The sequence below is a fragment of the Labrus bergylta genome, chromosome 3 (assembly GCF_963930695.1).
Source record: "Labrus bergylta chromosome 3, fLabBer1.1, whole genome shotgun sequence".
Taxonomy (NCBI): Eukaryota; Metazoa; Chordata; class Actinopteri; order Labriformes; family Labridae; genus Labrus; species Labrus bergylta.
The window spans coordinates 10,905,837-11,050,015 of NC_089197.1; the positions used below are offsets into that span (position 1 = coordinate 10,905,837).

At 40.2% G+C, this 144,179-nt stretch overlaps 4 protein-coding genes across 5 annotated transcripts; all 4 read right to left on the bottom strand.

The window, feature by feature from the left end:
* Positions 1-36,986: 36,986 nt before the first annotated feature.
* On the bottom strand, positions 36,987-90,221 carry mapk8ip1b (mitogen-activated protein kinase 8 interacting protein 1b). Of its 2 annotated transcripts, none has more exons than XM_020647637.3 (12): positions 90,068-90,221; positions 73,275-73,386; positions 62,037-62,294; positions 54,156-54,237; positions 49,371-50,534; positions 46,859-46,934; positions 44,862-45,034; positions 43,322-43,428; positions 42,302-42,418; positions 41,923-41,993; positions 41,105-41,203; positions 36,987-40,478 (listed from the first exon to the last, which is right to left on the bottom strand). In XM_020647637.3, exons 1-12 carry the CDS (start codon positions 90,142-90,144, stop codon positions 40,406-40,408), a joined length of 2,409 nt encoding a protein of 802 aa, XP_020503293.2. In that variant the 5' UTR covers positions 90,145-90,221; the 3' UTR covers positions 36,987-40,405. The 2 variants fall into 2 exon arrangements, with proteins under 2 accessions (XP_020503293.2, XP_020503294.2); XM_020647638.3 differs by lacking the exon at positions 90,068-90,221 and adding an exon at positions 82,466-82,713.
* A 1,127-nt stretch (positions 90,222-91,348) lies between these two features.
* On the bottom strand, positions 91,349-100,674 carry si:ch211-210p4.6 (malignant fibrous histiocytoma-amplified sequence 1 homolog). The gene is made up of 9 exons (XM_065952658.1): positions 100,499-100,674; positions 97,295-98,165; positions 96,252-96,549; positions 95,573-95,759; positions 95,282-95,475; positions 94,391-94,890; positions 94,115-94,272; positions 93,857-94,031; positions 91,349-92,669 (listed from the first exon to the last, which is right to left on the bottom strand). The coding sequence occupies exons 1-9, from the start codon at positions 100,512-100,514 to the stop codon at positions 92,582-92,584; spliced, it is 2,487 nt and encodes an 828-aa protein (XP_065808730.1). The 5' UTR covers positions 100,515-100,674; the 3' UTR covers positions 91,349-92,581.
* A 3,915-nt stretch (positions 100,675-104,589) lies between these two features.
* On the bottom strand, positions 104,590-108,396 carry LOC109994339 (guanylyl cyclase-activating protein 2-like). Its single transcript, XM_020647634.2, has 4 exons — positions 108,009-108,396; positions 107,747-107,896; positions 105,938-106,049; positions 104,590-105,843 (listed from the first exon to the last, which is right to left on the bottom strand). Exons 1-4 carry the CDS (start codon positions 108,207-108,209, stop codon positions 105,701-105,703), a joined length of 606 nt encoding a protein of 201 aa, XP_020503290.1. The 5' UTR covers positions 108,210-108,396; the 3' UTR covers positions 104,590-105,700.
* Positions 108,397-110,207: 1,811 nt separating this feature from the next.
* Positions 110,208-114,905, bottom strand: LOC109994344 (guanylyl cyclase-activating protein 2-like). Its single transcript, XM_020647640.2, has 4 exons — positions 114,541-114,905; positions 114,280-114,429; positions 112,838-112,946; positions 110,208-112,736 (listed from the first exon to the last, which is right to left on the bottom strand). The coding sequence occupies exons 1-4, from the start codon at positions 114,736-114,738 to the stop codon at positions 112,609-112,611; spliced, it is 585 nt and encodes a 194-aa protein (XP_020503296.1). The 5' UTR covers positions 114,739-114,905; the 3' UTR covers positions 110,208-112,608.
* Positions 114,906-144,179: the final 29,274 nt, after the last annotated feature.

A 144,179-nucleotide genomic window follows, 5' to 3' on the forward strand; every position in this document is an offset into this window, starting at 1 on the left:
ATGTAACTGAGAACATCAGACATTGCTGCTGACTGTTTTTCAAGTAAACGCATTAAAAGAGAAAAATTAAAATAGATCCGTCATCTAATAGCGGGCAGGGAATTTGGGAAACCAGTTTCCTATTATTTGAGAAGCCTGAAGGCACACTTTGAGATACTTTAAAAAAAGGCTCAACACTGAGGTGAATTTCAGTAGTTCTAGGTATGTCACAAGATTAACTTGGAGAAGTGCTTCATCACTTTGACCGAGTACAGAGATTTGAAGTGTAGTTTGTATCAAAGACTGAGTAACAGTCAGTTTAAGAAATATAAATTAGTTCCATTCATTTAACAAAAATCCAACATGCCTTTTGTTAAATTATATAATACAGTCACGACTTCATGGAAAGATTGTTATGGGGTGCTGTTGGTTGAGTGGTTTTGGCGTGCACCCCATGTACAGAGGTTGTGGTCCTCGAGGCGGGCGCCCTGGGTTCGGATCCGACCTGTGGCTCCTTTTCCATATGTCATTCCCCACTCTCTCTTCCCTGGTCTCTGACTCTATCCACTGTCCTGTCTCTACAATAAAGGCTTGATAAGCCCAAAATGAATCTTTAATTTAAAAAAAAAGAGAGAGAGAGAGTGTTATGAAACTCCCTCTGGATTTGTTGTTTTCAGGTCTTGGTTCACACTGACATGAGAACACTTTCTTCCGCTTGTATATTTTGCTCAGATGCCAAAACTTGCATGTTTTGTTGAGTGAATCCCTCCCTCTCTGACCATTTGCCCTCGCACTACGTGTGGGAAGACAGACGGCCTCGCCCACTTAGGGACGCTGCTTCCAGTTTGAACCAACAAGCTTTCCAAACCAAAGAAAACATTTTCTTAGGCCTAAAAACGCAAACATAGGAGCGCTGATGGCCAAGTGGTTAGGTCACCGTGTACGTACGCTATTTTCCTTTAAGCAGGTGGCCCAGATTCAAGGTTGATAGAGAGGAAGGGACAGGACTGGAGGGGCGGGACGGGAGAAGTGTGGAGACAGGAAGGGAGAGCTGAGCGATGAAGGAGGTGTGTCCGAAAGAAGCATTGTTTTGATCTGAAAATCTGCTCTAGTGAGCCTTTAAAAACTGTCCGATTAAGGCACGAGCTGTGTTGGAAGTTTTGGGTTTCTTACATCATAAAAGTTTCTTATCGGGCTGCAGACTCTTACTTATAATATTTTATTTTTCGTTTTTGATACAAAGTTTAGGTTTTTGCCAACCAATATTTCTGAAGTGTTAAAGTCTCTCTCAGAAAGTGCTTGGAGCTGGAGTTTAATGAGGATCAGAATAATACAGATTATGAATGGTCTTATTTGTCTATCCAGGATCAGCCAGTTAAACTGGATTTGATCCTGACTGTTGAAAATGACCAAATGTGGATTACCAGTGCTTTAAATGGTACTTTAAACTTCATACTTGGATGTAAAGTTACAAATTCAATTACATTACAAAAAAAAAAACATTCTGGAGAACAGCGGTCTTGTTGGTGTCAGACAAACCGAACAACATGTTCTTCCCTTATTTATAAGGGAACTTATTGAGGGCAGATTGACCCCAGCTGTGTCGAGTTGATTTCAGACGGCACAGGTGAGCTTGTTGCTTCTCCCAGAGCTCAAAGGAATCATGGTTTATATTGAAGACTATCAACACCAGATGTAATGTCCTGGTAAACTACGTGAGCCATTAAATATAGGGTAAATGGCTCATTAAGGCCATTCTGTTCCTAAGCAAGCTGATCCTTAGATTGTGCAGGATGTGTCTGCCAAATGAATACACAATACATTGATACAGTTGACTGTTTTTTAGAGAACACATCCTGTTAAGTAACAAGATGGTCAACAAAGAGATTACATACACGGCTTTTGTCCACAGTGGTCCTCAAGATCTATACAAAACAATCTCCAAACAGGCTTAAAACATCATCTTCATTAATAATTCCTCCTATGTTACACCATTTTTTTTTTTTTTTTTAATCGGGCAAATAAAAGGACCCTCCTACTCTCCTGACACTTTTATCACAAACTAGGGCACAGTGTATGACAGGAATATTAATTAGTCCTTCGGAAGCAATGTGTGTTATTGAGTGAAAAAGCTGTGGTTGGCTCTTTCTCTCTCAAACTGCGGGCGTTTCTTTCAGGAGTCAGAATGGCAACGTTAACAGAACAGCGGTGTCACGTTAAGTCATGGGGAAACAGCAGCGGGGGCTAACAAGGAGGTGTGTGTATGTGTGTGTGTGTGTGTGTGTGTGTGTGTGTGTGTGTGTGTGTGTGTGTGTGTGTGTGTGTGTGTGTGTGTGTGTGTGTGTGTGTGGTGAATGAAGAGTCAAAATAATTTGATGAGTCCCGTCTCTGGTGGAGGAATGTGAGGTGAAGAATGAAGAGCGGTGCAGCTCCAGCGTTGACAGTGCTGCCCGTCCTTCACCTCGCTGCTCGGCTTATGGCTTCAACACCTCCTGCTGCTGCTCGCCTGGACGAGCTCCAAGTGCCGCCAAGGTCAGGAGAGCGCTGTGTGCCTGTCTTTCAACACTACTGTCTGTGTGTGTGTGTGTGTGTGTGTGTTTGAGGTGGAGTCAAGAAGATGGGGGAGGGCAAGGGGTACGGACATGTGTGGAAGAGCAAACACAAGCCTCGACGTGTGTGTTTGTGCATTAGTTGCTGTGGTAACTGCAACAGACAGTAACAATGGCAACAGCGAATGAAGTTACTGTATTACTTCAAGTGGGGGGTGTGTGTGTGTGTGTGTGTGTGTGTGTGTGTGTGTGTGTGTGTGTGTGTGTGTGTGTGTGTGTGTGTGTGTGTGTGTGTGTGTGTGTGTGTGTGTGTGTCTGTGTGTGTGGTGAATATCAGATCTGGATCATCTACTTTTCATAACAGCAAACATATCGGGTAAAAACAAGAAACCTGAAACATGGAACAGATTGAACCAATTTGTTCCCACATGATCAAACATTCCTTGCAGTTATTTCTGAGTTTTCTAAATTGCCAGAATTGGTTGACAACAAGACAAAGACAACAACTACTGTGATCCCAAGCTGATAAACGTTTATCAGGTTTTTTTTGTTTGTTATTTCATGAAAGGAAAGGAGTCACAGGGGAGATCCGAACCTGGGTCGTCTTGCAAAACCATTGCCTCTGTACATGTGGAGCGAGCTCCGGGTCCTAGGCTACTGGTGACCACAAATACTGTGCTTTTAAGTTCTTCTTTTGCTTAACGCTGCTACCTTTTTGGACTTTGACTAACTTCTCCTTTGATGGATGGTTATAGGAAGGCCTTAATCACTAAGCTCCCGTTTACCTTTATGTTAAGTTTACCCACTAAACCCAAACTAATCAGACACATCAGAGAATTTTGGTAAGCCTGGGAAAACAAAAACTCAGGTCAGAATATTCTAAATGAAACATGACTGGGCTTACATGAGCCACAGAAAATGTTTTGAAACTGGAAATGAAACCCATGAATTTTTCCATGTTTTGGGAGTAGAGTTGGGGACGTTTTTATCTTCTGACAAAGTGCTGACAGCAGATAATGAGTATTTTGACAAGTTGTTTCCTGTTTGTCTTCAGACCAAGTAACCTTTAAACCCACCCTAACCAAGACAATAAATATTTAGTCTTCATCTTCACAAGCATAACAGAATCATCCTTTTGACTGGGCAAAAAGCATCTGAATAAGTATTCAAGTATTCACTTTGTTGGTTAGACAGCATCTAACCAACTTCTCCTTCCACCACAAGTCTTCCTGTTTTAAAATCCATCTGTCCCAGATAAGAAGCTTCCTTCTGACGAGGATCCTGGCGGTTAAACACTGCGTCTCTTTTTTCTTTCCTCTGTTTCCGTCTCCTCCATAAACCGCCTGCCGTCTACAGCGAGAGTGTGAGGAGCCAGTGGTTTGGCAGAGAGAGAAAATCCTTCTGAAGTCGCCCATCCTGCTCTCATCCTCTTCTGTCATCACACTAAAGTGGTCTACCGGGTCAAGTTTTGAGGACTTCTCACCTCTTCTCTTTCCCCCCTCTCTGTTGATAGATCTCTCCTTTCTTCAGACTTTCATCTTCATCTCTTTAATTGCGACTCATTCTTTTCCACTTCACTTCACTGAGTGCCGCGAGTGGATCGCTCTCTGATTAGAAGTTACGCTGAGTAAATCAGTTATCATCTGCATACAATGTTTATTTCTTGCGTAATAAGTGTTTTCGGTGCATCTCTTTTTATTCAGAGTAATAATTTGTATCATGTCGCCTTTCATTCTCATATACTCATCTCTCAAATGTCCCTATCTGAGCCCTCTCTCTCTCTGTCTCTCTCTTTCATTGTCTTTCTATATTTTGTCGCCGGCCCTACAGGAAGCGTCTGCCCCTGCGGCAGTTTTTACAATCTGATTGGGTAATGAGAGGAAATTAGAGTCTATCTGCCTCAGAGACAGACGGGGGAGAGAGGAGTCAAACATGTCTGAACCCCGAGCAGGAAAATAAAGTGTATTTTAGCAGTTTCTTGAGGCTGCACAGACTGGTTACACCACTAATGAACACATGGATACTTCAATTGTGTGGTCTCTGTTGCTTTCATGCAGAGAAATGTAAATCTCTTCTTAAGTATTTCTAGCTGAGACGATTGGGAAGGTGGGGAGAGAAAATCAGTTATTGTATTTTTTTTTTTTTTTTCATACTCATTGTAGACTTTTGAACAGCACTTTACCTCAGCATCCAGGCAGCCAGGTCAGGCTAATTTGGCTGACTGTCTGCATAATAACTTGTGTTTTGGTCCACAGTGGACCATGTGTGAGGCAGCCCTGACCCAAATATGGCTGCCAAATTTGGCAAACCTTTAAAGGTGTGGACCAAGTTAAGCAGCTCTTAGGGCAGACTCCAAAATTGGGCCAGTATACCTGCGTTTATTCTGACACATAATTGGTCATTACGGTTGGCATGGAGGGCCAGGGATGCCGTATTTAGGTCAGTTTCTTGCCAAATAATTTTCTCTTCTTGGCCTGCAGCAGTGTAATGGTTACTTGAATACCGTTATTCTTTTATCAAACCTGTGCACCAGTTGGCTGATATCAGACAGAATTGTTAACTTATTACTCTCCAGGGGATTCCTCTTTCCCTAATGAATCACTAGAGACCAACGTGTCCTCCTGAATCTAACGTCATTTTAAGTACAAACCAGTGTGTTGCCATGCCAACAGCACGTTTCTTTCTGGGATTTTAAGAGTGGAGCAGACCAAGGTAAAAATCCAACTTTGTTGTCAGGCAATATTGAGAAGGCATGCTGTCTACACAACAGAAATCTATCTTGACCACAGCATATCACAAAGCTTCTTTTTTCTCCTGCTCTGTTCGAAAACAAAGTTTAACACCATGCTTGGTGCTGATTGGCTTATCATTACCTAATCACCCTTTGGATTGGTTGTTTTATCAGCAGAGTCATCCTGATGGAGGTAATGGATACAGAGGTCTGGTCAGGCAAGTGCACCAGCCTTCAACCACACCATGTAAAGTCGAAAGAGATTACTCTTGCTGCTCATGATCCTGTTAGATGGATTGTGATTAATGTTAGACAGGGACCCAAACCAGGTTGTGACCTTAAAAGTTAAAACTGATCCAATGAAAAATTTGTAGAATGCTTTCAGGATCGATTTGTTGGACTTTTTGCTGAGTTTTCTGAGGAAGAAGAGCCGTTGATTGGCACTTGGAGAAGATGGATTCACTGCTGGGTTGGAAGGTGAGGCCTGTGATCAATTCTTGTCCCGAGGTATCTGTATGAGTTTAATAATGTAAGTTAGTAAAACATGAAAAGTATGAATAGACATGTTTATGTAAAAAGAAACTTAGTGATTACAATAGTAGAATATAAGCAGTATAAATGGTCAAAATAAATTGAGAACCTTGTTTAGACTGTCATGGTTGTGTCATTTGTGGAGAGTATCCCCTAGTCTGTAAATCAATTTCATGCTCTAAGAGTCACATATGTCGTCAGTAATAAAGAAATGAAATAGGGCTTTCATATCTGATTGAGCAGAGGTTATGTTTGCATAAATATTTACAACCACACAGCAGTAAAACAACCTCAGACTGTCACCTTAATCACTCCCCAGAAAGCTCGACTTGTTTCTCCTTTCATGATCGCTTTTATTTAATGTTTTCACATTTCTCCTTGGAGTCTATTGCTTTTGTCACACCATCTTTCTTGTGACAATTTTGAACTTTCGCCCATATAACAAGCAAAACCAAACCAGTGACCATGAACTAATCTGAAGCAATGAATGTGTAACACAGGAACACTTGTACAGAAATTCAGCTTTTGTCACTTTACAAAAGAGCCCAATAAGAGACAAATGGAGACCCATCAGCGTTGAGTGGATGTTTCAAATAATCTGCCTTGGCCCCATGTGTCAGACTAATAGAATAAGTGACTCTGCTGTCATGCATAACATGGACCTAATTTAATTCCTGCTTTTACTTTGATTACAAGAATAATTCAATTTATGTATTTACTAGCAGTTCTAAAGAATGCTCTCTCTAATTCCCCTATTTCATGCTCTCTTGCGTAATGTAATAACTGATTGAATGCATATGCGTGCCTCCCCCTAAGTGGGTGCACTCAAAGCTCCGGCTGTCATAAATTTGAGTTTTATTAGTTCCATGATATTTCCTTCCCTTGCGTTCGACTCCCACTTTATTAACCCAGAGAGGGACAGCATGAAGGCTGGCTGTAAACAAAGGTTAGAGCTTTAAATAAAATGAACGTTATTTAGCAAGTGTATTAGCTTGTGTAGTCTCTGAGGAAGCTTAATGCTTGTGAGATGTCAAACTGTCGGAACAGTCAGTAAATGCAGCCCAGAATGAAGTGTATCACATCCTGATGGGGTCTCCAACACGTCACTTTTAGACTATTGGTAGGTCACAGTCAGGTTATCAGAACCAAGAGGTTCTCAGACTGTGTACAAAACAATCAGATGACAATAAATGAACCTTGACAGCATCTTCACAATTCAGGTCAATGAAATACAATGCCGTCCCATCCCGTCCAATACAAAATATCAGGATTGGCTTAACAGCTGTCAATAAAAAGGTGATGTTCCTGTAATGTTTGTCGACGCCTGAACGTAACCAATCACAGCAAGGATGCAGCAACCTCCATCCATCTGGTCAGCTATGCTCTACTCTGTTTAGACAGATTCATGATAGACGACTAAGGTGGTCATGCCAAGAAAAGCAGTAAACATACTTTTCCTGAGGGAGAGGGAAAACAAGCTTTTCAGTTATGTGAAGGTCAAGTGACTCAGCGGTACCAATGTTTCAGTCGGGAAAAGAAGCAACGTGGAGCGCCACTACACTTAAATCCACAGCAACCTTGCATGGGACTTTCCTACTGGCAGCACGCTAAGAACTGAAATGATGAACGTGCTGAAAGCAACTTGTGAAAAACAGCAATCTCTATATATCCAACCGACAAAGATGGCAAGCGTGGCATCATTTAAAGTGGCATCCATCCAAAAATCGTGCAAAAAGCAATTCACCGGGAGCAGGAGAGTGAAGGTAGGGATGATCGCAGTTGCAGAGAAATTATTGCGAACATAGTGGCATGGATTGGTTCTGAGCTTTGGTATCGAAGTCAGATAGATGTTGACAAGAAGCAATGTAATTCAATTGGTTTTGAAATGGTTTGTGACTAATAGTAGCTATGTGATGCTTGTAGCACTCAGCCATTTTTTTTCAAATTAACTGTCAGATGAAAAAAAGGTTGGAGGACCCTGTATTCAAGATGACTACAGAGCAGAACAGTAAGACATGATTTCTTACAGAGACCGTCTGGCCCAAAATCTAATCAAAGTGAACGTGTCAATTTTTATGGATTGACCTTTTAACAACAGCCGGTGTCTCAGCTGCACTGATTCAAGAGCATTTCCTTGGATATAACCTGAGGAAGAGGGTTAGAAAATCAATAAATGGAATATGACTTGAGAACCAACAGGAACATGAAGCTTCAATATTGGGTTTTTATTTCAAAGGTGACATTTCCAAGACTTAATAGGAGTGACTTTTCTAAACCCATCTCAATATCTCATACGTTATCACAGAGTACTATGGAATTTAGACTGCTCCTGCTTTTAAATGGTTGAGAAATGAAAACATCTATAATTGAACTTCATTTACTGTTATTGGGGGGCTGCTGTGGCTCAACCGCAAAGCCGAGGGTTTGATCCCCAGCTGCAGCTACAGTTTGAGTGTTCAGAAGACTAGAAAGCGCTATACAAGCTCAAGTCCATTTACCATTTACCATTATTCTTTGAATGCTTGTATTGTTCTGCCAAATGTTTCCACATTCAAATTCAGTCATTCTGATCTCTGGACTGCCTCCAAAGTTGTTGTGCAGGAACATTTACAGACTATAATAAAATAAAGACGTTACCATGAATTCTCAAATATCGGACAGAGCTTTTATCACCAACTTAGTAACACAATGTTAATTATCTCCCATTAAATGTCTCACTCCTTAAGATGTAAGCATATATTTCCAAATTTTTTGGTTATGAGCCCCTCTCTGTTATGTGCTGCCACTTTTAAGTGTGATAATTTGCTGTTGCTGCTGATTGCTGTTAATGCTAACTCAACACTTCCTGCATCCGTTTCAAATTAATCCCCCTTCCATCGGGTCAAGGGTTAGATTTCCCAACTGAATCCTGCTGGTGCTGCTGTATAGTGCAAAGTGCCATATGTGGTTTCTTAATGAGTTAAAATGGAAGGTCTAAGTCTCTGTCCACACCGTGCATACATAAGGCCAGATTTCCCTTGTCCCCTGATGTTTATGAATGTGTGAGCAGGTCTTTGTTTTCATCTACCTACATGGAAGGTTTTGCATATCAACATGCTGATGAACAAACATGATAATAAGTGCTTTGGAGTAGTCACCATAACAGGCCAGATTTAATCATTCAACAGAATGCTATTGATGTTGTACTTTAGCTTGTTGTTGGCCACAAATTAAATGATGTTTCACTTCATGAATGGATGGATGGATGGTTGGATACTTTATTAATCTTTTGCAGGAAATTACACCGTCATAGCATCAACTCCAATCACAGTGAAGACACTACATAAAAAAATTGAACAAATACTATACACCTGTATTTGAGAATTGTCCATGTCATGCAGCCAGCCTCAACACTGAGACGCGATGCTGTAATGCATGCCTTGGATGCAAAAAAATCAGGCTTTAATTCCTTCTGGCCAAAGACTGGCCATTAACATATGAAGCATTGTGTTCTGTGAAGTACAAACAAAGCAGCTCTCACTGCTCTGAAACATGTAAATCTTGAGCACAGAAGTGAAAATAGCAAATAAATAAAGGGGTTCATCAATAATCTGTGTTATAGCTGAAGTGTAATTGTTGTTCTTGCCATCAACATATAAGAGGACTGCTGTTTCTGCTAGGTTATTGTGTTCTGCATGTTTTAGAGTAACCTTTTAGTAGCTATTATTCTATTAAATGCCTTGTTGTTGTTGCTCTGTTTGCCTTTATCCATCTCTTTCGTTCTCTCTGCATCTCCCTCTAGCCCACTGTACAAGCCCAACACAGTCGCGGCAGACGTCTGTTCATCATGAGTCTGGTTCTGCTCAAGGTTTCTGCCTCTTAAAGGAAGTTTTTCCTTGCCACTGTTACGTAGCTAAATGTTGCTTAGTGCTGTGCTCACGGTTAGAGAAATGTTGGGTCTTTGTAATTAGTATAACAAAGAGTGCAGACTATGAAGACCAGTCCAAGGAACATCACACTGTGCTCTATAGCTAGATCCAAACAATTTTGTCAAGTAAAGAAATCCCTTTTCTTTCCCCTTTCTTCCACTTTTGGGTGGAGGATTTTCCTTTTTTATAGGATGGAAACCCTTAGAAGCAAGTATAACATTTAGATTACAAGGCTATATGCAAGTGAGATAGACTTGACTTATATAAATATGGGAAATATCCAACTGAGTATATATTTGTGTTCCAATTGATGTCCCATATCGCAAATCTATCCACTATTTGATTACCCTATATAGTCTTGCATATTTGTTGGCGCCTGACCTAAATATCCTTTTGAAGAACATATACATAAATGCAAAGCAGAAAAATTGGATATTAATGTGTTACTGAATGTATAATGGATCACAGAGGAGGGAGCATCCACAGCCTCAGGACAGATTCCAGTTTGACGTCCTGTGATGACATGACACCTGTCCAATTTGACAGTGAGTCCTTCCACGGTTCAGAGCTCAGTTTCCATCTATGACAGTCTGTGCCTCTTCTTTCTCATACCTTCTCTTTTCACCTTAATGTCATTCATTGCCCAATTTTCAGCATGAGAGGAAAGCCCGGTGGACTGTAGAGCAGTTCTTTACTGAACCCGCTCTGACCAACAATATCCTGTTCATCAGAGCTCGGTGCGGCCTCTGACTGCCAACAAATCATCCAGCGGGTATGAATAAATAAGTAATGGGGGGCGTGTTTGCACCTCAGGCTGAGATGTTTGCTGCCTTGACAAAGCCTTGGGGCATTGGAGCAAACCCAACCTGTTCTGGACTTCCCCTAATCAGCCGCTGTCCATCATGGCTGCCTCCGCTCTGCTGCTGCTGAGTCGGCCAATCTGGGGAACAGGTACGCCATCCGCACACCCACCCCCACCAGCTCCTCCGCTTCCAAACTGCTATCTCTAAATATACACAAATTAGCTGCGTTGGCGAGGCATGCTCCAGGGCATCATTTAATTGGCAGATACTGAATGACATCCTCTGCTCTGCTTCTTCTTCATATGGCAGCGAGAGAGAGGCAAATCTACAAACCCAGGCAGAGGCGGAGATTTAGGATGTCACCTTGACTCCAACCAGCAGGATTTAACCTCCATGTTTCCCATCCAACACCACATATTGGTGTACATTATTCTCATATTTAGCGTAAATGCACTGGATTTAATACACTTTCTGTTAAACACTTCTATCTAATATTTTTAGCTAGCTTTTACATTTAAGGGTTCAGCTTCCTGCTGGCTGTCCCTCACTGACTTATTGATTGCACTTGCTCTAACATATTATTCAGCATGGTAATGTCAAGCAGACATACTGAAGCCAGAGCATTCAACATATATTTTTCAGCCCTTCCAATGGCCACAACATGCTGACTCCATTTAAATCCTTTTTATATAGTCTAATTCAAATGTAATTTTTCATAGAAAAGGTCAGTGAACAATCTTAACTTTGCCTACCAATAATCTCCAGCATCAAGTGATTCATTGTCATCTTTGACTGTTTCCTCTGCTGTGTTCTGGAGTTGCCTCATCACAGAACCGCTTCATGCTGTTTCTTGCCCCGTCTGCAAATTATGTTATTTGCCTTTGTAATCAATGCATTTTGGTAAAGTTTGGTGCAAACCTGAGCTAACCTCAGCTAACCTGGCTAACTGGAGCTACTTAGTCAGGAAAGCGAAGGACGGAGCTTTATCTTTCAAAAAAGCTCATAGTTGAAGGCAAATAAAAGCAGTTGATAAAACTGTCTGTCAAGTAGTAGGCAATTCTATCTGCAGCTTTCACAGTACATATAAAAACCGCAAAGGTTTATGAATGGTTAACTTTATTCCAGGGTTCTTTACTTTCAGGGTCCTTTGTTCCCCAGGCCAATATCCTTTTAATGTGATAAATCAAAGCTTATTTGAGCAATCTTTCACTGGTTCTAAAATACTTTGAATGACCACTATGATCACAGGGGTCAACAAGATTGACACAAAATGAGAGTTCCTTAATGGAGCTTTAATCCGATCTATTAATTTGTTCCATATCCTCAATGTTTAAAATCAAATGTTTAATTTGTTTCACTGACATGATATGTGGAAAACAACCGCCTACAGCTTATGAACTACTGAGGTTTACTTCTGGAAACCCATGACCTTTAATTTCACAGACAAGACGGCAGATAATTGGGTGGCTGTCGCTCAAAAGATGACATGCTCAGAAGACCATACAGTTCTTCATATCAAGGTCTATTTATCACAACATGACTTTAGCCTGATATTCCAATAGAGACAGAACGTATTTTTACCAATCCAGGTCCACTGGTAACCTCCTTTCCCTTTTTTGTTTCTTACCAACATTTTTTAATAGTAACAAAATATTTGAATCCTTAATCTTCCAATGTTATACGACAATGCTTCTTAAATCTGTCCTGATTGCAAACTGGCTAGAGAAGGTTAAATTGTAAGCCAATCTGCCACTTTTTTTCAGATAACCCATGTCAGAAAACAATGTTTCACACTTTCGGCCTTAAAGCTGCTAATTTGATAGTTAAGCTATCTCCGGTACTCACTTCTGGAAAACTCATGTGATTTGTCCAACACCACACATGTACATACTTATTACTTACGCATACTGCCAACTAACACGACCATAGTCCGTAAGTATGCTGTTAGTGACATACTAAACCACAGCTCACGTGATGTATTTCCATTCTGAGTTACGCCGGATAAGCTATCATCAAGCTAGCGCAACTGTTGGTCTGTAAGTAAAATTCAACAATTATACATCCGTTCATTACTAAAACAGCTACGTAGTTATTTTGATATAACTTGACAACATGTCAAATGTATTGCTGTGCGGTTACTTTTACTTGTATGCTGGTAGTAGACTGGCTGGCGAGCTACACCATCGGATAGCCACTGGATAGTCTGAGAGCCTCAATGCAGTTTAGTGTGCTTCCTTATTGTACTTGATAATCTAGTCAATCTAGTTTAACCCCATTTGCATTACAAATTTGCATACTAAGACTTTTGAATGCACTAATGGGACATCTTTTTTAGTTTTAATAGTATGAAAGTAAGCAGATTCAGACCCAGGCATGCTTTCACTACTTTATTTACATTTGCATGTGTTTTGCTTGGTACAAGTTTCAGCCTTTGAAAAATGATTTTTCCACAACTGTCATCTTATCTAGATTATTTGTCCTCAGCGCAGCTTTGTGTATTTATATCTTTTCAGGAAACATCTGTGTATGTAGACTAGTCTATTTAAATTTGTTTTTGGGATTCCAGATGAACACAAACTGTCTTCATGAGTTTCTGCCAATGGGAAGGAACAAAAAAATGGAAGAGAAAGAGAAGCACAATGACTAAGGGTTAACTGTTAACAACTTGAGAAACACACCTGGCCCACAGCTACCATGATTCAGACGAGTTCATTCATAGACATGCCTGGACATAACCTGTAATTTTGTGCGGCTGAAGTGTAACCACCTGTCAAGTCTTGATGAGCTAATTAAGGGGCAGTTAACTGAATGGGTGAGCTGTAGAGTTGATGAGCAGCTCGATCGGGGATTGTGTGTGCTCTGCTATTAGCCATTAAAGGGTTCATGCTGGGCTGACTTCACACAATGTGGATGGGGGGCCGAGCTGTTCTTTATACACAGAGAGGAAAGGCCACATTAATGGAGGTGGAGGATTCTCATTCTCTCTGTCCGTCCATCCTTCTATCTCTCACTCATTACCCGTCTGTGGAGTCCCTCGTTTGTTTCACATCCTCTTCATAAGAAACAATAAACTGACCCCCTTCCCTTCACCCTGAGGTGCTTCCTTTTGGGGACACGGAGGGGCCTCTGAAAGACAGAGTGAAAGTGTGTGTGTCGTATTGTGTGAGAGTGTATTAGTGTGAGGGTATGAGTAATTAAGTGTGTGATATTGTGTGTGTGCGTCTGTATGTGTGTGCGGGATGGCCTGCGTGTGGGTTCACCCGGCTGTGTGCGTGATTGCACGTGAAAATGTGTGTGTGTGATCTGTTTCCAATTAGCCCTCTTGTGTCGCGGCTAGCCCGGAGGCATGACTAATGTCTTGGTGGACTGAAGGCCCAGCTGATGGTGCTGAAAGGGCCTCCATCTGCTGCGAGAACATCACAATGAGGAGCGGGGCAGTGGCAGACAGAGGAGCGCGACGGGGACTAAAGGAGACGAGCATTATGGGAATGACGACGAGGGGGGAATAAGCTATTAGGGACAAATTGTGCTTGGGGGGCCACCTTCAGATCCAAGGTGAAGAATGGTGTTAATGCTGTCCAGCACGCAACAGCTAGGGGACAATCAGAGGGACACACACACACACACACACACACACACACACACACACACTAGCACACGTACAAGCAAACGCTTCTACTAAAAAGTTTCCATCAATTAAAAAAAACATTTGCAGTAAAAACTCAACTTAATTTATCATGTGTTGGTTTATGGTTGATTTATAGTGTGCTGCTCATCATCTTAAAATCACTGAACTAAATCTCATCTTCAGAAAATATGTTGCCTTGTCTTATTTTTACTTTTTCCAAACATGTGATTTCCTCCTCTGTTTTAAAATATAATCCTGTCCACAGTCGCGCAGTTCTCACAGATATCTTTGTCCAAATTAAAATGCAAAAAGCCAGCAGTAACAAGGAGCATGCGAAGACAACAACAATTTCCTTTGACATGCAACATTTTTCTCCCCATTGCTGTGCTATCACCATTTAATTTTCCGAGTTGTTCCACTCCCCGAAGTCCGACCGGCTCGGTTGTATGAAACAGCTAGGAAGCAGCAGTGACCTCCGTAGTCCATTCAGGTGTCTCTGCTCGTCAATTGTGTATGTAAGTATGTAAAAAGTCCAGTTATAGTTATCTTTAGTGGAGAAGATCAGGAACAATTTCACAAATTACAAATTAGAAATTGAAAATCAAGAAAGAAAGGAAACATTTCTCCTCCTCTCTCTTAATGGTTCAAGATAACCTTTATCTCGGCCCAGTTGTGGCTGTTTTATTGCTTAATGTTTGGGTTTGAAATTTGGCAATAAAATTATCAATTGAAGAATCTTTCTTTGATTTAGTTCTTAGTGTTAAATATGTTTGACATGTCCCATTCCCAGAATGTCTTCACAGCATGGTGACACTGTGAGAGCGAGGGTGGAGTAGGGGCTGATGGGAGTATGCATTAAGTGTCCAAATGACATCCTTGGTCTTTTTAAAGAAAGGGAAAGTTCATTCACAATAATGGACTTCTCCTCATGTTTCCAGCTCTGTAAACACAAAATTGAACCACATTTCTGGAGCATCTTACACACATTTGGTTTAAAAGAAAACTTGGCCTCCAAAACTGTGTACCACTACAACTTTTATTTTTGCTGGGTTTTTTTTATCTCCATAATTTAAATCATCAATAACAACATTTACTCACTAAAGTCAATGATGTACAAACTACGCATGAGCAGCATTTCCAGAAGGGAATTTTGGGTAAACAGAGTGCAATCAACCACACAGTTTGTTAAACAATCCACAGTTCAGTCACTTGGCCCTAAACATGTTTTTTTGGAGGGGGGAAAAACTGTGTAGGCCTACAGTATATATTGTCAAATGACCAAAAGTTTGATAGTTCAAACCAAAGGTCAAAGTTTTCTACATGTGGTGAGTGTGGGTATAACCCTCAATTCCCCACATAGAGTACTTCGTGCCCACCACAATCAGTGAGTGCCACAGTTTAGCTCTGTATGACGACCGGGTGCCCTGCCCCACTGGATCAGTTTCTGGAACGTGAATGGAGCGCAGCCATGACCGGCTGTACATGCATCACAGGAGAACTACAACATCACATGATATGAAGTTAAAAAACATGCAAACAACATGTTGCTTTGTGTTTCTGAAGTTGTTCCTTTGGTGCTTGTTTTGATGTAATGTTGATAAAAGTGATGGAAAATAAGACCGGGAGTCCAAATATTGTGTTTTATTTTAAAAATTGAACGGATCTCTGCTCTATTCTGTCCAGCTTGACGCGTGCCTGTAGAGCGTAGTGGCGCTGCTGGCACGCTCCGGAAACGGACCACGGCGCTCGCTGTGGAAACACAATCATTGACTAGAGTGGCAGCAAATGCCTGCGTATGTGCGGAGCTGGCGGACCGCAGCGTGCACAAAGTATGTGGAAATTGGGGGTTACTCTGAAGTTTATCGTCACATGTAGATACGTTTCTTGGTTTTCTTAAGATGTACATTTCTTAACACTGTGCAATGTTGTTGACTTCTCAGATCTCAGCAAATCACCATAATATTTGGCAAGAGTGACGGCCAATGTTCTTCAGGATGTCTGAATAGAAATTGTCTTTGGAGGCAGGTCTCTGAGGTGAGGGTCAGAAAAGTCAATGAAGAAATTCTAAAGCTGTGAATCATCAAAACTGAGATGTGCACGATCAACTGTGTGCAGTGTAATGTATACATATCTTCTCGTAGGCCAAAACAAAATACTTTTTACAGTTTCCAATGGTCAGTATAATCACTTGGCAATTCTGTAAGTGTAACTTTCACATCTTGGTTCATTTTATTGTAAGGGGTTATTGACAGACATAGGCCATTTTGTAATTTAAATTATTTTGGCATGACATTTTCAGAGATTTAACAATTATAATTTTTTTAAAACTACTGTCCAGTTACTGACATTATAGGTGATTCAGAGCATTCCCCATCAGCTCTAGTAATCTCTGTTGTTTACAAAATTGCCCTATAATTAGATAAATGCTGTGACTGGCCCGACCTGTGTTAGGCCAGATGTAATTCTTAGGGGTGTCAATGGGTTCAACGACAACTTCAGTGAGTGTATCTTTAAAGAAATCTGAGGGTGAAGGAAAGATGAGCAGAGGAATGTTAATAGAAATTCTCGGACCACAGAGACACCTCTGGCCTTGAAACTCAGAGAGAGAGAGAGGAGCGAGAGAGAAAAAGGTAGACTTTGTCTTTGCAGAGTCTTTGTGTTTGTCCTGGTGACTCGGGGGGGGGGGGGCATTGTGTCTGTCTGTCTGATTGTTTGAACTTCCAGCAGCTTGATTCTGCCTCCCAGGTGTCGAACTGCAGGACAAAACTATACCCATCTTCATGCTGCAGTCGGCTGCCACTGCAGCACAGCTCCCGCTGAGCTGACACACACACACACACATACACACACATACATACACACACACACACATACACAGAGAAAAAGAGTCAGAAAACAAAAGTAAGCCAGAAACAGGAAGAGAAGTAATGAAAGAGAGTGCCAAACACTTGGAGTGATTTTTAGTTTCTTTGTTGGTTTGTCCTTGTGTGTTCACATGGGGGAGCTCCTTTCAGTTCATGGTGCCATTGTGCTTGTATGTGTGTCAGTGTGTGTGCTTATTTTAAAGAAAACATGCTGTGCTTTGGTTCAGAGTCCTTCCTGGGACTAAAGCTTTCGGTATTAACACTGTGGCTTTATTTAAAGTCCTCTTCAAGGTGTCAAACATTATGCAGTGCTTCCATTTTTTTTTTCTGATGTCAGTCATCACTTATGCACATTCCTCATCAGTTTTCACTGTGCAACAGCATGAACAGAGCAATTAAAACATCTTTTAAAGACCTACAGCTGTACCATAAACCCCTGAGTTCTGTGCACAATTACCATGTAGATGCTGCTGATAGATTCTTCTCACTTATGCAACAAACTGTAAATGGTGGAAAGCGTGCAGGGGTATGAATTGATGTCACAGCTGTATAAGCAGATTTATGGTGTGGAAAAAGGCCTGTGGACACATCTTGGACTGTTCTAAACACGATTATGGATGGATGGATAGATGGATGGCTGAAGTGAGGGTTTTTTGTTCTCTGGAGGACAGAAATAAGGCTCTAGTGGACAGATTTCCCAGTCATGTTACGGTGTGCACATCCTGCTGCTGCTGGATGCCTTAAAAAAAAAAACAGCCAGGAAATCTGCAGTTCGGACTGTTGGTGGAGTCTTACGTTGTCTGTATGAGCTGTGAAACCCATTTACCACGGTGTAGCGTTACAGTTTATGCAGAACTGCCTCAAGTGAGTGTTTATGTTAAATGACTCAGCATAATGTCTTCCATACTTAGAGTGGGTCTTGTTGAGTTTTTTTATGTTTTATTGCGCTTATCTTTATAACAAGCCTGCAGTACCTCAGTGTTCCAGCAGGTGATAATAAGCAGCTCCTGGCCTCACCTGCATTTCTTCAGTCATGTTCTCTGAAGGATAAAGACATTCAGGATTCCAAAAGTGCTGCTAAATGATCATCCTGTAAACTTGTGTTTCTGACACAGTTGTCCGGGACCATAGTGCAGTTCTGTTGCTAGTTTGCAATACAAGGGAAAGACCAGTGCCAGAAATCAGAGCTGTTAACAGCCAGAAGTTGTGCACCAAATAATTTACATCAAATCATAATCTCAAACTGTGCAGAAGAGAAACTGGAAAAAAACAAAATCATAAAGACAGAGGTTTTTTTTCCCCATTATATAAATTTAACATATTGAAAATCAAAGGTAGTAAATAAGTGAACTTGTATAATTAGATCTTTGGACCAATGCACAGATTTTTATTTTGATAAAATAGTAGTAGAATAGTAATAGTAATACAATCTTGTAAAAAATACAAATTCCTGCCAATCCTGCCAAAATAAAATAAAATGTAAATTATAAAGAAACAGATGGGACAAGCCAAAATGCACTGGCTGAAGACGCAGGGGTTTGAGTAACAATCTCTTCAGCTGTGTAATATATAAAAATGTAGTTTAATTCTTCCCTTTGTTTTGTGCATGTTTTGTTGATGGATGCACGAAGAATACGGCACACAAAACTGAGTTGACTGTATTTAATACGATGATATAATAATGGCATTGCTTGCATTTTAAAATTGCTGTTGATGTAAGAGTCATGTTTTGCTGAAATTCAGGACATCACGACTTTTCCATTCCTAAAACTTTTTGTCCAAGGCAATATTATGAAATGCTATTATTAGAAGGACTGTTGTGAGTTTGAAAAAGTAGAGAGAAAGATGAAAAAGATTTAAACATGTGTTACACAACAGCTTGTGATAAGAAGCATCTGTTTCATCATCAAGCTGCTCTGTGAGTTTATGATACCCGAGTGTTCAACAAGGGACAAACCCACACTCACTCATCAGAAACACTAAAGTACACACACTGAAACACACACAGACAACATACAAACACACATTAAAAAAGACAAACAGAAGGTTGTTCACTGACTGTGATACAAAGATACAAGGTTTGTGTGTGCAGCGTTGTGTGTGCAGGTTTTTACTGTTTTTCTGGTAAATTCTGTGGGCCAGCAAGCACGCCGTCTGACAGATACACACACACACACCGTAAAAACACACACATATCATACACACTCAAACACACACACCCCATATAATCCTATTCCATCGGGTTGGGCCAATTACAGAGACCCCCCGCTGTTGCAGCATCCTTTATCCCTCTGAAGAGGTGTCAGGACTGACAAAATTTAAGCTGCCCGAATCAGGACTTTGGAGATGTGGGAATGTTTGTAAACTTTCCACTTTGGAAACTTTTAATTCTGTCTTAACTTCAACTAAAACTGGGGCACTGACTGAATGATGTCACAATAACAGTTGTTTCGATGCAGAAAAATCCTGAAAAAAACTAAAACAGCTCCAAAAAGAGTGGGTAGTTCCTGTACAACCAGTTTTGACATACAACTGACCTTTTCCATGTGTTTTAGTTAAAGGTCACATATTATGCCAAATTCAATTCACCTGGTTTTCCAACTCTAACATGTGTCCCTTGTTTGTCTACAAACCCCCCAGTTAGGAGAAAAGTATATCCTCTAAGTCTTTTGCCTGCTCCACTTTTCAGAAAATGTGTACTCAAACCTTTTGGAGGTTTCCCGTAATGACATCACAAAGGGCAGTAACCCCTCCCCCAGGTGGGTGACACTCCCACAGCTAGGTGTTTGAGTCTGCCTTTTCACCGTCAACATTTGGTCATGGAGCGAGAATGCATAAGCCACCTAAGCTCTTCCAGAGGGGCGTGGTCAGACAAATCTAATTTGCATTTAAAGCTACAGGCACAGAAACAGCCTGTTCTGAGCAGGGCTGAAATAGAGGCAATACTTCCTTTATACGCTCCAGTTAGAGTGACAACAATATATTTTTTTAAATTGATGGAGAAGAAGATATAAAAATAGACCATATAAAAATAATCGATCTTGTCGCTCATGATCTTGTTTGCTTTTGTGGGTCATACTGATGCATCTGTATTAATGATAACCAGCTAAAATCTCCTCACAGGAACTTTAAATGGGAAGCAGTTTTCCAACAACTAGGGTAAGTAAAACAAAAACAATGCATCAATCCATTGCTCTGTTGGAAACCTGAGAGTGAATTGACATGGCTTTCAAAGAACCAGCAACTCTTTCGATAATAATTGGCCATATGAGGATGCAATGATGAAAGGTCAAGACTTTAAACTCAAATGTCAGCTGTCAAACTCCAACCGCACAACCCTGAATGATGACACATTATAGCACTCAGCCCCTGACAGCACTGCTTCCCAGTGTCCCCTGCATCATTTATTTTGTACAGTGCATAAAAGTCTCAAGGTAAGAGTTCTATTTATTTATTAACAGCATATCAAAACGCCACGGGAAATGTGAGCAAGCATCAGCGATAAAAATCAGCTTGATTCCATTGTCGTGTCTTAACTGCCTGTAAGCGATGCATCGTGAAGCAACGCAATGCAACGTGCCATTTTGACCTCGACTCACTGTTTTTATTCCCTTTATGTTGCTTGCATTAACATGGAGGAGGGATGAAGCACCACGCTTCTGTTGTTCCTTCTTCAAATGTCATGTCATACTGATTATAAGGGGGGACTGAAATACACAGAACAGAAGTAAATAGCTAACAGATACATTGCGGACATGAGGCTAAGACGTGATACCTAAGGCTCCCATGCTGTTAGGACATGCTGTGAGTGTTTGTTATTCTGCTTTTGGAAGATGATTTGACACTAAATCAGGTTTAAGACCTGCACTGATATCCTATAGAAACAAAGACCATGCAGAACACATGATGAGGAACCTAAAGGGCATAAAGGCAATTCTGAAATCACCACCCCTCTCTTTCTGTCTGGAGTGTTACACACATTCATATCCATGTTCTTTGAATGTATACAGATACAGATGTGTCAGTGCTAATGCTGTATATTGTGTGAATAGTTGCCCTGGCAGCGTCGTAAACACAGATGGGTCTCTGGGAAATATGGTAGAGAACCTTTGTCCTCACAACAGTTCTACAGAAAGACTTCAAAGACACAACCGCAGGGCTGACTCTGCACACACATGCAGAATCTTACATTTGATATAGAAACTGATCAGCCCCCATGTATTGACCTGGAATAGATTAGTGAGTAAAATTACAAGCAGTCTCATTTTTTCTCTGTATTGTTCTAACAGGAAAAGTATGGAAGAATGAAACTTTGAAGAGCTGAAGTACTTTTTTTCTTTCTGGGATGTACAGTGCAAAAGAGAATAACTTCACTTATAGGAAAATAACATGTGACATTTAATGAACAAGATCAAAAATTTGTTTAAAAAAAAATCTACATTTGAAAAATTTTGTTTGAAATTGTCTTTAGGTCCTGGCAGAAATGAGTAACTCGTGTGCTCTGAAAAACGAACCAAGAAAATCTGTCATCTGTAGCAGTTTTTAGCCTGTAAAAACTTCCACCAATGTCTGCCAAGAGGTACCAATCTGATGAACCAATCACGCCTCCCTGTCTAGCTGCTTGTTCTGTACTCCTTGCATGCACGAGCCCACACTCAAAGCGCGTCAAGTTTATCCTTTGAGTTTGTCGTTGGTCGTTGTGAGTAGTAAAATAGTCACGTTTCTTTTTAAATGTATTATGATCAAGTTTAGAGTTTACTTAGCGGTGAGCTGAGGTGTGCTTCTTGAGCAACAGCGATCATGTACGTAAGGGAGGGGGCGTGGCTTTTGAAGGAGCACAGAGGGGAGGGGGTGGGTGTAGACGGAGCACTGAGGGAATGCTACTTTCAGAATCATGCTAGTTTTCAAAAAATGACTAACCTTGCCTTTAAAAAAATGCACTTTTACTACATTGTCTTCCAAAATATCTCCAGTAAGAGTTATTCATTTTATAGTACAGGAAGTCAACTATAATGCACCTTGAGCACAGAATATTTTGCAAAGAGAGCTAGAATAAATATCACTGATCTTGCCTAAAAAATTGAGTGTATTTGAATACGTAAATAAATTGTGCGACGTTCCCATGTTTTGTGTTGTTTACATTGAGATATTAGATGGCTGCTACCTCGGCCATGGCTCTCTTCCAAAAGTTATTTTTTAACCTGAATGGGACTCCCTGTTAAAATAAAGGTAAAATGAAATCAAATAATGAAAACACCTTGAGAGCAGTAGACTGAGTCGTTACTTTTAGTGAGGACTGTGGAACAACATGACAAACAATCCCAAGTGCCAATCAGAATCTTTATTTGTGTAGTACACAGGATGAATTAACACGTGTAGTATGTGAGTGGACCTGTGTGTGTGTGTGTGTGTGTGTGTGTGTGTATTTTTGTGTGCCACGACGCTTGTGGTTCGTGGACTTTACGGCCGTGGCCTTCTGAAGCCCAGCTGACTCTATAAATACTGTGAGCAGCTTTACATAAGTGTGGTCGTCATTAATGTGGCAGCTTTTCCTTCCTTCATCCTCTGCACCACTCACAAGCACTGTACACACACACACATACACACACACACACACACACACACACACACTGCTGCTGCTGCTCACAAATAGCTCGAGTTACGGCCCATAGACTGTCACTGATGCTTCACCAGTTAGATTTTATTTAAAGAAGCACAATCATAGGAAATAAAATGTCCCAGCAGCAGATGACAAATGCAGACACACTCAGATTTAAATTACAACATAAGCCCTGGAAAATGTTTGGATTTGACCTCTGGGGAATAACTTTCTGAAATCTGTCCTGTTGAGTCGGTTTGTGGTAATTTAACAAACAACATTTCACTGATAATGTTAACCTCATTTTCATGATATTTTTTTTCTGTATTAGTCTGCATTATTCAATCTTTACTTGTATAATTTAATCTTTATTTGTATTGCACCAACAAATGTTATCAGGACACTTCTAGACTGTTACTCTTTGTTATATTATTCACAAAGATCCAACATTAATCCAGCATGAGCACTGAGGAACATTTAGCAAAGTTACAGAGGTAGAAGAGAAACATCCTTTAAAAAAGGCAGAAACCACACAATATCAAAAACACCAACAATTTTGACCACTAAAAAAAAAAAGCAGGTGGAGATATTTTTGTCAAGACAAGATCAGCAAAAAGATAAGAGGTACTGCTTTGTCCACAGGGGGGCGCCAACATCGTCACAAAGCAATATGTTTCCCACAGGAGCTTTAAAGTCGATTAGTATCAACTAATCAAGAACCACCTGTCCATTGTGTTGTTTCTTTACTGACTGCACCTTGCTGCCAGCTCTGACTCGACGTGCTCACACTCGCTTTATGATGCGTTTTTATAAAAGGCCAGAAAGAAAAGTAGAATAAAAGAACAGTGAGCACAGCAGGCAGCAGAGGAGGAAAGCGGAGAAGAAAGAAACAGGGAAACATCAAAAGAAGAAAAGGACATGATGGTGCAGGCCCGGGGGAGAGGCAATCAAACACCTCACACACACACACACACACATACACACACACACACGGGCATACACAGTTTGCATGTCACTCATATGTCAGAGAAGGGCAAACCCCTGCTGGAGATTAATTACTCAGCTCCATTCACAGAGGGAATTTGGGGATTTTTCTCTCCTGTTCCATTTAGCGGACACACACCTCTGCCCCGAGGACATTCAACTCTCAAAGAAAACCTGCCCGCTCTTTTCACAAGACTCAGGGGCAAACGCTTCCGTATTGAATTTAAGTGTAAATGTGACGAGGAATACATAACATGCAAAACCATTGCTAACGTGACCTCCGTGATGGAAGCTTGTGGTTGACTTGATGCGCAGTTATTCATTTCTGTCAGGACCTAAAGAAAATTTCAACCAAAAATCTTTAAAAAAGTCTATCTGGAGAAAATGATCAACCCTGCCTTTAAAGTCCAGCATCATTTACAGAAGAATCTGAGCCACAACTAAAAATGTTCATAAAATATCTGACTGCTGCTGGAAGAAAGGACCTCTTGACCTCTTGGATGACAATAAAAGAATGACCTTATATGTAAGATGAGTGAGCATCCAAACTCCTGAACTGTACTGTAAGTCATTGGCAACCTATGACATATGCAATGAAAATGCAATGTGAAAGTATTTATTTTTTATTTTGTTTTACTTTTAACAGTTAAAAAAAGAGAGATCAGTTATGAAACCATCTCTGTCCTGATACTTCCTGTCCCCGTGTGGTATGAACATCAGAAGCCTCCAGCCTCATTAAGGGACGTTGTATGAGAAAATATTGACTACCCACGGAGCCGGCTCTGTTCAAGGCAGATAAATAGGATCATACGTCACCCTCCTCATGCGGCTCCATGGTAACCTAAAAATATCTGCTGTCTGTGAAAATCTTCAAGGAGACAAGTCTGCTATACCTGAAGGAGGGTAAAGACTCAGAGCCTGTACGTCTGTATGTGTATAATAAATAAAAGAAAGAGTAACAGGAAGAAGTCATTCACCATGACAACTGCAGAATAACAAACACGCTGTGTCAAGAGTTACTGCTCTCCTCTGCCGTTTGTCCGATCTACTAATCTTCAGGTATTTGTTACTTATTGCCTACGTTCAGAGTCAAAGATTCAAATGCAATACATGGAAGGGATCATCACCATCTTTCAGCAATCCTTTGTAAGACGTGTTCCTCATCAGGGATCTATCAAGTCATACGTAAAACTGTAAAAAATGGTCAGAATCACTTTTTTCTATTTTGACCTTCAGCTTTATAAAAGTCACCCTTCTAGATTTACCAGCAGTCGGATTTATTTTATGGTTTGATGGATTCAGGATTTGTTTCACTTTTTTAAAACTTGATTTAACAACTAGTGGTTTCTGGCCATTTAAACACTGAGAAGTTCAACAATCCTGACTTCCTTTAAAGTCTCTTTCAAAATAAAAGTTTTTTCAGCTACAGACGAGTCTCGTTTTGCCTTTGCCATGTTTCTATCCATTCCAGAAATAATGAAAGTAAAAACTTGTCATCGTATGCAAGCAGGCATGCACAGTAAGAATAACGGTCCATGTTTGTGCAACAATGTGGGGGAGCGGGACGCAATTGTGGACCCCGGGTATCTTAAAGTAGAAGGATAACCACTAAATTTGAAGTAATTGAAAAGGAGGGGGGGAAATAACCAAAATATTTACAATCCAAATTAAAGGCTACCTTTTTCTTACTAGCCCTGAGATAAGGTGAAACTAAACCACTGCTGCCGAGCAGCTGATGAAAGAACTAGCCTGAAGGGAAGAACAAAGAAACTCACTAGAGCTGAGACACAAAGGCCACCAGACCTGTGATTACTGAATAAAGAAACCAAAAAGGATGGGTTATAACAGTCCCAGCCACAACAAACTACACTTGTAGAGCTGCTGGAAAATGTAAGAAGGTCCAGTGGTGCTTATTAAGAATTACAGACGTCTAAAAGACACAAGAAACACGAGACCCTCTCACTATCTCTGATGGTGAGGCAATGAGTGAGCAGAGAGTGCTGCAACTCAAGGGAATATATAAGCTTAACACACCTGGTTCAAATCAGGGCCAATCAGCCACACACACACACACACACACAGACACACAGACACACACACACACACACACACACACACACAGAAACACACACACACACACACACACACACACACACACACACACACACACACACACACACCTGACACTGCATTGAGATGATGACCTCCCCACACTCAGTGAGTGACCAGATTGATCTCCCTCACAACTAGCTTCTGAATTCTTTGAGCTGACAGCATGGAGTTGGTTCATCAAGAGGACAGAGGTCGCGATGAGATGAATGACAAATGTTGGTATTTAAACACTGAAGTTGAGGAGCATGTTGTGTATGTATCTCATGTTTTGATCTTCTGCTTCATTTCACTACCCTTAAGTTGGCATTTTATGGTCATTTTCTATTTTGTTTAATTTCTGTTTCGACTCTTCATCATTTTAAAAACATGCTCTGGTTATTTTTTAATCAAACAGATACGAAGGCCACACAGCAAACACCAACACACACACACACCAAAACACAAACACACACACACACACACACACCGTGTCCCCTTTGACCTCGGTTCACGTGAGCAACACTATATCACGGCCCATCAATCCTCCTCCTCTCGTTATCTTTTGAAGTTCACACCTCTCTGTACAGTAGAGAATCATTTACAGGTGGTACTATAACTGTCAGCCCATAACTCTGCACAATAGGGGTGGCTCAAGGCCAAACGTGTGTGTATGCATGCGTGTGTTTTTGTGTATGTGTGTGTGTGTGTGCACCTTAAAGGCTAGGTAGCAGCGAGGATATGAGTCAGATCCAGTTCATTACAATGGTGCTTTGTGAGCGTGTCATACAGGAATGTGTGTGATGGTAAAGATGAGCCATGCCAGATGCTGCTGTGTGTCTAACGGCCTTCACTTTCATAACTCTGATATTCCTCTTATATCTCTTTTTTTCAACAGTTTTTCTTTTCATCTTCCTCTTCCACCTCCTTTTTTTTTTTTTTTTTTAACTCATTCCTCCCCTACCTCACAAAAGGTTAAATCCATTCACACGTCCTCCACCGTCATGAAAGAATGTAACCCATGGAGCGTTGAGGAGATACTTAGGAGTATGATGTTACAGCTTTGACATATATCCTCTGACAAGGGCATGCAGGGGTTGGTCTATTGTGTTTAGAGCTCTGTGAGAGCAGTTTTCATCAAAGTCTGAGATCAATGTGAGAGTCAGGGGGTAAAGCCCTTCATTTGGCAAACAATATCGTAGTGTTGTCGCTTATTAGAGTTTAAAAAGGAATAAATAAGGGGGGTTATCCACAGGAATGTCTTTTCAGATCAGTTTTTGTTTTTGTGTAGTCCCACACAAAGCCTCAGACATTTTTCTAATGAGAACAAAATCACAGAAAGAATTCAAAAGCTTCCCCCCCCCCCTTCCTTCATGCTTTCTGTCCAGATGAGATTGCCTGATGTGACTCTTTTACATTTTTTTGTAAGATTCTTTTCTGATCCACCATTGTTGCTTGTTTGTGAGTCAGATGTGGATCTTGTCCAGAATTTAACGGATTCCTCCACGGCCAATGCAACATATTCTTTTTCCCACCAGTTTTTCTGTAATCATTTGGACAAGCTGGGCTCAGACAAATACATCAGTGGAAAAAAAACAACTTCCTTTGCAGACGTAAATGGACATTTTGTGGTTAATTGTGGAGTATTTGTTGAGATCATACAAAGTAAATGACCACTAAATTGAAGTCCATTGAATAGTTTTAACAGATATTCATTCTGGCATTAGGTGGTGTATAAACAACAGACACTGCCAGCACAAAAGCCATGCTACTATCACATATCACTGTATAACCTTGATTCATCTTCTTTTTTTTCACAATGTTGGACCTGACTCCAAACAGAAAGGGGGTGTTAGAAGCCAACCCCACCTTATTCTGCTGACTTTTGCAGTTATCTGAGGCCAAAAGAGCAGAGCCTGCAGTACCTTAAGAGACTGTAATTCACACCTTTAACCATGTTTGCTTCTTTGTTTGAGTGCGCCGTTCAGAAGTACTTTTTAAGAATGCAGCTTTTCAGGAGGAAAGGGCACCGTGAGGCCAGCCAGGTCTGCAAACACTAAGTGTCAAACGACCAGAGACGCATGCAGGTGTATATACACTTACCTCTGACTGCATGCTAACTGTGATGTTTATGTGCCATGGGTTGTGTGTTTCCAGCTCACCTCCATTATTTTCATAGCTGGGTTTCAACATAGATGTCACCTCTCGTAAAACACGACAGCAACATGATGTCAGCCTGTTCCCTCCTGAGAGTGCTGCTTCAAACAGCACAGTCTGAAAATGAAAATGAACAGCCTCTCGAAGTGAGAACACTTCACACTATTGATTGATTGGAGGAGTGTGATTAATGAACAGCATGAAGAAAAAAGGGGATTTTTTTTAACCTCAGTGATAACTTCCTGCAGTTTATTAAACCTTCTGTTTTCCACTTTTGAATATTAATTAATATGCTTGGATGTCCATATGTAGGAGTTTCTGTAGCATGCTGTTCTTTCTTTGTATTTACTTATGTGTAAACATATTTTCTAAATATCCTGTACATAATTTGTCGTACGACTGGCTTTATTCAGACTGTCTAACCCGAAGGCAGCTGTCTACCTTGTGCAATCTGTCTGTGCACTCTTTTAATAAAGTGGAGCCCTCCACAAACTAAAAGTATTTGCTCCACAAGCTAATCACATTTAGAATGGCAGAGAAAAGCAGTTGGACAAGATAAGCAATGATGGACAGTTGCTGAAGTTTTCATGCATTGAGTGTGTTCGTGCAGTCCATCTACAACTGTTTGGTATCGAATATGAATAAATCTCATCCCATTTTTTTACTAGAATTATATCAATGCTCAGAATTATGGTTTCAATAATAAGGGCCCCTTCCTCCATTGTTTCCCTGGGTAGTCAGTCACACTCCCCCCCCCCCCCCCCACCACCACCACCACCACCACCACTACGCCCATTCTCCTTAACTGTGTTCAGGAGTGAATCCAGAGGGCTTGGACTCACCCTGCACCAGTAGTGAACAGGCAGTGCATGTTAATCTGTTTGGGGGTGATTATCTTCAATAGATTTTGTTGGACTTTTCTCAATCGAGCTACTTCTGGCAGGTATGCCTGAGGGGGTTTATTGCTAAGTTCGCTGTACATTTCTGCACTGGAAATGGAAGCTTCTGTTTTATGGGGCATAAATGACTAAATTACTCTTTCATCAAATGTGTTTAAATCATTTATCATTCAGCCTCGCTGCCATGAATCGTATCATACAGACATTAAACAAACCTTCATGATTTAGTTAGCAGTTAGCATAATTACAGATCTGTTGATTAATAACAGAGGACACCAGAGGAACACTTAATGACTGCACCAGACTCACCACACAGTTTAAACACAGCTGTGTGTGTTCAGTTCTTACCATGCATGACCAGGCTGCTGCCTCATTCTGTGACAGATTGTGTAAAAGGTGGTGGGCTGGGAGATAAATGTACCTGCTTCACACCCAGGTGAACCCCTGAGACTAGAACTAGTACCTCCAGATCCTGAACAAGGTGGAAAATAGGTTGACAACACACATTTCCATTTTCCTGAAAAGGTTCTAAAAAATACTGTCACCACGACAGTTCAGTTTAACAGAAACAAAAGTACTGGGTTGATGGGATTTGAGATAAATTAACACATATAATTATCATACAAGCATTTTTGCCATTGGAAAAAATGACAACCAAGGTATTGTTAATTCTGACTTCACTTGAACTTAATAAATATTGACAAGGAAAACCTTCAAAAATCATCCTATTACACTCTGTATGTAAGGCAGGCCTTTTGATCCAGCTACATTTCATGACTCCATTTCAGACTGAACGTGGCATTATTTTTGTTTTGTTCTTATGAAACATAATAAACATAGCAGGAAAACAATGTTGCTTTTAAGTACATTGCATGTGAAAAGACCAAGCGGCAACCTCCAAGGTAGAAGCCCATAGCGAAGTGCAAAAAACCCTGCAGTTCCTCGAGGGTCCACTAGAGGCTGGCTCCACAAGACCCAGAGATCCCATACACACCCCATATTAAAATGTGACAGCAGAAATAAACATGTTTACAGCTTGGTCCAAAAAAAAATATTTTGATCGGATTAATGAATGTCTTTATCAGAACACAATGTACGGTGGAGGGGGATTTACAAGTTATGCATAATTGGGGGACTGACCAATCTGACTGCAAGCAGCTCCATTGTAGTGGTTTGTCTGGAGACATAAGTCTCAGCTCCAGCTCTTTGCCTGTTGTTAGGTCGATCAAATGTTTGATAGAGTCAGCCTTTCCAACATGGCCACTGCCTTGTATGGGCTTTAAGACAGCCCTTTAGATAACCATTGGGTGAATGTCCCTGACACTTTGTCCATGACAGGGTATGGACAAGAGTAGTTACAATAAAGTTAAGCTTGGGTTTACATCTTAATCATGTATTTTTAGATTAAATATAAGTTGTGCTTTTAAGAGAGGGGGATTTTTAATACTGACTGTGTCATCTGAATCTGCATATTTACTGATAGCGCCGGCCATTAGTTGGGTAAACTGGATTTTTTTGGTTGATTCATTTGCTAAGAGTTATTACAAGTGCCTTAAATGATACTTTATCTGAGCCATTACTTCCCGTCACCTCTGTGCACAATATGTCAGTTCAATAAGGCTGTGTTTTCAAAAATAGCAACCAACTCTACATGGCTTAATATTTTGATGTGACAACTATCTTCGACTTTTGTTGAGTCCCTTTAGAAGCTGTCTGTTTGCCCTCACCCAGACCTCTACTGAGTCTATTTACAGCACCATTGAAGGCACAGTCTATTTGTTCTACAAGCTGCTTCTTCTTCTTCTTCTTCTTGAGCTCTGTTTTGGCACAGTCATGTCTGACGTTGGGTTTTGTAAGACAGCAGACACTCAGAGCCACCAAGCCCAAACCCTCTCTTTGTATAGCTTGGACACAAACAGGTTTTAAGTGAGATTAAGTAGATATGTTTTTCACAACCGGTGAAGTGTGTTGTGAGCTTTATAATGAACACTTGAAAAGGGCAGAATTGCTTTTAATAGCACTGGATTAAAAACTCAGTGAAGAGGAGTTAAAGAGAAGGTATTGCTTGTGATATAGTTAAGCGCATGTGCTATTGTAGAGTTACAGCGGTTGTTATTATTCATGTTGGTTCTTTTGTCCACAGAATTACAAGATCAACTAGTCATCAAAGCTGCCAAACCCATTTAGGAGCTGCAGCAGCCTTTTGTACTGATGTGGTAAGACAGCTGTGACTGTGTTCCATGAGCATGTTGGAGCGATGTCCTAATTGTCACAGGATTAAAGCTTAAAAAACAAACTCTCTGAATGCATCACAACACCTGACCAAACCTGTTCTGACGTCAACAGACAAACTGGTTGATTCTTTTATTTGAAAATCTCTTTCTGATGAATTATTGCTTTGTTTTAATCCTTTTCTTCTGTTTGTTATCGCAGTATTCCCGTAACTTCTTTTAATGTTTTTGTTTAGCAAAGTGCTTTGAGCTTGTTGACCTTTTTGTTTCAGCCTTTGCGTGCTTGTGGCGCCACCATGTGGAATCTTTTCCAAAGTGGCAAGTGTGTGAACACTGTCACCAACACAGGACTGAGAACAGACTACAGTCAAGTCATTTATGTGTTATATTTTATCATTGAGCCCTATGTCATCATAGTAACGAAATACATGATTGATTGATTTTATTGTGTAATTGTGTCATGCATGAACAATATACCCAGCCCAAAACAGGCTTACATTGTAAATATATAAATACAAAGAGACCAAAGACCAAAAATACTACTACTTCATCCAGGTTTTTGACACAAACATGGCCGACTTTTAAACATTGAAATTAAACCACCCCTCCATCCTGTCATCATCAGAGCTCCAACACATTTCAGGATTCTGAGTGTACATTTCATTAATAAGAGGTGATCTGAATCTGATCTCCATCATACAAAGGACAATACAAAGTCCAGCAGATACAGGCCTGCAGTCCATCGATCCATTACCTTTTCCTGTTCGGGGGCGCAGGGGGGCTGGAGCCGATACCAGCTGTGTCTCTATTATTTAAAAAAAGCGACACGAATAGAATGTCAAAATCAGTCCCACAGCAAATGGAAATTACACAAATATAAATCAAATCATCAACAGGGAGAATACAATTAGAACACCTGAGCTACTCCCCAAATATCACATGTGGTTATAAACTTCAAGAAATGTGATCTGGAGCAGCTTCATGGTGTGTGGATTCAGTCTTCCGTTTGCTTTTGTATTTCTGTCCAGCACCCAATACTTAAAGATTAGGATGTGCTTTCTATTTTTCAAATATATTATTGTATGAACTTTAATTCAAGTTGACCTTGACTCTTCCTGTTTATATTCTCTTTGCAATCATCTTGCACATTAAGCTGTTTTTGGTTTTATCCCTGCAGATGATAGTTTTTATTACACATCCTATTCAAAACAAATCTTCCCTTGGGGACATTAAAGATGGAGTTGAAGTTGAAGTGAGTGTTTGAGTATGAGTGTTTATGTGGACGCTCTTAGTATTTTATTGGGATTTTATTGCAATTTTGATTGTCTCCCTGAAGGTAGTACATCAACCTGCTGTAATTAAATATGCTTTATAAATAAATGTGGCTGGTGACTTCAATTGTCTTGTCAAAAAAAGTCACCATGTCTGCCTCCATGCGTTACATTCTAAATCTCTCCATGCAGTTCAATCAGTTTTGTACACTTCCTTTGCAACACCTTGCACATTTCTGAAAAAAACCTTACCCCCCTTTTTTAAACCACACACCTTTATTAAACATACATCTAAAAGGTATCTTTTATATTTGTATTTTTTTCTATTTATTGTAGTTCTCGACAGTAGGAGTACTGTTGATATTCTTGTCCAATTATTGATGATCAAAAAGCTCCAACTATAACACACAAAAAGACAAATTCCATGTGTGTGAAAACCTACCTCACAATAAATCTGATTCTGACGCACATAAAATCAATTTGAAGCTGCTTTAACCTATTTTGGTCGACACACTTTACTAAGACACTACATGTTGATTTTTCTATCAGTTGTAGTGACGTCTTCTGTGTGGATAGTTATGTAAAGAATGTAGACTTGACCCTCGCCCCCTCTAGTGGTAAAAGCCTAAACTGCACTGCATATTCTTTTTCTTTTTTCTGTCATATAATGTTAGCTCACCAAGCAGGAAATCTGCTCCATACTGTGTATTAAATCTTTCCTGTGAGTCAGTCTGTGATGTAAGTTACAGTTCCCAAGACTGGAACGGCATCTTAACAAAAAATGTTGGAATTACATTTTTTTTAAACCTTTCTATCTCTTATGTTGGCACTAAAGACAGGACTGCTCTGATGATGAACTGCCCTCTTCTTGCCTGCGTGTCTCTGACAGGGTGAGGGCTGAGGTTGCAGGGTGCGCTGATGTGCCAGATGGTGGCAGTCTATGAATAATGCATCATCGCCTTCAGTCAGACAGGTCCAAGCTGATCTGAGGTCAGCTGAATGACACAGGTGGCTGCTTTGTGATTCATGCCAGGCCCAAGGGAGGGACCACCCACGGGTGAGCTGGGCAGACTTGCAACACTTGTGTTTGTCGATAAGGTTCTTCAGACACAGCAGAAAAATAATTGTAAGACTTTTAACATCTCAAATTTAGAGATTTTTTTCCTGGTTTAATCAGTTCAGACAGAGAAATAAGAGATCCTCCAAACTAGGCCCAAAATAGACCAAACAACACCAAACAAAACACCAAAATAGAATAGAATAGAATAGATGTTTATTGCCATTTGCACAGGTACAGGACAGTACAGGTACATTGGATTTTGTGTGTGTGTTTCTCCCTGAGTCAGCTTCTACAAAAAAGTTAAAATTATATATAAAATAGAATAGTATTATAGGAAAAAAAGAGTAGAAAAGTATAAATAAAATAAAAAAATAAACAAGTTGTAGTAACAAAGTAAATTGAAATAAACTGTACAGAAGTTATACACTGTATTAAAGCAAAGATAGAATACAAAAAAAATAACCAAGGGGAACACTGTACAATGAAATGAAAATATAAATATGTTTTCTTGTCTCTAACTTTCTACATCTCTTATTGCACCTGAGGTTATTGCACACATATTTTTCACATTATATAATTGCACTGTTTTTTGTATTTAAGGTTAATGTTGCACACTTGTATTGTATTGCACTGTGAGGTGGTCAGCTGTCCATTTAGTCTGTGAGGTGTGGGGTGAAAAGGAAAGCAGCAGGGAAAAAGCTGTTGCGGTAGCCAAGATCCTCGTACGTGCCGCGACCAGCTCACTCGGACAGCCCGATCCACGGAGTCACCTGGGTACGATCTCCTCCGCCAGCCCTCTCTTTCATATCAGTTTAGTTCATGTGTAAAAAAAAAAAAAAAAGTGAAGTGTTGAAACAAAAACAAATGTTACTTCAGATTCAGTCTCTCAGGTGTCTTGTGTCCTCGTGTCTTCCTCGTGTCTTCCTCTCTTCGACTCAAAACCAATTTCCGCCGGCTCCTCCGCAGGTGCTGCTAATGAAGGTTACAGAGACAGAGCCACCACACCCCCCCCCCTCAGGTGTGTCATCAGTACTGACCCTGCTTCTCCTCCTACCAACCACGCCTACCGCTAAAGACACTGAAGTGAATCCTCCTAGCGCATTATCATGACACCCGAGTTCTTCCATCTGAACAGAGCATGAGCACACTTGGCGTGAAGTATAACCGGGTTAGCCTACCCTTGCTAATCAGGTGTCGGAGTCTTCGCTCAGCGCCTCGTCTCCGTGTCGGTCTTGGGGTGCCAGGCAAACCCCCGTCGCCCGATCATACTTGACACTAGCCCTAACGTACCGCGAAAACTACCTAAAACTTGACTCGGAGCGCTACGCTATGTCGCCCACAGGGGAGCGCCATATTGGAACATATCTTCTATAAAATACGTGGCACAAGAATTTATTTTTTTCACCCACTTGAAGACCACAAGTGACCTCCCATGATGATAATGATGACATCGTGTAATACAGCTATATTTCTTGCAGCTCGTTTTTAGAAATAGTTGTTTTTTTGTGTTTTGTAAACTAACAAATGTCAAAAGTAATTCCAAAAGAACATGACTTTGTTGTGATTTGAATCTGTTCCTCACACAAAGGTTTTTCTGTTCACAATGCAGCCAGACATGATAACTAAACAGATGCTTGTCCTTATCATCGCTATCTCTCTTGTGATTGGTCGAGGCGTTTCTGCATCTGTGCTGAGCAGGTATGTTACCTTTACACTCATGCTGTCCTTTTTTATGACTTGAGACAGGGTGACGTGAGTTTTGCAAATCTGCATTTCCACAAAAACAATTTAAAGTCTATTTACATTTGAATTATTTCATGATCTTATCTAAATAGACAAGGATGGATGTCTACTTGTCAGCTCGTGTTACCCAGGATTTTGCTGAAAAATGGCCATTCATGTTTTTCCTGTTCTCAACGCTAAAAATTTCACTCAATATAAGGATATTCTATTGAAGTATTACGATTGTATTACCGATCTGAAAAAGCATCTTCATACAGTGTTCTTCAAGTTCCCAAAGGGGTAATTTTTCTTTGACGCCAAGCAAACCCTGTCACGTCAATTGAAAAAAAGACGTTGGCACATTAACTTGATATAGGCCATTTTCACTCTACCTTAAACTTTTGAGTTGTTGTTCAGTGAAGAGGCAATGCAATCATAAATATGACGACAAAGATTCCCAACATTTACGGAGGAAACCTGGAACACATGGGGTTGGCTTTGTTTCAGATCCTGAGACAGATAAAAATGGCCGCCACGTGACGGTCAATTATCCATATCAGTGTGTTGGTGGTTTAGTAAGGTTTGGTGTGTTCGGACTTAAAGCTTTATATTCATCAACAAAAACTTAAGAAATATTTGACGATGTAATAAGACTGCTCTGACAGGTCTATTTTATCTTCTGTATTTGCTGATCAGTATACAAAGATTCTTCAGAATATCTCATCTAGACTAGAGCTAGTACGTTCATCTCTTTTACAATGAAATCATTTAAAAATCCTCCTGCAAAATGATCACACAGGCTTTGTTGTGTGTCCCTCTAGGAGAGCTGATGATGGTACAGCAGAGTTAAAACTGATTTTTGACCCTGACCTCCTCAAACAGCATGAAACCTACACTGACGGTAAGGTACCAATATATCAATTTATTGAGATTATTAAGCAAACCATAATAAAACTGAGCTTTTAATAACGGAATATCAAGTGTCTTAAAATCTAGGACACTGTACAGAACCCAACTTGGTAAGAAAATGGAGTGAATAATGTCTTAATTGGTTCAGCACAAACCTTTCTTGGATACTTTCCATCCTCAATATGTTTAATGTGTTTCTGCAGATTATGGTGAGATTCCTCTGCCTCCTCCGCCACCGGGCACTGAAAATCCTTATGAACCAAACCTGGAGGATGAATATTACTAACAAAAACACAACAGATTCTGATACAATATTAAGAAACTGACATGACAAAATGAACATGTGAGAATAAAATTAGGACAAAACATCTTGCAAAATCTTCCTGTCTGACAGTAATACAAGTAAGAAAAAGTAGGAAAAAATAAAAATCATCAAGTTTCTTTTTACTCCAACAACTCAACTAGTTCTATATTTTAACTGAAACTAGCCTGTTGCCAAGCAACCCAAACATTATATTCTATAATGCACTCTGCTACTCTGTTGGTGTCCATGGTTACCACAGAGCAGCTACTTTGTAGTATGAACCTTCACTTGTATGTTAAAATAGATTAATTTGAAAACTAAATCAGTGAAATTAGAGTCTGTTGTGTAAATCTGAGGTATGTTATTGATGAATAAAGAAAAACACTGTAAGCTGTAAATGTATTCAGAGCTGCTGGCTTACATACACATACAGTAGGAGTCCCATGGATATCGTAATTCTTGGAATGCCTCTTGTCCAATCAGATTTCTTGTTTGAGACTAACAGTTTTATAATATCTTTAACAACTTACTTTATAAAGTTTTACTTCAGCAGAAGGGAATGACTGTGCATTTTACACATTAACTCCGTTGATTTAGGGATGCAGTAGGACACTAGCATGGGCGGGCTCATTTGACTCTAACAGAATCAGTGCCAAGACCTGAGCTACGTAAACATGTGTGTGTCTGTGTGTGTGTGTGTGTGTGTGTGTGTGTGTGTGTGTGAGTGTGCAAGAGATGTCAGATGCAATAATGACAGGAAACTCTGAGATCTGCATTAAAGTTTTTAAATAAAGAAAAATTCACACCTAAAAAAATTCCAAAATAAAAGAGAAATGTCACATACTACATGTCGAATCAATACAATGTCATATTTATAATTACAGATATTAAATTATTTATTTATATATGGCATTTCTATACACCCTTTGTATAGTTCCCACTTCTTTACATTGTGTCCTGTGTGGCGGATTGGCCTTCTGAGGGGGGAACTCATAGAAAAAAGTTGGGTCTTTCTCTTGATGAAAACACGATGGCTTCGATCAGCAACAGCAGACAACTGGTTCGTATGTTCATGATTCTTATACTGAAAGGAGCAAACTATGGGGAGTGGTGACATGGCTGAATGACAATTTACAAACTCTTCATTGATCATTTTCTCTTTTTCAGACATTTTTCTTCTGTTAAATATAGAGCACATAAAAAATGTGTTAGAAATTAGTGTGTGTGTGTGTGTGTGTGTGTGTGTGTGTGTGTGGGTTGGGGGCAAAAGATGAGGGAAGCTCACTTCTTGCTTGTTTTCCACTGTGGAAAGCATAAGCATGTTCTGTACCTGTGCTGCACCCAGGATGATTCAAAACATGTGGCAGAACTTTGGTTTCCTGTTTCTGTTGATTGCATCCTTGCTCTAAAAAAAACATCTGACTAAGATGATGGTTGTAGTTGAGGTGGTGCAACACTTGTGTTTGCATTCGCCAAAGAGTTACCAGATTAGGATCTTGTAATTACGTGTGTACCAATGTGCACCAATACTAATTCCGATATTCCTTTTATATCATTGTTAATATAGTTATTCATATTGTTGGTATTATGTTTGAGGCTACACATTGCATTTCTTATTAATGCGTAAAGATTAGAATTTTTCCAAATAAATGTATTTGAACATCTTGCTGGCTTCACATTCAAACAGGAGGCAGCAACAACTGTAAGGCTTTCAAATTAAACATTTTAAACTGAAGTGTAAGAATTTGACTTTTTATTGTTCTTTAAAGCAAGATCTTTCTTAATATGTGCCGTGGATTGGCTCCGTCAGTCCGATATATGACATGTAAATTACGTCACTATCTGACCAGATATTAAATCAGATCGGTCCCATCTCTAATTACGTGATAAAGGATCCAGCATTGATGCATTTTGAAAAGCACACAGTCGGTAGAAGAGAAGCGGATGCTGCAACAGCCTCTAAAATCCGACACATTAGAAAAATATTTCAACTTTAGTTGATCCTTTTTTATAGGACATGTACGTGTAGACCAATGTGCAGTATATTTTTTGGCTGTTCACTAAAGTAATCTGGAAATTATTTCTAATACTTCCTGCAGGGTGAATGCGTACACTCTCAAAGTCTATTTACAGAAAATGTGCATTATCTCCATGGGGGGGCAGCGATGAGCCATGTAATCATCTCGGAGGAAGTGGAACATTATTTCCTTTTATCTTTCCGTCTTTGTTTGATTAAGCTTCCTACTGAGAGTCCACATTTGCACAGCTTCACATGCACATCAATACGAATATGAATGTGCACCACAGGTACGGAACAGCATTTTCTTCTTGTGGTGGAAAGAGCACAGGTCACACCAAACATACTCCTACATCCCTATTAGCATTCAAACTCGTAAAACTCAACACACACTCAATGGCAGCTCCTCTCAATGTTGTGATGATGGCGACTGAGGAAGGTCACGATGATGTGATGAAGAAGAGGCACTACTAGTGAAGATATGAAGACACCAGAGTTTTGCTTTTTGCTCCCTGTGCTGTACCTACTGCAACAAAAACATCTGCCTTATCGTCTTCTTTCTGCCCCGCTGAGAGCATCTGATGTTTCGCAATGTGGAAAGCAAGAGGAGCACGTTTCTAGAACACCACCATGGCGTAGACTTTGCATTTCAGGCATCTTCTTTTACCTTTTAAGAGCCAAAGAGATGGTTTTTTTTCTCTCTCTAAATATTCAACATCTTCTTCACTTAGACACGGTGAATAAGCGTAGTGTGTCTCAGAATTAGGGAACTAAGGCTTTACTGTGATGGGGCGGTATAGCGTAGCACTACTGTACCAAAAGAAGCTGCAGAAAGTTCTAAAAGGAGAAATCCACACTCAGTTCTCTCAATTCAGCCGTCACAACGTTTTGTTTTTGTTGAGCACAAAGTGATGCTGAATGCATTTCAGGAACAAGATGTTACTCTGTCTCTATCTTTAAAGTCTTTCCTGTCTGACTGTGGAAAGGTTGGTGGGTCTATTATTCTGAAGACGTCGACATATGATCAGTTTCAGAGCTGCTTTCTATCTGTTCGCTTTTGCTGATTTCGAAATTTTGCACAACCTACCAAGTCACACTTTGCCACACGTCTGCCTGTCTCAAGGTTTCATACACCAGTTATGTAGTTTATCATAGACAGAGCTGATTAATTCAGCAATTTTCCAAAAAGTATTGACATTTTTTTTTTAACAATTCAACAAAAAGTTTATACTTTAAAGCTCCTGTTTGGAACTTTTTGTTTGCATTAATATTGCCACAAACCTATGCTGCACCTGTTTCTTTGTATAATACTTTGAGCAGCAGCTTGCAGTGAGCACAACTCGTACCACAGATCATGTGTTTGGAGCCTTAAGGACACCGACACCTGATGTTTCCTGTAAAATTGTCCTCAAATATTCAATATTTTTTGCTGTATCTGATGAAATTGTTAAGATTTTACAACAACAGACCCCAAAATGCAAAAAGCATCACTTGCAGCTGGAGTGTTTTAGGGTGTTATTGTTTCCACTGAGAATGAGAATCTCACCTTCATATCAGGTGTGCTATTAGGATACAATCCACTGTTCCTACATGGATCTGTTTTACTAAGTGTACATTTTCAGTGTGAGGATGTTGTTTAGTAAATATACACCTCCCTTGTGCTTTGACCTTTGATATTAAAAGGTCAACGCACACTAATCATGTTGTTATTTTTTCACATCTCAGCTGCTGTTTTGTCTTTTAATAAAGTGTAGGTACAGGCTGGTTCGGTCCGGTACGGCTCCTGGACTTTCAGTGTTTCATTCTCTGAGGCGATGCTACAGGCTAACTCGCTCGCTTGCGCTGTCGAGGCTGTGGTGATACAATGTTTGTGCTTTCCATAGGCAGCCTTGGACCACTTCATCACTGACTCCATTTTTGCATAATTTCTTTCCTCACAACGCTCCTCCTTTGGCTCATTTTTTCTCTCTCTCTCTCTCTCTCTCTTCTTTCTGAGCAGACCACAGTTCCAGTACTTTATCGTCCTTTGCTTTCTTGTTTGTCAGAAGTGTTAATTTTTTCAGTTTGTCTTTTTTTTTTTTAATTGAATCTGTAGATATATCTGTCCTTCATGCAGAATTATGTTATGATACAGTGTACTGTACAGGGCTGTGGTTGAAGGCAGGGCGGGGTTATTCCAGGTAGATGTCCTCTGTGGGGCACGAGAACTCCACAAACTCTTTGTAGTAAATCTGGAACGCTTTCCTGAAAGACAGGAACACATGTACATCCGTCATTTAAAGATCATACTGAAAGCATAAAAGAAAAGAAAACTCATGATCCTTGTGTTTTGTTCATCCTCAACAAGTTCAAGTTAAACTGAATAACCAACAGTAGAACCTGATCAGGTCACTACGACAACAAAGAAACAAATTAATTACTAATTGTTTTAGTAAGCATTCAGAATCTGTAGTTATCAGGGTTTTTCAGATTACACGACCTGAATGATTCTGGTTTGCAGTGTGGTGAAAGTAACCAAGACTCTCAAGTTGAGGAACTATTAAAATTGAATAAATAGAAATGATAACTAGAGTGGATGTTTGAGAGTCAAAATAAGGATGCTCCTTGGGGGTTGGTGGAGCAGTGGTTAGTGCGCGCGCCCCATGTGTGGAGGCTTTGGTCCTCAAAGTAAGTTAAGAAAGCCAGGAAGAAAGCAGTGATCTTCGACCAGATCAGCTCACATAATGCATTAAAATCAACCCACTAAAAAGCCTAATGGGAGCATGTACTGTATGCCTCTATATTTTTCAGCAGAGATTAAATTAATGCACAAACCTGCTCCATATGAAGCATGAAGTCTATGATCTCTAACAAAAGGAAGTTCAACTCACCCTACTGACTCTGCTAAAGGTTTGGTGGAGTCTTCAGACACAAACACATGGCAGGCAAATCTCTGGTCTGCTGGATGCTTTGTAATGAAACCAAAATATCTGCAGAGACGACACAGAAAGAAAGATGAGATACTCTGAAGACAGAAATATGTTTTTTTCACTGAATACTTCTTTTCTATTGTATAATAATACAGTCAGTTAATCCGTATTAAAGATGAGTCCATACATGTGTGGTGTGATTTTGTTTTGTTTTGGTTGGCTCGGGACGTTTCTGGCCAGGGAGCTGATATGCTTCCCACCGGCCAATGACAGCGAGCAGATGAATTTAGAGGTGGATACAATTCAGCGATTGAACGCGATTCAAACCAGCGACTATAACAGACGTGGACGTAGCAGCAAAGAAGAGAAAATAAATGCATAGAGGCAAAACGCACGTTCCAAAGCGGGGATGAACCTTGTGTTGGCTTTTTAGTATGGACGCGGAGTTGGTCTGCTTTCTGTTTAAAAGGCAGGTGAGAAACAATGGTGGTTGGCTTAGTAGTAGCATGCAGTAGTGAGTGCTTCTGTGGGGGGGGGGTGAGCTCAGGAGGAGGGGCCCAATTTGAATGTTTTATTCATAAGCCGCAACAAACTATGCCTTTAAACAGTTAGCAGTCAAAAGGTCAGAATTGGGAATGTTTAAGTCATTTCTAGCAACACCTTGTGGTCAGTTACTGTTTGTTCCCTCATCCTAGATAAAAAGAAAAATACATTTTGAAATAGTTTCTTATTCTAGTCAGACAGTACAATGTTTTTTGTGGGTGTCTGTTTTCACTTACTTGCTGTTTTTGGGGTGATATCCGCAGAAAGAGACGTTCTTTAGCTGGAAGAAGTGATTGCACTCGTTGCTCTGAGAGGAAAAACAAAAAGCAAAAGTTACAGGCAGCCGGTTGTAACAGCCAAAAAAGGTCCTCCTCTTCATGGGAAAATGAAGCATACAGTACATGTCTGAGTGGTCTGCTTGAAGAAAACACTCTCTTGCATGCAGTACCCAATATGCCACCACATGAGGGCGACATGCCTCACATCTTTTGTAGGATTCTGACATGCAGAGAGGCTCTTATTTGACAAAACCTCATGAAGATACACTTAATTTTATTTTACACAAGACTTCCTTTCTGTCACATAACAGAGACAGTGAGATGGTAAGAGTCTCACTCTGTCACAGGCGTAATAATCCTCCTGAACTGCGAGCTTGATGCCTTTCACGCTGATCTCAAGGATGCAGGAGGAAGGCGGGTTGTACTTCACCGTCATTCTTCTGTTGGTGGCAATCTGGGAAAACAAACATGAAGTTGTAAAAAGATACTCTCAACAAATGATGTTTTACATTTAACTTCTATGAATGATAATACGACAGTCAAAGGAAAAGTTCTTAATCTTGACGATGTTAAAAAAGTGATTCTTGAACTCTCCTGTCAATTCAATGTTTGGAAACTTAACAGGAAGCGATTCTAATAATCAACAGAGAGAGAGATAGAGGGATACTATATTTACTTAAAATGCGCTTTAATGATACTTAAAGATTGTTTATTAAAATTGGCTGAGGTGGACCTAGGTGTCTAAAATGAAGAAATATTGTAAAGTCAATTTCACACAAAGTCTTCTTGCATCTGTGGCAGTAACTTTAGCATTGTTCTCATAGTCTGTAAATATGAATGGATGAAGCCTAAGTAATGTCAGCCAGCTGTTACTGCAGGGGGTTTTGGAGTCCCATGGGCAGCAGTCACCATGCTGGAAATGCTGTCTCAGCCTAACTTTCAGTCAATGTAACGACAGGATGAGAGCTGGAGCTGACCCACCTGTAAATCAGGTCAGCTACACGCCTTACTGTGAATAATTCATCAAATCAAAACTGATGAGTTATCATAAAATTCACCCACCATACAGAGTGAGCCGATCGAGACATGAGCTAATCAGACCCATTTTTTAAAATTGTACCAGGCTGTAAACATTTTAACTTCTGCTGTAGAAACTGGCTTTTTTTTTTTTAAAAGGGTGTGTATGTGACTTCTGGTGCTTCTGCAGTCAGCCTCTAGTGGACACTCGAGGACCTGCAGGATTTTGCACTTCCACATTGGCTTCACTTTTCAACACCGGAGGTTGTGGCTTGAGTGCAATGCTTGAGACACTCAAACACACATGCAAACATGCAGAAATGTGCACTTTGTACTGTACCTTCTGCATAGCTGCACACAGAACATCGTTTCCTTTGTGGAAGGGCACTTGAACTGAGCCCAGGAACTTCAGCCTGTATCTGTCCATCCACTCGCTGCTTTTCACTTCTTAAAAAGAGAGAGGCAAACATGGAATTAGAGGAAACACCCAGGACATAATAATCAGAGGCAACAAGAAAGATAACAGGGATACAAGGCATTAATTAAGATACTATAATCCAGGTGGGATTTTATTAGCATCTTAATGGAGACATTAAACAAAAAAAATATTTTTGATTTGTTTTCCACACCAACATACAAATAATAAGTGCAAAATTGTTTGGGTTAAGGGGACGACTGATCAGTAATTGGCCCACCCCCCCTATACTGTCATACTTACAGCATGTGACACACTGTTATGGCTTTGCCTTCATTCTCATATTCATCATTACATATTTGCACCCTTGTCAACAGCAGCAGCATAAGAGAAGATTTATCAGATGGGTATATAGCTTCCAATGTAGCATGGAGCTACACAATCCCAAACAGATCTCCCATCCAAAAACATCCCAGAGGTGGTCTGTTTTACTTATCTGAGTCTCTGTGTGAGTGGGTTCCTCCACACTGTAATCTTTGTGACATTAAGATTTAAATCAAGTCGTAATCCTCAACCAGGACAAACAAAAAATGTTCTTACGTAATCTGAAATATATTTAAAGATTACTTAATTAAATTAAAGGTATATATCATGTCAGAAAGTTGAGAAAAGTCAATGTATTCTTAATTTCTTAATCAGGAGGTGAAAACCAAAACTAATGAATCCTTTTAACCAAAACTAAGAAGGAAATACTCACATATCAAGATTTTTCAATTTAATATCTGCTGCACAATAGCTGACGATACATTTTTTGTTGATTTACTTGTCAATAAATTAGCTATTGCATCATATGAATCTGGACAAACAGTTTATAGCAGTTGAATACGGACTCTCATCTCTCGCTGTTTATCCTGCTTGCTGCTGTTTTACTCCATGACCTCTCTCTCTTTTGTCTATTTGTTAAAAAAAACAAACTCTCCTGAATATGAATCACTTCTAAATTTAGACTGCTTTCAGCTTCACTTGCGTGCAGCGACTCAAAGAAGCACAGGAGTGTACTAGTGTATCACGGCTGCAGAAACCTAAAAATTTAAAGTAAGCTGGCTGGAATAATATCTTAAACCCTGAGTCGGAGCCTGCAGGTGGAGGCTGGGGTGATGGGAGGGGGGGGGGGATTGAGAGTGTAAGTGCAGCACTGTTACGAGACAGGAAAGCAATGACAGAGCAGAGGGAGACACCTTGAATCGTGCAGCTTAACAAGACAACCAAATCTAGATGATGTGGTGTGATAGGAGTGAGCATCAGTACACTGTCAAATTCAAGTTTTACATTTTCAAAGAAAAATGACTTAGAAATGAAGCCTTGGGTATCCCGACTTGTATAGTTTGTTCACACTTCCAGTCAGTGTTTCAGCATCATATTTACATATTTACATACATATTGATCACTGTGAAAGTGTCGATACCTTTTTCGCTGTCGGAGTCTTTGGCCACCTCTATCGCGTAGTAAGCCGGGAAGATGCCGCGGGCGCCGGTCCGCATGTTGTAGCCCTCGTACCAGTAATCCTCTGACTGCACCTCCACCAGCAGCGGATCATCCACCTCCAGCTCCAGCTCATCGTCATGTCGAGGGACGAACCTGAAGACACACGTGTGGTTATGTAGAGGATCGGAGGCACCTTTATTTTCCTTTATTTTATTTTAATGTTGTCTGATGTCTGTATGTTGGATTTATTTTCAGGACTACTTTCCTGAGTGTGTGTTCCTGACCCTTTTGGTCCCTGTATGCTTGAAGTAATTGGTGGCATGTGTCTTCACAGAGAAAATAACTGCAGTCAGCTTTGATGCACATTTATTCCAGTGTAAAAACCTACTGACTGACCGTCTATTGCTTCAGGTCCCAACGGTTTAACTCTGAACTTGGAAAATCCACATTCAGCTTTTTCGCTCCAAAAATGTGGAATAACTGACAACCCACTCTCAAGATGGACACTCTTGTGTCTCTGGGACAAATTCAGACAGACTTCAACAAAGTGTGAGACTTCTTTTTTTTTTTTTTTACCAAGAATCTTCCTTTTCTTTGTTGATTTATTTGGGCTTTTTTTTTTTTTTGTATCTCGATGTCTTCGATGTAAATGAGAAGAACCTCAATGATTTGAGGCTTTAATAGGAGGTCTGAAATGAAATCTCATGGCAAAGCAAAGACTCATCTAAACATGGCTCAAAATTCTCATCACATGTTTTATTTATTTTACTGCTTATTCACCACGGTATGGCAAAAAATACTGCTAGCCTGAAGCATGTGGGGTTGCTTACATTGGTCACAAAAAATGTAAACCTTTTCAGAAATATTACTGATAACTGATAATGGCACAATGATACAACCCAGCTAATAAACCTAACAGTGGCATGTCAGTTGTACTAACGGCCAAAGAGGCACCATAAAATTATATTCTATTGAAGTATTAGTTTATGAATGCAGTTTTCAAATGCCGTTTGAGTTAAAGAAACCCTTTATCCATGCAAAGCTGACGGCGCAGAGCTTGTTAATGTCCTGCTCCGTCACATGATTCCAGCTCAATGTGCAGAGATGCTGCTTTTCACATGACTGCGTTGCTGTTATTTTTGTCCCCCCCCCCCCCCCCCCCCCCCCACTCTCCCTCCTCTGTGCATTTAACAGCCGGAGGTCTTCATCAGCAGCTGGAACTGCACGCTGCCAGCTGGAGTGTGAATGTTACCATGGAAATAGGAAGAAATGGAGCATTTTTCTGCTTCAAAGACAACTTAGAAAAAAAAAAAAGGCTAGTGTAGATGAGCTATGATAAAGGTGACCACACCTTGAAATGAGGCGTATGTTTGACGAGAGGAATCAGGGGACAGGAGTGTACTGACACAGACTGATTGATGCTCAGTGTAGCACTTAAAAATGAACAAGAGATGGAAGTCAAAGATAACCAGCCATGATCGTTGACCTGACAGCATACCAACAAGAACTCAGATTTTCATAACTGTCAGAGAAAACTGAACTTAGATGAACAAAATAGCAATCATGTATTTTCCCTTTGTTTTTTTTATAAAGATTTTTTTTTTTAGCTTCTCCATTGCCACTCCCACCCTCTGGAACTCAAACCCAAAAAAAAACATCAGAGACTCCCCCTCACTCTCCACCTTCAAGAAATCCCTAAAACCTCAACATCGCCTACAACCACTAGCGAACTCTGTTCTTATCCTCCTTCTCTTAAGACTATTTCTTCATTGTTTTGTTTTCTTGTTCTTTGTTAAGCTTCTTTAAGTAGTCAGAAAAGTCCAATGCATTATTATTATTATTATTATCATTATTTCCAGACAGCATGTGTTGAGAATTTTTTTTGCATATTCAGTAAGAACTGATGAACCCAAGACGTTGGACTGATGATGATGATGTTGATGTTGATGATGATAGAGGTGGTGGAGCTCTTCTTACCTGTACACAGCTCTGTGGCTCTGATCCCTCTCCTCTCCGTTTATGACACACGAGTACAAGCCGAAGGACTCTGCACCTTGAAAAAGAAAAGGGGCAGTTCCATGTTACACAGTGTAAAAGAAGATGAATGAATTTGCTTTATACAGCAACAAACCTCTTAAACAAACAGTGAACACACTTAGTGTCCGTTTAGTTTACTCTACAGCAGATGCATTCATCGGGAGCTATGAATCACACCTTAATTAGGCGTATCACACATGAGCATTGTGTATTTTTACCTGCATTCCCCTGAGTTATCTGTTATCCCCTCCTGCACGGCTCAGATAAACTAATGAGTCTGTTAAACACATGGACGACTTCCAACTGGACTTCAAGGTCTATTAAGAGGAAATGACCACACACACATTACAGAGGGATCTCTTACTCTCTGTCTGTGTCTTGTTTATGATTCTTTTTTCTGCCACATTACTGCTGACTGCTTTATTTACACATACAAACGCATCATAATGAGGGTCGACGTCTTACCAAAGATGTGTACTATTTTTCCCTCCCAAGGTTTAAATCAGTCTAATGAAGGGAAATACTTCACTCCTCCGTTGACTTATTCTTTCTTGTTCAATGGGAGACCAAAAAAGAAATAAAGTTTGGAAACCAGGAGCAGGCTATCAAAGCACTGGAGATGATCTGAAACCTATCATGACTCAGCAGTAATTTCTGCAGCACAAATATTGATCAAAATGCTTAAAATCTCTCAGATCTCAATCCACTACCAATCACAAATAAACCGTTCAAAATGTCAGAGCTCCAAGGGCTCAATTTCTGAAGATACTGAAGGACAAAAAACATCAAATTCACATCAAAGGGTCAAAATGTTGATACAATTCCAAACATTTTAGCCCTCATCTTTTACAGAACTTAAATGTGTTTGTTAATTAGTACATGAATTTGGTTTGATCGGGGCGCAGATGGTCTAGTGGTTAGGTCACATCCCATGTATATCCCTCCAAATGGGCAGCCCAGGTGAGTGAGTCCGGCCTGTGGCTCCTTTTCCATATGTCATTCCCCACTCTCTCTCTCCATGGTTTCCTTCTCTATCCACTGTCTCATATGGGTAAAAAGCCAATCCCCCCCCCCCACCAAAAAAAAGAAAAAACATCTAAAAAAATACATAGTTTGATCAAATCTCAAACTTAAACATGAACTAACGTTGTTTTTGAAGCATGCAATTAGGTCGGCAAAACTGAGGGGAAAGAGAGTCTGGAGACAAATCCAGGAAGCTGCAGAGTGTTTTTGGCTGAGTGCCCCCCCCCCACCCCACACCCTGCAGGGCATCAGAATATCCAGCTGTGTTTCTGCATTCAGCGTGCTGCTGTCAGAGCGCTGATAACGATATCAACAAAGCAGCAAACACTGCAGCTTTTACTTCGAAGATTTAAAAGCTGAGCTGGGTAACACTGGCTAAATTAGTTTGACTTCTTTGTAGTTCACATTCTTTAAAAGGGTACAACAACAAAAAAAAAAGTGCAAAGCGTTTGTCCTCTGTCATCATTTTCTTTCATTTTCAGCTTTCTAAGTGAAATGCACGTGTCACACTATGGAGAGTTACATGTTACGAGAGTGATGATCTGAACTGAAAGAGAATATTCCAGCTCTGGACTCTCTGTAGCTTTGCTTAATCAGCCACATTACTTTAAGCCTTTTGCACCACGCTGCCAATTGAACTGGACAGCAATGGCTGCTGTGTCACTCCATGTTTCTGGAGTATCACACAGAGATAGAGCGGCCTGCCCTGCAGCTCTGAGGTTTGTCCTGCTGTTTCAAACACCGAACACGTCTTGCATTAGGAGATATACTTTTTATACGTGAGCTATCTGTTAAATTGATCATGGACTTAGAAATCTTAACTTGGAAAATGTGCCTCCATTGTTTCTGTGCATTATAAATGACAAATGAATTACGACAAATCCACAAGATAGAATCTCCTACAGTATCTCAAACCATTTGACCTCCATGTGCAGTTAAACTTTAAAGGTCACACATTCTCCTCCTATTCAACCAGTTTAAATAAGTCTCAGAGCTCCCCAAAACATGTCTTTGAAGGTTCTTCCTATAAATCCACTCTGATCCTGTATGTTATCATGTCTATAAGCCCCTCTATTTCAGCCCTGCTCAGAACAGGCTGTTTCTGTGTCTGTAGCTTTAAATGCAAATGAGCTGTGTCTGACCACGCCCCCTCTCTGGAAGGGCTTTGGTGGCATGGGCATTTTTGCAACATTGTCCACGGTGAGAAGGCAGACTCAGAGGGCAGAACAAACACCTAGCTTCAATGCAAAGACGCTTCTTCTCCTTTTCCTTCGATGTCTCAGCGCTAAATTCATACTTTTCAAATACTTTTCAAACATCAAAAAAAAAACTTTAAAATAGAACTTCAGTGCTTCTGTGAATAAATGAAATGCATGTTCGGTAAATGTCAAAGTACTGCATATGTGTTGTAATAGTGGCAGAGACTTACTGGAAGAGCGAGAACGCCCATTCATGAACACGTTGAGGAACTTCTTGGAGAAGTGCAGGTCCACCTCTGGAGTCGAGTCCTCTGACAGACACGCTGTGGCCTCTCTCCTCACTCCTCCTATCCGAGAGCTGTCCTCCTCCTCATCCTCCTCGTCCTCTTCCTCCTCCTCCTCCTCCTCCCCCTCCTCCTCGTACTCCTCCCCGATGGCCGACTCGTAGGGAGACGAGACGCAGTTGTCATAAACGGTAGCCGAGTCACTGTCGTCACTGTAGCCTTGGTAACACTGCCGGAGGCTGACCAGTTCCAACTGAGCGTGCTCGTCCACCACCAGTGTGTATTTGACTGAGTCATAGGAGAGCCCGCTGGCCTCCGAGCTCATAGAAGTCCTCGGAGGGGCGCCTCTGCCTCCGACGCCATCCCCCTTTCCTCCACCCTTCCTCATCTTTACATCCATTATTATCCTGTCCACATCCTCGTCCTCCTCCCCGCAGTAGCTGTCATCTGTAGCATCCACATACTCCACTGATGACCCGCCTCTTAGCATGACCCCGGCCCCTGTTCCCGCACCCTTCAGGCTGAGGTCCAGTGCGAGGGAGGAGCGAGCCATGCTGGGCGGCGTGATGAGGGACTCTACACAGGAAGCATAGGAAGGCGGGGGGACGTAGACCTCGTCCTCCTCAAAGATGGAGGGGTTTGTCCGGTCTGGGAGGGGCTGGTAAGGAGGCGGGCCCTCTGTGTCGGAGCTGATGGACATGCGTCCCTGCTCGGTCTGCTGTGAGAGGAAAGGTCGGTCCTGTGAGTTGGAGGGTTCAAGGGGGTCGGCAGAGCGCTGCACAGGAGTCAGATAGATCTCCTCTGTGGGCTCTAAATGAACGTCCGTGTGGTAGCGGATCCTCTCGCGGTGGTTTCCACCTCCATCCGCCTTCCCCGCTGGGTAAAGAGGAGCTGGCGTATAGTTCTGCGGTGGAGGTGGAGCGGGGGGCTTCTCGGAGACCTTTGAGCGCGTAGCAGCCGCTGTGGAGGATCCGTGCGAGTGTCCAGATGTGTGGCTGTGCCTGCAGGGGGCGTCGGTGGAGGTCCCCCTGTCTTTGGTCTGCGCTCCCCCACCCTGCACCTTGTCCTCGTCGCTCAGACAGCTGTGCTCACGAGGAGGCGTGAGCTCACCTGGAGGGAGAGCAGACGCAAACAGCAACATGCAGACGGCCACAGAGACACACACACAGACAAACAAGCACGCACAAAAGCCAGAAAGGAGCAGAGAGTAAATATACACGATGCAGAATTGAAGACACGACCGGCACACAAATGCACACGCAGATGTGAAGGAAGACATGTCAGCGAATGAGTAGACGGATAAATGAAAGCGCAAAACAGGAAGAGAGGAGAGAAGCAGCGGTTAGGTAACGGATGTCAGGATTACACAGCTAAATCCCCATGACTCATCAAAATCCCAGTGCAGCCAGGAGAAGGTAGATGCTGTGTTACGTCATAATCCATGGCCAGGATATCCTAGGATAATATTCTCGCTGTCAATAAAGCAGCATGAGATCAGGAGTCACAAGACATGTGATGTGAGGTCTAAGATGATCTTAAACATACTTAAGGAACCACGGAAAGTCTCTATGGTTACATTGCCCATTGATGCTACTCTTTGGACTCCATCCAAAAAACTTCAACTGGTGAAGAACTCTGCTGCTCCAGAGAACCCCCACCATTAAGCCCTGTTTCCACCAAGCGGTCAGACTCAGGTCGGCTCGGTACCATTTATTGGCGTTTCCACCGTCAAAAGTTGGGAATGGTAACAAAATTAGGGATCCATACCGTCCTTCTTTTTTGGTACCCTTCTGTTGGGGTGCCAAGGGTACCGATCAATGATCCCTTGTTTATTGTGTCCCGTTCTTCTTCTTCATTGAACTTAATAGCAAGTTACACTGTGTTGGGCTGCTAACCCTAACCCTTTTTCCTAGCTGATGCGGCTATCTGAACCAAGCGGGACCGCTTGGTGGAAACGGGGTTACTCACATCACTCCTGTCTCCTTCAGCAGCTTCCCTGGCTCCCTGGTTAAATATCGCTTTGATTTCAAGATTATGCTCCTCACCTTTAAGGCCACACCCAGCTTTCTAAACTCCTGCGCATCAACACATTCACCCACACTCTCAGGTCTTCTTCCATTCAACTCACTGCACCACCCAACCGCCTGACCACCACCATGGGGCCCAGAGACCTTCAGCAGATCCTCATGAAGGTCTTAAGACCGAGATAGCAGGCTAGGAAACTATTTTCATGCTTCTTAGTGTTTCTTCATTTATTATTTATTCTGTCGTTCTCGGCTCTGTAACTTTGACAGATCAACTTGTTTTTATCATTTGTACGATTGGAACCTGAGCACTTTGACCCATGTACCGTGCATTTGCACTTTGTATGTTTTACGTATTGTCTGTGTTGTATTAAGTGACTCTCCCTACAAGCAAATTTACCTCCAGGTACAAATAAAGTAACCTGAGCCTGGCCCTGAACATTGACTCTCTCTCCATTCCAACTCGCACACATCTTTCTAAATTGCCATATTCAGTCTGATCATCATCCATCTTGTCTCACAATGATTTTATAAACTGCAAATGTGTCTTTTTAATGATAGTTTTATTGATTTATTGTTGATAACCTTACTGCTTTGTAAGGTTACCTTGAGTGTTTTAAAATATTATTTATATCTATATCATTATTATTATCAGATAAGCAGCTACTGAAAAATGCCCTCTGATAAAAAAAAATAATCCCCTCTCAGCTTTTCTCTGTTACATAAAAATATTTGTCCGATTTGTCCAAAGTGCCGATGTTCTAATCTCTGACCGGGACAGACACATTGTTATCTGGACATGATGTAATCTGTTATGTGTGACATAATGCCGTGTCAGAAGGTCAATCATCTTTTTTTTTCTCCTTCTTTTCAGACTTCAATTTCATTTGATTGTCTTTCCAAGAAATCTTAAAGCTGAACTGAGGATTGTTAAGACAATCTCTTTATGCAAGAGGAGAGTGTACTCATAGTGAATATTACAAGTCTTTTATCAAGTAAAATATGTCTGATAAGCTCATGTACAGAAACGGTGTAAGGGGGGAATACGGTATCCTAATGAAACATACATCATTGGTATCCCTCTATTGATTTTGTAAAAAAACAAACGCCTCTTTCTGTTTCTCCACTCTTTGCTGGATGCTATAAAACAGTGGGAATGCTTTTTTTTATAAGATCCCTTTAGAGCTTTTCTTGCTCTAAAAAGGGAGAATATGCGACTTTTCACTCTTAAATGTAATAGAAATCAAGTATATCCTCTGAAAATAACTCTGTGAATCATGACTGTCTACAATGAGTGTGACACCCGAGTCCCGCTGTCTGTGATGCTTTCCGAGCTGTATCTACACCATGTTTACAAGTGTTTATCCCCTTGCTTATAAAAGTTTTTTAATTGAGGGAGACAGGAAGAATAACTATTGTACTCATTGATTTGAATGTCACATAACATGCAGTGTGAAGATACTAGCAAAAAGATTAACATTAGCATGCAGGGCGAGTTGTTTTGGTTTCATGCTGGTGCTCAAGGGCGACATCTACTGGATCAAAAAGTCGTATATTCTTCCTTTAAAGAAAATGTTGCTAGTTTGTATTTATTGAACATCACTGCACATCACCATTTGGTTTTCTAGATATTTCTAGAAGGGCCTCAGTGCCTTTCTGTACTGCTTGTATAGGTGTGAACAGTTTAGATAGTAGTTTATCTGAATCTGAAATGTTCAGGCTCAAATCTAAAGGCGACAGTGACTTTGCTGCCTGTACTCCTCGGCTTTTGAACGACCTCGCTGGATTCTGGGCGTGCAGAATCAGAAACTTCTTTTGAATCACTTCTGAAAACACTTTTTTTACAGACTCGCTGATGTTCCGGTTTGCTTTCATAGTACAGAAAGAGATATCAATATTCATTTGAGTCTTTTTCATAACCAGCTAAAATCTCCTGACAGGACCTGTGGCCCCTTTCCCGCTCTGACTCTATCCACTCTCCTATCTCTAAATAAAGGTATGAAAAGCCCAAAAATAAACCTCTAAAAAATATTCTAATTTTAGTTTAGCACTGTCCTTAATTTAATCGTATTTGATGTGAACACAATACTAGAAATGAGGTAACCACCTGATAATAACGCATGAAATAGTTCTGCCAACAAGGCATGAATGAAGCAGAACAAGGAAGCTGATTAATCTTGATTTTAAAGGTTTTACTCTCAGTGGGGTTTTTTAATATGACTGAGACAACATTTAATGTTCTGCAACAGTTTCCCCCTCACGTCGGAGAGGTGTTGGCAGTGAGTTTGGTTATTCTCGCCTCACATGGTGGTCTGAAAAGAGCTGTAGCAACGAGCTATGACAGCTCCCAGCTAGCTAAAGCCTTGAGCTGGCTAACACACACACACGCACACACACACACACACGCTCACACACACATGCAAACACACAGACAGTTTATAACACTGCCTTAGTTAGCTACAATTAGCAGAGTAGAGCTAATCTGAGCCTTAACTATGTCCCCTGAGGATCAGACCGACCCACAGCCTGCCAGACTTGATGCAAATCACCAGTGAATTCAGCTGCTGTGTGAGTAACAGGAGCGTGAATAATACCTTAGAGCTTTTCTAGTTAACATGAACAACATAAGAACATTCAGACAATTTCTGGCAAAAATCTACGCATTCAAAATTTAAGAAGATCTGATGGGAAAGACAGAAAGTCTCACCTGTTTTAAGAGGAGAGGACGACCCCGAAACCTTCTCCTGCCAACTGTATTTCTTCCCAAAGGAGTTATTGTTCAATGTGTCCTGTGGAGAAGAGGGAAGAAAAAGAGGAAGAGAAAAAGAAGGAAGTGATGAGAAAGAAAAAATAGATGGAGAGCAGAAAAAAAAAAGAGGAAAGGCAGGAGGAAAGAGGAAAGAGAGAGGTTTGGTCACAGAGTTCTGAATCGAGACACTCGATAAACACAACTTTTGTCTCTCTCTCTCTCTCTCTCTCTCTCCCTCTCTCTTTTGCTCACTTCTCACACACTCACACACACACACACACACACACACACACACAAAGCTTTTATTCTGTTGAATGAGCAGGGAATCTTTTGTCTGTGCTCCGTGATGTGCATTTAAAGGGAACCAGACCTTTTACCAAAGCTACCAGGAACACAACACACACACACACACACACACACACACACACACACAACCAGTGTGAGTCTCTTTGGGCTGTTTCGAGGGACTCTAGAAACCATGATACTTCTCAAAGACCTTTTTCTTTCTCCTTCTTTCACATTCTTGTTAATAGGTCAAGTCACCCCACAATCACAAAAAGCATTCCCCTCTTTTCACAACTTTTCTCATCAGTAGTTTGTCTATCCTTTTCTGAATTTTATAAAAACGAATCAGAAAGTAAAAAGGTTGAAGTATAGTCACAAACAATTAATCAAGAATAGAAAAAAAATTGCAGTCAAGTAGATTGATGATAAAAAAAGGAACAGGGGATGTGGTTTATATTCAGTGATTTCACTGTTGAGTCTGGTACAATCACAAGCCCCTTTCAGGCTGCCCTGATATTTCCAGCCCTGTGACGTTTAGCCTTCAATCTGAATGTTGCTGAGGCGTAATAGGGGGACGACGTGATCCCCCCCCCCCCCCCCCCTGTACCTTCTTCGGAGGTAATAACAGAGGCATTACAGAGGCGAGACGGTTGCAGCAGAGCCAGCGGGGGAGTGCAGTGCTGTATGTGCCTGCATGTCTGACTGTGAGACTATGTGGCGCTCCCACAGTGCCGTGCTTCCACAATGCCGTGATATTGGGTTTCAGCGTTGCAGAATTGGTATCAATGTACAAAGACATGATGATCGCTAAGCTTAGTTAGGTACAGCGCTTTCGCCAAAAATGCAGTCTGAAAAGGGATAAAGACTGTATAAGAAAAAGGATGACATGACAGCTCCCCAAAAGTGAAGCCAAAACATTTAGAGCTCGTCATGGCTGCAATATTCTGGAGCTCTTGACCGCCTGCCTCAAACAATAAAATGCACACCAGCTATTTTTTTCAAACATGTTTTATGTCATTTAATGCTGATTCATGCTCGATTGTTCATAATTCTGAGTTTAGTATTCATGAGTGACTTGATGATATAAAAAGGACTAAAAAGGCGATGATTGTTAGGTTGACAAATGGATCTCTTTCATAGTACAGTGTGCATTCAAAAAGGAGGGTATGCAAGGATCAGTGTGAACGTAACAATAGTGACACAAGAGTCAAGGATTCAAAGATGGATCCAAAGGCAACCAGACTTAGTTGAAGCTCCTGAAAGATTGTTCAAGTTCCTCATCTAAGTCCAGTCGGCGGTTTGGATCATCCTCCTTTGGTTTACCATGACCTGGATGACTGAGAACTGTGAGTGCCTATAGCTTCAAATGGACACAACAATCTGTTCTGCTGTGGACTTTGCTGACCTCAGGGACCTTTGCTCTTTTTGTTGTGATGAATGTGTGTTTTGGTTAGCAGAAGGTGCTTGACATAAATCCTGTGGCTTAACCAGGTGATCCCAACTGCACAGGCTCTGGCTCCAGAATACGTCACCCGCACAAGATGTCAGAGCCTGTCCCAGGGGGTATTTGGATTTTAGTAGAACGGGTTAGTCTGAGACCCTTTATATACAGTCAGTAGTCATTCTGAACACACCCAATAAGACGTCAGACATTACACATAGCTGTGTGCATATGTTAGTTTTAATACACAAACTAATTCTATCTAAAGCAGCTATCATCGATATTTTGATAATATTGTATTCAATGAAAATTGAATTCAGATGTCTGGCCCACAGCCTTTTGTTGTGTGGAATCACTGGCACTGCTTTTATTTATTTATTTTTGGCCACACACGGCAGGTGTTGATTTAGCAACACAAACACTAAAAACCTGCTGAACAATACACTTGGTCAGCCACACACAGTTAGCCTCATGAGGGAACATTCAGAAGCTAAAGAGGTAGATGCTTCTAGATTGATCCAATATATAGGTAGATGCAATATCACACCACTATTACAGGTCGGCATCTCGCTGTGGATTAGGAGCAGAAAGACAAAGAGAAAGAGAGAGAGAGAGAAGAGTGAGATTCTAACTGATAGAAAGAGAGCTGGAAACTCCTGTGACGGCAACTTGTCATCCCAAATAAGATCACATCGTCCTCCTCTGTCCACCCACCAACCATGACTCACTTCCCATCTACGTGTACCAGGCAGACACACACACACACACACACACACACACACACACACTGTTGTCATGGTAACGGGTGAATCAGCAAGTGAGAGATAGCAGCATTGATCTGAGGAGCTCTGAGTTTTGTTTATCTAAATCAATAAAAGTTAACGCTCAGATTTAGTGTGACTGTGTGTCATTAAGACTACTTGATGTTTTTTTAAGCTCCTGCGAGAATGGTTACATTCTTGTTCTTCTTTTAAAAACATTTCACCACACCTTGTACCTCTATGAATAACTGTGTATGTGACCTAAACATGTGAATTTGAATTTGTAACCCATCATGTACCCAAACTTTTTTATTTTGATAAAAATGATGGTTAAACAAAAAAAATATATATATATAATATACTGGAGTAATCTGGAGGGTTTCTTTTCTCGTTAGATGATTCTGAGTAATAAAAACCAAATTTGTTCAATGCCACTTTTAACAAATGTCTTGGTATGGTCTTTACTGCTGTGAGTCGTTATATTTGGGTGTATCATACAGTATAGTGCTTTCACACTTGCAGAAAACTCCTGTAGAACTCCTGATATTTGCTGGAGGAGCTGTATGAGTGAACGCAAACAGACACTTTTTTTTCCGCTCAGACTTCACCCGGAGTTTCTCCTGCCAGACCCCTAGCATTTTTTCCACAGCAAGTCGGAGTGAGCTGATATGAGAATGCCGCAGGATATTATCCGGAGAATTCACCTCGAGCCAATAGGAGAGGGTGGTGACATTTATATCTTGTGACTGCTGCACAGTGCATAGTGTGTATCGACCATTACAATCTCTGTGCACATGATTAAATGACTACATTACGTTTCCTCCTCTCCCATTTAAATGTAGTTATAACACACATCTTAAAGATGCACTACTGCCCCCATCTGGTGGTTCTGGTGTTCTGCATTATGAACAGGCACTGGGTAAAAGATAAAAGTCACATGAACACATCCATTTTTTTAAATAAATAAATGTCTTTTCAAATACTGTAACATCATGAATCGTCCATGTTACCTTCTTCATTCTTGAACACACACGATGGGAACATGCACTTGAACATAAGGAGTGTCTGTGTCGCCAGGTGAGAGATTAGAACTTGACACAGATTAAGAAGGAGGAATCCCTCCTGAGGTGGACGTCTGTCTGTCCGTCTGTCTGTTGATGTGTTTTAATCAAAGAGCGTCAGAGGAGACCATCTGTGAAATAAAACCTGTCGTTGTTCTTGCAAAGTTCATTATATCATAGTTGTTGGCTTTATTTACAAGACGAAAAGTAATTTTCTCTTCAAGTACTTGCAGTCAGTTCATCTTATTTACTCCTATTCTAAAGAAACAAAAAGTATTCTTACACAAGATCCTACCTTGTATCCCTCACGAATAAAACACTACATATTGGATCTAAAAAAAAATTCTGATCAACGCCCACAACCAATTTTGTTGGACTACAAAACTCTCGTCACTCACAGCCACATGATGCAAAGCTAAAGGTACACTTTGCATTTTTACAGATTCACTGTCCTGGAAAATTCCCCCTGTGTTTTGTGTCTCTCAGGAAATGAATAATGCTGAAATTTAAATTCGTGTGATGCGCCTGACTAAACCTCAGACATCACTGTCAGGTGGAGCTGCTCTATAGTATCAATTATGAGTGTCCTGAAGAATAAAATCAACATTAAAACATGTTTTTAATGTAAATTGATTGTGAATATTTTGCATATCTTCACATGGAATAGTGGCTCTTTGCAAGTGTGGTTAGAGCGATTCAATCCTTTGTTTCTGCTTGTGTTAGAAATCCATGGAGAAGGGTTACCAAGGCAGGCTCATTTCTACACCTGAAGAAGCACAAGACCAAGAAGTACATGAAGATATAATGCTACATTTGACATCAGTGTCTTTGTCAAAAAGTTCTTTGTTATGTTGTTTCAACTTCATTTTTCTAGACTTACAAATTCTCTTTGTTCATGTCATCCGCAGCAGAGACACCTTTTAAAGAAGCAAAAGAGGTGTCCAAAGTGCAATCTGGGATAATGTAGGAAAGCATTAGATGAGAAGAGAAGGCAGATCCAACAAAAAGCAATCCAAATGAAATGTTTAAATGTTTCACTGAGTCATGACTGTCTACAATGAGTGAGAAGCTCGAGTCCTGTGTGGTTATTGTAGAAAGTGAAGCTACCAGCTAACTAAAGTGTGCTAACATTAGCATGCTAACACAACAATGCAGGCCACAGGCAATTGCAGCTCGAGCCCAGGTCAATTTTGTCCATCGCTTGCACTAAACTCCTTCGTGTCAACCTGAGTGGAGTAGGATTGGAGGTGTGTTGCTGGAGGAGAGCGGAGGCTTCAGAATAGTGGAGGTGTCAAACATCAGTTTGTTTTGTTTTTATGCTTGTGCTCAAGGGCGAAATCTACTGGATTAAAAAGTTGCACATTCTTGCTATAAAGCAACACTCAGTGTATTGCCATGATGTGAGGCATTTACATTAGACCTAATTATATATATATATATCTTTTTTTTTACTTGACCTTTCAAGGGGGGCAAGGGGGGGGGGGGGGGGGGGGGGGGGGGGGCTAATATAATGGCAGGGGAAACACTGATGTAAATGCACTAAACGCTGCAATTTGGTCTGAAGAGCAATCCGATGTATTTGTTCCCATCTATCTGCTTTCAAGAAGACTGTTTACAATCCCCACAGGTTCTCATTGTATACATTATCAACCTGTAAATAAAGTGTTTTTTTTCTTTAAAATTCCTGAATGAAATTTAGAAATAAAAATCTCAGTCAGTATGATATTTATGGCACTTCATTAATACGAACATTGAGACATAATCGGCAAATATGTAGAGATCCATCAGAGGAATTCGAAATTTGCAGCTGATGGATGTCATGTTAATGAGATGTGCTTCACAGTTCATGAAAAGGCCACTTACAGGAAACACTCAACCATTCAGCAAATCATATTTTACTCTGTTTTTTTCCAGATACTGAGTGAACAAAGTTAACAATGACCCAGGAGACAGGAAGACTTTCCAAGAATGGATACGTTTCAGAGCAATTATTTCCTTTACACTTTCCAGTTCTGACAGCTCAAACACACACACACACACACACACACACATCCACACACACACACACACACATCCACACACATACACAATGAAAAAAGCACAGCAGCAAGAACGGTAGGCTAGTTTCCGCCTGATGGAAACTGGGAAAAGAACAAAGCCCAGACAAACACAGAGCTGCTTGGTTGGTCATGTCGACAGGCTGCACTGTGGGGGAGTGTGTGCATGTTAGAGTGACTCACTAGCGTATACATTTCTTTATACATTGCATAACAACAGTATCACAATACGTACATGTCTACAGATAACAACATAACGACAGCTATTATAGAGCAGATTTTCTGTAAAGGTATTACACATGTGAGTATGAATAACACATGCAAATAAAAAACAATCAATGACTGAATCCTGCACTGCTTGCTGTGGGTAGCCCCCTTACTCTGTCATCACTCCATTAGTGGATATGCATGGGATCCTGTCTGTGCATGTGTGTATTTCAGCCTATGTATGTAGCATGTTCAACAACAGAGTGTAAATTTGTATTTCCCCTCACAACATTAATAAAGTATATGGTCTTCTTCTACAAATAATCATTCTGTGATTTAAGAGTAAGGAGGAACTTTAGTCACAGGCTCGACGGGTAGATCGGAGAGGTTGGCAGCTGGCAGGCAGCTTTGTATTAGTATTGATTAGTCGGTCATATTAGTGTCAACCAGTGTCGACAAAGTTCCCGATCTTGAATCAGTAATCTGATGTGTCTGTGAAATGACATTTATTCTCCTGGACTAATTAACAATGGTTTGTATAAACTGAAAGTCTAGGTAATGAGGAAGGACTCACCCAAGTGTTGAACTGATTCAATTTCCACCAACTCTGAAGCTCTTAAGAACATTTTAGCTTCTTTCAGACTCATATTTTGAAAAAAGCCTGTTTCTGTCCAAGCTTGAGAAGGGGCAGGGTAGTTATTTGTATGTGTTTCACATAAATATGCAAAGCTAAAATAAACAAAGCCCTACCTCAGCTCCCAACTTAAAAGGAATTTATAGCCAAATATGTCCCTCAAAGTTCACTCTGTTTTATCTTATTTACTGATTAGCAGTAAACATCTGTTCGAAAAAAATAATGCGGAAAAATCGACTTTACAACAACAGCACCAAACACCAGAGAGACAATGTTAGCAACTAGCTTGAGCTGAGAGGGGAATAGCTAATAGATTATTTTTGATATTTCCTTGAATTAAAGCCAATTTTAAACAATATAAACACAGATAACAGACATTACCTAGGGTAGAAAAAGTGACTGTAACTTTCGTAACCTAGCAACAATAAGCGCTGACAACAAGCCCTCTGAAATGGAGGTCGTTGACCCTGCCGGAGCAAAAAGCGCTGTGTAACCATTTTATGTAACTAATATGACAAAACGCCGTCCCTTACCAAAGCATTAATTTGACCCTCACTGGTTAGCTTTTCCCTTAGCTAACCAAGTAGCTAATGTGCCTATTGTGACAAAATCTTAGCGTCAGCTTTTTTTTTTTTTCCAACTGTGATGTCTAATGGGGTTCAAAGGCTACACTCCTGCCAATTGGGAGATTAGAAAATTATTTTATGTGTCGTTCAAAAATGCAGTTACAAATGATGTATCTTGGTTTTTAATTTGGCGGACTTAAACAGGGTGGACACTCATGAGATCAAAAGACGGTCATCTTTAGTCATGACTACACTGTCACAGCCTCACCCAAACACACACGGTCATGTTTGGATGTCTGTATGTGAGAGGACATTCATCGACACGGTAATTTCTCTATCTTTGTACTTTAACCTATTTCTAATCTTTAGCCTAAAACTAATCCATAACACGGCACATGAAACACCATGTCTCGCTCTTGCGGTTTATCTGAAAATCAGTCCTCACAAAGACTGAAATACAAGAACACACACACACAGTCACGAGCCCAAGCAGCATTCAAACACAAACAGAGATGGGCACCGAGGAAGAAAAAATCACTGTCTCTCTGTGAGTCGGGACAATTACAGGCATTGTTCAGGTCCGTAAACACATCCTGTCTGAGAACCAATTGTTGTGAATCCAATGTTGATGTCACGTACAATCTCTTTGATTTCCGTTTTTAAATGTCACACATGTGAGAGGATGATCAGAAAGACACTCACACACTCACAGTGAGAAGAGAAAAATCTTTACCTCAACTGCTGCTGCTGATCAATATGATCAATACTCTGTCATCTAATACAAACAGTCTGAGTAAGTGTGTGGTTAAGGTTAATTTATTCTCTACCTGTGTACGCGGCACGATCGAGATGAGGTTAAGGGTTGTGGGTCTCTTGGGCCGGTAGGTATCCATGGTAACAGGTGCTGCCTGGTCCTTGGTGAGTGGCTGGGGTGTGATGGCAGACGCCTTCAAGGACTCCTTCTCACCGCGGTATCCGTCAGCACCGTCGATGAGTTCCAAGTGCAACATCTCCGCCTGGAGCTGGCCAACAGCACCCAGTTCCGCCCTCCCCGACATGCTATTGGTTCCTCGCCTCACATGGCCCTGCGGGGATTGGTGGAAACACGCTGTCAGTCGTGTGAAAGAAAGAGGGAGAGATGCAGACACAGAGAGAGGTGGAGAGAGAGAGAGTGTAGATGGGATGAGGAGACTGAGCCGGCCAATTACAAGCTGCTCTGTCTCCAGCCTGTAACACTATCACTGCCGACGCTGAGCTGCTTAAAGAGAATATTCCCACTTCAGCCTCTCCACATGGCAACATTTATCTGCAACAGTGTGAGAATGTATTCTCCCTCTGCTCTGCTGAGCACAGTCTCACATACTCAGTCTTGTGATGACAACAGCTGGTGAACTATCACTAAGGTTTTCATTCTGATTTCGTGTGTATGTTGTTTTCAATCAATGATTGATACATCTAGCCCAACGACATCACATGCATTTGACGTGGAAACTGCAGTAGCAGGTTTGTAGATATGATCAGCAGACGAAAATGTCATGTTGATCGAGAAAGATTACAGGATTGCTTTTTGTTTGATTCCTGCACGTGGATTCACAACAAGTCAGAGCTGTGGCATAGCAGCACTTCTTGTGTTTTCTTCATTCCAGCAAAGAGAGTCCCATTCCAAAACCCTGAATACAAAACTTCAACCGGCTGACACGACATAGAAATTGTAGAAGTTGTTTTACTGTGTGATCAGATTCCCTTTGACCGTCTTTCAGATTGCTTCTGAGTTTCAAAGCAAGTGGCAAACAAACACATCATCTGAGAGACAGAGGAAGTCAGAGGGCACTGGGACAGTTCTGTCTGCTTCACTTAGCATCACTATGCCTTCAGCGACACACACAAACACACACACACACACTCTCTCACACACACACACACACACACCCACGCAATCACGCGTGGGCACCCCTTCCTGTCAGCTGATGCTTTGACATGGACGCAGGAGTCGCTGTTAAGCCTATTACAGTCTATAGGACCGTCTGCGCTCAGCATGTAATCACAACATTAACACATGCAGAGACAGTATGCTGCTGTTTTTAGGTCTCTGCCCCGATGCTGGGGGTTTATTTGATCAAATCTGCTTAATTACGGTAACTAAGGACAGATGGGAGGGGTTCACTAAATTAATTGGACAATATTATGTGTCGATATCATAATCTTATAATCCAAATTTATAAAACCCTTAAAACTTACAGAATGAAAGGGCAAAGAAAATCCTTTTTTAGAGCGGTAAATCAGAAATCATTCAATACCCAGCTGCCTTAAAACATTTACTACATTTGAACCACATCAGGAGAGGAGATCTTGATAGCAGTGCTTTGATCTAAACTGAACTCACGTCAATGGAAGAAGCCTTAAACTTGGCTTATAGGTCATTACAGAGCATTTGAGTTTGTTCAAACATGCAATACTTAAATATTGGACTGTACGATTATGAATGGTTGTATTATGAAGATTATTCTAGGTGGTTTCCTTTTTAAATGGAGTAGAGATTGGGTATTAACATGCATCTGGGCAACTGCAGACAGTGAAGCACCTCCCCGTTGGTGAATAGAAAGGAGGTTAATCCAATTCCACCACATAATTGTTGCCTTCAAGCACATTTGTATGCAGTGTAACAAAGATCACAGATATCCAGAGGTCTCTCACTTGAAAAGAAAGAGGCTTGTGTGCATCTGAGAGGGGGTTGCTGGTATAATTTGCTTAAAAGCCAGAATCCCTTTGAATTGGGACTACAATAGGACATTTTTGTGTTGCTGCCTTCATAGTCCAACATCCTTGAAAGTCCAGTTTTTAGCTCAATTCTGGGAGAGAAAAAAAAATCTGATCCCTTTTATAATATAGCCAGGATTTGCTGTTTCAAACATCTGGGTGCTGTCAAGTAAACTTCCAAAAATATCACATTACCCTTTCGTTACTGTCTATTGGTTTTCATGGAAATGCACCATTACAGGTTAGAAGTTCATTCAATTTAAATGATGAAATGGCAGCGTATTCATGTGAATGAGATGAGTTTATATAGACGAAAACATAACATAGCATCCTCTGCCGCAGTGTGTGAATGGGTAGGTGTGACCTGCCATGTTAAAGTGACTAAAAAAAATGCTATAAACGCTCCAGCCCATTCACTGAATGTCTCTGTTGGACGAGAAATGATTTACACAAAATGCCAACGTTCACTATCAATGAGTTATGTGCTTCACATCAAAACCTTGACATTGACTCCTTCTGCAGTGACAATAATTCTGTCAGTTTTAGCTGCCCAAACTGAATCAAACACTGTTTGCCATGCCCAAATATTGTGGGGAAAATGTATTTAAAGATGTCATTGATGATAATTGGGCTTTAAAAAGAATTCCATGTCAAACAAACAAAACCTTTTTTTATCAATCCATCAGTCCAGTTATACATCCATCTTTCTATAAATCATGTATATTTCTGCCCATTATTTTTTTTTTTCTGTCCACCCAACTGGCCATCTTTTCAATCATCCATCCATTTGCTGTTCCTGTCCATCAATCGTATACATTTACTACCTGTATTTCACTCTCCAATCTGATGAGCTGTCAGAAGATGCTCTAGACCCCTCCTCCTCCTGTAGATTCAGATGCCTCACATCAAACCCATTGGACTCTGTGTCGGTAATCAAACCACAGACACTCTCCCGACCTTTACATTAATCTCCCCTCTCTGCTTTCCTTCACCTTTTCACCTGCTGAAGATCAATAATTGCTAATGCAGCGGCTCCTACTCTTTCCCTCATTTTATGGCCTCAAATAACGAGTGTCCCCTTTAAGAGAGCCCTGGCCCCTGTTGCTAGGAGACAAGGGGCTCAGTGACGATGAGGAGGCTGAAGAGCTGCAGCTGCCCGGTAGTTGCTGCGATGTTCGACTGTTGTCCAATCAGAGCGACGCAAGCAGGGCAATCACCTAGCCAACAGGTCAGATACACCAACACATGACTCAGTAAAAGGGGAAAAGGCTAAAGGCTCAAAACCAGCTGGTGAGTTTTATCGGACTATTGAAAATCATAACCAATAAAATTAAATGAATACAGAAAAAGACAAGCACAGTGAGACAATATAAAACACCAAGGGCTGCAATTTTATTTGAATAAATTGGACATATGATTCAATTGACAGAGAATCCAGGATCTCAATTATACATATTTTAAAGCTTTGAAATTATCTAAAGGTATACAGCAAAATGTATGTGCTGTATAACTTAAAGTTATGATTTTACTCTGTTCTTAAACTAATCTCTGGAGAAACCCCAAACTAGCATAATAATGAAGCACTTAAGAGGCTTTGATAAACCCTCTGAATGCCCATTTGAAATGAAGTCCACAAAAAATGTAGAAACTAGCTGGTGAGGAACATATTGGTTTATCTAACTTCTACAGTGCTGGATACTAAAGTGAGTAATGATGACCCTGATGAAGGCCACAAGGCAAAGTGAGAAAGTACTACAAGTGTAGCTGGAGCTTTCTGACCTCGTCAAACCTTCCTCTTTCTTGAAGAACGTTTTGTAGTTGGAGAAGTTGTGCCAGAAAACTCTTCTCTACAAAGCTGGGTAATAAATAAAATACCATTAAAAAAGTATCTCAGTGAGGTGTTGGGACACCACAAGCTACCAGAAAAGCTTCAATGATAGACATAGATCTACAACTCTTCAGAACTCTAGTAATAAGACTCCAATAAAGACTCCTTTATTTGGTATTCAGAGGATAGTGGTAACGAACAATATCTCACACATCAATCCAAAGGTGCTGAATTGGTCGAGATCAAGCAAGCGATACGATATGATTCACAGCTTTTCATCAAACCATTCAGTAGCCATCAATGGATGGTCATCCCGTAAAAGACTGAGGATGTGCATGTTGGTCAAACATCATCATCCACGCTAGTCAGCACCAGAATTACTAGTCGTTTAAGCAAATTTGCTAATATCTTGCCGGTCGAATGTAATGCTCAAGCCATGGACTGACTGTAGCTCCCTTTAATGGGCCTGCTCCTCCCGCTCTTTAGACCGGAAGTAAACAAGCACAGTGAGCGGATAGCATCTTCAGAGCAGCTTGGTTTGGCAATATTTTGATAGAGAAAATGAAGATAACGTTGTACAGTATGTAGGCAGTGTCAGGTAAATCTGACATATTGACCGAAGCAATGCATAACCACATTCAGCACAGGTGTGTGGCTGTTAAGCTGCAGGAAGGACCAAAGGCTTGATGTGCTAGCACTGCTACCATTAGCCACAAGCTGCAGACAACTTTAAATAAAATGGGCTCAATTTGACTGTTTACTGAGTGTTTCCCTACCTTTAGAGTTGTAGTTTAGTCTGAGTTTAAATTTCCATTTATCCGTCTAGGAAATAAGTTGGTTGAGGAGCATCACTTAAAGATATCGTTCTTATCAAGACAACTCTAATAATTTTGAATCATCTGTTGTGACCCTTCTCTCTATGTGGACAATCAGACCCAAACGATCACAAACAAAAAATGCAACCATGCCAAAATTCAAAAGCCAATCAAATCAGTACAAAAGAAACATAACAAAAAACATAACATTTAAGACAATTGCTGACACTGCTTCTTCTCTAACTGATCGGTTAGATCAACAGGGTTGTGGGGTCCATGAAAATACACCAATCAGCAAACAGCTGAGTGTATGTAGACAAAACATCCAATAGGGGATGATTCTGTAAACAGGTCCAGAAATAAAAAAAAGGGCTTCTCTGGTGTCTGTTTGTGTTGATGAGGCAGCTTCCTCTCTGCTGTTTCCATGTGTAGACCAGATGACGCGAGCAGTAACCATGGGGGCACGCCAACACTGTGTTGCATGTATTTTCAGCTCTGACACATGCAGTAGGTAAGAGAGACACTGTTGCCATGGCAATAGCCTCCTTCTTCTTCTTCTTCTTCTCTTGTAAGTGTTTTGCTGGACCCCTGCACCCCCTCGTTCAGACTTTGTCCTCCTTTCTATGTGTCTCAGCACTCTCTCTTTCTTTTTGCCTCACTCTGTTTTACTGCTGTTTCTCCTAGGTGTATATACCCCCCCCCCTCTTTAGTAACTCTGGGTTAATGAGGTCTATTTCTACAGATGCAGTTAAGCACTAATACAGACTCTCAAATATTTGCATGAACTGATTATCTCTGTTGGCACAAAACAATCTAAAATACTTTTTATTTTTTTAATTTTAGTCTAAGTTCCGACTGCATGTGACTGTTAAAATGTTGTTTTTAATAACTTACGTTTTTTATGGAGATTAGCAAGTCTAAGAATCTAAATATGAAATCCAACTTCAAGAAGAAAACAACTACACATAAGCCCCTTATGAAGACAACTGATTCATTCAGAGATTGAAGAACGACATGTTTGAATAAAAATAAATCCTAATAGCAAAAAAATAAATAAACATGTTTTGCTAAGGGGTATGACAAAATTCAGTCAAACTATATATTTCAACATGAGGAGATAATGGACAGCTGCCTGATTGAACGAGCCTTAAATGTTCTCCTCGCAGTGTTTGTGTGTCTGTCTGTGTAGGGCATCATTGTGTGCAGACGTTTAATGACGCTAGTCATTCTATCTGACCTCACCTCGACATAACCTTTTTCAACCATCCACACCACAAAATGACGGCTGATCATATCCATTAACCCTGAACGCAAACATCTCAGGCACTCATCTCTCTCACACAGTAAGTGGTCATTTTGCCATTTCATGTCTCTGGGGAACAAAACATCTTTATGTTTCAATGTGTGCCTGAGCTGATCCGTATTGACCCTTTGTAACAATGTCTTTGTGCACACTTATTGAAGTACATTTGGACATCCTCTGTGTCAGCTTCTCCCCACAACAAATAAACCTCATCAGCCAAATACTGAACTCTGGATCACACACTCCCTTTGGTGGATTTGTTTGCGTGTTTCCATCACATTTGAGGATCTAAGGAGCTGAAGAGATGAGAGGAATAGACTTTCACTGGATCAAAAAGCCTCAGCTTTGCAAGAGACTCAGCTTTTGCTTCCTTTTTCAACAATCTACAGTTAATTAACAAAACATTTTAAAAATATGTTGGATGTGGTTTTAGAGATAGAAAAGCCAAATACCTGAAAGGCGATACATGTGTCTGCATAGGTTGAAATGATCAGCTGAGTGTTTTCAGGCTTTATTCTCTCTGTAAGACACATTCAACACTTATTAATACATTTACATTTTTCCTTTGCCTTAAAGAAAATTGGATGTCAACAGAATTTCTTTCTTTTCCTCTATTTAAGGTTCAGGTGAGGTTCCTTATGTCTTCAGAGAGTCCAGGAGTTAAGAAAGAGATGTCACAGAATTGTCAATCATTGTTAGATCTACAAACTCCTGGCTCAATAGTTCTTGGATCTTTGGGAAGGATTCCTTTTGGAGCAACAGGGACTATAACAAATCTTCCTGCACCCCTGAGATGCAAAAAACCTTCCTAATTTTTCATTAAACGAATCTGATTGGTTGAAAATACTTGAACATAGGTTGCTATTGTAAGGCTTGACCAGTTGAGAACCACTGCTCAATAACAACACGTTTTTTTGGGTTAAATTAAGTTGGATTCATTAAAATGTATTGCACAGTAAGAATGAAGGAATGCCAACATTATTTGTACTGTTTGATTTTAAAATGTGATTGGAACACAGATTGACCTGTTACAGCTCTGTCAAATTTCTGCATCATATGGGACGTCCCCTCTGACCCCTCCCTATAACCCCCTGCTGGGACAGGCACCACGCCTGTCTGTGGTGAGTGATGCTCCCTCTATGTGGCTGTCCATTATTGATGAGATAAGATGCACATTGAAGCCCCCCTGGGATGATGAGGTCACCACTCTGTGGGTGTATACAGTCACAGCATATACAGTCAGGCCTCTGCATAAAGTGCTCACAGTTCACAACCCCACCCACTGCCGGCCCAAAACGTTCTGCTGCTGCACCCCCTCCTCATGCATTTTTAAATTGGACTCCATCAAAGACAGTGCACTTGAAATAAGAAAAAAATAGAAAGCAGAGATGCAGCTGTGACATTAAGGTCTGTGATGACAACTCAAATATGACATGAGTTTGTCCGACAGTCTGTGGTCCTGATCTGAGCTTTCTGTATCCACATCATCTCAGAGATATTCTAGCTTCAAGATATCCAAGGAAACCCAGAAAAAGTAAGACGGTACATAATAAAAAATGACTGAAACTACTAGCTTATTCATTTGTAATGGCTCAAGAGAAAGCTCCCCTCGATCAGAGGCAGAGTAGCATCACCAGTGAGTTGTGTTGGTGTCCACCAGATGGATTTATGTGAAGAACACTCTCTCTGCATTTTGCTCTTCTTTGAGCAGCTAGAAAACCAAAACTATTAGCTAAAATAGCATAAAAGCTAAGATGAGAGCCCTAATGCGACTGTGATAGGGTTGTTTAAGTGATTAGCCCAATAAACAATTAAACACCAACAACAACCAAGGTGTAATTATACCCTAATCCTGCCAAAATGCTCTACTACCTGGATGTAAACCAGCATCCAGTGGATGGATGGTATCGTGTTACGCTGAGCAGCTGGCTGTATTTTGCTCTTGAAAATGGAGGTAACGTTGTCTATAGGCTGTGACAGGCTAAACTGGATTAACCACTTGATCGGGGAAATGTATAACCAGCACAGGCATGTGGATGTTAACTTGTGAAGTTAACATCCTGGTGGCTGGTGGTGCAGGCACTGCCAAAGTGAGCCCAATTGAGCAATGCAAATACTGTGTGCATTCAGAGGTTCTCAATAAATTGTGCTCAATTTAACAAGTCTGAATGTTAGATTTTCATTTCTGTGCAGGTCAGGTATCAACATACAGGTAGGTGTTATTTCACTGGGAAAGCTTCCAAACACACTCTCTGCCTAAGATGTGTGGGCTGTTTGTAAAGTTCCTGTTCAAAGCAAACCTCTGCCTTTGTCTTTTTTTAAAAGTGCGTCTGCTCAATGAATATTTGTGCACCTTCACACGTGGAAAAGAAGAACAGAGGAAATACCGTCTGTGTGTGATGAGCAACAGAGCTAACAGAGCTAACAGAGGGAGACAACCCACAATCATCAAACGGGCAGGATGACATGAGACGGGAGGGATGGAGGGGAAAAACACATTCTTGAGAGCAGCCAGCAGAGCCTGCTCTTTCTCTATAATACGATGATGTAAAAAATAAATCCCTCAGCTGAAATATTCCTCATGTGCTCCACACAGACAGAATCCAAACAGTTGGTTTCATGTCCTGACAGGGACAACACTCGGTGACACGTGTGGTTTGTTGTTGTTGTCGTTGTCGCCGTCACAACTCTCTCATGTTTGCTGTCAGGGAGCCATTTTGGATTCTGATGACTGCGAGCCCCCTGCAGGAGTATGAGTCATCAATGTCCACACACACATTTACACACCTCCAGCAGAGAGTTCTCACGCTCAGTAATCCGAGCTATAATTAGCTCCCTGGACACGAAGACGAGAAACAGCAGAGGGAGCGAGATCTGGCTTTTTAACCTAAAAATAATCCCGAGGAATTTCTCCTCCGTCAGGTCACTGAAATAATCAAATACAAGTCACACGAGAAAAAAAAAAAAAAAATCTCTTATCTGTTCTACACTGAAGCCCCTCGACCCTCCTGTTGCCTTGGTTACGGTCGGGGAGCTGGATGGAGGAGGAGGTGATGATGGTTTCACTGGGAACAGAGCAGGAGAGATCTGACAGCATAATAAATTCACCTCTGCTTATTTCCTCCCACTCTACCACTCCACATCCCCCTCTCTCTCTCTTCTCACTCGCTCCAGTTTTCATTAATGACCCTTTAGTTTATACACCAATACAAGTTGGGAATACCAGGATGCTAGAGGGCTCATGGCGGTGGCTTAAGGAGGCTCAATCAAACAGCAAACAGCTCATACTGAATTATTCAATGTATTGGCAGAACGCAGGTGGAACGTGTGTATGATCAGATTCGAGTTTTATTTTACAAAACAAACGTCTCTGTCCCCGTCTGTCAGGCCGCGCTGCCTCTGGCCTCTCTCCTCTGTTGGCAGGAAGCTGAGTGCAGCAGCTGTTCAGGACAAAATGGGACAGAGAGGAGAGTCTCACCTCTCACAGAGCTCACGCCTCATATCTCAGAAGAGTCCTGGCTAAAACAGGCAGCCGCTCAATTTCACAAAGTTACAGACATACAGCACAAAAACAATTAGAAAAACAGATCAGCCAATCCTGAGTCACAGAGCAGAAAGTCATAAGTCAAAGCATCTACAACCTGATGCATCTTCCTCCAACACCTTCAACATACTTTTAAAATGTTTTAAAAAAATAGAGAGACCAGCTCCCTCAGACACAAGTGCTCCTGCAGCAGATTCTAAGCTGCAGGAGTAGCGTACCTAAAACCACTTTTCCCCGTTTTAAGATGCACTTTAGGGACAGATAGCAAAAGTATATCTTGTGAAAGGATCACAGAGCAAAGACTGTGGCTCAGAACATTTTTCACATGAATATAATCAGACAAGTGTGAGGGACGCAGATGAAGTCTTGCCTCATAAATAAGGACACACTTGGCAGCGAGAGCTTATTGAGATATTCAGATTCATGGTACATGTCATGGTTGTGTTCAAGCTGCACCAAACAAATAGCCACGGGTAAGTGGACATTAAATGAGCCCTCTGTATGTACACATCTGTTATTATTCTGAAATGTGTTGCACTTTTAGAGGAACTTTGGAGCATTTACAGCAGCTCCCCTGTTTACATCCTCTTTTCTTCTTCTTTTATAACTGAAAGCATGCTCTAAGACCTTAATGTCTGTTTGAATTATGTGCTGCTGATAACAATTCCTTTGACTTTGAACAACTGCACGACGAGACAGTGCTGTGGCAGTTTCTTGTGCAACCACTTTTTATTGTTTATTCTTTGATGATTCAACAGGTTTTAATCTGACAAAGGCCCTGTCAAACAAAACCAAACACACAAAGGATGAATGACTTAAGTCGGCGTATATATGACCTTAAAGTGCAACAAGATCAAAGTAAAGATACCCATACTCATGCTTTTGCATTTTACTAAAATAAGAGGTATTGATGACACAAAAATTGGACAATGCAATTTAAACCCCCTAAGAGAGCCATATCCATAAATAGTTTCATCTGTGTAGACATGATAAACAATTACAGACATATTTGTCTACAAAAACAAGCAGGGGACAAAAGTCAAGAAGGGCACAGCCTGGGTTGTCCTGCAGCTTTACTTTGACTTCCTGCTGCTGAACTCAACATCTGTATAAACCTTGTTTGCCAGCTGTCTTTCTGAGTGCAACCAATGTGATTACATCAGCCTGTGATGCAACCTGAATCTCTCAAATAAGACTATAGATAAGACTAGAAACAATATGTGTGAATAGGTATATTGTAAACAAAGCATAGACTGGAAATATTAATGGATGAAGCCTGAGTGACGTCACCCATCTGTGACTGCAGTTGGAGTCGCAATGCTGTCTCAACCTAACTTTCAGTCAACTGTTTAAGAGACATGTTCATTTCTGCAGTAAAAACTGTCTTTTTCAAGTATGATGTCCGGTGCTTCTACAGCCAGTCTCAAGTGGACACTCAACAAACCTGCAGGATTTCACATTTCCGCACTGGCTTCATTTTTCATTACCGAGGTTGCCACTTTGAACAAAGACACTTTTCTGCTACATGGTGGACTTTAATGTGCACCTGACCTACGTCTCTGTGTAATAGCACAGGGGAAAGATCAGAGGAATAAGAAGTAAGAGGAGGAATCACAAAGCTAACGCTGCAGACACAATGTGACACTCGGCTATGCAAATGTTACACTAACTTGTGAGAAATCGACCAATCAGCTCTAACTACACTCTGTATGCCTCCTAAACCGAGCAGGGAGTCATTTTAAAAAGTGGTTAAAGACTTCCTTGTGGGAAGGAAAAGCTCCTTTAAAGATCTGCAGACTCTCAGTGAGGACGGCTTACCTTTAGATCGGGGCCGTTGCAGTTGAGACTCATCCCGCACTCGTCTGTGATCTCCGTAATCTCGGACAGGTCGTCATCTTCAAACTCATCCAGGCTGATGTCATGGGTCAACCTGGTTAGAGAGGGAGGGGATTAAGGTGACGAGGGAGAGAGAGAGAGATGAGGGAGAAAGAAATAATCAATGTTAATCCTCCAGCCCTCAATCCAAAACGAGGTACGTCTCAAAATCTGCCATTAAACGAATTATCTGTCAAACAGGGTGGCACAGCACAGGCAAATCCAAAATCCAAACCCAGTGACACATCAGACATGTGGATGTGGGTCACAAACTCAAAAAGTGTATGTCACAACAACAGTATATTTTAACAAATTAAAAACATATTCCTATATTTCCATTTCTAATAAGAAAAATCACTTAAAGATACAATATGTAGATTCCGCAGCCAGGGGGCTCTCAATCAATACTACAATAAGAAATGATGACGTTTAGGCTATCGGGGTACCCTGAGAGTGAGTCTCTCTGCTACCCTGCTGGTTGCCATGTCACAGAAACAAAAGCTTCAGTGTTTAGCCAGCCTTGAAAACCTTTCTGCGTTTTTCAAAAGCATCTCCAATATTCATCCTAGATTGACCACGTTTCTGGCCATGGAGGTACATCAGAGAGTAAGTACAACACAGGCAAGGATCTAGAAGAGGAAGCGATGTCAGTAAGTGCAAACGATCAGCTTTGAGTCTGATTGGACACACAGGTGCTGAGTTCTAGATAGTTCTAATCAGTATAGAAACCATCTTAAAGAATCGTCGTGATCAAACAAGACCATCGGCATTACCATCATCATCATCAATAACATGGAAACCATCGTCATCATCATCATCATTAAAGGGTCTGAAACACGTTTGCCTGGCAAACCAAGAGTTGGGGATGCTTTAAAACCGCCTACGTTCTCTGGTCAAGAAAACACAGAACATTGCGGGCCAGAATCTAAACTTAGAATGAGGACATACTGGCTGCTACATTATTGTCAGAGAAGACAGCACTTCAACACAGCATGGTGCTTCATGTCTGATGATATAGTAGAATTGATATTTTGCAAGAAAGAACATAAAGTCTTGTTTGCTCTACAAGCAACCCTTAACATCACTCATGTGTCAGGCAGGGAGAGTAAGTGTCCTGCTGTCTGTGGCAGGATTCAATTATCTTCCAGTAAACAATGCTTCAGTTTCCCCATCTGTAATTATGTCCGCTTCTTTTTATCTATTTACCCTGCAGCCTCCAGGGCATAACAGACACAGTCAAGGAGGCAGGGAAATGTTATTAGAGGGTTGAACGAGAAGATGACAGTGGTCATTATGTGCACAAGAGAAACCTGTGAATCTGGAGGGACGGGATCCTTCTGTTGTTGCTTTCGGCTATAGTGTCAATTTTTAAGCTCCATCCATGATGCAGCTGCTTCATCTTGCCAAAGCACGCGCAGCTGTGACTGTATAGCTGTCACGTGTCGAACGATGGGTATGGGAGTTAAATAGCCCGAATACAAGCAGCTGTTTACTTCTATAATGAGGCCCTGAAGGAGGCAGGAGAGGGCTGAAGGATGAAAGGAGAGAAAAGGAAAGTCAGAGAAAGAAGACGAGAAAAATGGGAATCCAGCGATCTTTTGGGAGTGATTGAGCTCAGAAGGGAATAAATGTACACCTGATAGAAACTATAGGGGGAGAAGAAGCAGACCTGAGATCCCCCAGTGGAATACAATGATCCACCTTCACTGAAAAATAAAATAAACCGCCGCAGCATCACTGAATTTTAATGTTCGTTTAATTTGTCATCCAGGGTTGATTTCCTCCTATTGCAAGTGAGAGCAAAGTTCTGCAGCACCTGTTATGCAAATTCAGACTGCATTTCATCCTGCTAATGGATTTAAATTGTGATGATACAACTCTGTAGACTTTTTGTGGAAGGGTGAGACCAGAAATGTTTAAGATTTTCTCATTTTGAACTAATGCCGACCAAAAACCAACAATGGAAGGAGCCAACTCACAAGAATAGTGTTGCCACAGCACCGAAACTAAAACAGCTTCATTCTTTCCAGCAGACCTCTCTGATGATTACAATAACATTAAATTAATGAGGCACACTTTTGCTTGAGGTGACATGTTCCTCCGTCAACATGACCCCAGCTATAAACAACAGCTTGCGTCAACAACACCTAACCCTTATTGTCACTGATGGATGACATGTCAAGTTATTTGCAGCTGAAAAAAAAAACCCAACAAATTCATTACCATTCCTGATTGTTAGAGTTGACCTCATGCTGATCCCCGTTTTAAAACTCACCATAGAGTTTAAATGCTGGATGCCCAAACTAAGCGTGGGCAAAGTTTTAGATCATGAGGTAAACATGTGTTGGAGTAATCCCAGGAAAAGTCTGCAGAGGGCGCGATAGATCCCCGATTTGAAATTGAGAATTTAACAAGACTGCTTCAAGCCGCTACCTTAGCCGTTGAAACCGTTCATTGGCTCTTTTCCCAGCACTGGAGAGCAGCATTCCCCTGGCAGCCCTGCAGCGGGCTTCCAGAGAGCTGACCAATCAGAAGAAAATGGGCATGTGGGGAGGATGTCCTTAAAGAGGCAGTAACTTTAAAAAAAAAAAAAAAAACATTTCAGGGAGAGGCTGAAATAAGGATTTTTACTGACGCAGAATTTTTTGAACTGTAAAGCATAAAAAGCTATTCCATAGGTTTCACAAACTCACCAAGAGAGGTGAAAATATAATATGGGATCCTTTTTACGCCTGCATGACTTTAACCATTGAGTCATTGTGCAGCCTGAGAATCAGAGCAGCTAGCTTAAAAAGAAGAGATGCTACCTGGAGCTACAGAGTCATGCCGGAGATCGTGTGAAGCACAATGCTAGAGACGTCACAATCATCCAACCGTGGTGTAGTTCGCTTGTAGCATAACGTTAGCGTTTTACTTCTGTCGGCTGCATTAACGCTTCAAACATCATAGAAATGGTGTTCACCTGTGAAGATTATCCTGCTGAACAAAACGCCTTCGCTTCAGAAACGTGCGTTTACCACAGAGCTTATTTTCTGCAATGATCCAAAATCCAATGCAAAAATCCCATAGGCGAATTCTCGTTAGACCCCATGGCGACGCCACTCCCGGGTTGGCCTACAAAAATAAGTCATATGGTTTGTTCTCTACATGAGGTTTCAATAGTTAGTAGGACACAACGAAGAGGAGGCTTTAAAGAGAGGACAAGAAGAGGTGAGAGGAAATGATGTCGTGATTGTAGATCAAACCATGTGGAAAGTCTAAATGGAGGCAGCGGACAGTGACAGGACGGAGGGAGTCGTGGGGAAAAAAAAAAAAAAATGAATGGATGAAGGGAGGTGCAGGAGAAAATTAAGTGCAGAGAGATAAACCACCTAACCGGACAGGGTGACCCCTTTAGCTGCAGGGAATTATGGGTAAGCAGGGACGCAGACACCAGAGAAAACCAACAGAGTGTATAATACAGCAAATTAGGTTGTCACACATCACGGCTCAGACTTTACAGGGTAACACACAGGGCGGACAATGTCAAGCACGCTCGCATCAAACAGGCTGCACTGTCATGTCACAGCCTGCTTGATGCATGTTACACACTCTGAGGTGGAATAGCATAACAAATCCATCCATCAGAAAGCTAAATTCAGAATGGTGAAGAAGTAAACAAATAAATGAATGCATATTAATAATCAAAAACTTGAGGCATATTGGAAATAAGACTCTCTTTTATTTATCCCATGCTGCAGATCTCTGTCTCCTCTGCAAAGTCACCAGCTGCTTAGTGCAGCCACATTATCCCTTACCTGCCTCCCACCACCTACACTGCCAGTTAAATATCTAAAGAGCATTCAACCAGCTGAAGCTCTGCAGGTGGAAAAAGATCAGCTTTGAACATTGTTGGGATTTCTCGTTCGATACGGAATACTTCTCGTAATCTCAGGTAAACACGCTCGGTTTATCATGTACGCCTTGGTTAAACTAGTGCCACCTAGTTTGTTTGTTTGTTTATGTACACTGTGCCGAATCCAAGAATTTAAAAAAAGAAAAGTCATATAAACATTTCGGACAACAATCTTGCAAAAACTTTGTACATGTTTTTGGTGCTCTGTTGTCTCTGAGAGATGCTGGAGCAATCTAGGACGTGCTTTAGTACTAGGGCCCGACCGACATGGGGCCGATACCGATGCTGACATTAGGGAGAGAAAAAATTCAGATACTGATGTATCGACAGGTATCTTTTGTAGATCTATCTTCCATCTGAAGATATATACATCTATAGATATACAAACACATTTATTGGGTCGATCTCTTAAATACAGTTATCAAAAACTTGGGAAAAATAAATATAATGAAGACAAGATTTTTTACTTCATTTTTTAAGTTGAACAACATTTACTGATGAGTATGTGTATTGGCTGAATTGATGTGGGTATGAGGTGAATTTTATTTTTCTGTTTTAGAGATTTATAGAAAATCTCTTGTACTATGTGTAATGCAATAGAGGATTACAGTTGCCCATATATATATATATATATCATATATTTACTTTCTCTTTATAAGGTGATCCACCACATGCTTTTTGCAGATTGAACACTTCTAACTCATCCAGCTAAAGGACACCAAGGGTTTCCTGTTAAAACCTACTGCTGTAAAATCTCTCGTCTGAGGAACTATGTAAATTTAGTATTTAAATTTAAATCAGTCCTTCAGACTTATTGGAGCCTCTTTTTACAGTATTCAGTCAAATGTGTGGATGTATGTGGATCTTTAAACGCTATTAGTCAAAGTTTACATTGGTAAGCTTAAGTGACCAGTTTAGTGTAGCAAGGTTGGGACTGATTTGGTCTTAATAGTCATAATTTTCTACAAAACTGGCTCCTGAGTTTTGACTGAGCTGGATATGAGAGATGGCCTTTTGGCTGAGCTCATGAATACAGGGAATTATAATAATCCAGCTGTGAAGAGATGAAAGCAAGGATGACTTTCCAGAGGTCTGCTGCTTGTGATGAAAAAAATAAATCTGACTGAGGAGCACCAGAGCTCTGGAAGAGAATCTCAGTCCAACAATAGAATGGATGTTTAACAGAAACGTCCAGACTTTGAGCCATTACTGAAAAACTACCAGTCTGATTTTGCTGAAGTTAGGAAAGTGTGTAGTATGGCCAAGGACTAATCGACAGATTTTGGATCTGTAACCGACTCCAATGCAAGTGATTATAGCTGATCAAACTCAGTACAAAGTAAGGAATGATTCAAACAGTTTTGGAAATAGATGCAGACATCCGTATATCCTATAGTTGTGCTTAAAGATAGACACAGCTTTTTCTTAACAAATTAAATATAGACCTATACAAAAAAATATCAATCTCAATCATCACTTATGAGCCTCCATACATTTGCTGTGGTGACTGTATCTGCAGAGACTCTGTCCTATGCTTGGATTTTGATGCTTTGCTTTGTTTTGGTTGACCTTTCCGGCCAGGGAGCTTTCCTAAACTCATAATTTAGGAGTGGATACGATTCGACGTTTAGACACGATTCAAACTGGCAAATTGACTGACGTGGATATGTAGTGGTAAAGAAAAGTCAGAGCGGGTAAAGCTTGTTAAAAAACGAGGGTGAACCTTCAGTTGGCTTTACCCACGGATGTAGAGTTTGCCTGCTTTTTGTTGGACAGGCCTGTGCCAAACACTGGCGGTTAGCTTGGTGTGCAGTAGCTTGCAGTGTAGTTACAACATACATGTACAACAGTGAGTAGGTGCTTCTGAGGGCGATCACTCAAGAAGTAGGGGCCCAGTCTGAATGATGTGTCTGGAAGCAACAATGCTACTGACTGTACCTTTAAAGAAATGCTTAAAGCAGTAGACTGGACTATTGGCCTTGGTGGAGGTCTATGTTTTCCAAGTGTCCTTCTGGTGTCTAATGGTAATCCACGAAACGTTCGGTCTATAGAATACAGTAAAGTAGAGAAGGTGATGACATCCAACAATGGCGCATATCAGTTGAATGAAAATACCTGCCCCCAATGCCACTAAGACAGCCCAAATCGCTCAGTCATTCATGCAAACTATCCTTATTTACCCCCTGAATGGTCACCACATGGATCCATTCAGAACCTGGAATAAACCTCAAATAACCTCATCGGTAACCTCTGGGATTTTTTTTTTCCTGTGTGAGATGTATACACATCATCTCACGCACTCACTCACAACGTCCTCAGCGATCGATGCACGCTGACTCAGCAGACTAGCATGAATGTGCAGGTCAGAGATCTCTGTGGCACATCCACTGTGTCATCATGACTGAAAGTGAGACTCTACAAATCAGTCAGCGTAGTAACAACACGCTGACACAAACAACATCCTCACTGTCACACTGCTGCCTCCTCACAGCACCCTCAACAACAATTCTAATTTGGCTTTTGACCCGGCCAGAGGGATTTTTGTTTTAAAATCATCGATAAACAGATATCATAAAGTGTATAATGTATTGGATCAGACACTAATGACACATCTGATTATCAATCATCTTAAAACATATATTTTATTCCATATTTGATGTGTTACGTGTTCTTCGTATTTGTCACAAGATGTGTTCTTCTTTCCACGCTTTAAATGTTTTACCTCTTGTGGGATACATAAAGAAGTCTGAACTGAATTCAATCAAATTCTTCCACCAAAAGGTTCAAGAAAATACTCAGAAGCCGTCTGGATTTCATCACGCAAGTCTTTGGAAAATGATTTGTGAGGTTGTTTTGGTAGCACATATTCTGACACTAATAGAAAATGTGCATTCTAAATGATCCTCAACACTTGATGAAGTTGAAGAAAAATAGATTTGGTTATACATCAAAAACATTGACCACATGTTTGGAGTAACCTGTGGATGACGATGAAGAATTTCATCGTAGATCAGTCGCTATAGAAGAGGTCATAATCCGTCAGCTGGTTGGAAGCTACAAAAACTCAAGAGGGCAGGAATTCAGACGCTATATTCTACTATGCTAAGCTATTTATAAATTAAACTGTACATAGCTTCAAATTGCTTAAGGGAATGGTAAAATAGTGAAATGTTTGGTGTCACATGGTGGAAATTACTTTTGACTCGTTTTTTAAAAAAAAGTGAAATGAGACATTCAAAGAGCCAGAATTGTCGTTCTTTTCCATCACTGTGACTACAGGGAGCGGTACTGGTGGCTTACCAATGGTGAGCCCAACGGTGCAAAATAGAACACGATTAGAAAAAGTGAATGCATTAATTTCTGACCTGAATTGCATCAGGATTCACTGTTTAACGCTGCTAGCCCTAGTAAAAAGCTAAGTGCTGAAACCACTGCAGACACAGCTTACAGTACAATGGAGTTTTTAAAGCCACTTGGTTCTGGCTCCTACCACCCGAGCAGCTCTTGAAATATAGATTATTTTTTACGAGATTCTTGTCAGATCATTTGAATTGTAATGAGCTTTAAGTCTCGAGTCAGCCTCTCAGGGGTGATCTGAATACTTCATGAGCTTTCCAGTGATTCTGAAGCCATTCTTACCATGCGTGATCTGTTTCCCACGAACCTCAGTGTTATTAACAGTAAGTCTGATTTGAAATTGCACTTTGTCAAAGTATCAAGACACACTGCTTCGGGGGTGTAATGGACATATGAGTCACTTCACATGGATAAAAATTAGATTTCTGGATCCACATATACTGGCTAAATAACAGGTGGAGGATTAATTAAAAGGTTTAAAAACATGCCCTCTGAAAGGTGACTTCCCAGACGTCGTGTCCACAGTTTCTGTTGTAACACGACATGAGAGCGCACCAGCACTGCAGGACGGATGTTTCCGTTTTTCTCGTTGAGGATTTGGGCTAAACTCCTGCATTTCTCGTGCAGTGGGGGGTGACAGGGCATCCCGCAGGCCTGTTTGTGCCTCCTTAGCCTGCCTCTCTGCTTGTGTTAATGAAGGACAGCATGACCTCGCGCTCAGGACAGGATGGCCACGGCCAGCTCATTAGTCTTTATCTGAGTCCCCAACTATGATCCTGATACAAAAAAACAGCACTAGATTTAACTCTTTTGGTAGCATGCAAGGTCAAATATACATAAGGGGTCATTTTAGACACATTTTAGAAAGAAATAGATTATTGTGACTTGCACTAGGACCCTCAAAGCTGTTGTATTCCCTGCTTCAGAGTGTCTCTTTTTTTGCATGTCCCAGTGTAAAAAGGTTGCATTGTGATGAAGCCTGATTTTTTTAAGAAAGTAGCTTCTGGTGTCGTATGTGGAGAAAAAAATGTAAAGAAAATGCAAACAAGCAGCAAATGTTGGAGCAAATTCCCCTTAGATGAAAAAACAACAAAAAAAAACCCCCATGAAAACGGTATCTTGATTCCACCCAGACATTTAGACTTTTTCTCTTCTTTTTTTAAACAACTTCTAAAGCATTCAACCAGGACAGTCGTAGGTTTCCCTCATAACTGACGATATCTTACACTTGCCGCTTCATGCTATGCTAAAGGCTTATAGGACTAGCATGTATGATGTGCTGTTATCATTCGATCATCTGCACTTTTAGCCCGGTACTTCAACGTCACAGCAGTTGCATGCATTCCACGCTCGATGTATATTTTTTTTCCCCCCCAACATGTAACCCCAATAATACATATGTTTATGCTCCCAATGAGAGGTTACACGACTACATGCTGTCTGTCATTCATCAGCCTCATCCTCCTGCAAGGACAGGACCAGGTCGAGGATCAGGACTGTCCCATAAGACACCCCCCCCCCCCCCCACCTTCCTTCTACATCATCATCATCATGTGCTGTATGAAAACAAACTCTGAAAAGCACATTTATTCACAGGTTGCTTCTCCAACATCAGCATTTGCCAGGTGCTAATTTTTGTCAACATAAACCAGCAAGCTGCACCAGCACTCTTCCTTAAACACAAACAAACACAGCCATATGCCTCCTCCACTCATCTTCAAGGGCATCTCAGCCCTGAGCTTAAAGATGCAAGGAGACGACTTGAAAGCCAGAAACAGGCATGTTAGCAGTTACACACTCACAAGGTCACACACAGCCATGTTGCTGCAAAAAAAAAAAAAAACACAGAGAGAACGAGATAAGAAAAAGAGAGATTCCCTACCATTTCTCCCACTGGTCCTCCATCCAGCCCTCTTCTCCTTCCCCTCCCGAGTCCATAATGTAAGTGAGGAGGGCATCCACAGCCGAGAGGACAGGAGAGAAGAGAAGGAAGAGGAGGAGGAGGATTGAGGAAGAGAAGGAGCAGAAGGGGTTAGAAAGTGAAAGATGGGTGGGCGGGAGAGAGGGAGGAGCGGGCAGTAAGAGAGCTGGAGGAGAGGAGAGGAGGAGGAGGAGGAGGAGGAGGGGTGCAGCTCGTTCGGGTCGATGGGAAAAGCGAGAGCAAGAAGGGGGGGGAAATTATTTCAAGCAGATGAGCTGAATCTACCACAGAGGAGTAGTGTTATATAATATGCTCCTCTCTCTACCTTCCCCCTCTCTCTTTCTCTTTGATGTCTACTCCGGCTGGTAAGCATCAGATTTACTACACAACCGCAGAAAAGTGCTGGTGTTTGCAGAACATCTAACACCACGGTGCGCCCAAGCAGGAGGAACGTCGGCTCAACAGGACACTCCTCCCTCCATCCCTCCCTCTCTCTCTCTCTCTCTCTCTCTCTCTTCAAAACACCCTCATCCTCAATTATTCATGAAGCCCATTGATCATGAGAAACCAAATGATCCCTCTGTCTTTCTTCTCTGCTCATCCCTTTAAAAAAAACTCCTCTTTGTTACAGATTTGCGCTTATTCTCGTATATTGTTTCTATAAGTGATTTTTTTTTTTTTTTTTTTTTTTACCATGCAGTAGAGTCTGCAGTCTAAAACTGTTGCACCTGAAGCATTTCCGCATCTTTCATGGAGCTGATGTTCCTTGCATTTCAAAGGATACACCCTCATGGTTGAATGCACTTATTGTAAATCCTTTTGGATAAAAGCATCAGTTAAAACCTGTGATACATGTACTGTAATGAAAAGCCCCCAGCAGTCAAAGGACGGGAGAGTCATAAGACGACAGCTCGAAAAGATGATCTAAACCACTGATTTTAAGGTTAGAATTTAAAATATCTCTACCCAAGAAATATCATCATTATAATTTAATAATCCGATATATTTGCAGGAATACTCACAAAAAAACAATTCTGTTCTTAATTTTTTTTTTTAACAAATAAATTGGCTAGGGATGTTCCAAGGTGACTTATTTCCTAGAAACAGACATTTGAATTCAGACTCACTAGTCTAAAAGGTAAGAAAACAGTAAAAAAATAATTTCAAATTGTCAGCAGCTCATCAGTGTAATTTGGTTTTCTGAGTGTCGCTAATGTTAGCAGTGTTAGCACTGCCAGCCTTCGGTCCTCCTTGCAGGTTAACGTCCACAGTCATTTGCTAAATGTTGTTACCCATTGCTCTGGTCGATATATCAGTTTAACCTCAACAGCCTACATACATTTTTATCTCCATTTTCTGGATCAATGATCCTGCCGATATTGGCCGATATCTGTCTTAGATCTATGTTCATTCTGTAGAGATAGATATAGATAAAAACATTTATTGCATTGGTCCTGCATATGCAGTTATCAAACACCTGACGGAAAAGATAACGAAGATAAGATGGTCACTCAACTGGAAAGTAGCTGTGTCTGTACGTGCGTCACCGCTTGACACTTTGCAGAGTGATAATCAGAATCAGAAATACTTCATTAATAGCAGGGGGGAACATCTGGGTGTAATGCATAAAGCACACTCTGCTGCTGACGGCCAGAAAGAGAACTGCTAGTGTAATACAATGTTACACAAATGAAATGCTGTTTGACTGGTGAATAAATCTCGTAACAGCCGCACATGATTCCAATAAAAGGAGCTGAAAACGGTAGAAAGCCAATATCGGCCAATGCTATCGGTCGGCCGATTAGTCTGTCGTGCACGTGACAGATGTGACAGCAGTTGGACCATAACCATCATCATCTAATATCGTGCAAAAAAAGGCACATTTTTGGCTTCTCCAAATCCAAACTCCAGGCATAAAACATTCCTTCAGGAAGGTCACTATTTTTTTTTCTTTTTCACACTTTGAGCTACAAACATAAAGCCATATGGCCATACAGCACCACCTGGGCACCTGGCCAGAACCTATGGAGCTCACACACATCAGGGGGCTTCAAACATGTCCTTCTACATGTGATGAAATGAATATAAAATAATTAGAAACATTCTTTCATTCTTTCGTTCTTTATCTGGGAAAGAAAGGGTTTGACATATTCATTTTAGTCCTGAGAGGCAGAAACAAGAACGAGAGAGGTATCCCTGGATTGTGTGTGTGTGTGTGTGTGTGTGTGTGTGTGTGTGTGTGTGTGTACTTTGTTTGATCCCTGTTCAGCTCATCAGAAGAAGCAAATTTAACCCTGTAACAGCCATGAGGATCCAGAAAACTAGTTGAATTCATCGCTCAAAAACGTCATTCAGCAGTTGGTCCAAAAATAATACTGATTACAAAATATTGATATCACATATATATTTATGAAAAGTCAGGCTGGAACAACCATATAGACACTTTGTCCTCACATTAAAAGTCAATGCCTTCTTATTCCTTCATTCCTTCATTCAGGGTCCCCATCAGCTATTACAGCAGTAAAAACTTTCCCAGAGGTCCTTACAAAAGGAAACAAGGACAAAAGATGAATTCACAACAGAACACAAGACACAGCACCAGAAAAACAAAAATAAAAACACAAGTAAAGCAAAGTGCAAAGACGAAAGGCTGCACATTAAAAGCCTTTTCTCAGGTGGCCTACTTTCCTGCAAGTCTTTCCCCGAGCTCTCTCTCTCTCTCTCTCTCTCTCTCTCTCTCTCGCTCTCTGATTTTCGACTCTATCCACGGTCCTGTCTCACAAATAAAAGCACAAAAAAGCCCAACAATTAATCTTAAAAGAAGCATTTTCTTGAACTGTTTGAATTGTATTCAAGTCCAAATGTAAAAAGGGAAGGGAAGAGGCTTGTGTGCACAGAGGAAAGAGGACAGAAAACACCAGAGGGGGAGAAAGAGTGAGCGAGATAAAGAGAGGGTCACTGTATAAGCAGAGGGGAGGGGCCATTAGATGGAACGTGCCGAGTCAGCAGAACTGATCGACAGCAGTAAATAATCAGCGGGGGGGGGGGGGGGGGGGGGACTGCAACCAGAGCACTAACTGTCCACTGTGTCAGCTTCAGACAGGGCCGAAATTCAAATCAGCTTGATTTCAAATTCTCTTCCTTTTTCTCTTTGACGAAAAAAAAAACAGGCTTATAAGAAAACATCAAAGTCCTTAAAGGGACAGAAGCAGTGATTCAGGGAGACTGACACTTCCAAATCTGCTTAACCTCCCAAGTTTTCCTCTCACATCCTACATCCTGTGAATCCATCTGCCTGAGCACATCTTGTCTGCAGAGTCACGTCAGAGCGCGAGCTGCAGAGAAAAGATGAAAGGGGAAAGAAAGAGGGTATGCTGATGAATTAATGAGAGAGAGAGAGAGAGAGAGATCATGGACACTTCTGAGCTTTGATTTAGATTATTCAGTGATCTATAAAATACACTGTAAAAGTCTATTTTTTTATGTAGTGCTGAATGCAGACTGTAAGTATGCACACAACAAAGTGTGACCTAACAACTGCTTTTCATGTCACAGACTCAGTTTACAACCCTCTTTGTCCAACCATGTCTCCTATATAAATTACATTTTTAAAGCACTTTAGTTGTTTCTCATTCTGCCTTTAAAGTTGTATACTTACTAATAAAACAATATTTTTTTTTGGTAGATAGTGACCCTTCTGAAATCCTACAAAAAAGACCAACTGAATTTTTTTTGGTTTCAAATGAAAGGATTTTAAAGCAAAGTATTTGCCGCACATATTGTCGTCACACTGACTGAAAACGTGACCCCCCCTTAGCGAGGTTAATATTATTTACTCATTATGGTGTTTCAAAGCGTGATTGCATTTCCTTCTAACCTCTTTCAGTTCCTTTATTCACAAATCACTTATTTTTGCTGCAGCAAATCAAATGCATACAAACATATTTCTCATTGATAAGGGGGGTATTATGAGAAAGAGGACATTATGTCATTATTGTCTATTATGAAAAATACATCCAAGGGTCCAGGTCAAAGTATAAAGGCATCATAATACCACCGACAAACTAACAGCATCTATCATTGTATTTTCCCCTGAGTTTGGGATGAGTGTTGTACTATATTTAAGCTTAGACAAACAGCTAAGTATCGAAAGCAATCGTTTGAAATGAATTTAATGGCATTGACACCTGACAAATCACAATCAAATACAGGCTCGAGCCATAGCAGTCACTTCAAATGAGATAAATATTGAACTGCATAAAACAAAGGAGGGAAATGTTTTGCAAGAGGATGGATCAATCCCTGGTTTTATGTTACAGTCATCTCTTTTTTTCCCCCCATAATGCACCACAGAGCAGACTACAAACACTATGTTGTTGCTCCACACTGTGCATGCTGCACTGCACACACACACACACACACACACACAGACACACACAGAGACACACACACAAACAGAGGGATATACAATGCTAATGTGAAGGGATCTCCTGTGACGCCCTCTCGTGCATCGTATGAGCAATGCAGTGTTGGAGAATTTAAAGGTACAGTGCATCTTAATCTATTGAATTGGTAAACATGATGACGACAGCCTGCATCCTCCTTCCTCTTCATGATTGTGTACACTCTTGTTTGGCTATATGTCCTGACATCTTGTGTTGTTCGGTGTTTGTGATCAGTTTGAATGCTCTCTCTTCACCTCCCGCTTGTTAAATTGATTTCTGATGGAACACATTCATCAGCCATGAGCAGCACATCTCGTCGGAGGTGTGAACGCAAGAAACATCATTTATAGTTTTTTACTGTTTAGCTGTCAGTGTGAATTTCAAGCCAGCTGCTGTTCATTGTCCTTGTGTGTTTATGTTCAATCAATGCTGTGTTACAGGTAACAGGATGCAGTGCTGGAACATGACTGCTTGACTCTCACTGTGCAGAATAACATATATGACATTATACATGAGCACTGTGATTCACATTACAGCCATAAATCTGAGTTGGAACAATGTGCCAGTCAGTAACATTTAGTGGCATTAATAAAATGCATGTTTTAAAGATTTTAAATGAGATTAAATCATTTGATTTTGTTTAAGAAATGTATCACGACAATGTAACATCTTGGATGCAAATAGTCTCTATTCTGTATGTCAACTCTCTGACAGGTTATTAAAAAAAAAAAATGGAATGGGCAGACAGACTAAAGAAAACCGTTCACTGAATCCAAATTGGAGGCTGAGTTCCTGTATCTCGGACACTGACTATCTCCACACGCAGAGCTTCCACAGACAGCAGCATAGCGACAGTCTGTTCACTGAGAGGAGGAGATGGAGGATTGGACCACAGTGTGTGGATCAGGGAAGGGCGCCGGAGGAAACCATGCCAACATATGGCTGCTCTGGGACTGGGCCAAAAACCAAGATTGTGGATTATCCTGCTTCCTTTCTCCGCTCTACGACCACTCTGAGAGATTAATCAAGGCTGCTATGAGTTTTAATTAGAAGCGAAGATGAGGAGTGTTTAATGATGAATCATATTAAGAGGACCTAGAAGTTAATTATTCTTGTACAAGAACTTTTTTATAACTTCTTTACAACATTAAGTGGGCTGCATGGTGGTGCAGGGGTTAGCCCTGTCCCCCTCACAGCGAGGAGCTTCCTGGTTTGACTCCCCGTCTGACAGGAGCCTCTCTGTGTGGAGTCTGCATGTTCTCCCCGTGCATGCGTGCGATCTCTCCGGGTACTCCAGCTTCCTCCCACAGTCCAAAGACACGCTCCTTAGGTTAACTGGTGACTCTAAAACTGCCCGTAGGTGTGAACTGTGTGGCTGGTTGTCTGTCCCTATATGTCAGCCCTGTGACTGACTGGAGAACAGTCCAGGGTGTACTCCACCTCTCGCACAATCTCGCTGGGATCGGCTCCAGCCCCCCCGTGACACCCATACGGGTAAAAGCGATAGAAAATGGATGGATTGATGGACAACATCAAGTCTGATTCAGTTGCCCTAGCCTGTTTGTAAGGATTCCTTTTTTTTATTTTATTTCTGCAATTAAAATGTCCATTTCTTTTGAATCACATACACCTCCGCTCGTTTCCCCCTCTGCGGCTTGATTTTAGTGCCAGGTAACTCCGAGGCCAGTGATTTATTTTGTGTCTGTATTTTATGTGACGGATAAATCAAACTCTGCGGGAGCAACTTTGAAGCCACTGTGATGAAAAGGAAAAAAAAAAATCTGAAGAAAGATGGTTGTGGATGCGGCTGGTTTGCAGCTCAGTTAATGAGACGGTGACACAGTGAGCCTGTGTGTGTGCGTGTGTGTGCGTGTGTGTGCGTGTGCGTGTGCGTGTGTGTGTGTGTGTTGCTGTCTCACTGGGGAATATTGAGCACAGTCCTTCATCCGCCCAGTAATGCAAGTGAAAAATCACAGCTTCTCTTCATGCAGGATTGTAAGGCTCTCTGGGTCTTAACGTGTGTGTGTGTGTGTGTTTGTGTGTGAAAGTGAGTATGGCAGCATATGTGCAGCATGCAGCTAATCCCCTCACACTGCTCACTGCTTTATTATGTTGAGCTGTTCTGCAGGTTGATTAGCTCGGACTTAAAACCTTCACCTGACAGAGTCCGGACTTAACTGTTGCTCTGAAGCACTTTCATTATTTACCACCCTTTCAATTAAGCCTATATATGCAGCTCATTATTAATTGATTCCATGTAATAAAATTCCTATTCACTTGTCCGAGCACAAAGTGACTCGTAATGAACTATTTCAGTCCAAAGTGCACTCTGGTCAGAAAGAAGAGAAAGTGAATCTAAACTGATGTGAAACTGAGAAAACGATTCATCAGTTATAGCCTAATGATTCAGAGCTTTGGGATTAACAAAGCAAAGGAAAAATAAATAAATAAATAAAAGGCACATCTAAACAAAACCTATAGGCCTAAGTATGAGTCCTGCACACACATCTCTGTGTTTAAAAACAATTACATTCAAATTATGGAGGTCAAAAGGCTGTGAGATTAGAGATGATATAATTAACGTGTGCCACAACTGAATGAGTCACTTACTGCTCGTAGAGTTAGTACTAGAAATATATCACGACAGTTAAAGTGTATTTTCTTGACAAGTCTAGAGGATATTGGAGGAAAAAAACAATCCTTAAAGACCAAGCTGGACACAAGGCCAACACAAACTCATTCATCGTCGCAGAAGCTCGTAAAGCAGCCGCACAGTTGTTTATGGGAGATGTTTTGGTTGGAGCAGGTTACCAAAAAAAAAAGAAAAAGTGTGTCACATTAAAAATGTATGATTCTAGTGGATGAAGGGAGAGACACAGCACGGCTCAGTCCCCAACTCCTCCGGGAAGCAGACACGCCCAAAACACAAAACATGCCACTCAACAACACATCGCGACTTTAAACCGCAAAGCTGAGCGGAGCCACACGCAGCTGCAGGCGGCTCCGGGCAGCCAGCATCACCCGCTCTCAGCCCCGCAGAGCTCCCGCTGCCTCTCCGCTCACTCACAGCCTGCGGGGGGTCGGCATGCTCAGGCTCCCTATCTGCTCGGGTTGTTACCTGAAGCTTGCCGGGGACTTCACCCGGATGTTTCGGCCAGGCGGCGGGCTGGTTTTCCTCTTCTCTCGGTCCGCCATGCCGCCCCGTTAGCAGTCCTCCATTGGCTCCGCCGCGCGGCCGCCCAGCAGAGACACCTGAAGAGGTCCGCCGATGCTGCGATAGGGTGCTGCCTTTGAGGACAGTGGGAAACATGGGAACTCAGCTGAGCTGCGCAACAGTGGTTAAACATAGGTCTATTTAATTATTAGGACATTAACCTACAGCAGAGATTTTTAGAAAAATAAAACAACTTCTATTAGGACTAAAGGGACTTAAAATTGAGCAGCAGGTTAATGAATTCTTAAAGGGCCAGACGCTATTTGTTGACTGTAGTCTACATAGGTATTGAATAGGCCTGCTAAAGAATCAGCCAAAATACAGTCAAAATTATTTGATATGGCTTTCTCATCTAAATAATTTCATGGCAACCACAATCTGGAATAGCTCATAATGTCACCTGAGGGCCTCCTTTTTTGAAAGATAAGGCATATAACATGTTAAGTGTTAGTAAAAATGATTATTCATTGACTCAATTCAAAAATAATAATTGCCCCTTTTCTTTTTTGACAACCATCAGTCTTCCTTATCACCACTGGACTTTAATGTGTCTCCTTCTTTAAAGGGGTTACTTTATTTGAAATTACACAAACACTTGTTCCAACACAAGAACTGAGTTCGACTCTGAGATGTGTTCACAACTCTAATGGACTTGTTTGTGGCACCTGCACGTGAATTCAACGATTACTAAGGTGATAATAAAAAATGCTATCACAAGACAGTTGTGTAAAAAATGACTTAAGTTGTTAGACGTTTCTTGCTTGGGCCTTCTTCTTACATCATCAGCCCTTTTGTTTAAAGTGAGAAGGCAGACTCAGAGGGCAGAACAAACACTCAGCTGTGGGAGTGTCACCCATCTGGGGGAGGGGTTACTTCCCTTTGTGATGTAATGAAGGGAAGATCTCCAAACAGCCTTCTTAAACACATTTTCTGAAAAGTTGAGCAGGAAAAAGATGGAAAGGACTGACTTTTTCATAATTGGGGGGTTTGTAGACAGACTACGGACACATGGTGAGACACACATATTAGTGTTTGATATATATGGTAAAGTGTATTTCGCACAATATGTCACCTTTAACATTAGCAAGAGCAACGACAATATTGATGATGTTAATTATCGCAGTTGAAGTCCAGCAGCTTTAAGATTCACATGACTATTTATGATTATGATAATAGACATAAGACTGATATTTACTTTTTATTTATTTTTAATTGATGGTATGATCAAATTTTGAACATATAATTTTCAACAAGACATCAACAACATAAAAAGTAAACCATCCTCCAACATGGGGAAACATTCAGTGTGAGTAATTAGAAGCTGGACTTTACAAGGAGACCATGAAGGCAGCAGGCAATCCCACAGAGAGCAGAGCGCGATAATGAAAATAAAGAGATGAGAAATACAGAGAAGGATACAAGTGGCAGAACACTGGTTATCAGAAATCAGTATCATGAGTTTAGTATCTGATCTTATTTATTTAATAAAACTGAATAACTGGTCTGCAGGTGACAGGTGCGGTTTAAAATGCAGGTTAAGTACAAACAGTCATTTTATAATCCCCAGAGAAAACCAGCTATAGTGATACAATAGCTGTCAAATTAAAACAAATATTACAAAAAATAATAGCATTCCCTTTAGAGACAGAATACTTGTGTTTCTGAATGAGAATTTAGAGCAGTTGTAATGACAGTAAGAATCCAGCAGAGGGCGACACTGTACACAGAAAAACAACCTCATGTTTTACTGCCATAGAGGAAGTTTGAGAAGCGATGACATGACAGTGTAGCAGGAAAAGACAAAAACACACAAATCATTCTTCCTTCTGTCTTTATGTTAAGCTCCTAAACTTTACATTAACTATTCTTTCTTATTCTTATCTTCCCTTTTCTGCTTTGTTTTTGTATTGCATCCCAGATGCCTTTGTGCCTTTATCTGTTTTATCCTCATCTTTCCCTTCATAACCCCAGAAATTAATCCAAGAAATGCTTCATTGACATATTTTGTATTTGTTAATCTCACATCGTCTGTTAATTCACACTGCAAGTGAATTTAATACACTGGGTAAACTTAAAAATCAGATTATCAGCTTCAAATTCAGCTTCACTTCTTACGTTTCTATCGCCCCCTTCAGGCCATGCCGGAAAAATGTTTTTGCAGTAAAATCTCTACATTTTCAGAAACCCTCTCTTCTTTAATCTTATCTCAAAATGTACTGTGACTGATCCTAAATGGTAGCCTGTCATAATAATCAATCAATTGTGATATTTTGTACAGGACTTGAAGACAATGGAACATAATAGGTTGAATTTGTTGTGCGATGCTGATGATAAAGTGAGAGAGAGAGAGATGTTGTGTTTTCTTGACATTTCTTATCGCAACACATTTTGTATGATCCTTAAAGATGAACTGTTCCTTTAAAGAGACATGTGTTTATCTTTTGGGAAAAGCAGTTCTGTTCTTCTTGTATGTCCTCCTTTACACACCAATTTCTCCCCCTTCACCCTAAAAAAAGACACAAAGAAAACAACAACAACTAAGTATAACTACTGTACAGGTGTTGAACAAAATGATCATTGCTGCAAAGTTTTTTGCACATGCTGTTTAACTCAACACAACACAACACAACACAACACAACACAACACAACACAGTTGAAGTTAAAGTGCTGAACAGATCAGATAGAAAGAAACAACAACAACAATAAGAAAGAACAAGTATCTATTTTGTACCGTGAAACACAAAAACTTACAGAGCAATGGATCCCTTAGCTTGAAGGGTTATATGTTTTAAGGTGAGTCTTAAAAATTCCAATAGTGGATGAGAGGCAGATGTTGGGAGGAAGAGAGTTTCACAATTTTGGTCAAGCAATTAAAAAAAAAAGCCTGATCCCCATCCCTTGTCCTGGATCTAGACATGGACAGAAGGATTTAGTCAGATGACCTTAGTTTATTTATGTTCTAGGTCTCTTTAGGGATTTTTCTTTCCTAAGCCGTTTTCACATTTGCACTCCTGAAAGTTTCTGGAGAATTTCAGGAGGTCTGCCCCTGAAATCCTCCTGGATCTTGTTGTTCACACTCACACCATGTACAGCAGGAGACTATCCCGGTCGGACGGGAGGAGGGGCTGGGGTAGTCTCCTGAGGAAGGACTTGACGTAAAAAGAATGATGCTGAAGAGTTGGGCAAAGCAACAGAGCCCGCAATACGACTCTGTAATGACAATATGTGCCTTTATATCAATGCTATGTGTATTTCTACAGGAATTAGAATATCAACAAAGGATCAGAGATTTTCTGGACATTCTGGCGATCAGAAAATGTAATGCAGCGGTTTCCTTCTGTGCACAAAGATCGTTCCGGTCGCATGCATACAGTCAACGGTCTTGCACTGATCGCAGGGAATAAACGTCACCACCCCATCCCACTTTATCCTGCTTCATTCTCACGGCTCACTCAGACTTTCTGCTGAAAAAAATACTCGGGGTCTGGCAGGAGAAACTCTACATGAATTCAGAATGAAAAATCGGGCTGTTTGCGTTCACACATGCAGCTCCTCCTAAAAAAAAAAAAATCAGGAGTTTTTCGGGAGTTCTGTGCAAGTTTGAAAGCACTGCTACAGGAAAGAACACACAGACAGATATGACACTGTGGCGCAGACAGGGGTTATCCTAATGAAACCGATAAAACACTCACAGGTTGTAGAAGTCAGCGTTGTTGAGCTCCTGCCAGTCCCTCCAGGTGAAGTAATGCGGACAGCCTGTCTCTGGACAGGGTGTGTGTATCTGCTGAGTCAGGCCTGGCCACTGCCTGGACAGCACAAACAGCTTGGAAATCACGGCCAAGATCAGATCCCACAACTGCCGAAACTCTGAGGAGGGGAAAACAGCCGTTTGTCCTGCAGCTGAGTGGAGTATTCGCTCTTATTCTGAAAGAGTGATTACAAATCATTACCCTCGTCTTTCTCAGGTCTCCTGCAGCGTATCTCTATGAAGGGATCTTCATCTCTCTTCTTCTGTCTCACCAGACACAGTCTGTTTCCACAGCAGAGGAGACACTGCTCCCTTCCCACCCAATGAGTCTGGTACAAGGAGCACGTCTTGACGATCACTCTGATGGTTACACACAGTAGATAGACAATGTAGGGACGCTTATGAGTGCTAAAAGTTAAGAAATGCACATTGTTTTAACAACTTTTCATTAGAATATGTATACACAGAAATATGCTACCTGTGAAAGAAGCCGTGTGGAATCTCAGGTAGGAAGTACACATGAACACTGAGGTCATCCTGTCTGTTCTCACCCCACTTTTGGCACACTATGAGCTCATCCTGCAGGTAGATGGGGAACAGACAGGCTCCATTTGGATCTCTCTTGGCCTCACTAGCTGACTTCCACTGTTTCTCACTAGGGGTGAACACTGGTGCATGTGGGTTCAGGCCTCCTCCAACAAGTGTGGGGAGGCAGACCTCAAAATGCTGCAGCAGGGTGAGAATAATGCCTTCCTCTCTTTTGGTTCCCACCACCTCTTCAACCAAGTCGTCGTCATCCTTGATCAGTTTCTCTATCGCTCGGCGGACCAAGATGCGCATGGCTGCGTTGTGCAGGGTGCCTCTGCACCTCAGGTCGTCCACCCAGGTGAACTTCTCTTTAACCAGAGCACCTTCCTGCATGAGAAGGTCTCTGGAGACTCCCTCCAGCTGCTGCACCAGGTCGTGTCTCACAATGGTCTGCAAGAAGGAGGAGAAAGAGTAGAAAAGAGTGGAAATTAATTATTTACATATAGGATGAATCTTAAAGAGTTCATCTGCTTTTATGTTAGCTGACAGTGCAGTCCCTTTTCTTGCCAACCTCTTTGACATTAATATCAAAAAGGCTCCCCGTCTTTCCGAAAAAGGAAAACAGTGTTAATTGAAATACACAGCCAAACAGGAAGCTCCAGTATTCTCAACAGTAGTAAATGTGAACTCAGCCATTTGGGCTAAAATATATATAGCCTATATCACTGAGAGGTGCATTTGAAAAATTAAGGAAGGAGCAGCCTGCGGGGGAAAACGGCTTATGTGGGATCTGTTACAGGAGTTGTATTTTTTCTCTTAGGTAAATTTTAACACTGCTCACCTTGAACATGGAGATGAGGAATGAGGGCTGAATAAACACTCTGTCGCTGAGCACACTGATGTCTTCGTACCAGATGATCACTCCAATCCGATGCAGATATCGCAGGAGGGATTGCAGGATGGTCTTGAGGCTCTCACTGCTCAATTTAACATGGTTTAGAATCAAATCACGCAGTTCTTCAAGTTGTATAATACCTAGTGTGGAAAAATAGAAATCAACGTAAGGTTTTTTTTTCTTCTTCTTTAAACTACTGTATATTGTATTTTTCCTCTGAGTCAGTAACTAGCTTACCATGCTGGGGGATTTCCTGCAGAGCAACAAGAGTATGAATGGCCTGCGACACTGTTTCATAACTTTTTGGTAAAATACACCCAGAACAAAGAAACACACTCTCTGACTGAATGCACGTCAAAACATGACTCCTGAGCTTTCCAATATCCTCCATCTTTGTGCAGTCGATGGTTATAAGATCCAGAACCTACAGTGGAGATAAAGCCATGAAAGTCTGTATATGTAAGGAAAGAAAATGTTAGCATTTTAAGAGTAGCACCTTTCTTTAGGGCTTTTCCAGAGTTGTTTTAAAATGTAACTTCTATGATGAAGGGCATACTTTTGAAAAGGGATATTGATCAAATAGGAATAAAGGTAAGTAGTAAGTTTTCTCTGGGTACTCTGGCTTCCTCCAACAGTCCAAAGACATGCTCGTTATGTGAAATGGTGGCTCTAAAATTGCCAGTGTGACTGGTTGTCTGTCTCTTTATGTCAGCCCTGTGATTGACTGGATGATCTCGCCCAATGACAGGTGGGATAAGTTCCAGCCCTCCCTGACCCTTAACGGGAAAAGCGGTATAGATAATGGATGGATGGATAGATCTGGCTTCTCATTTGGCGACCTGTTCAAGCAAGCATATTAACTAAACTTAAAATATTTTGAATGGTGTGAAAGTTACAAATAAAAAACATTAAGTACCTTCAAATTGTATTCCAAAAGGCAATCCAGCTCATCAAGCTGGTCTGTGAAGAGAGAGGGGTTTGCGTTTTCTTCCAGATTTCTCTTCTGTTGTTTTAAAACTGTCCTCCTGTTTGCCAACCTGCTGTTCACCTTCTCCTCAATGTCTTTCTTCTTCTCCATCACCTCCTCCTGGTCTGTGCACTGGTCACAGTGTGTCCCCACCAGCAGGACCACCGAGTCTGGCACACGCAACTGTATGTTGTTTATCCAAAACCAAAGTTGGTCGTTGAAGGACTGTGGGTCTACAATGCTGTAGCTGATGAAAAACAACAAAAATCAAATAAAAGGCTCATTTCAGAATCTGTGCAGAAGTGAATAAGTAGGCTAAACTATTCACAATAGTGTTTGTTGTTTAGTACTTCCACATAAAAGTACTTACAATCCAAAAAAATAAAAGTAATACAGGACTTAGAGGCTATCTGCTTGTGACATTGTAAGAGGCTACAGCCATGCTGGTGACTATGCAAGACTACTTAGTCAGGGTTTTTCCTCCATCAAATTTTTTTAACGCCCCTAAGCCTCGTCAAAGTCTGATGGGTGTTTTCATGGAGAACACAGTTATCTAAGTACAGCACCATGCTAGTGTGTTATTTCAAACTGCCTGTACAGCTGTACATTCATATGGTGGCAGCACTAATCAATCTGCAAGATTTATTTTTGTGTGCTATGCTGCAGTACAGACAGACAGTCTTTGATGATTTTGTCCTAAATTCATAAACGTTTAGAGAAACAGAAAGTTCATAATTACACTGTCAGGATCAACAAGTCATGGAATCACCTTGACACATTAAAAATGGTTTTCGAGTCGATGGGATTGGTTTTAATAGTCAATAGCAAAGTCACAATTAGCCACAGCTCAGCTTTAGTCCTAACTTGCATATTAAAAATGTATTTATTAAAAGTACCCTTTCCTAACCTAACCCTAACAAGTTCATGTCATGGCTCGATTTCAGGTCAAATGTATATATCTAAAGATTGAGTGACCTAATATTGTAGCTTACCTGGCTAAATCAACAGTGAGGATGACAAGGGCTCGTGGCGTGATGAAGACATGGTGAGTCAGGTAGTACTCTTCCTGCCCAGCAAAGTCCCAGAAAAGGAAGCGGATTCCCTCAGCGTAGAGTTGACTGATTTCTATTCCTTCAGTCCGGTTCTCCACTGCTATGGCCACAGGCTTGCCCTCCCTCAGGCTGCGGCAAAGTGTGGACTTCCCTGCCATAGAGCAGCCCAGGAACATGGTCTTGACTGTCCAGGCACTGCGTGTGTTAGGGTTTTCATCCATATGTTGGAAGTAGCTCTGGATGTCCATGACCCCTCCAGCGCAGACTTCCTCTGGTGGGCACCTCAGTGGGTTTCCCATGGCTTTGCACACGGTCAGCTCACAGGTACCATTGTGAAAGAGCTGGGACGGGAGCTCGGTCAGTTCGTTCTTCTTAACAAAAAGCTCCTTCAATTTTGTTAGACCAACGAGCGGTTGGATGTCTTTCAGGCAATTCTTGGAAAGATCCAAGTAAGTGATACAGGTGCCTTGGTTTATGTCTGAAGGAAGCTTCGTAAGGCGATTGGTGCTGAGTTTGAGGAACTTCAACCTCCTGAGATTTGGAAAGATTCCCTCTGGGATGTGTCTGATGTTGTTCTGGTTCAAGTAGAGTTCCTCAAGTTTCTGCAGGTTGATCAGTTCATGAGGAAACTCCATTATCTTGTTCCTTGAAAGATTCAGCTGAACGAGGAAGGGGAATCTGGAGATGCCGGTGACCCGTTTCAGTTTGTTCCTCTGCAAATCCATACTTCTAGTATGTACTGGAACATCCTGAGGAAGGAACTTGCGCTTCTGTCCTGACAGGTCACAAAACTCCCAACTGGTTGTTTGGTCTTAGTAAAAAGAATTACAGTATATTTGAGATATGGGCACTGTTTCAATTAGCAGGTTTACAATAGTTCATTCTTAATGAGTCATTTGACCTGAAGGTTTTAAACAGCCCATATTCTGCCCTTTTTGGGGTTCATATATTTAATCTATGTACCTACTTTTGTACGTTCACAATAGCTAAAGTCCGAAAAAAGTGTCTGTTTTCATGTACTGCTCCTCCTTGCTCCCTCTACGCTCTGAGTCCGTCAGCTACGCTCTGAGTCCGTCAGCTACGCTCTGTTGAGTCCACACTGTTAGAGCCCACGTGTGCCAAGTCTGCTCTGATTGGTCTGCCGATCCGCTTTGTCGTTATTGGTCAGTTGCTCAGCACACTTCTCGGAAATTTCAACATGAGCTGCTGGGCTTGCCACAACGAGCCAATGGGCTTGGATCAGTGATCTCACACTGACAATGACGCAGCGCTGACAAATTTTTATCGAGGGGGGCTAGAACCGAGCGTTACATGCAGCTAATGCTACAGCTAACAGGAGGACATAGGAGAAGCCGCGTTTCCGCGGACTTTTAATCTTTGCACATAGATGTGCCTAAACATGCACAGGACACTTGGAAACACACTAAAGGGCATATAAAACCAGAAAAAGCATAATATGGGACCTTTAAAAGCCAAGCTGTCCCAAAACTCAGTTAACCCTTTTTCTTAGAACAAACCACTAAGTAAACTACAGAGATAATCGTCCATCTGGTCCAGGTTTCTGATCACTGTCTGTTATCTGCAGCAGGGCAGACTTAGGGAATAATGGTTTAAACAGCAGTACTGTATAAGGGACATTGAGAATCTGCTAGCATTCAGTATGAAAATAAATGTTAAGTATTTAAAGTTAAGGTAACAGCTAATATTTTGATTCTCTTTTTCATCTAAGAATCATTTTCATTTTTGAATCAAGAATTGGCCAACACCTGGCTGTTGACCTGGATTACATGTAAACTGGTTAGACTGTAGCTCTAGGCTTTGTACATTCCAAGACTACGCCTCCACTGAGTTTGTAACTGACACGCACTTTCTAAAGATGTCTCTAAATCAAGGCCAGCTACAGAGATATGATATTGGGATTGGGAGACTTGCGATTGGGAAGCATAGTCTCATATCTTGACGTGGCAGTATCACTTAAATACATTGGTCTACTTCTGTGGTGGTGAAAATGACAAATCAAATGTTTCTGTAACTCAAAGTCATTGTTGTGGATACCTACAGTACGACTAATTAACAAGCAAAGTGTGGCTTAAATGCAGACAATGCTGTTAGCCATGGGTTATATAACACTGAATGGTGTCACACATCTGTTTTTATGGCTTTGTTATTTATGGTTTATGTTTCCTCAAAGGTCAGCGCTCTAATGAGCTTAGTTCCACTAATGTTCAACTCTTGACTTCTATGATGCGTATGTGCCTCCGCCAGTTCACGCATAAAAAATATTAATTTGAAGTTTACATATTTGGGATGTTTTTTTTGTTGCTGGACAAGCCAACTCTATTATTTTCTCTCTTTTTTTTTTAAACATGCAATTTGTTCAAAATGATATGCAAGCTCAAGTCAGTCCTTCAAAAGTGAAATTGAAAAATGTGACAAAATGCAGCAGGGTCATGGCTGCCGGAATCCCAAAGAAGTTCATCGTCAAATTCTGAAACTACTCTTTAAGCTTGTGTAGAAATACCTTTAAAGTTGGGAGTTCATTAAGAAATCTTCAGACAATGATCAGAAACCTGGAGGTTGTTATAAGTCATTACTACTTAGGATACTCTTGTTCTTGTAAAACCCTAATAATCCACAATTGGATAAAAGACAGAGCAAGATATACATGACACTTAAAACTGAACTGGAGCAGTCTGGTTGTGTCTGGTGATGCAATCACTTAGGTAAAAATAAGAAAAAAACTGAACTGAGAGGAAAAAGGGATTCAGCATTTAAACATGATTAATCTTTGACGCTGTTGTAGTCAACCTCAACCCTTAAAAGTGAGGAGCACAGATTGCGATTATACAGAATCAAATGTTCTCTCACTAACTTTAACCATCTACATAGTAGTTGTATTTTTGAGTTTAGTCCACCTTCTTCTTGTAAAGCTCCCGGGCTTTGTTTAAATGAAATTGAAATCATGTTTTACAAAACATGAGGCATCACTGGAAGTTCCTTAGTGAGTATAGATATTTTAAAAGCATTATGCCCTCATGTAGAAATCACAGTGTCTTTTACTGTCCCTAAAAACAGAGAAGCCAGCACCACCAACTGTAATCGCAAACTTCTATCAATAATCCAAATAAATAGTAGGTTTCTTACCGTTTACTGGGAACATTTTCCAACCTTCAGGTATTTAGTGTGCTGAACAAAAGGGTGTCTGCCTGATTATTGGCTCATAGTGTAAAACACCAGTGGATAGCAGAAGTAAAATGCAGAACTTCCCATAACTTCTCAAAAGTAAAAACCCAAGGGGCAACCTCAGGCAACCTCCGGTGTCGAAAAATGAAGCCAATGCAGAAGTACAAAAAACTGCAGTTCCTCGAGGTTCCGCTTCAGCCCACAGCCAAAAAAACCTGTTTTTACCACAGGAATCAACATGTTTACAGCCTGGTTCAAAAAACGAGATATATCTGATAAATTGACGGCCCCTTCTCCTCACACTTTGGGGGGGGGGGGATTTCTTTTATAACTCATCGGATTTTATTCTATTAAGGAAAATGGCTATGCCCATATTAGGGTTGTGGTAGATTTGATTGACAGCTCTGCGCGCTGCATCTGTCTGTCAGTTCAGCAGCAGGTCAGGTCAGTTTTTCGGTCAATTTTCATTAAGTGATATAGTAGTGTTATATTTACTGTATACTCATGTGTCGGTATTTATATTTATGGACCTAGCTTGTTTAGCATTAGCTTGTAAACCAGTCGGCTAACTGTACTCAGTGTAGTCCATTATTTACATTATTTACATTATTTACAATGGTTTAGAAATGTTTGTTGTTAAGATGTTGAACATAATGAGTTTGTGTGATGTTAGAAGCTAAAGGTTCACCTCGGTGGTTAACCACAGACTGTAAATATGGTTATCTGACGTTATGATGAATGTTATACTCCACGGAAAAACAAACTTTGTGTAGTAATTATCCGTCAGTAACATAAACTGAGCTCAACTGAACCTAATGTGCTGTGTAGGTTATAGAGGATGACATTAAAGTTACATGGTTGATGTAGTGTCTTAAGATTTGTACAAACTGTTACCAAATTTTAAAAAATATCACTTTGTATGAGTTCAGGGAAATTTAATATGGTTATTAATATAGTTCTTAATCGTTACAGATGCTCTTACACAGAATATAGCAGTAGAAATATAAAATATAAATAACATATGGAATGAAAATAAGATATAAAGCAATTAGTACAAGAAATAGTTTGAAGAATACAGCCATGTACCGAGCTCATTTTAATAATAAATGAGCTACTGTATGTTCTGTACTAAAGCACAGAGAGTTGGGACCTGTTAATGATTTAAATAATTCAGGTTATATTTGTTTCATGTTAAGATGAAGTACTATCCACAATAAACTGCTTAATTTTTCCTCATACAAAATCTGAGACAATTTGATGTGGAATATCATTGTGTGAGTGAGAGAGCTGAAAATAGAATGATTACAATAAGGTTTATCTTCTTAACTTTGAATAGATGTTGATTACCTGAATACTGTACCTTTGTTGTCTGGGTAGTACACTGTTGAATTTATAAATGTACTCTTACACACAGATGAATACAGAAAATGCACAAACAAATTGATTTAATGAATAACTGCTATTTTCTCTCTTTCTTTGCCATCCTGAAGACCCCTCACTAAAAGTCCATGTTCTCCTGGATCCATGTCACATGCTCGAGCTTCTTCAGAATGACTTTTCAACAGTTGAAGTTCTGCTGAGAGAAGATGGCCAGCAGATAAGACGGCAGTACATGAAGGAGCTCCACAGGCTTCAGCAAGAGGAGGAGGGTTTGCACCTTGGAAGACTGTATTCATGCTGTTCAAATAAAAATAGATCTCCTCCAAACAACTTTCTTCCCATTTTAAAACCCTTTGTCCAGTTTAGATGGGAGAAGTTGATATTATGTGATATTGATCTGGGAAGACTACATTTCTAAATCATTTTTAACTGTGTTTTTATTCACAAGTTATTGATCTTATTTACTCTCCATGTATCTTGATTTAAAAATGGGGCTGTGTTTAAGGTCATCATTTTGCAATGACTCTGTTCCATCCCATTATAAGAAATGAACTACATTAGTATTCGGTAAAAAAAGGAGTGCATTTAAATAGAAATATTAATTTAATCTGAAAAACTACATTCAAAAAGCCTGTTTTTACAGCAGAGATTAACATGTTTACAGCTTGGTACAAAACAAACAAATAGGTGTGATTAGTTCATGTCTCGATCGACACACTGTAGTCGTTTGATTTGATGAAGGATAAGAGTTATTCACAATAAGGCGTGTAGCTGACCAGCTTGACAGGCGGGTGCGGTGTAACGGTTTGTCAGGACGCTTAAAACACGCCTCAGCCTCAGCTTTCAGCCTGTGGGTGTCATCACTCAGGCCATCCGGGGGAGACCTCCCTCACAGCGAGCTGTTGAAGAGAAGCAACCGAAGTCCACCCCAGAAGAACCAACAAATGCAGATGTTGTTGAGGCTCAGGTTTCTTCCTCTGTCTCTGCAGCTCTCTGGGCACCTCGATGGACCAGTCACCAATAATCCACACTGTGTCTATAGGAGAAATACAAACGTGTTCAATTAATGCCTCAGACAAGACAAAATAGACAGTTAACTACATGTGACAGCTCAGGCTGTTTTTTTGTTATTAGCCACATCTGCAGGAATAATATTGAACAAGGTAGCTACAACTCATAATAATAGATGCCAGTCTTAAACACTATTTATTCTAATACTTAAAGTTTTTGGTGTGAAGCTGACACTGTCCACAGACTCCATGACTTCACATTGTTCTACAGAAAACAAATGTCTTATAATAAATACTAAATATTTATTATTATTTATTATTATTATATAATATGTTTACCCACATCGCTGTTGACATCAGTAAATATAAGACACAGACATTCCTCTTTTTCTCAGAACAGTAACATGAACTGTATGCTTTGTAATATTGATTTCTTCTGGATGTCTCAAATATTTATTTACAGTCTATGGATAAAACTTTTCTAATGTATTGCTCTGCTAACACTGACAAAGTCTAGTAACTGCTCTGACAAACCATAGTTGTATATTTTAAAAAGTGTAGTTTTAAGACTTTAATTAAATATTTGCATTGAATATAATTCGTTTTAACTGTGTTGTAGAAAAGTTAAATGTTAACTTATTGTTTATAGCGATAACTCCGGACGAGCAGGAATAGGGGATGATAGCAGCCTAGCTGTTAGCTATGCTGTGAAGTGGACTGCTAACGTCGAGCTGAATGGGCGGAGTTAAGTCCCGCCGGTCCCGCCTTACTTTGGATCAACTTTGGATCAACTGTTGATCCAAAGTTAGGTTGAGACTGCAAATCCAATATGGATGCGGCCCTCGATTGGACTCATTTGCTGCCTATGTAACAGACGGGTCAGGGTTCGTCCAGTAATATTTACAGTCTATGGTAAAAACCCACAGCTTTCTGTCGATACATTTACAGAAAAGATGGTAGTTTCAATTTGTAAGATTTTTATAGAGTAGCGATTTTTAAAGCAAAAAAACACTCCAACAAAACCCCTTAATGTGGCCCTAATACTCCTTAGTATCCTCCCACTTGCTCAAGGTGAATTATTAGTATTTTCTGCTGCTTTCAGACTTCAGCTCACCTCAGGGAACTTGCAGAAACATGTCTGGGTAAAGTCAGAGGTAAAAATATGGCTGTTTACATTCCGGGTTGCGATTTGCCAGGGGGAGGGGGATTTCCCCCCCTCTGGTCTATATAGCCCTGCCTCTGCTGAATTAATTTTATATCCGCTGGGGACAAAATGTACATAATGCACATTTTTAATCATTCAACGTTTCCTGCTGTTACACGATGAACGAGTATGCTGTTTCTATTGTCTGAATCTATGTACCTGTGTTTCTATGGGTTTCTTGTTTTCACCTGGCTGCAAAACAAATTTTCCCTTGGGGGAAATAAAGTTGAATGTTTTATAGATACCAGTAAGTGCCTGTTGTCAACACAAGATGTTGCTACTTACGTATTCCTCCAATTCTGCTCTTGGGAAATGCTTACTTCAATGTCATCTTTAGGGATCATAACAGGTGTACAGACATTGGTGTGAAATGTGTAAAAGCACCGCCACTGGGAAACTGTATTGTTGCATCACACACCATTGCATTAGTACGACAACAAGGGAAAATGACTCAATAGATCTATTTTAATGCTGCACAGCAGTAATCACTGGCATTACACACATACATAAAAAGGAAGTTGTAGTTATTATTCAATGCAAGCACCATCTGAGAACTGAAACTCAATATATGCTTTATGCAAAACGACTTAGCAGACATCATGGCTGCCAACAAATATCTACAGCAACAAAAAATACACAACAAATCACAATTCGTTATTCGATGGGTCACACTATTGTGGAAAAAGGCAAAGTTTAGCAAACAGCTTGTTTAGAACATTGTGTGTGTTTCGTGTTTTAACCAAACATTAATATAACACAAAAGACTGGATAACATCGATTCAGGGAGTTTAGGACTTAATCATGATGGTTTTTTTTTTTTACATTATTGAATCATCCTTTGAGAATTGAAAGCAACACTGCATCCAAACACGTCAAGCTGAGTAGTCAAAGGTGGTAACAATGTGTAATTTCTCCTGTGCTGCAGGAGGAGCTATGCCAGGTTTGTCAAGAAAGGATGGTCATCAAATTGAACTAGGCTTGAACACTTGAAGTTCTGTATAACAATCACTGGAGTAGAGTTTGGAGACATGTCTATCTAAAAGTGTATTTATCAAATACAATTTTAGACTTTTGAATGATTCCTCTTGAAAGCTGAAATGTTAGTGGCAGGAGTGTCCCTTTAAACAGGCAGCTTCTGTTTGTTGGCTGTTTTCAAGTTTCCACAAGAGACATAAAGCAAGCATGACTGCTCTCTTTTCCCATTTGTAGAAATACAAAAAACAGCTATGGCTGGTTCCATTCAGTTGTTATGAAAAAATATGGGGATATATTTTAAAATGACTGACATAATCACATTTAAAAGCAACTTGAGGCCACACAATCAGTTGAAATAAAATTAAATCTGATTTCCACTGAAATCTCATGTAATGGACCAGAATTAATTCCTTGACACACTCATAGTGTAGAGGGGCACATGTGAGTTCAAAGACTTTTCCAGAGTGCTTATAGAGTCCGCACAATGCTGTAATTCAACAAAGGTGACACAAGTCTTCAAACACACTGATGATTCCCAGTTCATAACTAGTTTCCTTTCCATTTGGCATGCTGGGCAGAACAAAATGGTCTTCTTCAGGAGTCTTTGTTTTCCACGAGTTTCCTGTCACACATGAACTTGTGGACATATCCATTAGGATTGACATCAAGTGTTAGGAAGCTCTGTAGCCACGGACTCTTCTGAGCTCCCACCACAAACTCCTCAAGTGTAATCTCACCTACAGCACAAACAGAACAGCTTTGAGGTCATCATTAACATGAAGGGAACCAAACATCTTTAAAGGACTTTGATTGAGTATGCAGTCAACTTACCATCGCTGTTCACATCGACCTCTCGAAAGATGCACTCACACACCTGATCAGAAGTGAGGGTCACTGTTCCTGTTGCATCGAGCACAGAGCCTTTCTTTATTCTGTAAATAATCTGAAAGACAAATCAGCAATTTGATTGTTTCTGATTTTATTCTAGTGTTGACAAATTGTGTGGTTTGTAGTCAAGCTAGTGACATAGCTAGGTCAAGAGATACTAAAGTCAGTCAAATGGCCTGTATGTCCCTATACATTACTGAAGAGTTATCATCTACCCTATGGCTATTAGTTACCACTGCAAACCAAAACGTCACTGCGACCTTGAACTGACCCAGGTTGTGTTGATGCGAGCTCTAGGTATGACAATGTCGATACCACCTACCTACCCTACCACATGGCCACTTCTAGCCCCTACAACTCAATCATGTAGGCTGATGGACAGCAAATAAGAATTTATTTTTTCAAAACATTAAGTTCACAAAGTGACTGACCTTAAGTTATTGAGATGTCAGCATGTTAGCCTTGAGCTTAAACCATCTCTGTACCTATTTAACCAAGCTACAGGCTATTTGTTTGCATTTAAGTTGGGTTGTGACTGAGATTGCTTAAGCTGTTCCATGTTGTCCTGAAAGTCCTATACGTATAAAACCCTACATTAAAAAGTTTTGATTTGAACATTTCTGAAAGATCAAATCTTAAATTAAATCCAATTGCAACTGGACTTGGATGAAGTTCATTAAGACCCACCTTTTTCAGGAACTTCAACCACTTTCAGTTTCCTTAGGACTGACATGGATGATTCATCTTTATATTTAAACTATCAGATCATCTCTTCACCAAATACAAGATATTAGATTTGGCATTTATTAAAAGCATAACTAGGGTGCATTCACACCTAAACCGTTTAGTCGGTTTCAAACAAACTCTTCCAAGTGCACCAGAGTTTAGTTCGCCGTCGGTGAGAAAGCATTCCGAACCAAACGAGTGAAGTGAACCAAAATGCAGTCGTGGGTTGAATTTGGCCGTCTGTAAACGACATCAGTAGGTTTTTCGTGCTTATGTTAGCATTGGTAACAACCTTCAGTCCTCCTTACAGGTTAACGTGCTCCTGCCTGTGCTTACTGTGGTTAATCTACACATCGCTCCTGACGATATGCCAGTTTACCCTGACACAGCCTACATGTAACTTTATCCCCATTTTATAGATGAAAATACTGCAAAACTGTGTCGCGCCACAGGATGCCATTCTTCCACTGTCTTGCTGTCTACTTTCAGGACATAGTGCAGCATTAGACAACAACAACAAAGAACTTGGATTCTATGAAGACAATGTGTGTACTGTCTCTGTTACACGTTATATTTGCGCAAAAAGTTGATGTGCAATATGTGAATTAGTATATTAAAAAGTATCTTAACATTAAAACATCTTTTGTCCCCCATGTTTATAACAAATATGTCGGAAAGTCGGGCACCAGGTCGGGTTGTTCCGACTTGAGCAGGCGTTCATGTACATTTTCCAACTCCGAAACTCGTTTTCAGGTGTGTCCGACACCACATGAAAGCAACTACAGCCCCAACTTGTGATGAATGGCTACGATACACACTTGACAGGCTTTGCTGTGCTTGACAAACTTCAGTCTGAAAGCAAACCGAACCAAATTAAAAATGCAACACTGTCGCAACTTCACCCCTAAAGTCCACCAAACTTTATATGTGAAAGCGACCGAAGGCTGTAACTCAGCCACGAATGCAATGAAGCAAGCGTTAAGTGTAAGCAAAGTTCCTCAGAAAAGCATCATCACTTCTTTTTACCTTAACAATTTTCCGTAGTTCGCTTCTGTCAAGATAACCGTTGTCGTCGCTGTCAAACACCTTGAAGGACCATCGCAGCTTATCTTCAAGTTTTCCTCGGAGGACAAGATTAAGTGCAGCCACATACTCTATAAAGTCCATTGTGTTATCCTGTAAACAGGAAAACATTATTATCCTAACCTAAACATGCTATTATACAGAGGATTATGGTGGTTGTTCATATTGCCCAGACATTTATTTGAGGACTCAAAATTTTACTCACGTTATTCATATCAAATGCTCTGAAGATGTTGTCCATGTAATCAGATTCGGGTGTGCCAGTCTGTACTCCAAACATCTTCTTGAACTCATGCAGGTACAAAGATCCACTGGGGCACTCCTTGATGAATGACTTATAGAGGTCCTGGATGCTTATTAACTCCAGTTCGACATCCTGGTACTGTGCTTGTTGGTTTTGTCCCATGTTTAGTCCAAATCCTACCACTCCAGCAAAACCGAAAAATAATCTTTTGTATGCGAAATTAATAAATACATATGCATTACTAATGTAGTATTCCAGATAAATCCTGCAGTGAATCGTCTGGTAGTGTCCTCATGGCTGCTGTCAAAGGTCTCTGCATCAGCTCAGGGGTCGAGAGTTGAAAGGTGTGTAATAATGTGATGCTGGACCACGACCTACCAATAAGCTTATTTTTAGCCAGTGTTGTTGTCAAGCTGTCTTTAAAGCGCTAATCCACACGCCTTATCCTATCTTGAACCTTTAGCAGCCAAGGGTCACTGGTTCCCTTTATGCTCTGGCTTACTGAAAGGGCAACTGCGAAAATGTGACTTCAAGCCCTTGTATATAACCAGATGTACTGTAGTACTTTGTAGTGCATTTCATAATGTCCGAATTATGTCATGCTCTCTTCACTGCTAAAAGGTAGCTGAATTCAAATTGAAAGCTCTTACCAGAAAAAAGGAAATGAGTTAAGTTTGATTATTTAACCATCCACTACAATATGCAGATGATGTTACCATCTTCACATCACTCATTTACTATATGATCCCATCTTTACCGATCAACATCCAGTGTACCATGGTATATCTGATAATTTTCCCAATCAAAATTGTCAAAAAAACAACTCACATGCTCTTCAGTCCGCCCAAAAGTTTGGTGAATCCACCGTTTCACCATCATAGGAGAGACACTAAGGATGATGGAGTCTCTCAAATAGAGTGGCATTATACTGGATAGTAACCTTATTCATTAATTAAAATGGATATTTACAAGCATAATCAGTGAAGCTTTCTGTTAAATATCTCAATAGTTTGTTGACCGATCTTCTCGTCTAGAAGCATTTTTGAGACAGTTCTTCTTTATGGCGCCATTAATTCAATAGAAAGAAACCCTAAAATATAAATGATCTAGCCAGCAAACTCATTGGTATTCCCACCCTCAACTTATTGGATTGTGTCGCTTCATCCTTGATCCACAAAGTAACCATAATTATACATGATCCAGGGCGTGAACTCCACCAGCAGTTTACTCCCCTTCCCTCTGGACACAGGTACAGACTGCACATGTGCAGAGAGGCTCTTTTTAGAAAGAGCTTTCCCTAGCCATATGAGCTTTAAATAATTCAGCTCCTACAATACGATCCATCTAAACATCAATCTCTTAAACTACTTTTTCAGGGCGAGAATAGGCTTATTTAATCTATTGATGCATCCCTGTGTCCTAGAAATTAAACTATAAGTTCCTGCTATTCACTCTTACTGTGTTATTTAACCATCCTGTTATACTCAAATGTACTTATCTGTGATGAATTGGACCCAAACATTTTAAAACTCCTAAAAAATGATAATCAAAATGTTTACCCACATTTCTTTTTCACATACTTTTCATCTTTGTTGACAACCTAAATGTATCTTTGAATAAAGCACAACCCATCACATTCACCACCTTAAACATCCATAATATCTATTATGTCACTATGCAAAACTGTTCAAATCACCACAAAAAGTCACAGATTTACTTACAATTGTCTTTTTGTTTCATTTTAATGGATTTATATTTTAATAGTAGGGTAAAAAAAGGGCATATTGTACCCCTTTTCCACCTTTTCAAACAGTCCCCTGCGGTCTAAATGAAACATCTGTGCTGTGCTTTGGTCAAAATATAACATGAATCAAGCACCAGAGGAGGTTTGTGACCCTGTATAAACCAGCTCTCAGAGCGCTCAGTTTTGGTGTGTGTCTCTTTAAATACAATGAACCCCACACTGAGTTTTCCCGGTAGACATCACTCCTTCGCTAGTGAGAATAAAAATGGCAGACCTGCGCAAAAATGTTGCTCTAGTCTGGGGGTGGAGTCCATGGGTGGCAATATCAGGGGAGGGGAGGGGATTTTTTTTTACCAGAATCCCACTATGATGTCACTATGATGTTTTGTAGAGAAATATGCCCCATTTCTTCTCAGGAGTTTAGACCAAAGTTTTAACTTTATTGAGTGACAGAATGTTTCATTTACATAAGGAAAAATATGACAGTAAGTGGTAATGGTAAAGCACTAGAGCTAGTAAAAGGGTAAATTCATGGGGTTCATGAGTGTGTATGACTGAATGTCAGCTAGATTGTGTAAAATATAGAATAAGCACTTTAATGTTAAATAGTTTGCCTTTATTGGATAGGAAAGCTGAAAAGAGACAGGAAGGAGGAGTAGGGAATGATATGCAGCAAAGAGCCAAAGTTGGATTTGAACCCACGGCCTCTGCGACGGGGTCTGTATAAGAGACAGGTGACATTGAGTTGTTGAGTTAAATATTGCAGGGTTTGATTAATCAAAACTGACACATTTAAGAGTATAGAGCTGCACATGATGACGTCTTTTCATGTTTTTGTTAAATTAAATTAATAAATGATAAAATGTTCTTTTAACAACAACAATATTAGCTAAAACAATATGAGTTGTATATGGAATACTTCAGTATACACAGCAAGAAAAACATTTGTGTGCTATTAAGGTTAATATTTGGTGATTAACAATAAAAAAAAAAACAACAACAATAGAAAGGCAGGCATTACAGTTATTCACTTGTTACATATTGACACTGCATAATAAGAAGGCTGTGGCTTGAAAGCAATACATTCATATATTTAATATATAAGCACAAAATATTGAGTAGTAAGATGTGGTTAAACACATTTTGAGGAGCTTGGATATAAGCCGTAAATGTTTTTTTTTAGGATTGTTCCCGCATGGGAAATATCTTTATACTTCCACAACCAGTTCTCTATTCCAACCTTTATAATGAGGCAGCATGGTCCGATAACTGCCAATTCAAAATATGAAAATGGGTATCCTTAAATGAGCTGAGGCTCTATTTCTAGCTATTGCATCTAGCTTGTTGCTTTGATGCTGTTGATGTCTGGTAATGAAGGATGATAAAAGTCACTTTGGGTGGCGGTTTAGTGCAACAGATTGGAAGGTGCATGGATGCAACGAAGTGGTCAAACAAACCCTGCCCTTTCATCCAGGAGACCAGGGTTTGATTTTTGTGTGAAATTGGTTGAAAATTGTGGTTTTATTCAAAAAGCCCTTATTATGCCCTTTTTGGGGTTCATATATTTAATCTATGTACCTACTAAAGTATGTTCACAATAGCTAAAGTTCGAAAAAAGTGTCTGTTTTCATGTACTGCCACTCCATGCACCGGCTCACTTCTGACTCTCTCTCTAAGGCTCTGAAGTGCCCAAATTCAGAGTCCCCACGTGTGCCAAGTCTGATCTGATTGGTTGGCCTGTCGGCTCTGCCATAATTGGTCAGTCGCTCAGCCACTCTGGCTCCGAGGGCCGGGGAGCAAAAACATTAGCACCTTAGCACTACTGTGCTACCGCAGGCTACGGCATATCGTGGGTGTGCCACAGAAGTTAACGGGCATACAACATGAGCTGCTGGGCTTGCCACAACGAGCCAATGGGCTTAGATCAGTGATATCATACTGACAAGACCTCACACTGACAAATTGTTTTCGAGGGGGGCTAGAACCGAACGTTACATGCAGCTAATGCTGCAGCTAACAGGAGTACGTAGGAGAAGCCGCGTTACCGCAGACTTTGAATTTTTGCAAATAGATGTGCCTAAACATGCACAGGACACTTGGAAAACACACTAAAGAGCATATAAAACCAGAAAAAGCATAATATGGGCCCTTTAAGAGAGTGTACTTCTTTTAAGTCATTCCAAGTTTGTAAGTTAGTACCATACCTTGGGTAAGTAGAGTTTAACTTAGTTAAATCCAAACCAAACTTAAAGACCTTATAGCTAACCGATTCATTTTTGTGCATAGGCTAGGCCTAATAAAGGAAAACCCATTTTGCAACATTATCGATGTTATCGAAGTCTTACTTGACTTATTTTATAATAATTTACTTGACCTTTGTATTTTTAAATGCAAACCAAAAAATTACATTTTAGTTATTGCTAACTTGAATGCATAATGCTGCACTGGAAGAATTCTACAATTCTACAATTCACTTAGCAGACGCTTCTATCCAAAGCGAGGTACATCAGAAAGTACAACACAAGCAAGGATCAAGAAAAAAGGGAACAATATCAGTAAGAGCAAACGATCAGCTTTGAGTCCGATTGGACACACAGGTGCTGACAGGAAGTGACCAGAGGCAAAGCACAACATTGACGGCAGTTCTAAAGAGCTCTAATCAGTATAGAAACCATCTTACAAGTCATCGTTATCAAACAAAAACCATCGTCACAACCATCATCATCTTCATCAATAATATCGAGACCATCAAGAAGAAGAAGAACATATATGCCAAATCCCACGAGTTCAGAGTAAAAATGTATTGGCTATTAAATGTCAAAAGTGTGCACTCTTTCTCCTCTGTTCTATAATCCATCTGGCAGGGTTCATATCCAACTTCAACATGTTTAAGAGCCAGGGGTCCTGCTTCGCGCCCATTATGAACTCGTCCATGCTGATATGACCTGTGAAGCAATAGAAACATAAAGGTAAATTCCTCTTCGCTGAAACGACATAAAACTAATCAGTGTGTCTGTTCAGACTATAAAAGCACATATATGCTTACCATCTCCATCTCGATCAACTGCCTGGAAGATTCGATCCACAACCTCATCAACTGTAAGTCGCTCATCATCTGCCCCTGTCTTTTGACCTTTCTTTAATCGATAGATACTCTAGATGGAGAAAAGAAGAGAACAGTTGTATTTTGTACATGATAATTTTTTGTCCATATAAACCCACTTAAGCATAAAGTAATGCTATCAGTGATGGTGCACTCTAACTAATGCTGATTGACTTTAATAAATTACATTGTCAAGATACATATAGGTGTAAGCTTTTACTGACATATTTTCAAATCGATTGAAAATGTAACAAGTGTTGTGCTTTTTTAAATGAAGAAAAAATGAAAATAATAACATTGGAAACAAAAACACAACTTAAAAATAGAATAATTGGTGTTTATGGCTAAAACAAACACACGACCTCGTAGAAAACAGTTCAAGTCTTAGTGAAACCAAAACTCAGCAATGACTCATCTTAAGTTTAGTGCACAACTCCATATGGCGGTACAAGACATCATGTACCAAAACTCACCTTAGCAATCAAGCTAACGTAACTAATGATCCTATTTTAACCCGAACTGCAACTGCCCATGGCCCTTAAGCTCTAACATTAGCAAACAAGCTAACATAACTCATAATCCTATTTTAGTACAAACTACAACTGACAATGGCTCCTTTCTGGCATGAACTATTTCACATTAGGAATCAAGCTATCATCTAATAATACTATTTTACAAAGTAGTTTCAGTAAAAATAGTTGTCATGGTGCTCGAAACTAACCAAACTGCGATCAAGTCACAAGTGGTCATCATCGGTACAAACACTCAACAGATGAAATGCTTGTATGGTCGCAGAGTAGTTTAGGAAAAAGCAACGTGATTGTTTGTTGGAAAAAAAACGTCACTCCACACTCCACTATCCTGTCCAGAGGAAAACGGACTTTTCCACATCTAATATGAATATTTCATTTTTGAATGTTTTTTTCTTGACCCCTCCTGCTAAATACTGGGAACACTGGTTTAAATGGTGAGAGTAAACATTGTTAGATTATAAGTCAAGTCTCAAGGCTGAAAGTTAACCATATTAAGATGGATTTATATTTGGATTCAGTTAGATTCAAAAGAGACATTTCATTGAGGGAAGATGTTTTCGGTGAAGTCACTATGGATGAGTTTTATTTGGCCACTGGCATAGCTTACTGGGACACTTGACAGAGCCGTTGTTAATGCTATTAGCAACACCCATTCTTTCGCTATAATATCAACATGTTTACAAAATGTTTACTCAGTAAATAAAAGTTTCTAAAATTACAAAATTAAGTAGATTTGAAGAATGATTGTGAACAGTAAGAGGGTGAAGGAATATACATTTTTTGAAGATTAGAAAAGTAGTTGCATCCATAAAGCCAAAAGACATTTTGTTATTTAAATCGAATAAGACTTACATCGATTATTGAACGTAGTTCTTTCCTGTCTATGGAGCCGTTGTTGTCTTTGTCATACACCTTGAATGACCAGCGCAGTTTATGGTCCAGACTTCCCCGGAAAACCAGATTAAGCGCTGCCACAAACTCAAGGAAATCAATGGTATTGTCCTGAAAGGTTGGTCAAATGTGAAGGGGGGGAGGGGAGTAAGAACTGGGTTATTTTTGTCACATTTTGGTACAGTACAGAACACAAAGCTGCAACAGCTTTTACTCTCTCACCCCATTGTTGTCAAAAGCTCGAAACATGTTCTCCGCATAGTCAGACGCTTCCCCTGTAGGATCCACACCGAAAAAGCGCCTAAACTCGTGCAGAAAAAGTCGTCCACTCGGGCACTCATTCACAAATTTTTTATACATGTCCTGAATTGCTATGATATCAATCTCCTCACTGTTCTCTGTTGGCTGTGCTTGTCCCATTGTTGGATTTTCATTTATCAGTCCATATTCCTGCAGCCTTTGGATAAACTCCGCTATGGAGTGGCCTGACTTGAAACGTACATCTCACACTCTGGTCTTTTTTTAATACCCTGTGAAATCCAAAAGCTACAGTTTACGTTTGAGACAGGTGATTAGTGTGGCCTCAGGATTACTCAGGAATTAGGTTGCTGGGGTTTCCTCTCTCTGAGTGCATTGGGACTGAAGCTAAATGTAGGACTAGAGCAAACTCACAGTACAGGTTTTGTTCCGACATGCAAGTTAAAGGTACAGTATCTCAAATCCAAAAGTGTGACATGGGGCCTAATAAATGAAAAAATATAAAATAATGTAAAAATAGCAAGGAAAGCTCAAAACTGCAGTTTTGAATATATGATGTAACTTAACAGTGTCTCTAAAGGTTAGGGCATTAGCTCCCAACCTGGGGTACCGGCAACCTAGAAGGAGGCTCCGAAGATCTCGGGGGGGTGTACAAGGTTATGTGTGCTTTCAGGCTAGCGAAATTAGATTTGCACATTTTATCTAAAACTATTATAAAGCACTACTCTAATTCAAATTGTAATGAAAACACGTAATGTTCATTGCAATGCACTTTTTTAAATCATCTTTTTTTCATACAAGAAAGGGGGCTCCAATGAGCAATGTTTTGAACCACTGTGTTAGGGGACAAAAATCACAACATAGTGAAATAAAAAATGGATTGGGAAGGAAAAAAAAGGGCTGAAAGAAGCTAAAGCTTTGTTGTTGTTTTGTCTGGAGGTTGTTTCTAACAATTCTAAATGGGTATATCACCACTAAATAGCAATGCTGTGCAATGTTTTAAGAAATGCTAGAGATTTTCAAACATTGCGTGTACATGGACTTGAGTACCGCAGTTATACTGTTACCCGGTTTTGATCATATGGTGTTCACATGGACACAGAGAAACCTGGTTATTAATACCCCTGTATACTGTACAACTATTATAATTGATGACATCCCTGCGAGTGAGTTATGTTTGGTTTGACAGCTCTCAGTTGTGGCTTCAAGTCAGTGAAATGTATCTTCCAAATGGCTGGTATCCAAACCAATTGCCGTCCCTAATTAGTCATAGTGTTGTTTTTGTGTCCTGAAAAAGAAGCTAAGGGACTAAGACGCTTTCGGTCAGGCTAATTTGGGACTGGCATATCAATCTCTTTTAATTAGATTGCAATAGCTCTGAGTACAAATAGGCCACGTAGACAAGTCCTATAGAAGCCATGGACTCAGTCGCTCCCTCATTGTATTCAAATCAACTATGAGTGTGGAATACATTTTTGGGGATCATTGATGGTAACTTGTTGGCTGCTGTTTAACTCAACTCAATTATCTTGCATCCAATCCAATTGAGAAATGAATGACATTAAGTGTCTTACCACACTCTTAGATGAGTACTTACATTTTAAAAGAGGGTTACAGTCTGCACTTTAGATGATTTCAATACAGTTGAGTTGAACTCTAAATAAAAGCTGCTCCGTCTACAACCATACAATTATGTTGGGTAAAAAGGTTCTCTTATGAATGTTTAATTTATTTCTGTCTTTCTCTGTGTAGTTGCACAAATGATACAAAACAAGCCCTAAAATACCTGAGTTATTGTAATGTGACCCTGCTGAAGTATTTATGCCAACAGTATGTGTTTAATTGCTTATTTCTCACCTTGCCATGAATAATGTGCTTGTACAAAAAAAGCAGTAGTCAGTTAATTATGGTAAGTGTAAAGTTTGAGATCAGGCTGGCGACTCATTGCTTAGTGAGCAGTGCTTTCAGAAAGTGATCCACATTGAAATCCCTCGAGAGTAAATTAGAGCTTACACAACACGAGGCCCATTAGAAGATGATCTCTGGCCTCATGTATCAGACACAAATCTGATAAATTAGTGATGGATATCTTCGTAATGATTAATATTAGACAGCAGACAAAGGTTCATTGCGAGAGGTTGCGAACTACCTACTGTATGTGGTCACTTCACTGGAGCATTAGTTTCTTAGGTGATGTAAACTATTGCTTTTGTTGATCTGATTACATGGCTGCATATGGCTTGATCCTTAAATCTTTCTGCACAGAGAATGATACACTTACGACTGCTTCTCAGAGAAGCCTACAGTAGAAATGGGTTTCCACCTATATGTCGGATGCACTCCTCTGTGCATACAAGGGTGAATAATGATGAATACAAAAAATGGAGACTATTCCATCCTTAAAAGATGCATGCACATACAGACACACATTTAAAGTATATTCTGCATAACCAAAGTTGTATTTAGAAATACAGTTAACATATTTGTAGGCCTAATTCAGAGAGTCTGTCTTCTGCAACATATCCCAAATCTGAAAGGGCCTAATCCCAAAGTTGCTGCCACAATAAACCAAATGTAAGACTTTCTGTGTTTGAATCATATGATCTCTAGAAAAACAAACTTTGACCTCGATGAGACAAGCAGTTTAAATGAAAAGGATTACATACAGATTGAATTGAGAAATTGGCTCCTGATAATTCCCACAGTAAAGCCTTTACTTATACTACATCAAATCTACACAGTAGCATTCGCTGTACATTAGCTTAGCCCTTTAACTATTTAGAAGCTTACATTTAGCCCGATGTGCACTTTCTCAGGATTGTAAAGACATGGCGAAATGACACAGACCTCAAGACCTTGGACTGCTGGGTAGCATCATATTTCCAGCATTTACACCATTTACCACATCGCTGCTATATGCACAATTATGCATAAAGAAAATGCTAGAACCCTATTCATGAGCTCTAAATCCAACATTTTACACTTTATTTCAGTCGCTGTAGTTTCCTGTACACAAACAAGCAGAGAATGTGGCAGAACCGGTAACAGGCATTGAAATTACACTGCTAACTAACATTTTTAAGTTGAGTGTTGCAGAGTTACGCAGAAACAACACCGCACAAGTATGTGCTCAGGACGGAGAACGGCACTACAGCTTAATTAGAAGTAAACCAGGCTTTAGTGGTCATAGAAATGTATGAGACCTGCACATGTGATCATTTTGTGACTGACTTTTATGATTATTTCCTTCACCTTTACTTGTTACAAGTGTATTGCTGCTAGTTCCTCACCCTTCTCACATGACACACACATTTTTATTGTACAATTTTTTGAAAAAAATAAAATGCACACTAAAGGCCTCAGAGAGACAAGCTACTGTGAGAGCTGAGGAAGGTTTATAGGCCGACCTATAAGGTGGATCTTAAATTATCAGCTCAATCGTTGGCCAAGTTTAGAACCAAGAGGAGGTTTAGTCAGAGTGACCCTAAGAGGATTTAAAGAAAGGCATCACTGGCTCTTCTATTCACATCTTCAAGTTGCCAAGAAAAAGAAAACAAACAAAGAGAAAGAAAAGAAGAATCCTTATTTGCTATCATGCTATATGCATGTTATCACTTCATAGATTTTCACTGATTTACTAGAAAGCTTTATTAAATGTGTAATTTCAAGTTTTTAAGCATGAACCAAAGTAACATGCCACAGCAGTTAAAGCCGTTAGTATAAATACATGTTCCTCTGGGAAGTTAAAATACGATTCTGAGTGTACAGATCTCAAATATATTAAAAACAAACTACAAGTTTTAAATTCAAGCTAACAGAAAAGTCTGTGCTTGTTTACGCTCATGTTTGGGTTTGTGATTTGTTGGTGTAGTTCCTCAATTATAACTAACCTACAGGGGCTAAACAAGCCTAATAGGATTAGGATCTCGACGGAGGGAATCCCTCCTCAGGGGCCTGACCTCCACGTCTCTGGCTGCACTCAAATGCACTCTCGTATTTGTCTCTTGTTATAATTAGGCCTAAACATCGCCTGACTTTACTTTCATGTAGTCACCATTTGTATATGATTCTGCTGCATGCATTCAACACCAGAACAGCAGCATATGTGTCCATTTAAAGCAGAATAACTTTTAGTCCCCCCCATGCTTTGTAGTGATATTATAAGCAGTGAGTGGGAAAAATGGAGAATAAAGAGAAAACACAAAGATAGTAATAACTGGATTAAAAAGACTTGCCATGTAACAATGGGTCAAAGGTCACTCAGTTTTGTAATGTTCAATATTCTAGTAACAACATGTTTTGACCTTTTTATTGTATTAACCTGTACAATATGTTTTGGTGACCTTGTTATGAGTATTTAAATTAGTAAATAATGCTATACATATCATAGTTTGTCAAAACTGCATGTTTATTTTCCGTCCACTAGATGGCGATGTTGGTTCATGTGACTTTAAGAGTACACAGAGTGGGTGCACAATGACAATGAGAAACCAGGTAATTGTGGAAATATTTCAACAAAGAAACGGTTTCATCAAAACCATCCATTACTTACTGATATAAGAATTCAAAGAGTCCTCCACATTAAATCTTAGAATGAGCAATTCATTGTGGTCAGTTGTTCAAAATACTCATCAGCATAGTACTAGATGCTATTATTAATTCATGTGTGAAAGCCTTCAAAAAGTACAAATAAACTTAATTTCTCAGATTTTAATCATCTCAATTCTTCCAATTGACTTTGTGTTTTGAACATACATGGAAGTTTGAATTGATGCATTAGATTGATGTCACAGTAACCCTTCCTTTTATTATTATTATTGTATGACATCACATAATAAATGCATCATGTCCTGTTAAGTAGTAATAATCAATCAAAATTCTGAATAATGTTTCTCAAGGCTGTGTGGGTTGTGCAATAGCGTCACAGTGTTCTGGTCTTTTCTCATCTTTTTCTCTGAAATCAGTCAGATCTAGTGCAATATGGATAAGGTTAAATGGTAAATGGACTTGACCTTGTTTAACGCTTTTACACCACATGTCACACCTACCCTTTCACACACTGCTGGCAGAGGTTGCTGTGTAAAGTGACCATCAGAAGTGAATAGTCTCATTCATACAGCAAATCAGGGTTAAGGACATATCGGATATGTTGCTGCAGGAGCTGGGGATCGAATCCCCAATTTATCTGTTGAGAGACGACAGACTATACAAACTGACCCACAGCCGCGCCTTGTTTGTGGTTAACTTTGATATGTGCTTCTATGTTTTCTTGTGAATTGTTGTATTTTCTATTAGTTTAATTGTTATATAGGCAATTAAATGCATTCACCAATTTGTGTCAAAAAATAGAGAGTCTATCATATTTTGCATCACATTATATCCCATTGTTTTGTACCATACTGTACTGTATTGCTAATCATACCTTACATTTGTAGACCTAAAGGTCCTATCACTTTTGTTTCATGGCGTTGTCCCAGCCAATAATGATGACACTGTTTTAGAGAAAATAGTTGCCTTGGTATCCTTGGATGTCCTCTTTTATTTAAGAGGCTAAATTACCTAGATGTTTACCCTCTTATTATTGAATGGGATCATTCATTTTTAACCAATCGTAAACAACAGGTCAGCGGGATTGGCACTTCATCTGAACCTATAGAAGAGCGCAGGAGCCCCCCAGGGCTGTGTCAGTTCACAGCTTAATTTCTCTTTATCTACTGATGAGTGCAGAAGTTTTTATTCTAACAATTACATAATCAAATTCCAAGATGACACTGCAATTCTATCCCTAATGAAAAACAACTGTGACATTTCTGACTCCTTTTGATCAATTCAAAGGTTTGTGAATCAGTGTGAGGAGAACAATCTCGTCCTGAATGTCAATAAGACAGAGGAGATGGAGTTTGACCCCAGAGGAGAGTCGGTGACCACAGGCCTGAGGTCATCCACAACCAAACTATTGAACAGGTCTCCTCATATAAATATCTTGGTGTTTTTATTGACAATGAACTGACATGGAGTACACATGTAGACAGTCTTTGTAGCAGATTACAACAACGGCTACATTTCTTACGTTCTCTGTTGCAGACTGAACCAGTTAAAACATTTGCATTTATCCCTGTGTCTACTGCACACGGCTTTTAAGTAGTGGCACATGAGACAAATAGCCAGTTGACTATAATTTGTCTTTTCCTTTTTGCTCTGGTATTTTAAGAACATGATGTTATTTACATTTTGTCTGGACATTATTTAATAATGTTCATTGTTTTATGTTTAATGGGAATGATGCTGATTGTTGTCTCTTTATGGCTGCAGCATGGATGAAGAGCCCAGGACAAATGTCTCACTGTGTAGGACAAAGTTGATCTTCTAGCTTAAATTCTTCTTTCAATTACAACAAAATTATTATTGATTAATAGTTGCCAGTGTTCTGTATTCTAACTAATTGAAAAACTGCTAAAAATATTCCTCTAACAATCTTTTCTTTTCTGAAACTAACCACATCTCACATCCTTTCTCGGAAGATGGGCAGCTGTGACTGCATGAAACTAAAACTTGTACAGAACACGTCTTGATTACAGCTCTGAAAGACAGATGTTTGAGGATCTGACATTTTGAATACAATAATCTTTCTAGTTTAGATTTGTTTGGGCTGATATGAAGACAAAATCATATGATTGAACTTATCCCATTACGTAAATAAAAAGCCACTTACAAGTTGTATGTTGGCCTCTACAAAGCATCAGTTAAACACGTAAAGGGCTTTTGCAGCATGCACTGGAATCCAGATTGTGAGTGCTGGTCTAACTTTCTGTTCTGCTCTCCGGTGATTCAGTGCTATTTCATGTTGTCTGCACCTGAATGTCCAGTGATTGGAGCAAAAAGAATCACATCAACAGCAGCACCAAAGTGCCATTTACCTTACCTTTTTTAAAAAAATCAATTACTCATATCTTTAAGAGCTTTCTGTTCCTGCTTGTGTTACTTCCTCCATCTGTTACCTTATGTCAATACAGAGGCAGGCTAGAAGGGTTCAGATGACTAATAGTTGGCCATAATTCTTTTTGCCTCCAATATAGTGTAGAGAAATCCACTCTTAACACCCCCAAATATAATAAATAATCAATTATATTATGTTTAATTTGAAATGTGACTTTTAGTGCTTTCACACTTGCACTTTCACACAAATCTCCTGATATTTTCAGGAGGTGCTGTATATGTGAACGCAAACAGCTGAATTTTTCATCCAAACTTCACCCAGAGTTTCTCCTGCCAGACCATTAGTAATTTTTCCGCAGCAAGTCCAAGTGAGCTGATGTGAGAATGCCGCAGGATATTCTCTGGAGAATTCACCTCGAGCCAATGGGAGGGGAGAGTGACGCTAATTTACTGGGACGGCTGCAGGTGTGTATAGAATGTATACACAGGAGCACTATGATCTGAATATGAATATGTTGTCATTATGTTGGACTACACATAGCATTGATATAAAGGCAAATATTCTCATTATAGCGTTGTATAGCGGACTCTGTTGCTTTGTCCGCTAGTTCTGCGTTGTTTTTTTTTTTACTTCATGTCTTACCTCAGGAGACTTCCCGTCCCCCCTCCCGTCTGACAGGGATAGGACAGCTCCCCGCTGTGAGGAGCATACGTGAACAGCCAGGTCAGGAGAATCTCAGGAGCAGTCCTTTCTGAAATGATCTAGATAGTTTCAGGAGTGTATATGTGAAAACGGCTTTTTGACATCACTGCAGCACATGCAATGTTCCTGAGTCTGTGGTGTTGTCATGAGTTTCAGGATGTTATTTGCATGTCAGGAGATACATCTCAATGAATTATTTACCTCGGCAGTCAAACAGTAAAGTAGTGAAGTAAGTCTTCTCGTATTTACCTCTGAACTTGAGCATCTTATTCTCTGTGTATGGTTAGGTCGTGCCCTACTAGCGAGCAGAAATAATGAATTTACTGCATGTATTTCCTTTTTCCATCTCAAGGAGCAGTGCAGGGGGCAGGATTGACAATAGTCAGGGGCATGGCTGTTCTTTGGGAGGTTTTGTGTAGATTTTTGAGCCTTTTCACAGTTTCCAAAGTTCATGTCCTCCACAGTGTGAGAGGCCACTTTCACAGGAGGAATCCTCTTCAGGTGTACTCCAACAAATGGGATCCTGTAGTCCTCCATTTCTCAAAGCTTTGTATTTCTGAAATCTATTAAAGCAGCCAGAAGGGAGCAAGCACATCAAGATTGTAGGAATAAGACTACAACAAAGTTTGCAATAACTACATTAAAAATTAATAAGTGGCTTTTCTTAATCTGCACTTTTTTCAGTATTACCAGACATCAAAATGTATAAAAGGAGGATATTTAATATTTTCTAAGTTAACAAAGAAGTCCTGGCTAACAGCACGCTTTACCTACTCTGTTTATGGTTCAATTTAAAGCTCTATGAAGCATGTATTTTTTTTTGTTCAGCCTTTGTGGACCAAAATGTATAGTTTTCAGCAGCATCAGTGCGCTCTGATTAAGACATTTTATGCTACACATGTACAGCAGAAAACATCAGAGTTAAGAGTTCGCAAATAGCTGGCGAACAAGTAGCAAGCAAAGATTGGGCCAAAGTTTATAAAGAGATATTGATGTTGGACTAACACTCATCAAGTAATGGTAAATGGACTTGAGCTTATATAACGCTTTTCTAGTCTTCCAACTACTCAAAGTGCTTTTACACCACATGTCACACCCACCCATTCACACCCTTTCACACACTGATGGTAGTGATGATCGCTATGTAGTATCATCCATCAGAAGTAACTGATGTCATTCATACACCGCCACTGAAGCAGCGGGAGCAATTTGGGGTTGGGTGTCTTGCTCAAGGGCACATCGGACATGTTGCCCAGCTGGGGATTGAGCCCTTGACCTTCTGGTTGAGAGGTGCAATAACCATCAGTCTTAAGGCACGTTATGTGGCTTTGGTTCTGCTATGTGTAAAAAGCTCTCTATGTCATTCCTGCTGTAAAGCTGCATATTTTAAGATATGAAATATCTGTAATGGAGTTATTCTGCTTGCAAGTAGCTGCATCATCATACAGTACAGTAGCCTATTGTAAAAAAAAACCCCCAAAAAACAAAACACGGTTTAACATGGCTTTACGTGGGATCCGGCGTCTGAAGTAAAAAATTGTCAAACTGGTTTGCTTATTGTGGCTAACGTAGTGGCTAGCACAGCCACCCTATGGTCCTCCCATGTTGCTGTTTAAGCTTCCCATGCCATCTCCATTTTCTGGATCAAAATACTGCCAAACTGCTCTCCAAAACGGGATACCATCCGTCCACTGTGCTGGTTTGTTTAGGGTCAAAAGTCTAGCATTATGGCAGAATGGCAGTCGCAATACACTGAAGCTACAGCCCCAGCTAGTGGCGGGTGGCTGCTTTTGCAGCTTAGACACAACATTTGACTGACATTGCAGGCCTGAATTAATAAAAAGATTAAAATTAAGTTTAACCAACTTCTTGTGTCAGCTAGCAACGATAACGACATTTAATCATTTTGACACATCACTAATACAAACGTGTTTCAAACTCTGTTTTAAAGAGCCTGTGGATTCATTTGTATGCTTTGCTTTCTACAGAGGTTAATTTTGATCCTTCAGTTAGTGCCAGGTTTGATCATTCGTTTCATAAAAAGAAATCAAGGTCGATGCTGTGTGGGGACGTGGGACCCCACTCGTACCTCATGATGAACAGTGTTTGAGATCACAGGTCATCACTGTGTGTGTGAAGAGAAGAAAGGGGACATGGTAGGTGATAGGAGGACACATTGATTTTTAATTTCTCACTGCTTGATGCTCTGTCAACACATGGTCCTCGTACTTCTAGATGCCTTTTCTTTTTCTTGGTGACACAAATTCACACACACACAAAGTTCCCCAAGGACAGGGTATATGAATCCTCATGTTGGTTTTACAGTAGAGGTCCCTCGGTCCTTCTCCAATTCAATCACATCGCCATTTCTCATGTGCAATGACCAGCAGTCAAAACAGGTGACACTGAACCTAATAAACTTCAGAGTTGGTGGTGAGTTTGGTTCCTTTTAGTCCGAAGCCCTTCCTCCTAGGTCAAGACACCACCTCTGTATGATGTATCCCTTTCTTTATCAAAAAGGAAATTATTTGACTGTATAAATTACAGGCTTACACATAAAAAAGACGCACTGAAGACTGGAATAAAGGCCTAATAATCCTGTCAGTTTGACACTACATGAACTGTAAATGTTGTCTGCTTAAATGACAAAATAGTTAAACCAGTGCTGTCTAATTATGGCCTTATGGAGGGAGAAAGGTTGTGGGGTTTTAAAAATCAATGATCATCAAAATCAATCTATCAATTGAGATACAGGCATATAAAGAGAAATTGATTAATATAGATAGTTCGTAGTTAGGCAGCAACATTTAGACTTTATATTAAGATAGACAGCTAAACTGTTGCCCGGATATGAAGCCAAAACACTTAGAGCGCCACCTGCTGGCTGCCTGCAGTATAGGTCAAAAACCCTTTTTCTTCTATGTTAACAGATGGGACTTTGGTCAAACCATAAAGTTATACTACATCCATCCTTCCATCCATTATCTATAGAGACAGTCAACCAGCCACACTCACATTCCTACAGGCAATTTTGAGTCACCAATTAACCTAACAAGCATTTCTTTGGACTGTTGGAGGAAGCAGGAGTACCCGGAGGGATCCACATACTGTATGCACATGCAAACTCCACACAGAAAGGCATCCGCCTGGCAGGGGACTCGAATGAGGTACCTTCTTGCTGTGAGGCAACATCACTAACCACTACACCACGGTGAAGCCAAGTCAAATAAAAAATTAGTCAAACCTAGATTCTGTTGTGATAGTTATTATCATGCTGATTTTTATACAAGCGTTTGTTTATCTGAGTAGAAGTGATTGGCTCCTTGCACCGTCAGTTAAACATGTGCTTCGGTTTGCAGAAGGGGAGTGCTGCCACACTACTTTGGTACTACTACTACTACCCAGTACAGTGTGTACCAATGAAGAAGTGAGTTATTGATACCAAATTTCATTTTGTACCAGACTGTACGCATGTTTATTTCTGTTGAAAAAATTGGATTTTTACACAGCACTTGATGGGGACTTCTTGGCTTCTGCAGCCAGCATCTAGTGGACACTCGAGGAACTGCATTTGTTTTGCACCTATGTATTGGCTTTGTTTTTCCAACATCTGAGGTTTCACATTGTTAGGAAGGAAGGAAGGACATGTTGATATATTTCACATTCAGCTTCAATCGTAGGTCAAATAATTGTTTAAATGTTTCAGTAACTTTTGTTTAATTCGGTGCACTGCATTTTAAAATAAGGGTAGTGTTGGCTGGAGATGACAAGACAAAGAAGAAAATGAACACAGTTCCTCTTATTCCTGTTTGTTTCATGCCAATGATTTTGTGTTGTGTGTTGGGATTTTGAGATATCTGCCTTAAGACTTCTGACGCCCTGAGAGAAAAGAGTTATTGACTGTTTGATAAACTCCAGCACATCGCTGTGATTGTCCAATTACAGCTTAGCAATGGTAACTAGGCATGTCCAATTCTGTTTTCCCTACACACAGTGTAATGGTGTGCATAGGGCTCTAATGAGAGTGACACTCAGAAGTTGCCTGGAACAACAATTAAAACAATACATTAGGAGTGTAGAAGTTTAGTGCACACTCTTTCTTTTTCTTTTTTTTTACAGCCACTTCCATTTTGGGACATCGTTTCATTTTCTACAAAGGCCTGCAAGCACCTCTGATGCCTTCTAAATAGTGAATGCAGTTCTTATGGGATGCTGCTGTGTGTTTAGGAGTGCCAGAGAATGTTTGTGTGTGTGTGTGTGTGTGTGCGTGTGTGCGTGTGTGTGTGTGTGTGTCTGTGCGTGTTTATGGTGTATTTCTGTGCACACAGTGTTGTGGGGAAGCAGTATGGTTTGGGTTGAGAGCTATAAGAAACTCTGAATCATTTATACAGTTTGATACCAGCAGCATTACTGAGCTGAACTAGAAAAACATCCATAGGTATTTGGAGGAGGCTACAGAGAGACAAATCAAACTAAAAAAGCACTCGAGCAGAAACATTGGCCGGTGCTGAACATCCTTTTTCTCTCAAAAACAACATTTTCATCTTTTACATCTGAGTTTATTGATGTCATCTCCTGAGGGTTTTAGAATGATGTCTATATCTATGTTAGTCACTCATTTTCATATAGATACATATTTTATCTAATAGCACAAACCCCAGATCAACACCAAACTTTAATGAGATCCTCTCTAGCTCCAAGGCCTATAAGTCTGCCAAATCTCACTGAAATACTGTCAAATGTTTTCGGAAATATTCTATTGACAGATGGAGACTAATTAAATGGATAGAAACATAACCTCCTTGCCTGAGGTAAATCTTAGATCTGGAAATGTGGGATTGTGCTCAAGCCCTCCAGATAATTCTCAGCGAGTTTAAGAGAAAAAAAAAAAAAGCTCACTGTGAAAATATAGACAGTCTGATGAAATTCAAAAAGGAGAAGATGGTTATTGTTTCCTATATGTCTCCTCAGATAAAAATATAATGTCCAGTGACTGTATGACAGTTTGTGGGAAGGTGGAGGAACAGCGTAGAGAGTAAAGAAATGGATTATGAGCCTCTGTCTGAAGCATTAAGTTCTGCATTTTGGCCAATGTTTTTTTCTTTTAATTTTAAATTTACCAGAAGCAAAATAGGATAAACCTTTGCACATCCATTTCGTAAGACTGGTGTGTAGGAGAGCAATGTGCCCATCAAACACTTAAAGGTAAACTCCTGCACACTGTCTAACTTGCAAACAAACATTTATTAGCAATGTTTTGGTACTAGACCTAGTACCGAAACGTTGCCAATAAATGTTTATTTTACCAAAAGTGACATTATTTGGAATCATGTGGTATTGATGTAGATTTAAGATTAGAAATATAGTCTATTAACTCACAATTTACTGAGGTTCAGTAAACCCTGTGAGAACAAGGGGCATTGACCCATCTGGTTTCATACAATTTGACTATTGTGTAGTCTAACTGCAGCCTCCCCCTGCTGGCCATCACGATGAATGCAGGTTTAATGTACGTTCATACTGGTTTCACTTTTGAACACAGAGGCGACATCTACTTATGATCTGCTGGTGATTTTTTTTTCTCACACAAAACAAACTTTTTTTTTCAACTGGCTGTAAATAGACGTATCTCCTTACAGTTTAGAGATAGTCAAACAAATAACATGTGTCTAAATGGAGGTAAAGCATTTGGTGAAGCAAAATTAACTTCATACATTTATTTTATCCTGTGTTATAGGGCATCAGGATCAGTCAGGATTTGATTACAATTAACATTAAAAAAAATGCATCCAAAGTATAATTTCACCAAAACCTCTGTGTTGATACATCAAGTTTTCGACTCGGGGAGCCAGGCGTACACTAAAAAAAAACTAACATGATCTGGCAGCTAACACACAAGCTGATCAAATGCAGGACGTTTGTGTCATCTTGGAGTTATCATGAGAAAGAATGAAATCATTTATAAAATGCAGGTGAAATAGAAACTTTTTTTCAGACCAACCAATGATGTTGGTTTTTTCTTGTACTCTCTGCCCCTCTGTGTCGCAAATTCATGCCCTCCATGAGTGCATTGCGCAGAGCCTTGAGCTAAATGTAAGCCTTTGTTGGTGATTTGTGCAGTGGAAAAATGATTTTCTGCTGCTGGTTTCTCTTTGCTGAGAGAAGCGGGGTCCAGAGGATTAAAGGCATCACAGTTTCAGCTGGAGTCTGCTTTCACTGCAGCCCTGGAGTCATTAACACAGAACAGATATATTTCAGTAAACTACACCTTGGTCTTTCTTTCAACCTGACTACAACATATCCAGTGCTTACACGGCAAGACACATGATGAACAACTAAAAATGTCATCTTAAATTTACCACCATTGACAAATGGTTTATTTCGTTTTTACAGAAGTATAATTTAAAGTTCACATATTATCCTCCTTTTTAACCAGTTTAACTAATTCTCAGAGCGCCCCGAAACATGTCTGTAAAGTTTCTAGTAAAAAAAAAAAATCCACTCTGATCTTGTATTTGATCATGCCTATAAACCCCTCTATTTCAGCCCTGCTCAGAACAGGCTGTTTCTGTGTCTGTAGCTTTAAATGTGAACGATATAATAACATGTTGCAATGTTTTAGAAGTGCCGATAAAAATGAGCAGAAAATGAATACTGGAAAGTGTTTGGATTAATTAATACATTTATAATGCGTGGTGCAACCACTAAAAATACCTTTGCAGAGTGATTTCATGTAATTGAATTTATGTCATTAGCATGTTAAAGCTCCTGATAGGAACTCTGGTTCGTTTTGTTTTAGGCGCCCCGTGTGGACAAATCTCTTTGCTGCTCTTTCCCTGTACATGCATGGGTAGAGTATTCTGAGAGAAAATCTCATCCTGCTCTTTCAAAAGTCAAATGTATCACTCATGATGAATTTTAATGTAAAAAATGTAAACAAAGGCAGTTTCTATAGTGTACTATACACCTGTGGCTGCAGTTTTAAACATTAATGATAACATTAAGAAATAACAACAGTCTCACTGATGGTCTAATTTGCTTTCATATCTCATAATGAGACATCAGTTTTAATTTCAGGATGTTTCATAAACATTTACAAATCCTGCACAGGTGCTTTGAAGAACAAAGCTTCACAATCTTAAAAAAAAAACAAAAAAAAACTTGGACAGGTTAAAAAAAAGTTTCGCCAATGTGTTCCCAAAAACACAAACACAGTGAGCCTAACATCAAATACATGGTCCAAGCAACAGTTTATCACAAACATTTAGAGGAGATCAAAACTGTACACATTTATTCTCTGTTGTGTTTTCCTGTTTCCTCTCCCGTCAACAAACTGCACACAGGGGAGAAAGGTTTCGCCCTTTACCCCATCATTAACCTTTGTCTCCCTTCCCCAGACACAATGACATGCACCAGTGAATATCGACCTCACCGTTAAGCAGAGAGAGAAAGAGCGAGTTAGAGAAAGAGAGAGAGAGAGAGAGAGAACACACCCATGGTGGTTATCTGTACATCATGTCCTTTGTCTCTGGAAACAATCTGTGGGTCAGTGATCAAGGTCAGAGACAAAGTCCTGTGACAGTTTCCTGGAAACACTGAACATCCATCTGCAACATCCAACGAAGCTTGTAGAAAACCATGGAGGATTGGTTAGTGTGTATCTGTGCTACATCAGCAACAAACCTCTGTGCATGTATGATCAAAGATTTTATTGATCAAACTCTCAACTGTACTTTCCCCTTTGGTTTCCACTGAGCAGATGTTTAGTCGCTGTGCAGAAAATCTAAAATAGAAATGAAGTCAAAATGATGTTGTTTTTCCTTTAAAGGCTTTAAATGCGATTTTTCACACTTAAATGCATTTGAAATCAAGTATATCCTCTGAAAAGTCCCACCGTCTGTGATACTTTTCAAGTTTTCTGAGTCCTGTCTTCAGTTTGTTTATATCGCCGGGACGGCCGGCTGACTCCTCCCCTCGCGTATAAAAGTTGTTTAATTGAGGGACTAGAGAAAAGAAGAATAACATACTGTATTCACTGCTTAACTGTGTTTCTAGATCACGCTCATTTCGGGTAAATTTACATGCAGTGTGAAGATACGAGCATAATAAAGATCACTAGCATTAGCATGCTAACCCAACAATGCACCGCAAGTTGTTTTGGTTCCATGCTGGTGCTCAACGACGACATCTACTGGATCGAAAAATAGCATATAAAGCCTTTAAGCATAAGATGCAAAAGACTACAAGGACTAAATTGTGTCTTTCACATTTTTGTGGTGCACTTTGTGATATTTTTTACTGAACGAAGATTGTATTGATTAAACTCTCAGCTGTACTTCCCTCTTTGGTTTCCACTGAGCAGATGTTCAGTCACTGTGCAGAAAATCTAAAATAAAAATTAAGTCAAAATTATCCTTTAATACACAAGATGCAAACAACCATAAGGACTAACCTTGTATCTCCACATTTTGTGGTGCACTTTCTAATATTTTTCTATTTATGATGTATGAATTCAAAATATTGAACAAATATCAGTGGGGTATGGCTGAACTATTTTTTAAGATTTTTGTTTTTATTTTTAAATTTTTTTTGCTCTATAGCTTCTGTACAAGAGGCACCCGCACTAACCACTCGTCTACGGGCGTCCCTTTTAGATATTTATTTAAACACATTTAAGATAGTTTACTAATCCTGGGGAACAGTCTGTCAGTGGGTATAATTATACTGATATCCATTTGGCCACACTTTCAAGTAATAATGTTTAATGTAAAGTAATAAAGCATCTGAAGAGAGACAGAGGTAAGAAAACCTGCTGTGTTCTTTAATGGAGAGCTTATGAATCATGTTACTAACCCAGTTTCAGTTTCATATCTTAAAAGTATAATATGCCACATTTCAAAAATGAATACAGCAGATACATCAACATATATTGTTGAATCATCAATCAAGAATGAAGTCAAATTCCCCTCTGGGTTTTTATTATCAGCACTGTGTTAACCTGGAGGCGACAAACACTGACTTCAGCTTCTTAAAGTGTGTCTGAGGGGCTCCAACTGTTAAACCCCCCCTCCTGTCCAACTGTTAGCCCTGCCATCATGTTGGGGAAGAGAGATGGTCCCACCCACTCAGAGACGCTGCATGTGAAGTCGCAATGGTGGAGTTTCATTGCAAGAGTACAATTGAAGGAGAATCAACGGACTTCCCAAATTGCAAAAAAAAAAGCCTATATTTGGTCTGCAATACTTCAAAGAAATGAGAACCAAAATCAGCTTTGTGCTGCATATGTGAATGGAGATCAGTGTAACAAATGACTGCACTCAATCGAAACACTGAGAAAGGGGTGATGGAGTAGGGGAGGCAGGGCGCTGAGGGACAGAGAGGGGGTGTGGCCAAAGATAATCTTTGTTTTGGTCTGAGAGACTGGTGCGAAAGTGCATCTACTCTGAAAGTCACATATTATGCCTTTAACTAAAACAGATAAATTACATTCATTTTGGCGCACATAATAAGGTCAATGTTGGCTTAAAATGAGATCATACTATTAGCATGACTTTGGATCACAACCCCTGTGAGAAAAACATGACAGTCAGGGGTATAACATGCCAGTGTCGGGGCAATTGAAGTCAATGGCTGAAATCAAATCCCATATTGAAAAAGACATCATGCATACAGAGTAATCTGCATATTTAAGCACTACTTTCTGGCACTTGAGGGATAAATAACGCCGAAAGAGTAATCAATTATTCAATTGATTCTAGTATTCATCATTCCTTTAATTATTCATCAGGCTTTTTTTATTTTGCACAAATGTGTCTTTCTTTCCTAAATATTGCCCCTATTGGATACGTTTTTAAACAGACTTTCATGGAATCTAAAATGTTAATGGCATCTTATATCACTGCTGTTACTAACCTTGGCAGATCTGGTAAGAATCAATAATCAACTCACAGTTGTGTTTGCTTTTGTCGTCAGCTAAAATGCTGTTCAGTCAAACCACTCATCAGGCAAATAACAGTATCAGTTCATAATAAGTGATTTCTTTTTATGATGTGCTGGCGTAATAGAAGTCGTTGCATTCCTGTCAACAGCTTCTGCTTTTAGGGAAAGCCAGAGAGTTTGAAGGGGGTTAATCCTGACCATTATGCAGCTCAGAACCCTTCTCTTATCTGTCACTGTCCAGGAGCTGAGAGGCTCCAAAATGCTTTCTGTTTTTGTAATTACTGCCATGTGAAATTGGTCCAGAAGGAGCTAAAGAGGATAAAAAAAAGGTAATAAAGAACAGAGAGGCCAGAGGGGGGTCATGTTATCACATAGAGAGATGAAAACTGCTCTTTTACCTCTGAGAGCTGATACAGATCCCCCTACTGTGTGACTGTACAGTGGGTGCATCTATGTGTCGTTGGCACTGGCTGAGTCTGTTAATATCTTCTTAAATGGTCCATTTGGAGTCATCATGGAATGGCTATGCGAAATGCTAATGATCACATTACACACATAAATGACCCATGACCTTTGTGCGTACCACAAAGCACATAGAGGAGAGTGAATCAAAAAAAATGTATGGATGATATTTTATTGTCTCTCCACTTTAATGTTAATGAGCTTGACTTTAGGCTGTGTGACACACCCATACACTCTGTGACTAAGCATTGCACACATAAAAAAAAAAATGCACAGTCATTCGTCTTCGTAGAGGCTTGAATCACGCATTACAATTTTTTTTTTACTGCAGACTCCTGCTGCAGCCCGGCTTGTGATGTATTCAGGACTTTTGAAATAATGTGATTGTTAATGACACATTCTGTTGACATAAACCTGAGTAAGCTCCCAGTCCAATTATGTGCCACACAAATACTCCGCACCTCATCCCATTTACTGCACTCGGTGTTATCAGCACAAGCTCGGGATCCCATTGTCGGATTTAAACTTCATTTGTTCCGCCCGTGCATGAAAACAGTGTTCTTCAAAGTCTTACAGGCCTTTTCGGGAGATGTCACATTACTTCCACGCATAATCACTTCTTTCCCGAGGACACCATAATGAAAACTAGACAGGACTGTCACTAGCTGTTATGCTTCCTACTACATTGTGCTTGTACACGGTCAGAGCCATTGAAACTGTCTGGTTTAGGAGATGGGTGTGTTGGGATGTCAGATTTAAAGGCTGAAGGCCAAATTCCCTGTAATTTGTGCATCAAGATGAGATAAATGAAGTAGTGCGTGCTTTGTGGGATGATGTGTTGTCTCATCTGTGGCTGTGTATTAATGTTCATCAATCTCTGACAGTTAGACTATCTCTGCACAGAATGGTTTAACAGTTACAATGCTATTTTAATATGCGATGGGAGATTAGCTCTTTAATGAGCAATGAAGTTAAAAGCCCCATTTGTCCTCTTAATTGGTGCCCAGCTGCTGCTGTCATTAAGAGACTTTTACAGAGTCTGGCTATTTTTGTGCCACATTGAATTGTTTAAATTAACCCCTTAAAGGAGCAATATGTAAGCTATCTTCTGAATTAAATCATAAAATGATCTTAAGGAAACATGCCATGTTGAAGTGCTCTCTTCTCTGACAACAATGCAGCAGCCAGTTTGTCCTCCATCTACAGTATGTTTTGATTTTGGTCCTGAATGGTCTGTTTTTGTTTGACCAGATAAGGTAGAGTTTTTTAAGGCTCCCCCACATGGCCATTTTGGACGCCCCTTGGTTGTTGCATGCGATGGAAGCGTGCAAGGCAAGAATGCAAGAAGGTTTCCAGAGCGTTGCAGAGCTGGCTAAACACTGAAGCTTCAGCGTCTGATACATGGCAACTTGCATACATACGGACTCTGGAGAGGAGGGGGCGGGGGGGAGACAGCTCTCTTTAATGTTTTGAATTTGGACTGCAGTGCCCATTTTAAACACTAGGTGTCAGAGTTACATACAGCTCCTTTAAAGAAAGTATATATTCCCAAATAATATGCATAGATTTGATTGGGGAGCTGTGAGATTCTTCAGCAGAGGAATATAAAAAATAATGAGCAAAGTAGATCTACTCGAGAGAGACAGGGAAATGAGAAAGATGTCAAACTTAAAACTTTAAAACGTATTCAGGGGAGAGAAATTCTGTCCTTGAAACAGATCTGCCTGTCTTTATTAGCCAATAAGAATCACAGTCAAAGTCGTAATTCAGCAGAATGAAAACAAGCACATCTCGAACCTAACAACCGCGTGGTACAGAATATTTTGCACCCATAACAAATGTCCATACATCTGAAGTTGCCCTCGAGGCGAAACCAACGAATAAACACCTTTGCAATAAGGCTTGTGTCTTCAAATAAGATAACTGAATACCACGGTATCAGTGACTGTCTACATCACTCCGTAAATGGTAATCTGACTCACTGCAGGAGGCCAAAGAACTCAGTGTAACAGGAGCTAATACATTTATACACCTGGGAGAGCTCTCTTCTCCAATAAAAAAAGGCCTTTATTTGATGGGCTTCAATTCTTCTCCCACAAAAATGATTAAAGAGGGAAAGAATTAGCTCTGAGTATTCAGAGGAACAATATTGTATGAAAGTAATAAAGCCTGTAATGAGGATCATAAGTCTCAGAGCAGAGTTATACCTACCTGAAATTGAAGTTTAATGTGAAGCGCTTGTATTTTTTTGTAAGCAGTTTATCCTCAAATAAATACATTTGCATACAAAGCATCTTGACTCTACTTCCCAAAACATTTCATCCACCTATTTCCTATTATTACCTTACAAGTGGTTAAGGAGCTGGCTGAGATTGTTTAGTATCAATCTTTTTATTGAGTATTAAGGCTATGTTGAAGGAAAAAAAAACAAGATTTTGAGATGAAAGTCTTATTTTTTAGAGATTACAGTTGTATTTTTACGGTAGCAAAGAGAAATCCCATGATTCCCTGCTAGCCTCGACGTCATCTTTTTTTATTGTTGTATTGACTGAGAGCACGATGGGGCGGAATCTACATTTTGTATCTTTAAATGAGTATCTTTTTAGATTAAAGTCTACTCTTGTGTCTTTAATATGTTTTATACAATTCATTGTAGAAACAGGGACTGACATCAAGCAAATAATATGCAAACAGTGTATAAACATGTTCAACCAGTGTTTATTCACAAGACACTAATGTTTCCCATGTGACTGCGTAGAAATGATGCTGAAGTTAATAACTTTAGCTTGTCTATCAGAACTACACACACTTGGCATACAAACTTTCGGTAATACTTTATAGTAAGGTCATCATATTGACCATTAAATTGTTCCTTATTGGCATACTAACTAGTAGCATACTGGCTTAACTATTAGTCGCTAATAAGGGCTTCTTAGTACCTTATTCTGCATGACCATTTTCTAAAGCTAATGGGCATTTAAATAAGAGGTTTCCCTCAATATCCTCATAATTACTGATTATTGATAGTAAGTTAGGAAGTTGTTGAACATGTATTATGATATTAATATGCTTTGCTTAGTATGGCCCATATAAGGTATACTAATAAGCGCTTAACTCTGACTAATTAGCAGCCAGTGTGCTACTAATTAGCATGCTAATAAGCACAAGTTAATGAGTTAATGGCAACTACTGTGACCTTAATTTAAAGTGTTACTGATCAATGTAGAAGTTAATCTGGTAAACGTACAACTCTATTCTCGTAATATTACGGCTTAAATCTCGAAATCTCCGTTGTAAAAATCAAACAGTTAATCATGATGCCATTTGTTGTTGTTGGTGTAGAGTAGGTTTTAAAATACTGAAGAAGGAAGAATAACCAAATTCACAAGAGGCTTAAAAAAAAAACCAGGGAGATAGAAAATAAAAGAACCAAGTGAACTTTGGAGTTTCTGGAAGAGCTTCAGAAAGACTTTCTTACAGCATTTCATCAATGAATCTCAAAGTTTTATTTCTACAATTTTGGATTGGAAGTTCAAAGGTTTGGAACAGTGTGTGTGCGTGTGTGTGTGTGGTGTGTGTGTGTGTGTGTGTGTGTGTGTGTGTGTGTGTGTGTGTGTGTTGCATTTTTGCAATGATCCCAACTGAAGGCAAACATTTGAAGAACTTTCAAAAAGCTAATCAAATAGAAACAGTTTTGGTATTTGCCTGCATAAAAAAAGCAACCTCATTACAGCCAGAAAAACATGCTGCAGGGGATCAGTCACCAATCAAGTGTGACCGTCTCCTACTAGTCAACAATTGAATATCTTGCTGCTTTAGCCCACTGAGACAGAGGATGCCATCACAATCCTGTGAAAACTGATTTTCCACAAATGATTACTCACGTACCCTCCTGATCCAATCTAATAATTGCATCTGAAAATGAGCCGGAGCCAACACCTGCGGCGACGACACCTCCATTCATTTTAAATTAGCGAAATTAATTTCTCCTGCGCATCCTTCCAATTTCTACAGCCTCTCTAATGCTCCTGAACAAAAATGACAGCTGAACCGGGGGTGGGATCTGTTTGGGCCCTTGTTATAGTTAGTAGGTATCATGCATATTTCCTGGACATCATTTTTTTTAACAGAGATCCTTTCACACAAATGAGCACTATCTATGCTTTATTATTCGCATATTTTAATAACAGCAAACATTGTCATAAAATTCTACATATTGTACGTTTAAAGTATGTAGAGTCCACGTGTTAGTCTGTGAGTGTTAACCAGAGACTGTATAAAACATGGAGGTAGTAAATGGTAAATGGACTTGAGCCAGTCTTCTAACAACTAACAAGGGTTTATTCATTGACTGACAGGAGAGCACACTGTAGCCACAAGGTTTGAGTTTCAACTTCAGTTCACCTCCTTGCCCGTTCCTTTGTTGATTGAAGGTCAGGTAGAAATTGCTTTTTCAATACGTTGACCACCATTGTTGAGCTTCAAAACACCTCTTCCTAAACAAATGTTAGACATCACTGAGTCGGCTGTGGATCAGTAGTAGAGTCGGCCGTCTCTCGAAACGGATGGTCAAGGGTTTGATTCCAAGCTCCTGAAACCCAAATACTGAAGTGTTCTTGGGCTAGAAACAGAACCTCAAATTGATCCAGCTCCTGTGTTGCAGGCGTGTGAGTGTGTATGAATGGGACTAGTTCATATAGCCTTGATGGATAGCTTACATAGAAGCCTCTGCTATCAGTGAATGTGGTGTGAAAGGGGGAATGTGACCTGCAGTGTAAAAGGCGCTTTGAGTTGTTAGAAGACTGGCTCAAGTCCATTTACCATTTATTACCTCCATGTTTTATACAGTCTATGGTTAAGACTCACAGACTAACACGTGGACTCTACATACTTTAAACGTACAATATGTAGAATTTTATAACAATGTTTACTGTTATTAAAATATCTAAATATCTAAACGTATGTTATATATAATTGTTTTGTTGAGTACTACATTACCTCAAATATTTCCAACAGTTATCAGAGCCAGAGAAGTACGTAATTTTAAAGATGTATGCGATATTTCGCGTCGAGGGGGCTACCATGATGAGCCACAATGACAGACAAAATGTTTATGGTTGCCGTGGAAACACCGGATGACACGTCAAAGACCGCTACATAAGGAAGCTGGAATTGCTGCCGAAAGCTGCCGTATTGTTGCTGTATGTGCTGCTGTGATAAAAAAAAAAAAAGTCTTGTAAATTATACTTGGATACATCGTCGGTAAACATATTCTCTTCCTCAGGTCTGTTTCTTGAGTAGAGTAGCGGAGAGACCTCCCATGGTTCTCCGCCAGCCTCGACTTCATCTTTTGTTATTGTAGTATTGATTGAGAGAGCCTGGTGGTGGAATCTACATATTGTATCTTTAAGTTCAAATTTCTAAAATGAAAGCACTTATAAATCAAGACATGTTTAGATTTAAGAAATGAACTTAACCTTCAGATGAGGACTTGTTGCAGGCCTGCAGTAACTAATCATTTAGGAATTGTTTATTCCACTAACTGTTGCTCCCTCAACCACTCCACATCTACATCTTCTCAGATCTTTTGCCTGTGGTCTCCTCACCCCTTCCCTCTGCAGTCTTGTATTTTAATGGGATCTGCTCTGATCCTGCTTCTCTTTTACATAATTCATAAAGATCCCTGTTTTATATTTTTGTCTTGCACAGCCGGCATTACAATTTTCCCTTCCAATTTCCTTCCCCTTTCATTTCTACAGACCACATTATCTTCAATATGAACATACCATTTGCTTTTAAAGGTCATATCGAGCTTTGAGAGTTTATTTACATGCTGCATATACATGCTTATACATCACTGCAGTGTATACCTGTGACAGCTTTCAGAAGCGTTCCATCTCTTCTAAAATATTTGTTTTGTGTGCAATAACAAGCATGCAGCTGTTTTCATTAAAACGAGTTATTTGCAGTGAACCAACTGACATATACCGTAGAGTTGTACCTTAAAGTGACAGAGATTCAGCAACAGGAAGAGACATGAATTATGTATATCTTCAGGTAATATGAAAGTGTTGCTCAAAAAACCATGAAAATGTCACTTCTGTAGCAGGAATGGCTGAAGAGTCAGCTTGTACCGTTATATGATTTAATTGTGTTATGTTAATTATTAAAGGCTATGCAAATGCTAGAATCTCACTGAACTGAAGGAGAGTTTCGTTGGTATTAATTAAAATTCTGTATTAGTTTCAGTAGAAAGAAAAATCACAGTATTTAGAACTGATAGTGAAGTGCTTGTAACGGAAACCTCGCAAATTTAATGTAAAATTAACAATCAACTGAGGTAACTACTTTTAATGTGTCATTTACAAATGTTAAAGAGGACATATTAAACCCCTTTTCCAACTTTTCAAACAGTCCCCTGTGGTCTAAATAAAAATCTGTGCTGTGCTTTGGTCAAAATATAAAATGAATTGAGCACCAGAGGAGCTTTGTGACCGTGTATAAACCAGCTCTCTCAGAACGCTCCGTTTTGGTGTGTGTGTCTCTTTAAATGCAATGAGCCCCATCCTGAGTTTTCCCGGTAGACAGCCCTCCTTTGCTAGTGTGAATACAAATGGCGGACCTACCAAAAGTTTGGCTCTAGGCTGGGGGTGGAGTCCATGGGTGGAGATACCAGGGGAGGGTTTTTTTTTTTTTTTTTCTTTTTACCAGAATCTTACTGTGCTGTCACAAGGAGAGCAAATTTGAAACAGAGCAATTTTCTCTGTGTTGTAAGACTTATTCAGACCACTGGGAGAAGAAGGAGGTGTTTCTGACGAGAGTATTGTTTTGATCTAAACATATGCCCTTAAAGTTGTGTATATTCCTTTAAGACTTACACTGACATTTTGGGTATCATTCTTACAAGCATCATGATTTCTTTCTATCCATAAACACTGCAGTCTGGAAGAAGATGGGTCATTTATTTAAATAAACAGACACACAAAGTATTCTGTCTTATACTATAAATTCAGCACATGCACATACTTAAGCAAGAACAATCCTCCTTCAAACAACAGAATTTGTTTTTCTCACTTACGCCTACCTTCCTTAACCGCACTATTTGTTCTGGCTCGCTCCTTTTCCAATTTCATCTTTTTTTTCTCACTAGTCTGCCGCCCATCCCTTCTTCCCTCCCACCCTCTCCGCCTGCGCTCTCTTCCCCACTGTCAGTGTGTGACAGATCGATGCTGTATCCTTTCGGCTTCCCTTTGCGACTGTATTCTCCTGGTAATTGAGCTCAGCTGGTCTCCCAGGGGGCCACTGATTTTCACAGAGGCTTCTAGGAGCTCACTCCCTTCCTCTGCCATCCTGATCATCACTCGCCCCCTCCATCCCACCCCTTTTCTTCTGCCATCTTTTCCCCACTCACTGCTGCCCACCTGTAAAACATCTAAAACCAATATCCCCAGGCTGTAATTGGTTTTGATTTCCACCAGCAATGTCATCTCTCTCACTGTCTGCTGAGCTTGGCCATGTCGCACTCACCAACAAACACATTTTTCCCCCTTTACAAATTCCAAGTTTGGGACTTCAAAGGACGAGGGAAAAGAAGTTAGATTGACTAACAGCATCTACCAATTTTCTGCAGTTATTTCAGCTGTATTGGACCCAAAAAATAAGCTTTATATTGCAAATAGATGAAAATTTATAGTGACTCCGGGAACCAGATCCATACAACCATCCGTAAACCATGACATCAAGAGGACAGGGAGAAATATCGTTTCAGTCCATGTTTGGTTTGTTCCCACACCTCACAAAGTATTCTCCTTCACTGTTAAGCTTGTTGAGCTATCTCTTTCTGCTTATATTGATTACCTTCTGAAATTGGTATTGGCTGTAATGGATATGGTGTCAGCAAATCTTAAAGAGTTTTTTAAAGGCGTATAGATTTGTGGCTTGTAAAGAATGTGAAGGATAAAGTGGAACGTACAAACGCATGAAGATAGATTGAACGCAACTAGAGAGAGACTGGCTGTTACAACATTTATACCACAGACTGTATAAGTAATCGATTCAGCAAATGTGGCATCACTCATTGGTTTGTTGACTGCCTCTTTGAAGGATACTTACCCAATTAAAGGCTGCATCCCATGGGGAGCGCATTTGAATGCCGGTTACATCACATGTGCTGCATGCTGTCCCATTTCGAAGGCTCCTTCAAATGCAGCATACAAACCACGTCCAACGAAGGATCCATCCGGTGCATCCGGACTTGGTGGCCCAACGTATCGCTAGATTCATTGCTAGCAATTTTCTTGAATTACTTCGTAAACCTTCCTATAATGAAAGTGTGATGTTACAGTTATGAAATGGCATACATTAAACAAAGAGAATAAGCATGAGTTAATTAAAGAAACAAAACACAATTAAATAGAAGCCTAAATAAAATAAATAGAAAGCAAAGGGGAAAAAAAGAGTCATAAGTCCTATTAGGAATCTTGATGTGTAGGCTTATAGCTTCATAAATCACTAAGTCTTGTTTAGTTTTTAAACATTTCATTTCCCCTTAAGTTTGTTTGCTCATGCATGAAGATTAAGAACAGTGGAGTGGTCTTCATAAATCTATTGCGGATGAGTTGTTTGGCTGTAACAGATGGCGCTTTAAAATGACAGGGTAATGGTAGGGTAAGGGTAGGGACAGGAGGTGACCAAACGGGGAATCTGAGCAGTCTACACAGCCTACGATGGCTAGGTCCTTCATAGGCTGCAGCCCCCTGAAATGAGACACACCTCTAGACTGCAGCATTTGGCAATGTCTATTTTGGTTTTCTGGAGAGAAAAGTGACAACAGTTGTGTCTAAAATTCAGGGATTCATCCTTCAGAGGGACCAGCCTTCATAGCCTGAAATGAGACGGTGGTGACGGAAATGAGATCCTTTGGTCTACAGAGGATTTCCTATTTGCATCACCCGCTGTCCCCATGGGAAAAAAAGAACACATTTGTCAGCCGCATTTGAAGTCGTGCCTTCGATATGTGAATGCCTTCACCGCTGTGATGTAAAAGGATGCAGCCCTTTGAATTGGACATAGCTTTATGGAGGAGAAGTTGGTGCTGTAGAAGAGTGAGACGCAAAGCTATCAAAGCTATAATGGTCTCAATATGTGGCTGATTGATCAGCTGCATGGCAGATGAGGTAGTTTACTTGATTTTAGTTCAGCCATATCCCAGGTTATGATGCACAGAAAGTCCTATTTTGTTTGATGAGCTGAGGTGACACCTGCAGCATCCACCTTTCACTCAAGTTGACCAAACTCCAAATTGTGCATACATGTATATATGTAAGCTTTATTCCTCAGCTCTGGAGGATGAGGCTTGGCTTATGCAAAGCCACTGCAGATATGAGAAGGAGAGTGCATGCATAATATTGCTGCATAATGTTGAACCCTCACGTACTGTGAGCTGCGCTCTGTTTTCTCTGAGGGTGAACTCTGGGAACTATGTCTGTTAAGGTGTTAATGAGATCAGCAGAAGAATGATGTTCTACTCTCTGCATTCATTTGGCAGTGTGAAAAATAACCCTCCCCGCTTCTGTTAATTAAATGTTTGTGTCAACAGCTGATATATTGTGGAATCTTGGCCCTTTTTTTATTGTAGTTTAATTTACAATTAAAGTCTTCTTCAATTAGAATCCTTCACAATATATTTTCAAAAACATTATCGTGTGGGAAAAAAAGGAATGATCAAAATGCTTCCCAAATACTTTCCATGATCGTGATCTTACGTAGGACACACAAATATTAGGCAAGACATCATTTATCCTTTTCTATTAACTTGTTGCATAGTGCATCCATACTGATGTCATTTGATTTAATTTATGGGAGTGCAAAAGATGGAGCATGAAATTGGAAAAATAGAAGATGTGGCAATTGTTGGTGGAAATGATTTATATACCAGAGGCTCATAATCTAAAGAATAAAAAGCTTTTGCGGCAGGATCATAAACATGTTTTAAAGCACACTTGGTGATTTGAGTAGTTTGGTGAAATTGGTGAATAGTGTACTAAGTAGAAGATTTGTCTTGGACAGGAATGCTCCATTCATTTGGTTGCTTACACAAAACTATTATATATTGTCATGATTTGGTCTTATTTAGTTTTGTATTTCAGTGGTTAGTGTTTCTTTATGTTCTAGTGTGTTTTGTTTCATTCTTGAGTTCTGTGTGTCTTCATGTATTTATTTTGTAGTTGTCCTCAGTGTTTCTTGTCTTGTGCTCAGTCCTTCCTCTGTGTGTTTCCCTCCAGTGGGATTGCCCTCATTGTCTTCACCTGTGTCATTAGTCTCACCTGTGTTTGATTACCCCCATGTCTATTTAGTCTATGTGTTTCTTCCCTTCTGTGTCAGTTCATTGTGGCATGTCGTTTGTTGCTGTGTATGTTGTAAGTAGAGTGTAGGTTGTCTGTCCAAGTCAGAATTTCCAGTGTTTCCTTGTGGCTCCTTGTTTTCCCCCTTTGGCTTAATGTTGCACATTTTGAATCGAGTCTCTTCGTTAAAATAAATAGTTTTTGTAAAGCATCTGCACTTGGGTCCAGTTCGTTATCAATCCTTGACAATATATAGCTTTATAATGATTAAAAACACAAAGGTGGAAATGTGAAATGACAATAACACATTAAAATCACAATATATCATACCAAGGAAAATACAAGCTTAACAAGAAAACATCCTTCTTGTGTTACAACCAGGTACTTAAGCTGCAACAAAAATAGGAGTCACAGATGAGGTATACCCAAAATAATACCAAAATGTATTTACAATCGAATAAATTGTGAAACAAAAAGAAACAGCCACGCTGTAATCTTCACACAGGGTGTGAGACCAAGAGGAGAGAAGACATCTGTCGTGAGAGGAAGAATATATGAATGAAGACTACATTGTGTAGCTCCCCTGATTATGACCCTGCCTTGACTGGAACCAGCAACACGGGAACACTAATAGGTGTGGAGGGGTCGTCACACTTGGCCTGCAGCAATTTGCAACTTTGTAAAATTCGTATACATAATGCTTTATGAGTAAGTAACACAATAACAGATATAAGCTTTAAACAAAAGCATTGCAAAATGGATTCTAAATATTTCATTAGAAGTTTTGCCTGCATGACAGACCGTATGTCTTACATGCAAACGATTTTTAATTATTGGTCATACTTGCGGCAGATTGCTGTTCACCATGAGTCTGGTTCTGCTCTAAGTTTCTCCCTGTTAAAATTATGTTTTTCTTTGCCACTCTAAATGTTGCCAGTGCTCAATAGGACTGAATTCATGTTGGGTCTCTAACAAAGTAGCCTAGATCTGCTTGGTCTGATTGGTTAAGTATTTTTAGATATCACTGAATATGCTTTGATGCTGTACAAATAAAACTGAATTGATTGATTGTTTGAGTGATTGCTATTACCGCTATAATGTTTACATTGCATTTAGCACAAGATCTGTAATCTATAAAATTATGTCTGTATTCAGATGAATCCCATGTGTTAATTCAAAGTTCAGATGTTATGTCTTTAAAAACCAACAAGAAAAACTCT

Bases quoted from the DNA above. Each gene is read 5' to 3' on its own strand.
- LOC109994339 (XM_020647634.2), bottom strand. From the start codon at position 108,209: ATGGGACAAAACCAACAAGCACAGTACCAGGATGTCGAACTGGAGTTA. The intron at 107,897-108,008 runs GTGAGTAAAATT...TCCTGTTTACAG, and splicing joins GAGCATTTGATATGAATAAC to GATAACACAATGGACTTTAT. The intron at 105,844-105,937 runs GTAAGTTGACTG...TTTGTGCTGTAG, and splicing joins GGTCGATGTGAACAGCGATG to GTGAGATTACACTTGAGGAG.
- si:ch211-210p4.6 (XM_065952658.1), bottom strand. The intron at 95,760-96,251 runs GTACTTAATGTT...TCTCCACTGTAG, and splicing joins TTTTGGAATACAATTTGAAG to GTTCTGGATCTTATAACCAT. The intron at 94,032-94,114 runs GTAATGATTTGT...TCCCCTCCTCAG, and splicing joins GAGACCTGAGAAAGACGAGG to AGTTTCGGCAGTTGTGGGAT.
- mapk8ip1b (XM_020647637.3), bottom strand. From the start codon at position 90,144: ATGGCGGACCGAGAGAAGAGGAAAACCAGCCCGCCGCCTGGCCGAAAC. The intron at 54,238-62,036 runs GTAGAGAATAAA...TCTTCTCCACAG, and splicing joins CGATCGTGCCGCGTACACAG to GACACATTGAACAATAACTC. The intron at 50,535-54,155 runs GTGAGACTTTCT...CTCTCCCTCCAG, and splicing joins GTCCTCTCCTCTTAAAACAG to GTGAGCTCACGCCTCCTCGT.
- LOC109994344 (XM_020647640.2), bottom strand. From the start codon at position 114,738: ATGGGACAAGCACAGCCAACAGAGAACAGTGAGGAGATTGATATCATA. The intron at 114,430-114,540 runs GTGAGAGAGTAA...CCAACCTTTCAG, and splicing joins GAGCTTTTGACAACAATGGG to GACAATACCATTGATTTCCT. The intron at 112,737-112,837 runs GTAAGCATATAT...ATTGCTTCACAG, and splicing joins AGTTGATCGAGATGGAGATG to GTCATATCAGCATGGACGAG.